This window comes from Xiphophorus couchianus, chromosome 14 (genome assembly GCF_001444195.1).
Source record: "Xiphophorus couchianus chromosome 14, X_couchianus-1.0, whole genome shotgun sequence".
In the NCBI taxonomy this organism is placed as follows: Eukaryota; Metazoa; Chordata; class Actinopteri; order Cyprinodontiformes; family Poeciliidae; genus Xiphophorus; species Xiphophorus couchianus.
Genome location: NC_040241.1, coordinates 5,223,389 through 5,348,138, shown reverse-complemented (window position 1 = coordinate 5,348,138; position 124,750 = coordinate 5,223,389). Strand labels below are relative to the sequence as shown.

General features: G+C 42.0%; 35 protein-coding genes and 3 long non-coding RNA genes across 38 annotated transcripts; 25 read left to right on the top strand and 13 right to left on the bottom strand.

Annotated features, from left to right (window-relative positions):
* The first annotated feature begins 12,984 nt into the window (after positions 1-12,984).
* Positions 12,985-14,306, top strand: LOC114157852 (macrophage mannose receptor 1-like). The gene is made up of 2 exons (XM_028039019.1): positions 12,985-13,829; positions 13,918-14,306. The coding sequence occupies exons 1-2, from the start codon at positions 13,418-13,420 to the stop codon at positions 14,304-14,306; spliced, it is 801 nt and encodes a 266-aa protein (XP_027894820.1). The 5' UTR covers positions 12,985-13,417.
* Positions 14,307-15,449: 1,143 nt separating this feature from the next.
* Positions 15,450-16,212, bottom strand: LOC114157202 (histone H3). The gene has a single exon (XM_028038063.1). It carries the CDS (start codon positions 16,135-16,137, stop codon positions 15,727-15,729), a length of 411 nt encoding a protein of 136 aa, XP_027893864.1. The 5' UTR covers positions 16,138-16,212; the 3' UTR covers positions 15,450-15,726.
* Positions 16,213-16,234: 22 nt separating this feature from the next.
* On the top strand, positions 16,235-17,949 carry LOC114157216 (histone H2A-like). Its single transcript, XM_028038080.1, has one exon. It carries the CDS (start codon positions 16,495-16,497, stop codon positions 16,879-16,881), a length of 387 nt encoding a protein of 128 aa, XP_027893881.1. The 5' UTR covers positions 16,235-16,494; the 3' UTR covers positions 16,882-17,949.
* Positions 17,950-18,611: 662 nt separating this feature from the next.
* Positions 18,612-20,696, top strand: LOC114157188 (histone H1-like). The gene has a single exon (XM_028038048.1). It carries the CDS (start codon positions 20,064-20,066, stop codon positions 20,691-20,693), a length of 630 nt encoding a protein of 209 aa, XP_027893849.1. The 5' UTR covers positions 18,612-20,063; the 3' UTR covers positions 20,694-20,696.
* A 20-nt stretch (positions 20,697-20,716) lies between these two features.
* LOC114157229 (histone H4) lies at positions 20,717-22,005 on the top strand. Its single transcript, XM_028038094.1, has one exon. The coding sequence runs from the start codon at positions 21,501-21,503 to the stop codon at positions 21,810-21,812; it is 312 nt and encodes a 103-aa protein (XP_027893895.1). The 5' UTR covers positions 20,717-21,500; the 3' UTR covers positions 21,813-22,005.
* Positions 22,006-22,043: 38 nt separating this feature from the next.
* On the top strand, positions 22,044-23,608 carry LOC114157223 (histone H2B 1/2-like). Its single transcript, XM_028038088.1, has one exon. It carries the CDS (start codon positions 22,930-22,932, stop codon positions 23,302-23,304), a length of 375 nt encoding a protein of 124 aa, XP_027893889.1. The 5' UTR covers positions 22,044-22,929; the 3' UTR covers positions 23,305-23,608.
* On the bottom strand, positions 23,517-25,373 carry LOC114157215 (histone H2A-like). The gene has a single exon (XM_028038078.1). The coding sequence runs from the start codon at positions 25,111-25,113 to the stop codon at positions 24,727-24,729; it is 387 nt and encodes a 128-aa protein (XP_027893879.1). The 5' UTR covers positions 25,114-25,373; the 3' UTR covers positions 23,517-24,726.
* Positions 25,374-25,408: 35 nt separating this feature from the next.
* Positions 25,409-26,159, top strand: LOC114157209 (histone H3). The gene has a single exon (XM_028038072.1). The coding sequence runs from the start codon at positions 25,471-25,473 to the stop codon at positions 25,879-25,881; it is 411 nt and encodes a 136-aa protein (XP_027893873.1). The 5' UTR covers positions 25,409-25,470; the 3' UTR covers positions 25,882-26,159.
* A 377-nt stretch (positions 26,160-26,536) lies between these two features.
* Positions 26,537-27,521, bottom strand: LOC114157264 (uncharacterized). Its single transcript, XR_003598111.1, has 2 exons — positions 27,142-27,521; positions 26,537-27,047 (listed from the first exon to the last, which is right to left on the bottom strand). It is a non-coding gene; the product is annotated as an uncharacterized LOC114157264 (long non-coding RNA).
* A 7,353-nt stretch (positions 27,522-34,874) lies between these two features.
* Positions 34,875-36,923, top strand: LOC114157851 (macrophage mannose receptor 1-like). Its single transcript, XM_028039017.1, has 4 exons — positions 34,875-36,106; positions 36,195-36,542; positions 36,639-36,727; positions 36,822-36,923. Exons 1-4 carry the CDS (start codon positions 35,695-35,697, stop codon positions 36,921-36,923), a joined length of 951 nt encoding a protein of 316 aa, XP_027894818.1. The 5' UTR covers positions 34,875-35,694.
* An 803-nt stretch (positions 36,924-37,726) lies between these two features.
* Positions 37,727-38,489, bottom strand: LOC114157203 (histone H3). Its single transcript, XM_028038064.1, has one exon. It carries the CDS (start codon positions 38,412-38,414, stop codon positions 38,004-38,006), a length of 411 nt encoding a protein of 136 aa, XP_027893865.1. The 5' UTR covers positions 38,415-38,489; the 3' UTR covers positions 37,727-38,003.
* A 22-nt stretch (positions 38,490-38,511) lies between these two features.
* Positions 38,512-40,092, top strand: LOC114157239 (histone H2A-like). The gene has a single exon (XM_028038104.1). The coding sequence runs from the start codon at positions 38,772-38,774 to the stop codon at positions 39,156-39,158; it is 387 nt and encodes a 128-aa protein (XP_027893905.1). The 5' UTR covers positions 38,512-38,771; the 3' UTR covers positions 39,159-40,092.
* A 1,275-nt stretch (positions 40,093-41,367) lies between these two features.
* LOC114157193 (histone H1-like) lies at positions 41,368-42,974 on the top strand. Its single transcript, XM_028038054.1, has one exon. It carries the CDS (start codon positions 42,342-42,344, stop codon positions 42,969-42,971), a length of 630 nt encoding a protein of 209 aa, XP_027893855.1. The 5' UTR covers positions 41,368-42,341; the 3' UTR covers positions 42,972-42,974.
* Positions 42,975-42,994: 20 nt separating this feature from the next.
* On the top strand, positions 42,995-44,283 carry LOC114157232 (histone H4). The gene has a single exon (XM_028038096.1). The coding sequence runs from the start codon at positions 43,779-43,781 to the stop codon at positions 44,088-44,090; it is 312 nt and encodes a 103-aa protein (XP_027893897.1). The 5' UTR covers positions 42,995-43,778; the 3' UTR covers positions 44,091-44,283.
* A 38-nt stretch (positions 44,284-44,321) lies between these two features.
* On the top strand, positions 44,322-45,886 carry LOC114157221 (histone H2B 1/2-like). The gene has a single exon (XM_028038085.1). The coding sequence runs from the start codon at positions 45,208-45,210 to the stop codon at positions 45,580-45,582; it is 375 nt and encodes a 124-aa protein (XP_027893886.1). The 5' UTR covers positions 44,322-45,207; the 3' UTR covers positions 45,583-45,886.
* Positions 45,887-46,512: 626 nt separating this feature from the next.
* On the bottom strand, positions 46,513-47,652 carry LOC114157217 (histone H2A-like). The gene has a single exon (XM_028038081.1). The coding sequence runs from the start codon at positions 47,390-47,392 to the stop codon at positions 47,006-47,008; it is 387 nt and encodes a 128-aa protein (XP_027893882.1). The 5' UTR covers positions 47,393-47,652; the 3' UTR covers positions 46,513-47,005.
* Positions 47,653-47,674: 22 nt separating this feature from the next.
* LOC114157206 (histone H3) lies at positions 47,675-48,437 on the top strand. Its single transcript, XM_028038068.1, has one exon. The coding sequence runs from the start codon at positions 47,750-47,752 to the stop codon at positions 48,158-48,160; it is 411 nt and encodes a 136-aa protein (XP_027893869.1). The 5' UTR covers positions 47,675-47,749; the 3' UTR covers positions 48,161-48,437.
* A 9,888-nt stretch (positions 48,438-58,325) lies between these two features.
* LOC114157260 (uncharacterized) lies at positions 58,326-59,414 on the top strand. Its single transcript, XR_003598107.1, has 3 exons — positions 58,326-58,371; positions 58,461-58,993; positions 59,088-59,414. It is a non-coding gene; the product is annotated as an uncharacterized LOC114157260 (long non-coding RNA).
* A 578-nt stretch (positions 59,415-59,992) lies between these two features.
* LOC114157205 (histone H3) lies at positions 59,993-60,755 on the bottom strand. The gene has a single exon (XM_028038066.1). It carries the CDS (start codon positions 60,678-60,680, stop codon positions 60,270-60,272), a length of 411 nt encoding a protein of 136 aa, XP_027893867.1. The 5' UTR covers positions 60,681-60,755; the 3' UTR covers positions 59,993-60,269.
* A 22-nt stretch (positions 60,756-60,777) lies between these two features.
* On the top strand, positions 60,778-62,492 carry LOC114157240 (histone H2A-like). The gene has a single exon (XM_028038106.1). It carries the CDS (start codon positions 61,038-61,040, stop codon positions 61,422-61,424), a length of 387 nt encoding a protein of 128 aa, XP_027893907.1. The 5' UTR covers positions 60,778-61,037; the 3' UTR covers positions 61,425-62,492.
* A 663-nt stretch (positions 62,493-63,155) lies between these two features.
* On the top strand, positions 63,156-65,240 carry LOC114157189 (histone H1-like). The gene has a single exon (XM_028038049.1). The coding sequence runs from the start codon at positions 64,608-64,610 to the stop codon at positions 65,235-65,237; it is 630 nt and encodes a 209-aa protein (XP_027893850.1). The 5' UTR covers positions 63,156-64,607; the 3' UTR covers positions 65,238-65,240.
* A 20-nt stretch (positions 65,241-65,260) lies between these two features.
* LOC114157231 (histone H4) lies at positions 65,261-66,549 on the top strand. Its single transcript, XM_028038095.1, has one exon. It carries the CDS (start codon positions 66,045-66,047, stop codon positions 66,354-66,356), a length of 312 nt encoding a protein of 103 aa, XP_027893896.1. The 5' UTR covers positions 65,261-66,044; the 3' UTR covers positions 66,357-66,549.
* A 38-nt stretch (positions 66,550-66,587) lies between these two features.
* On the top strand, positions 66,588-68,152 carry LOC114157224 (histone H2B 1/2-like). The gene has a single exon (XM_028038089.1). It carries the CDS (start codon positions 67,474-67,476, stop codon positions 67,846-67,848), a length of 375 nt encoding a protein of 124 aa, XP_027893890.1. The 5' UTR covers positions 66,588-67,473; the 3' UTR covers positions 67,849-68,152.
* Positions 68,061-69,917, bottom strand: LOC114157214 (histone H2A-like). Its single transcript, XM_028038077.1, has one exon. The coding sequence runs from the start codon at positions 69,655-69,657 to the stop codon at positions 69,271-69,273; it is 387 nt and encodes a 128-aa protein (XP_027893878.1). The 5' UTR covers positions 69,658-69,917; the 3' UTR covers positions 68,061-69,270.
* A 35-nt stretch (positions 69,918-69,952) lies between these two features.
* On the top strand, positions 69,953-70,703 carry LOC114157208 (histone H3). The gene has a single exon (XM_028038070.1). The coding sequence runs from the start codon at positions 70,015-70,017 to the stop codon at positions 70,423-70,425; it is 411 nt and encodes a 136-aa protein (XP_027893871.1). The 5' UTR covers positions 69,953-70,014; the 3' UTR covers positions 70,426-70,703.
* A 377-nt stretch (positions 70,704-71,080) lies between these two features.
* On the bottom strand, positions 71,081-72,065 carry LOC114157263 (uncharacterized). Its single transcript, XR_003598110.1, has 2 exons — positions 71,686-72,065; positions 71,081-71,591 (listed from the first exon to the last, which is right to left on the bottom strand). It is a non-coding gene; the product is annotated as an uncharacterized LOC114157263 (long non-coding RNA).
* Positions 72,066-72,073: 8 nt separating this feature from the next.
* LOC114157850 (macrophage mannose receptor 1-like) lies at positions 72,074-73,913 on the bottom strand. The gene is made up of 3 exons (XM_028039016.1): positions 72,307-73,913; positions 72,127-72,218; positions 72,074-72,085 (listed from the first exon to the last, which is right to left on the bottom strand). Exons 1-3 carry the CDS (start codon positions 72,716-72,718, stop codon positions 72,074-72,076), a joined length of 516 nt encoding a protein of 171 aa, XP_027894817.1. The 5' UTR covers positions 72,719-73,913.
* A 5,502-nt stretch (positions 73,914-79,415) lies between these two features.
* Positions 79,416-81,465, top strand: LOC114157849 (macrophage mannose receptor 1-like). The gene is made up of 4 exons (XM_028039015.1): positions 79,416-80,647; positions 80,736-81,083; positions 81,181-81,269; positions 81,364-81,465. Exons 1-4 carry the CDS (start codon positions 80,236-80,238, stop codon positions 81,463-81,465), a joined length of 951 nt encoding a protein of 316 aa, XP_027894816.1. The 5' UTR covers positions 79,416-80,235.
* Positions 81,466-82,268: 803 nt separating this feature from the next.
* On the bottom strand, positions 82,269-83,031 carry LOC114157204 (histone H3). Its single transcript, XM_028038065.1, has one exon. It carries the CDS (start codon positions 82,954-82,956, stop codon positions 82,546-82,548), a length of 411 nt encoding a protein of 136 aa, XP_027893866.1. The 5' UTR covers positions 82,957-83,031; the 3' UTR covers positions 82,269-82,545.
* A 22-nt stretch (positions 83,032-83,053) lies between these two features.
* LOC114157238 (histone H2A-like) lies at positions 83,054-84,768 on the top strand. Its single transcript, XM_028038103.1, has one exon. The coding sequence runs from the start codon at positions 83,314-83,316 to the stop codon at positions 83,698-83,700; it is 387 nt and encodes a 128-aa protein (XP_027893904.1). The 5' UTR covers positions 83,054-83,313; the 3' UTR covers positions 83,701-84,768.
* Positions 84,769-85,908: 1,140 nt separating this feature from the next.
* Positions 85,909-87,515, top strand: LOC114157192 (histone H1-like). The gene has a single exon (XM_028038053.1). The coding sequence runs from the start codon at positions 86,883-86,885 to the stop codon at positions 87,510-87,512; it is 630 nt and encodes a 209-aa protein (XP_027893854.1). The 5' UTR covers positions 85,909-86,882; the 3' UTR covers positions 87,513-87,515.
* A 20-nt stretch (positions 87,516-87,535) lies between these two features.
* Positions 87,536-88,824, top strand: LOC114157228 (histone H4). Its single transcript, XM_028038093.1, has one exon. The coding sequence runs from the start codon at positions 88,320-88,322 to the stop codon at positions 88,629-88,631; it is 312 nt and encodes a 103-aa protein (XP_027893894.1). The 5' UTR covers positions 87,536-88,319; the 3' UTR covers positions 88,632-88,824.
* A 38-nt stretch (positions 88,825-88,862) lies between these two features.
* LOC114157220 (histone H2B 1/2-like) lies at positions 88,863-90,427 on the top strand. Its single transcript, XM_028038084.1, has one exon. It carries the CDS (start codon positions 89,749-89,751, stop codon positions 90,121-90,123), a length of 375 nt encoding a protein of 124 aa, XP_027893885.1. The 5' UTR covers positions 88,863-89,748; the 3' UTR covers positions 90,124-90,427.
* LOC114157213 (histone H2A-like) lies at positions 90,336-92,195 on the bottom strand. Its single transcript, XM_028038076.1, has one exon. The coding sequence runs from the start codon at positions 91,930-91,932 to the stop codon at positions 91,546-91,548; it is 387 nt and encodes a 128-aa protein (XP_027893877.1). The 5' UTR covers positions 91,933-92,195; the 3' UTR covers positions 90,336-91,545.
* A 29-nt stretch (positions 92,196-92,224) lies between these two features.
* On the top strand, positions 92,225-92,978 carry LOC114157210 (histone H3). Its single transcript, XM_028038073.1, has one exon. The coding sequence runs from the start codon at positions 92,290-92,292 to the stop codon at positions 92,698-92,700; it is 411 nt and encodes a 136-aa protein (XP_027893874.1). The 5' UTR covers positions 92,225-92,289; the 3' UTR covers positions 92,701-92,978.
* Positions 92,979-94,348: 1,370 nt separating this feature from the next.
* LOC114157847 (macrophage mannose receptor 1-like) lies at positions 94,349-95,166 on the bottom strand. The gene is made up of 3 exons (XM_028039014.1): positions 94,582-95,166; positions 94,402-94,493; positions 94,349-94,360 (listed from the first exon to the last, which is right to left on the bottom strand). The coding sequence occupies exons 1-3, from the start codon at positions 94,991-94,993 to the stop codon at positions 94,349-94,351; spliced, it is 516 nt and encodes a 171-aa protein (XP_027894815.1). The 5' UTR covers positions 94,994-95,166.
* Positions 95,167-102,857: 7,691 nt separating this feature from the next.
* On the bottom strand, positions 102,858-103,599 carry LOC114157222 (histone H2B 1/2-like). The gene has a single exon (XM_028038086.1). It carries the CDS (start codon positions 103,534-103,536, stop codon positions 103,162-103,164), a length of 375 nt encoding a protein of 124 aa, XP_027893887.1. The 5' UTR covers positions 103,537-103,599; the 3' UTR covers positions 102,858-103,161.
* A 148-nt stretch (positions 103,600-103,747) lies between these two features.
* LOC114157105 (scavenger receptor cysteine-rich type 1 protein M130-like) lies at positions 103,748-119,518 on the top strand. The gene is made up of 10 exons (XM_028037887.1): positions 103,748-104,743; positions 107,061-107,093; positions 112,907-113,191; positions 114,057-114,380; positions 114,472-114,756; positions 115,638-115,961; positions 116,050-116,334; positions 117,302-117,628; positions 118,453-118,535; positions 118,631-119,518. Exons 1-10 carry the CDS (start codon positions 104,701-104,703, stop codon positions 118,760-118,762), a joined length of 2,121 nt encoding a protein of 706 aa, XP_027893688.1. The 5' UTR covers positions 103,748-104,700; the 3' UTR covers positions 118,763-119,518.
* The last annotated feature ends 5,232 nt before the right edge of the window (positions 119,519-124,750 follow it).

Sequence of the window (124,750 nt, the reverse complement as noted above, 5' to 3'; positions counted from 1 at the left end):
TACAGTCCTTCATTTATTGATTGTAAATGCATGAAAAAAAAAACGTCTACAAAGTTTGGACAGGAATTTAAATAGCTTGGGAGACTTTAACAGTCGCTAACACAAGGTAGTTAGAGCAACTGAAGGCAGCTCATATTGTAAATGAGGAAGAGTTCATGTCACAGATAATGGCAGAGAGAGAAAAAAATAACGCCCTCCAAGAAGAGATTTACCACATCAAGGCATCAAATGAGGAGCTTCAAGCAGACATTGATAAAAAGAAACTGCAGGTTGAAATGCAGCTGAACTACAATGATGACAAGGAGAAACGTCTGCAGAGAGAGTTAGAGCAGATGAAAACTTCTTACCAACAACTGAAATGGACGTATGAAGCTGATGTTTCTGCCTTAAGACAGGAAATCAAAGATGACCAGCTAGAAATGACTCGTATGAAAGAAGCTCATCTAGAGAAAGCAAAGAACGACCTTGTGATTATCGACACACTGAGAGCAGAAAAGGAAGATATGGACCAGAGAAGGAGAGAAGAATTGTCTGTCCTGCAACAACAATCAAATCAGACAATAAGACAACTAAAAAATATTGTGGATCTGGCTAAAATTGCATTCGAAGGACTTAAAGCCAGACATGAAGAAGAAGTTTCTGGCCTGATGCAGCAGGCAGACATTTTGAAGCAGGACGGAGCTAAAGAGAGGGAAGCTTCCTCTCTAAAAATCAATAAGCTTGAAGCTGAGAACGAAAACCTTCTAAAAGAGCTGACTGACTTCAAGAAACTGCACTCTGGCTGTGAGCTTAATTGCAAAACAGAGAAGGAAAAAATTAAATCTGATCTTCAAGACGGAAATGAATTTGGACATTCAGGAAAAAACATGTCAAAGTTTCAAAAAGAAAATGAAAAAGACACAAACAACAATTCTGACTCTGCAGCCAAAAATCAGGAACATCACTTGAAGGGAACCATGTCAGAGGACAGTGATGTTCCTGATACATCGAACAAGCAAATAAATGATTTTGTGGTAGAGAGAGAACCTGAGGCCACAGAAGTGAGAGACAGCTGTGTGGCAAATCGGTCAGAGGAACCAGTGGAGGCAGCCGGAAAAAAAACCTCCGTGTGGAAAAGAATTCAAGACAGTTTTAAGCTGAAGAAATCACAACAGAAAAAAACCAAGAAAACATCATAATAGAGCAACAAGGAGAAAATGTCTAGTGAATTTCTGAACCGTTTGCAAAACCCCAAAATAAATCTCTTATTTTAGACCAGAACAAAAAAAATGGCCGTGGGTTTTCTCCGGGTTCTCCGGTTTCCCCCAGATTTCCAAAAACCATGTAAATTTTGATGATTGCCCAATGTAACGTGTCCTCAAGAAAGGTCGTTGTTAGGTCTAAATACCTATTAAACAAAACACAGGAAAGACAAGAGAGTTAAATTCTTTTTGTACTCGCGAGGAGAGCAGACAGAGAGATGCTTTCAGTTACAAATCTCCAACCGCTCTGAAAACACATCTCCCGCTCCCTCTATTTTATTGCTTTTTTAGGGGACCCTCTTACACTGAGCGCTTTAACTCTCAAAGGGAGGGGGAAACAATTTATCACATTGTTGCAGCGCTAATGACATTTACTATTTAGACACATGTTATCTACACTCTAAATCTTTCTGCTCCAGTCGAGTACCAGACACGGCGTTGAGTACCACAGGAGAGCAGACAGAGTTGTCTCCGCTATCTCCACGAAGGCTTCACTGCTCTCTTTCTCAAAGAGGTCACAGGAAGGAATCATAATTATTCAACACACAGAGACATTACTTAGAATAGAGGAAAAAGAGAAAAAGCATATAATTAAACATTATCTAAATGTTACTACAAAGCTACATGATACAACGAATATTTGATAACTACTAAAAATACAATTTATCCAACAGTTGTATTAATTTCTATCAAATTTAATTTGCAAACGGTTCAGATTGGAGAAACATAATGTCAGGTAAGAGTTGCTCTCCACACGTTGCTCTCCACGGGTTGCTCTCCACAGGTTGCTCTCCACGGGTTGCTCTCCACAGGTTGCTCTCCACGGGTTGCTCTCTACGGGTTGCTCTCCACAGGTTGCTCTCCACAGGTTGCTCTCCACGAGTTGCTCTCCACAGGTTGCTCTCCACATGTTGCTCTCCACAAGTTGCTCTCCACAAGTTGCTCTCCACAGGTTGCTCTGCACAGGTTGCTCTCCACAGATTGCCTTTTGTCACCAGTGTCTAGATGCAGTCAAGGTTTTGATGGGATCCGTTTTAGTTGCCTTAGCGTTGCGTCTCTGCTTTTTGCAGATGTGATGAGGTCCTATTGGCTTCAACAGCTGTGAGCAAATAATCTTTGTTGTCGGCCTAACAAGGCGAATGCCTGAACTGGAAAAGGAGTGGCCCTTGCTGGCTCTTGCTGGCTCTTGGTGGCCCTTGCTGGCTCTTGGTGGCCCTTGCTGGCCCTTGGTGGCCCTTGCTGGCTCTTGGTGGCCCTTGCTGGCTCTTGGTGGCCCTTGCTGGCCCTTGGTGGCCCCTGCTGGCCCTTGGTGGCTCTTGGTGGCCCTGCCCATTCAGATTTCTGGCTCCCCACAAGACAGACTATGAAGATACTTTGAACTAACCAATAGCATACAAAGCTAATGCTGATGTTACACCAGTGAGTCACTAAGGAGAGTCTTGAAGCTCAGCACAGATGGACAGAGTACAGAAAAGATGTTGCAGTTTTTTTACAAATAATCATGTAAGTTGACTAATGTTGTTGTATCCACAAAATGTTGGCTAGATGATGACTAGTTAATTAATGCCAATATATCATGAAATGCCTGTTAACATAAATATTAATGTTGCTGTTAACCCATGTAATATTCCTTGATAGATAGTTGTTGCCAGGAATAAACCCAGTTCTCTTTATTTTCTTTGCAAAAGTTGTTCTCACTGTTGCTTTTGATATATTTCAAAGAAATGTTTATTGTCACAACAGAAGGAGCAAAGAGTCGGAGAGGAGACAACAGACCAGAGGTCAGCAGCAGGACCATGATGTACGATCTTCTGTTACCTGAGAATAATTTGCTTAAGACGAGCAAATTATTACTTATTAATAATCTGCTTATTACTAAGATAAGTAATAAGCAAATTATTACTTACCTTAGTAATAATCTGCTTATTACTAAGATAGGTAATAAGCAAATTATTACTTATTAATAATTTGTTTATTACTAAGATAAGTAATAAGCAAATTATTACTTATCATGCAGATAAGTAATAATTTGCTTATTCCCTAATTTCCGCCCATACAAACACAAAACCAACACAATGCTTATGACCCACACAAATACAGGCTACAAGCACACAAATGTAGACACGTTGTGTGTCTGACCCACACAAAGACAAACACACACAATGTTACACAGCCACACACACAAACATATATTCCTACATAGCTTATTTCTTACAAATTACACTAAGTTATAAAAATAGTCAAATAAACCTTACCTAGTAGATATGAACTCTCCTCTTGCCGGTTCTCAGGCTCAGATTCTGTCTGTGACACCCAGAGGAGGTGAAATGATCCCATACGCTCCATTTCTTTTCTTTTTGTAAATATTTCTGACAAAATGTAACTGTCTAAAAGTCTGTTACACAAACAATTTGTGTAACAGACTTTTAAACTTTTTAGCTTCACATTTAGATATGGAAAAAGTTTGAGTCACAAAAAAACCCCAAGCAGTTTTGAATCTGAACTCAGATCCAGAACCGCACAGCATTCTGGGAGATGTAGGCTGAGTAATGACTTTAGCAGTTCTTCCTCGCTCTCTCTTTGGTTACCTAGCAACTTAGTCATTCTTTGGTTACCTAGCAACGACCTTTTGCGTAACTTGCGCAGCAGCAGTTTCAGGTTTGGCCACTGTGCCTCATAACTGGAAACAATTTTAAAAAAACAAACATGTGGCGTGAAAACTGGATAATATAGGACATTTCACGCCACCAGTTTCGTTGTATTTTGGATAATTAAAACAAAAGACTAATAAATAATTATCAATATTAACAATTATTGACAGACTGATGTGAAATACTTTTACTGCTATGAGTTTTTCAGCTTTATTGTCCAGCTTACATTCAATAGAGATCTAAAAAACTCGTTTCCTTCCTTTGTGAAGTGACGTTTACATATGTAGCCTGGGAATCATTTAGCCTCACAGGACACAATAACTGGGGTCCTTAATGTGCAGAATATTTTATTTCCAGTTCAGACAGATTAAACAAAGCTGTCTTATTTCCTTACTTTTGTTCAGAAATCAGAACATATGCGTACCAAACATTAGGTAGCTACTCCTGAAATGTGGCAATCTCGAAAATAACAGAGTAAATGCACAAAAAGGAAAATACAACGTATAAAAAGCAAGAAAAGAAATACAGCAGTGGCCTCTGGCTGCACCAGGGGTCGGCAGCCAATGGCTCCGGAGCCACGTGTGGCTCTTTCATCCTTCTGTTGTGGCTCCCAGTGACTTCGGGAAATAGAATATTTTATTCAAATTAAATCATTAAAAAAGTATGAATTAAAATCATTTTAAAATAAATTTCTAAATCTCAAGGTTATGGTAAACTTGTAACATTAAAACAAAGGTTTTGAACATTTTTAGCACCCAAAATATACGTCATGTCCGCCGATGTGCGACAGGCATTCCTGGCGAACCCCACATGTCTGGCAGACCGCATTTATTTTAGCGCACTGATTTATTGACTTTTTGATCCTTGCCTGGAAGATACATCATGAATAAATCCAAGAAAAGGAAACATTCTGAAGATGGCAGAACATTTAATGCTACGTGGACAGATCATTGGGGCCTGCCATGCAAAGCAATGGCAGGAACCTATTACTATTCTCCCAATTCTTTACTTTTCATCCGTAACCGTTAATGCGGCTCGTACCGCTGCGTGCACACCTACAAATGAGGTATCAAAACGTGCAGAAAATTCACGCCATTGGAGCTATTACTTTTGGTGGGATTCGGGGTTAACATGGCGACATAATTCGCAAAAAACTACGAAAAAAACCCCATTATAAGTCAATGGGAAAAATCCATCAAATACCCTATTTTTGAAGATTTTCTGTGTCGTCACAAATTCACGTAGAAATGCCATTCAAATTTCATTTTGTAGATACGTCTGTGATCTCTTCGAAAGTGAAGACGGCTCATCGATACCAATTACGGTTTGTCCACAATTAGTCTCTAAGCGACCCAAAGTTTTTCATTTTTACTAAAATTAGAGTGAGAGTCAGGGCCTTTAGATCTCGGCTAGAGTGAGAAATGAAGACAATTTTTCACCCCAAAATAATTTTGAAATCGCCATCACGCCCACACACGATTGGTATCAAAATCGGTCCTGACATTGATACGCATGTCTGCTCCGGTAAAATGTTTTCGAAATTTATCTAGACCGTACGGTTTTCTGTCACGGTGCTTCAGAGCAAAGTCATGCGACAGGATTTTCTGAGGCTGTCTCAGACTCTCTCCCATATATTTCTCAAACATTTCAGATCTGGGCAAACCATTTCTTTCTCTCATCGCTGTAAATGCTCTGAGTGAGGTAGAGATATGAATCTCGGGAATATCGCAGAAGACATATTGCCCTCTCATACGCTTCAAACGGTTTTCGAATATGTATTACGGTTCCCGAATGGAAAGGAGTTGTTTCCAATGCTTTTTTTGGGTAAAACTGGCTGGCTCAAACAGAGAATTGTCTGCCCCAGCCTCTCTCACTAACAGTTCACGCTTTGCTGAGAAAATTATTTACCATAGCAACGGAACTCAAGAGACTATTGGCTGCTGATTAGGACTACAAATAAGCATCACTGTAGTTCTAACTATAGTGGAACACTCAGTTGAAACAGATCAGGACTGAACTGGCCTTTAGAACTACTTGCTGCTATGGGCTGTATATAACTGATTTAACTCAGTAACTGTTACACATGGGATTAGTTCGGAACTTTAAAATGAAGCATAATAATAATTTCAAAATAAAAGCCTTGAATATTTTTAAATCAGATAATTGCTCTTTTGAGCATTATATAACTGATTTAACCCAATGACTGTTATACATGGGATTAGGTTGGCCCTTTGAAATGAAGCTTAACAAAAATTTCAAAATAAAAGCCTTGATAATTTTTATATAAGATTATTGCTCTTTTGAGCATTATATAACTGATTTTATCCAATGACTGTTATACATGGTATTAGTTTGGCCCTTTCAAATGAAGCATACTGAAAATTTCAAATTAAAAGCCTTGAAAATTTTTAGATCAGGTATTTGCTCTTTTGGGCATTATGTGAATTTTTTATCCAAAGCACTGATACACATAGGATTAGATTGGTGCTTTGAAATGAAGCTTAACAAAAATTTCAAAATAAAAGCCTTTAATATTTTTACATCAACTACTTGCATTTTCAGCATTATATAACTGATTTAACCCAATGACTATTACACATGGGATTAGTTTGGCCCTTTGACATGAAGTTTAACAAAAATTCCAAAATAAAAGCCTTGACAAATTTTAAATCATACTGAATGGTGCACGTCCACCTTACTTAACGTTCTTGTGATTCTCCACATGCTATTGATTACATTGCAGCGTTCTTTAGCATCGATGCTAATTTCTAGCATGACAACGCCGGGCCCATACCGACGGACATGCTTTGGCAGGCCCCAGTTAAATTTCTTCAGAAATTTTCTAGTTTTGCTTTCACCGCTGATGAAACTGGTTCACCAGTCTGCTTAATATGTGGCGACAGACTGGCAAACAACAAGAAGTCAAATGTTGAAAGACATTTCAAGAGCAAACACTCTGTCTTTGCTAAAAAAATATCCCGAGGGAGAGGAGAGAAAAAAGGCCGTTTCGGAGCTGATGCGAAAGGCTGAAGCGTACGGAGCCCCCTATGGGACATGGGGAATTTTTTTTCTTTTGCGTTACCTCGCAAAACTTTTGCGTTCCCTCGCAATACTGTACTGGTCAGTTATGCAGCATAATTGAAAACTGTAAGCCTTTCTTACGGTGGGCGCCGTATTTTCTGCTTTAATATAAGGTTATGTGAGGTTTTCCCATGAATCTTTTTGTGAAATATCAGAAGTTTTATATCTTTCTTTAGGATAGAAAGGCACCACAAACTTACGATATAAACAGAAACCTTCCGTAAGTAAGAAAGAAATAAAAACACATTATAATTTGGACTATTTCTGAGTTATTATCGCGGGTAATAAATCATCTGACAGTTTTGATTGTGTCTCTGTTGTGTTCGTAGTCTGAATGGTTTAAAGAGCTGCTTTCAGTGCCGCTCCATCTCAGCCTTAACAGACATAAACATGCAGTAAAAAATAAATCGATTTTCAATGTTTTGCACCAAACAGTTAATAATAATAAACAAGTTTTCACTGAGGCTCTGTAAGAGCCATATGAATGAAATAAGTGATTATTGATATGACAGAAGCAGCGACTTTGACACTTAGGTGTGTCGACGTGGGAGTGACGTCACCAGGTATGAATGGGAAGGATACTGGCTTTGTGTGTTTTAGGAAGCGGTGAGCGGGGCGGTCAGTCCTGGCAAAGTTTGGAGCCTGATCATCAAAATGGAATAAATCGATAATTGTGACAGAATAAAGAACAGGTTTGGAGTTGATTGATACACGGACAGATGAGATTCCCCGAGTTAACCCAGTGCGGCCCTTTACCATCATTAGTTTGTCGTGTTTTTAATAATAAAAACTTGTTAATAGTAAAAACTGTTTGGTGCAAAACACTGATTGAAAATCGATTTTTTTACTGCATGTTTATGTCTGTTAAGGCGAAGATGGAGCGGCACTGAAAGCAGCTCTTTAAACCATTCAGACTACGAACAAAACAGAGACACAATCAAAACTGTCGGGTGATTTATTACCCGCGATAATAACTCAGAAATAGTCCAAATTAGAATGTGTTTTTAATTCTTTCCTACTTACGGAAAGTTTCTGTTTATATTGTAGGTTTGTGGTGCCTTTCTATCCTAAAGAAAGATATAAAACTTCTGATATTTCACAAAAAGATTTATGGAAAAACCTCACACAACCTTATATTAAAGCAGAAAATACGGCGCCCACCGTAAGAAAGGCTTATAGTATTCAATTTTGCTGCATAACTGACCAGTACAGTATTGCAAGGTAACGCAAAAGAAAAAAATCCCCATGTCCCCTACAGGGCTCCGTACCGTACTACGGGACACAGAAGCAGACTGCGCATTTTTTGGTTTGCTTGGTTCGTTCAGTGCCGGTGGATAATATTTGGATAAGTTTTGATTTTTATCTCCTGAATGAGAGGAGGACAGGTGACTGCATTCTGTTTCTATTTCTCCTTCAGTGCGGGTTGGGAAAGTTTCGATTTTTATTTCTTAAACACAAAGACCCAAATAGACAGAGGGTATTTTGTTTGAAATTGAGCATCGACAAAGTGTAAAATGCGTTTTGTTACATGCAGAAATAAAATGTTGTGTTCTCTGCAGCAGTTCGTTGATTTTATAAACGTAACATAGTATCGATTTTTGTACATAGCATATACTGTAGGTTTTATATATATATGACGTGAAAATGGGTTGTGGCGCCAAGTGCTTTCTTTTTATTGGGAGGCGGTCCTAAATCGCTCTTTGAATAGAAAAGGTTGCGGACCCCTGGGCTGCACAAAAAAATACAGAGAGCTGCATGACACCACACTGACTTAGAGCACGTGATTGTGATAGGACTTATTTTATTAACATTTACATTAAACAGTAACGTCTCTGTTCATTCTTAATACTGGAGCCATCGATGATCAGACATCTTGTCACGTGCAGGAAATGGCCGCCCTGCACCGCATGCAGGTTCCCTGAACCATCCGTTTCACAAACACACCATCTCATTAAAATACTGACAGCTTATCGCATAAATGAGAATGTACCGACATATTTCAACAAGTGATGTATATATTTACCGATTTTCTGCCAAATCTGTCTCCCGCAGATGAAACACTCACAGTTCACATCCACGTTCGGCACGTAGCTTAGCAACACAGGAAGACAACAAGATGCATTTCCTGCCCCGTCTTGGGAAACAGCATTGAAACACTGCTCTCTGGTGGTCAAAATGTGCAGCACCCGAGACCAACTGCCTGCACATATTTAAATATAAAGAACAAATAAAATTACATAACTGAACCAAAATAATTCAATATCATTGTTACTGTAATATAAAAGAAAACCAACACTTTGAAACAGTACAAGCATTCAACCAAACTTTACCACCTGGCTACACAAACGTCGCTCTTGTTTATAGTCTGATTTAATGTCACACAGAGAGGAAATGCTTGTTTCATTTTATGTAATATCGTCAAAATACAATATGTTCATGCGACATAATTGAATACTGTAAGCCTTTCTTACGGTGTACATGGTACTTTCTGCTATAATGTAAGGCCTTCGTGAGGTTTTTCTATGTATGCTATATCTTGTTGTGAAATATCTGAAGTGTTATATATATTTTTCTTTAGGACAGAAAAGCGTCACAGACCTATAATATAAACAGAAACTTTCTGTAAGTAGGAAAGAAAGAAAACATGCATCCAAGTTATTTGGACTATTTCTGAGTTATGATGGCGTGGTGAGTCATCTGACAGGTTGGATTGTGTCTCTTTTGTGTTGGTTTTCTGGATGGTGCAGGATTGTTTTCATGTGCAGCTCCATCTCAACCTTACACAGACAGACGTAGACATGCAGCGTATAAATCGATTTTCAATAAAACGTTTTGCACCAAAGAGTTGAGAATAAACACTGAGGCTCTTTACTGTATTTGAAATGTTAAATTGACATTTGTGACTGTATACGATACAGACCAGCAAATATTGCAGTAAGCATATTGCGAGGGAACACGAAAATGGAGATGTTAAAGTTCATTTCATTTGTTGGTTTATTTTTGATAGAGACATTTTTTGATGTCTAGTTCCTAGTTGGGTAATTGGATCACATATTTTCTTTTTTCATTGTGCATTTTCTTATTCTAAAAAAAGATGCCACACTTAATCACCCTGTTTCAATTTTCTAGTAAAATCCACCAGATTTCTAGTGGGCTCTTTGCACCTCAGCTTCCACCTTCGGGGAAAAGCGGCTCAATCTTTTCCGATCTATTGAAAAAGTCTCTATACACTGGGTGTTTGCAGGGTTTGTCCAAGGTAACAATTAATGATGAACATCAATATGAAGCCCCAACAAGTAGCTGGAGAAAGGTTCTAAGATGTTCGCCTCTTTATACACAGATACGAAGGTGAGTTTTACTTTCTTTAAACTTTGTGGCTAACATTAGCTTTAGCTTATGCTAGACATTTTTCTTGTAAAAATGTGCTATTTAAGTATCTAAACATTTTTCATCATTCATTAACGGACAATGTTTTTACCTTATGTTCAAGTATATTACGTGGGTTTATTGTCGTTAGTGTCAGAGACCAAGTAACGGGGATTTTACGGTTCAGGCTTTTTGCTTCTGAAGCCTGAGGAACAACAAGCCCAGAGCTTAACAGTAGAGCAGCTCTGGTGTCTGAGTTCTAGTTCAGCTGACTGTTCAGGTTCAGAGTTGTTGCTTTTAGAAAAATATGGCCGTGTTCCTTAAGATCTCCGTGTTATTTCGCTTTATTAGTTTTGCATGTTTCTTGTGAAGCAGGACGGTGTTTACAGCGGTTTGTACAGGCGGATCAGTAGCTCGGTTGTCTGGCTCTGGTCTGCTCTCTAGTTCCCATAAACTCTTTCAGGCTGAATACAGAAGTGATTCCATGGAAATAACACAGGAGGCTCCTTTACCTTCTTCTTTAGGCTGAAGAAGTTGATCCGGAGTGAAGTGAAGGCTGTAAACTTTGCTGTGCGGCGTTAGCTTTAACTGGTAGCGACAAATATTTACAAGCCACCGTCTTCTTAATTCAGGATCGTTTGGAAATCCATGAAAACTTAAAAGCCCATTATATTAGGAAGACAGCAATGTTCATAGTATTGTTTTATTTGCGTCTGAAATAAGACTTTGTCTTTTCTAGCTGCGGTTGTGACGTCAGCGCGGCAGGTGCAAAGAGCCCATTAAAATGTAGACTCATTTCAGAGTTCTTGAGACACTGCCCCCTAGTGTGCTGGGAGAGAAACTGGCATCATGCTAAACAGTGGATATGAGGTGATTTCCCACATTATCCATTATTAGTCGTTAAAATTTTCACGAAAATAAAATGTTTGTTCTTTGTGGCGCATCTGTATCTTATTTTGAAGGGATGTGTAAACGTTAGCATAGCGAACGCGCTGGCGTTAGGGCAGCGGTCGCCACGAGATGAGTGGAGTTGTAAGTCTTAAGTCTGGTTCACACGATTTAAGGATTATAGGCCGATTTTCCAAACTTCTGTGACCACGCAGGACACGATGCGATGTTTCCACGTTTCTTGTCGAGGACTCCACTTTCAGACGACACGGATTCATTCACAGAAGGCGAGCAACACCTCGTCACACCGAACAAATGTTAAGAGTTTTAACACGAAGTGAGTTTTAACTTGGTGCATTTTAGAGGGTCAGCAAACTTGTAACATGGTTGAGAGAAATTCAACAAGCTCAAACCCTCTTTCTTCTTCTTTGTCATTTTTACCGGCGGGTGACATCTAGCGGTAAGATGTATTATCGCCATCTGAACCAGAGGATCTCCCTTTAATCTAAATTCTTATAATCCTGTTTCCTTCAAAAATTTAATAACTGCTTTAGTTATTTTATGTTTAATTAATATTTTATTAAGTTTTAATGTCTCTATATCATATTTCTTAACTTCTTGTTTTAGCTTCTCTCTACTTAATATTTACTTTTCACAATGAATTATTACATGTTCTACTGTTTCCATATCCATATCCACACTCACAACTACCTGTTGGATGTTTACCTATCAAGTGTAAAGTTTTATTTAATCCAGTCCGAGCCGCAATCTTGTCATTCCTGCTTGTTCTTTTCTTAATTTTCTCCCATTATTTCTATATTCCTTACTTTCTTTTGTCTATGAAATAAATGACGACCTTTAGTTCCTTCCTAACACAATTGTTGCCATTCAGATTTCATTTTGCCCGTAGTAATTGATTTTATTTCAGATGTACAATACACTATTTCCACACTTCTACTTTGTTTTAAAGACACCTGCCATATCATTCCTTTCTATATCTTTATGAGCAGGAATCCACATAAACTTAATCTTGATTTGAGTTTGTGTCATTCTAAATAGAACTTCATACATTTCATATACCAACTCCATGACACATTTATAATAGACATTAGTGATGATACTGAATCTGAACATATAGGAACTTATTCAATGTAATTTTGCTCTACCCACTGTAAGTCCATCAGTATTGTTTACACAGCTACATGGTCAGATGTTCTTTGTTTCATAAATATATCTAGTTCAGGAATAGCAAAAGCAAATCCGGTTTTATTTGAAACTAAATCTTTTGAACCATCTGTATATATAATCAAATTTATTTCAGTCAAGCGTTGCAAAATCCTAAATGTTCTTCATAGAGTGAAGCTCTGGATTGTGTAGTGACTAAACCATGTTTTAAAAACAAAAGATCTCCCACGCTCACTTTGTACAAATTTCAGACAGACAAATCCTGACATACTTGTGTGACAAATACATGACTGTATTTTCAATTTCATAGATCAACCACTCAACCGTAATCAGTCATTTTTAGACATTCCTAAGTTCTCAAGTCCAGTACAAGAAATCTGGACTTCTTTTGTTGTTTCTTCAGGACGTTTTTCAGCAATTCGCACCTTGATAAAGGAGACCAGATCACCTCACGTAACGTCGTCAGGGACAACAAAGACCCAAACACTGAGCTGAATAGCCGATAGGACTGCACCATTATTAACTTTATGGCCCTATTAGAATCAGAATACAGTCCGACTCTACTGGCCATGTTTGTGGACACAAACAATGCAGATGGGCAGAAGATTAAAATGCTGCAAATGTGCCTAAGTTGTTTCTCAGTAGAGTAGCTACTCGAGTTATAATGTGCATCTATTATGTTCCTTGAGGAGACAGCCTGGGGGAAGGAGGTGAAGTTTCTACGGCTACTGAATAGAAACTCAGTGGCCACACTACAGAAACAAGCTCAGTGGTTATGTTGGTTGTAAAAGCCTTCCAGAAAAACAGTGAGGGGGGAAAATGTAGGAAAATCTGCAACATGATGTTCTGGGATCTGTTACGCACACAGAGACATAAAATAGTGGAGGTGGTCAGATTTGAACATGGGAACATTCTGTTGATTTAATTTTTTATGGACTATCATTACTTTTAATTGCTGTAATGCTGTGAAAAAGTTACATTGGTGGAAAAAGGCCCTGAGAGATTATGAGGAAAGTTTCTGTTTTTCTCCTAACAGAGAGGTTCATCCTCTCCACATGCGACCAGCATCAGTATCACTTTGTCAGTGGATCTTTCACCTGGAGCGAAGCTCAGGCCTACTGCAGACAGAAACACACAGACCTGGCCACCATCCAGAGTTTCACAGAAGTGGAGCGAGTTTTGGAAACGCTTTCATCTGCTGGTCACACATCGGAGGTCTGGATCGGTTTGTACAGTGAGATGGACTGGAGGTGGTCTGATGGTTTCACAGGGAGCGGGGCTGAATACAGGGACTGGGAAACCTCTGATGATGAACCAGATTTTTATTATGCCTACCAGTTCTGTGTGTTGATTGCTGACAATGGCAAATATTGGGATGATTCCTGCAGCATCTCGTACCCATTTATCTGCTACAACGGTAATGAGAAGCAACTACTACATTCAGTTCTAACAAAGACTTGATCATAAAATGTACAAATGCTGCTCGTTTTCATTCTCTACTGCAGGCACACAGGAGAATCCTGAATATGTTCTGGTCAATGAACCCAGATCCTGGTCCGATGCTCAGAAGTACTGCAGGCAGAACTTCAGAGACCTGGCTACCATCAGGAACCACACAGAAAACCAGAGAGCTCAAAGTTTGCTTCCTAGTCCGGCCTTTGTATGGATTGGTCTGTTTAGAGATCCAAACTTTCACTGGTCTGATGGGAGCAGATTTGTCTACAGAAACTGGGCAGACGTTTTCAACGTAATAGGCTCCAACAGAATCATTTGTGGAGTCACATGGAGTCCAGGGCAATGGAGGTTTCGCTCATGTGAAACAAAAAGGTCATTTGTTTGCCACAGCCTCCCAGGCAAGTGTTTAAATGGTATTCACTTATTGATGTGCATGTAGGACAACATGAGCTGCAGTTTTAAGTGTAGCTTCATTTTTCTTGTTTAAAACGTAGAAATGAAACGGCTTGTGAAGCTGAGACTGAAGACTGAGGACTCTGTCAATCTGAACGATCCGCTTGTGATGGTAAACATCCTGAAGAAGGTAAAGTTTGAAGATTAAAAAAAAAAAGTACAGTCCTTTGGAGCACTAATCAATCTAATCAACCCATCCCCCAAACCCATACTTCACTCACCAGCTGCAGGACAGACTGAATGAGAATGGAACGAGTGGAACCACCTTGAAATGGAGAGAGCAGCCTGACGGAGACGTCTTTAAGAAGAAGAAGGCCGAACTCTGAGTTATTAATCTCAACTTAGTACGATATAAATCTGGTTATATCTCTGGTCACTGGCAGTTCAAATGTAATCATACAGCCTCAATCTGTAATGTGTGTTTTTTTATGATTTTGTAATAATGAAAAATTAGCTTTAGAATTGAATTTTTTTAAATTTTATTTTTTATATATATTTTGGATCACAGTCTTGACTTTAATCTGATGTAGAATTTATAGAAGTAGGTAAAGATTGACGGATTGAGGCAAGAAACTCATCACCAAAGATTCATGATTCAATAAAGGTCTGTTTTGCTGCTTTGAACTAATCTGAGCTTCTTTTGGTTCGATCCACTGGATTGGATCAAAAGTCACACAATCACTGGATTGTGTGACTTTTGTCAAACTCTTATTCTACGTGTGTATATTAATAATAAACTTATTTTGTCCCAAGTCTCTGTAATGTTATATGTCACTGGAGGAAAAAGGCAGAGAGGAAAATGACTGCATTATTCTGATTATGAGTTCTGTTGAACGGCAGCAGCTCTGGAGCCAAAATAGATTTAAAACAATGTGAAAACATCAGGAAGCAGCAATGAGACCTTTTGTATAGAAGAATAGTTTGAACTGTATTTAATAATCTAAGTTAAGTTGCATGAACATATGGTGCTTAATTTAACACTTGTTTGAGTACTTTGTGATACTAAAGCTAGTATATTGTTTAACTACAACATTTAGTTATGGGGAACATAAAATGAGGAAAAGGAGCAAAAATATAAACTGAAGTGATGTTTCCTTCATATGGTGATGGAGGTTCAGATGTGACTGAGAAAGAAATAAAACAACTTTATTTCTACAGAAATCAGATTCAGGCTTGAAGTTATGGATCAACATTCAGTTTTTATGCACAATGGTGGTGATATAAGATAAAACAGCTTATTTTATTTAGGACAAAAGTAAACTTGTAGATCTGTGTGAAAAGAAAAAAAAAATCTCCAGATTTGTCTGTATAAAGCAGGAAAGTTTAAGACGCAACAGGAAGAGCTGTTAAACTGGGTGTGTGTGGCTCTTAAAAGAGCCGTTGTGTGTTTGTTGGAGCTGCAGCCTCTAAGCTCTCTCTCCGCGGATGCGGCGGGCCAGCTGGATGTCTTTGGGCATGATGGTGACCCTCTTGGCGTGGATGGCGCACAGGTTGGTGTCCTCGAACAGACCCACCAGGTAGGCCTCGCTGGCCTCCTGCAGAGCCATGACGGCGGAGCTCTGGAAGCGCAGGTCGGTCTTGAAGTCCTGAGCGATCTCTCGGACCAGACGCTGGAAGGGCAGCTTGCGGATCAGCAGCTCCGTCGACTTCTGGTAGCGACGGATCTCCCTCAGAGCCACGGTACCGGGCCTGTAGCGGTGAGGCTTCTTCACGCCGCCGGTAGCCGGAGCGCTCTTCCTGGCTGCCTTGGTGGCCAGCTGCTTCCTGGGGGCTTTGCCTCCGGTGGATTTACGGGCGGTCTGCTTGGTTCTGGCCATGATTCTGCTTCTCTGCTCGGGATCAGGAGAGAAATGTGGCGAACCGCCGAGGCTCCGCTGCTCTTAAGCTGCGGCTCTGGGCGTGTCTCTGTGACGCTGCAGCTCCGCTCCGGATCCTGGTTGGTTAGCGGCTCCTCCTGGAGCTCAGCGCCGCCCAGAGGCGTCGCCTCCCGGCTTAATGTCCGCCGCTCATTGGAGGAAGCTGCGTTCAAAAAGTCCGCCTCTCCGTCCCGCTCTGCTGGGAGCTTTTCTGGTTGGTCGCCAGCATCGTCCCGCTCCTCTCCGCGGACATATAAAGCAGCTTTCAGCCGCTGCTGGTCACATTTTCTTGAGTCTGCAGAAACAAGAAGCAACAAAATGAGTGGCCGCGGAAAGACCGGAGGAAAAACCCGAGCGAAGGCCAAGACCCGCTCCTCTAGAGCCGGACTCCAGTTCCCGGTGGGCCGCGTTCACAGGCTGCTGCGCAAAGGCAACTATGCGGAGCGGGTCGGTGCCGGAGCCCCCGTCTACCTGGCCGCTGTGCTCGAGTATCTGACCGCTGAGATCCTGGAGCTGGCTGGGAACGCCGCCCGCGACAACAAGAAGACCCGCATCATCCCCCGTCACCTGCAGCTGGCCGTCCGCAACGACGAGGAGCTCAACAAGCTGCTGGGTGGAGTCACCATCGCTCAGGGTGGAGTGCTGCCCAACATCCAGGCGGTGCTGCTGCCCAAGAAGACCGAGAAGGCCGCCAAGGCCAAGTAAACCTGCTGCTGCTGTTGTTGCTCAGCAACAAACACACAACGGCTCTTTTAAGAGCCACACACTCCTTCATCATGAGAGCTTTGCTTCCAACCAAAAACACTAATAACTCTGTTCACATTCTTCACTATTTTAATGTTTAATTGTTGCTCATTTGATAAACTTGCTGATCTTAGACCTGAAATCAGAGACATGTTTTATGTCAAACTTTTAAATCATCAAAGCAAAAACTGTAGATCATCATAAAATAGTTTAATCTGCTCAACAAAACTTGACCTCTAGTTGAACATCAGCAGTTCTCTTAACTTCTATTTCACTCTGTAATATAACATGTTACACATTTTCCTAATTTAAACTTTCAGTCCTTTGCAAAATGTTTTTATATTAAATTTAATCTAATAACCATTTATAAGGATTTGATTTGATTAGGACTTTATTTTATAGACCAACAGAAAGTTAAATTAATTGTTTTGCCCTTTTTTCTCCAAAACATCTCAATTCACTTCAGAGAATGTCTGTAAATATATTTCTCTAAACTTTTGCCACAGATAGTTTGGATTCAGTTCTGGGCTTTGACTGGGCCATTCCAACATATTTAGTGATTGTGTTATACGGGCCTGAATGTCTGGAAGTTTAACTCTGTGTTCCTGGCTGCCAAAAAATACTCCAAGCAAATCAGAGAAAAAGTTCTAGAGAACTAAAAGTCGGTGGATTTAATGAGCTGCTTTGTCTTCATGTGTTGCTTTTATTTTGCTTTTTCTTCACAATTCATAACATCTTTGTTTTTCTTCTAAATTCATCCTGAAATAAACCAAAGGACAAAATGAACAAGAGCAACATAGAATGAACAGTCAATGTGGTTGATTAGAGATTGATCTTGTTCCACATGTGATTTATTTCATATGCATAAACTATGATGTTATATTCAAGTCAATCTGATAAAATCCATCTTGATTGGATTTGATGCTAAAAGCAGAAGAACTTTCTGAAATGGTTTTTGGCAACAAGAGCCTCATTTGATTAAATCCTAGCAAAGAAATAACTATAAACAATCAAATTTTATTTGTATATGAATTTGGAAAAAAAAAATATTTATCACTAAAGAAGGGTTCGGTGAATGCGCATATGAAACTGATGGGTTCGGTACCTCAAAAAAGGTTAAGAACCACTGATATAGATCTATAACTCTAGATCTATAACTCTAGATCTATAACTCTAGATCGTTCCTCTTTAGGTCCAAAATAATAACTTCAGTTTTGTTTCTGTTCAGCTGGAGAAAGTTTTGGCACATCCACACATTTATCTGCTCTAAGCATCTGTTCAGTGATTGGATGGGGTCAAAGGTCACCTGGTGACATCGTAATGTAGAGCTGTGTGTCATCTGCATAGTTATGGTAGCTAATATTATTTCCTGTTATAACCTGAGCTAGTGGGATCATATAAATATCAAATAAAAGGGGTCCTAGGATTGAACCTTGGGGTACCCCACAGGTGACCTTTGACCTCTTTGATGAGAAGTTTCCAATTGAAACAAAGAAATCCCTGTTCTTTATGTAGGATTCAAACCAGTTAAGCACTGGACCGGAGAGTCCGACCCAACTCTCCAGTCGATTCAGTAATATGTCAAGGTCAACAGTGTCAAAAGCTGCACTGAGGTCCAACAGAACCAGAACTGTGGTTCTGCCACAGTCCGTATTTATATGGATGTCACTGAACACTTTTACGAAGGCGGTCTCTGTGCTGTGGTAACCATGGAAACCAGACTGGAAGGAGTCAAAGAGGTTGGTTATAGTTAGGAAGCTAGTTAATTGTTTACACAAAGCTTTTTCAATGACTTTGCTGGTGAATGGGAGGTCAAAGGTCGGCCTGTAATTCTGCAGTAGTGATTTGTCCAGATTGTTCTTTTTTATCAGTGGTTTGATTACTGCTGTTTTCAAAGCCTGGGGGAAAACGCCTGATGAGAGCGAAGAGTTTAATATCTGGATCAGATCAGCAGCAATAACAGGCAGAACTTTCTTAAAGAAATGTGAGGATAAAACATCCAGACAGCAAGAACTGGAGCTTATTGACTTATAACTTCCTGTAGGGTTTTATAATAAGTAGTTGGAATTGGGTCATTTTTCCTGTATTTGTTTTGTTTGGGCACAGCATTGGTACTGACTTTATAGTGGATGTGCACTATAAAAGTAAAAGTAAATGAAAGTAATAAAATGACAAATGATTTAATAATGAGTGTAGAATCTGTCTCATGTTTCCTGTAACACAATATGAAGATCATTGAGAAAAATGAAATAGTTCCTGGCAGGAGAATCACAATGAACCAGAAATCTTTGTGGGTGTGTGTGGGTGTGTGTGTGTTTGGTGTTTATCATGTCTACAGATTATTTCATGTATGAAGGAATTATTTTTTTCTAGGTTGGTGTGGAAAAACTCTTCAGACCTACAAGTCAGAAAGAAGATCGAGTTTTAATAAACTGAATGTTTTAGAAATCATCCAGTTTTGACTGATAAAGTAAGAATATGTAAATCCCTGCATAAGCTCCTTAGATACAATAAAAAATAATAAAAAAAACACTTTCTGACGAAATCTGGATATTGAGGTGATTTTCAGACCAGCTGCTGTTGAATCTTCATTTACTGCAGACAGAAAGTTTATGCCAGAGGATCAACAGTTTGTCTCACGCAGGGATCCTGAGGGTGTGTTTACATCCGCTGAAAAATGTCTCCTTTTATCTCCACAAATCACTTCACCGCTGCCATTTTACTCTGATTCTGTCCTCAGGTGTCTTTGCTAACAGAAACATGTTTGTTACTTTTAGTATAATTTGGTTTTAGATGTTTTCGGAGGCGAAATTCTAGGAAAACTCCCCGCAAGCGGCGCAAACAGACCGAGAATCTGGCCGCTTTAAAGGCTCCTGGGACGAAGGAGAAACTTGTCGGACATCAAACATGAGCTCAGCGTGGAGGAGAGAGACTTTTCTACCTGCTTCAGTAACGTTGGTCTTGTAAGATGTTTGTTTTCGGAGTGTTTCGAGGCTCAATGTCGGCGGAGAAAACACAAAGTGGAGCCGCTTTTCGAGGCGGCAGCAGAGCAGCGGGCTGAGTTGTCTCTTCACGGTTCTCATGTGTGTTATAAGTCCCGCCTCCCGCTCTGAGCTCCACAAGTTCCGAGGAACGAAACAGACATGGCAGAGGAAGCTCCAGCAGCCGCGCCGGCTAAGGCTCCGGCCAAAGCCCCGAAGAAGAAGTCCGCTCCCCGGGCCAAGCAGGACGGACCCAGCCTCCCGAAACTCATCGTGGCCGCCGTGGCCGAGTCCAAGGAGCGCAAGGGGATGTCCCTGGCGGCCCTCAAGAAGGTGCTGGCCGGGAAAGGAGTGGACGTGAGCAAGGCCAACAAGCGCATCAACACCGCCGTCACCAAGCTGGTCACCAAAGGGACCCTGAGCCAGACTAAGGGCACGGGGGCCTCCGGCTCCTTCAAGCTCGCCAAGGAGCCCAAAGACGCTAAACCGGCCAAGAAGGTGGTGAAGAAGAAGGCTCCCGTCAAGGCCAAGAAGCCCGCCGCCAAGAAGAGCGCAGCGGCCAAGAAACCCGCCGCCAAGAAACCCGCAGCAGCGGCGGCAGCAGCAGCCAAGAAGTCCCCGAAGAAGGCTCCGGCCAAGAAAGCGGCCAAGAAGCCCGCCAAGAGCCCCAAGAAGGCCGCGGCCAAGAAACCCAAGGCCGCCGCCGTCAAGAAGCCCAAGGCCGCAGCCAAGAAAAGTCCAGCAAAGAAACCTGCAGCCAAGAAGGCCGCAGCGAAGAAGGCCAAGAAATAAACAGCAGCTGCAGCTTTTTACTCACCAAAGGCTCTTTTAAGAGCCAACACACATTCTGCTGAAGAGCTCGTCCTTTACTTTGACTGACCCCACATTCTACTTCATACACGCGACTTCAACACTTTTACACCACTTTATACCTATATGGCTTATTAATTAATTAATGTAGCTGCCACATGTTGCACACTACTTTAACAGTCAAGGGATTTCCACTTCTCAGAAAGGATTCACCTCATTTGGCTGGATACCAGTATATGTGGAAGACATCAACTTTCACTCTTTTTCTTCTCATCTAGTGTCTTTATGCTACACGAGTCTTTGGCCGCTGCTTATTACTTCACTGTTCACAAATGAATAGATGGAAAGCCAGCAAAAGGCTCACACAGCGCTCACTTCCTGTCACCATGAATCAGGAAAGTCACAATGTTTAAACAGCCACATCATTTATAAAATGAACTTTTCATGTTGATCATTGACAAGTTACATGGAGTGAAAGTTGCTTCAGAAATCCCTCACATGTTCCTCAGCTGCACAAAAGCATCAACACAAACTTCACATGACAGCCAGTAGAACTACATTTATTTGATGTTTGTTCCTTTCAGACTCTGTTGAGCGGAGTTTGATTCACCCAATAATTTCAGTTCATCAAAGTTCAATTAATGCTTTAAAAAGAACGTTCTCAATCTGGCTTGTAGGAGGAGCTGCTGAGCTCGGCTCCTCATAGGTCCGCAGCTCACACATAAAAAGCGACGCTCCGCAGCTCGCGCTCACATTCGTCTTTGTGTTTCCACAGAAGAAGAAAACAAAATGAGCGGCAGAGGAAAAGGAGGCAAAGGTCTCGGTAAAGGAGGCGCCAAGCGGCACCGTAAAGTTCTCCGCGATAACATCCAGGGAATCACCAAGCCCGCTATCCGCCGTCTGGCTCGCCGCGGGGGAGTCAAGCGGATCTCCGGTCTCATCTACGAGGAGACCCGCGGTGTGCTCAAGGTGTTCCTGGAGAACGTCATCCGTGACGCCGTCACGTACACCGAGCACGCCAAGAGGAAGACCGTCACCGCCATGGACGTGGTGTACGCTCTGAAGAGGCAGGGCCGCACTCTGTACGGCTTCGGGGGTTAAACCGACAACTTTGCTCACTGAACCAAACAAAGGCCCTTTTCAGGGCCAAACACTGATCGGATCATGAGCTGAATTTCTGTCTGATGCAACCGAATCTCTCCATAAGCGACCTATGAGTGTAAAAATGTATCTATATTAATATTAATCTGACAAAACAAAGAATTGTAGCTGCTTGTTCACACAAAATGTAAAGTTTTGTTTCCACTGATTTTTTTTACTGAAGGTTTGAGGGTTAAACTGGCAATACATGAACTCATTAGACTATTCTGCTTTATCAGTGAATCCACAGGGAGATATTTAAACTGAAATATCAAAAGTGAATTTAAATGTAAATGTATTCTCATGAAATGTAGAGGAAGAACTTTACACTATGTGATGGAGAGAGACTACAAGTTCAGTCTTGAAAAACGACAGAATTGTTACAAGTTAGTTTCTTAAGGAATTTTAATTTTCAATTATATTTCTTTTGGAAGAACCCTAAAAAATTCTATTGAAAGAATAAATTAATCATATGCAGAGTAAGACATGATGAAAGATTAACTTTTATCTTTTATCCAGGGTAAAGTCTTTTTCTTTTGTAGGCCAAACATTTTATGTTTTGTTTTAAATTAGAAAAAAGATGAAGTGAAATTGGGAGGTTCTACTCACCGTTTCTGAACAAAAAACGAAAGATTATGTGTTTATTTTCAAATGAGGTTTTAGCTCTCTGTGGTTTTTAATGAGAATTTATTAAATCGCTTTGTTTTAGGTAAAAGTGAAGCATATCAGCATTTCTTGCCGTTTATGAGAAATACAGAATTTTCATAGAATTTGTTTCTACATAAATCTTGAAAAAGTTTCTGTATCTCAACAAACGCGCGCAGAACAAGCAACAAAATAACCTGAAAAGCAGTGAAAATTTGAAGTGTTTGCTTTTATGGTTTCACTTTTCTGGAGAACGTTCTCGATTCCCGCCCTTTCTTTGTCATCACGTGGCTTCAATTCAAACCCTTCCTGATCCACTGGGCCGTCCAATCACAGCCAGGAGACGCTGCAGCTCAATTTCCATACAGCATGTATAATATCAGCTGTTTCCTCTCCAGCAGCTCATTCGTCGCTGTAAGTTTCCAGAGACAACATGCCCGAACCCGCCAAGTCTGCGCCCAAGAAGGGCTCCAAGAAAGCGGTCACCAAAACGGCCGGCAAAGGAGGCAAGAAGAAGAGAAGGACCAGGAAGGAGAGCTACGCCATCTACGTGTACAAGGTGCTGAAGCAGGTCCACCCCGACACCGGGATCTCCTCCAAGGCCATGAGCATCATGAACTCCTTCGTCAACGACATCTTTGAGCGCATCGCCTCCGAGGCCTCCCGTCTGGCTCACTACAACAAGCGGTCCACCATCACCTCCAGGGAGATCCAGACCGCTGTGCGCCTCCTGCTGCCCGGTGAGCTGGCCAAGCACGCCGTGTCCGAGGGAACCAAGGCTGTGACCAAATACACCAGCTCCAAGTAACCAGCTCTGCTGCTGATGCTCCAACCCAACGGCTCTTTTAAGAGCCACTCACTGCATCTGGAGAGCTTTGATCATGACTGATATATTTTTGCAGAACAAAGAAATGGTGGAAATTTCAAGAAGGTGAGAAATTTTGGAGGTGAAGGTTTAATTCTTTATCATTTAAGAACCTTGTGAATGATCATCTCAAAGTATTAGATGTCAGATTTTTTCTTCTTGCTGGCTCCTTTTCAATCAAGTTCATTTGTGCAGCACATTTCAGCAACATTGAGGTTTCGAAGCTTTACATAATAAACACAAATATGTCATAAAATATACCATAATCAACCATTGAGAAAATTAATAACAAACATTACACTTTGATGAGTGCCATCATCAAAATCATTAATGCACATGAACTAGAAAAGGTTCCTTTTATTTCGGCCACTGCTGAAGACAAATCCTCCCCTGATGCGATCAAATACAATAACCAATGAAGCAGCGGCTCATCACGCCTTTATTTTGAAAACCGACACGCAAAATGAAGCAGTCACGTGACCCATGCACTGCGAGGCCTCGTTTGCTGCCAGTCACGTGGTTTTCAACAAGCCGACACGAGCCTGAAGCGGGGCTTCAGAGGGCCCATCACCTCTGACCTCTACCAGAGTCAGCAGAAGGACCAGTGTTGGTGTATTGACCATCCTAAAATTTCTCACTGGCCCAAATCTGATCATCACTATGAAAAGTGTCCGGCATTATTTCAGCTTTTGTTGTATAACAGCTTTTGTTCTGCATATGACAGTAATAAATGTAACAGCATTTTCTTTCCACTGTACAGAAGCTGCAGTCAGAGCAGCTGTTCAAAATAAAAAACTAAAGCACTGCTGTTGTCAGAAAAATCAAAAGTTTTTGATTAGTATGTGTTTAAAATGCCCATAATGAGCTAAGAGAAGAACATCTGGCTGAAGATTAAAGATAATTTTGAAGATTGAATAATTATGGATCTGATTTCTTTGCACTATTCTGTTCATTTGTTTTTGTTAAAGATATAAAGATTCATTAAAAATGGTACACAAACATAATGTCTGCTTTCACAACATAATGCATAAAATTAAGGTTGTATAACACTGAATGAAAGAGGATTTATTATGAAATATTCCTATTTACAAATATTGTATATGGAACTGGAGATGAGAATTTATTAAGGGCAGTTGGGGAGCCGAAAGAACCGGCTCTCTAAAAAGAGTCGAAATTCCCATCACAACAAAGCAGTTTGACTTTCTATTGTAAATGACTTTAAGACACCGCTGGACGAAATGATGTACAACCAAAACCTATTAGAACAACAAACAATGTGCTAAAGAGGATTTGATGCTCTCATGATGAAGGAGTGTGTGGCTCTTAAAAGAGCCGTTGTGTGTTTGTTGCTGAGCAACAGCAGGTTTACTTGGCCTTGGCGGCCTTCTCGGTCTTCTTGGGCAGCAGCACCGCCTGGATGTTGGGCAGCACTCCACCCTGAGCGATGGTGACTCCACCCAGCAGCTTGTTGAGCTCCTCGTCGTTGCGGACGGCCAGCTGCAGGTGACGGGGGATGATGCGGGTCTTCTTGTTGTCGCGGGCGGCGTTCCCAGCCAGCTCCAGGATCTCAGCGGTCAGATACTCGAGCACAGCGGCCAGGTAGACGGGGGCTCCGGCACCGACCCGCTCTCCGTAGTTGCCTTTGCGCAGCAGCCTGTGAACGCGGCCCACCGGGAACTGGAGTCCGGCTCTAGAGGAGCGGGTCTTGGCCTTCGCTCGGGTTTTCCCTCCGGTCTTTCCGCGGCCACTCATTTTGTTGCTTCTTGTTTCTGGAGACTGGAGAAAATGTGACCAGCAGCGGCTGAAAGCTGCTTTATATGTCCGCGGAGAGGAGCGGGACGATGCTGGCGACCAACCAGAAAAGCTCCCAGCAGAGCGGGACGGAGAGGCGGACTTTTTGAACGCAGCTTCCTCCAATGAGCGGCGGACATTAAGCCGGGAGGCGACGCCTCTGGGCGGCGCTGAGCTCCAGGAGGAGCCGCTAACCAACCAGGATCCGGAGCGGAGCTGCAGCGTCACAGAGACACGCCCAGAGCCGCAGCTTAAGAGCAGCGGAGCCTCGGCGGTTCGCCACATTTCTCTCCTGATCCCGAGCAGAGAAGCAGAATCATGGCCAGAACCAAGCAGACCGCCCGTAAGTCCACCGGAGGCAAAGCCCCCAGGAAGCAGCTGGCCACCAAGGCAGCCAGGAAGAGCGCTCCGGCTACCGGCGGCGTGAAGAAGCCTCACCGCTACAGGCCCGGTACCGTGGCTCTGAGGGAGATCCGTCGCTACCAGAAGTCGACGGAGCTGCTGATCCGCAAGCTGCCCTTCCAGCGTCTGGTCCGAGAGATCGCTCAGGACTTCAAGACCGACCTGCGCTTCCAGAGCTCCGCCGTCATGGCTCTGCAGGAGGCCAGCGAGGCCTACCTGGTGGGTCTGTTCGAGGACACCAACCTGTGCGCCATCCACGCCAAGAGGGTCACCATCATGCCCAAAGACATCCAGCTGGCCCGCCGCATCCGCGGAGAGAGAGCTTAGAGGCTGCAGCTCCAACAAACACACAACGGCTCTTTTAAGAGCCACACACACCCAGTTTAACAGCTCTTCCTGTTGCGTCTTAAACTTTCCTGCTTTATACAGACAAATCTGGAGAATTTTTTTTTTCTGTTCACACAGATCTACAAGTTTACTTTTGTCCTAAATAAAATAAGCTGTTTTATCTTATATCACCACCATTGTGCATAAAAACTGAATGTTGATCCATAACTTCAAGCCTGAATCTGATTTCTGTAGAAATAAAGTTGTTTTATTTCTTTCTCAGTCACATCTGAACCTCCATCACCATATGAAGGAAACATCACTTCAGTTTATATTTTTGCTCCTTTTCCCCATTTTATGTTCCCCATAACTAAATGTTGTAGTTAAACAATATACTAGCTTTAGTATCACAAAGTACTCAAACAAGTGTTAAATTAAGCACCATATGTTCATGCAACTTAACTTAGATTATTAAATACAGTTCAAACTATTCTTCTATACAAAAGGTCTCATTGCTGCTTCCTGATGTTTTCACATTGTTTTAAATCTATTTTGGCTCCAGAGCTGCTGCCGTTCAACAGAACTCATAATCAGAATAATGCAGTCATTTTCCTCTCTGCCTTTTTCCTCCAGTGACATATAACATTACAGAGACTTGGGACAAAATAAGTTTATTATTAATATACACACGTAGAATAAGAGTTTGACAAAAGTCAGACAGTGTGATCCAATCCAGTGGATCGAACCAAAAGAAGCTCAGATTAGTTCAAAGCAGCAAAACAGACCTTTGATTGAATCATGAATCTTTGGTGATGAGTTTCTTGCCTCAACCCGTCAATCTTTACCTACTTCTATAAATTCTACATCAGATTAAAGTCAAGACTGTGATCCAAAATATATATAAAAAATAAAATTTAAAAAAATTAAATTCTAAAGCTAATTTTTCATTATTACAAAATCATAAAAAAACACACATTACAGATTGAGGCTGTATGATTACATTTGAACTGCCAGTGACCAGAGATATAACCAGATTTATATCGTACTAAGTTGAGATTAATAACTCAGAGTTCGGCCTTCTTCTTCTTAAAGACGTCTCCGTCAGGCTGCTCTCTCCATTTCAAGGTGGTTCCACTCGTTCCATTCTCATTCAGTCTGTCCTGCAGCTGGTGAGTGAAGTATGGGTTTGGGGGATGGGTTGATTAGATTGATTAGTGCTCCAAAGGACTGTACTTTTTTTTTTTAATCTTCAAACTTTACCTTCTTCAGGATGTTTACCATCACAAGCGGATCGTTCAGATTGACAGAGTCCTCAGTCTTCAGTCTCAGCTTCACAAGCCGTTTCATTTCTACGTTTTAAACAAGAAAAATGAAGCTACACTTAAAACTGCAGCTCATGTTGTCCTACATGCACATCAATAAGTAAATACCATTTAAACACTTGCCTGGGAGGCTGTGGCAAACAAATGACCTTTTTGTTTCACATGAGCGAAACCTCCATTGCCCTGGACTCCATGTGACTCCACAAATGATTCTGTTGGAGCCTATTACGTTGAAAACGTCTGCCCAGTTTCTGTAGACAAATCTGCTCCCATCAGACCAGTGAAAGTTTGGATCTCTAAACAGACCAATCCATACAAAGGCCGGATTAGGAAGCAAACTTTGAGCTCTCTGGTTTTCTGTGTGGTTCCTGATGGTAGCCAGGTCTCTGAAGTTCTGCCTGCAGTACGTCTGAGCATCGGACCAGGATCTTGGTTCATTGACCAGAACATATTCAGGATTCTCCTGTGTGCCTGCAGTAGAGAATGAAAACGAGCAGCATTTGTACATTTTATGATCAAGTCTTTGTTAGAACTGAATGTAGTAGTTGCTTCTCATTACCGTTGTAGCAGATAAATGGGTACGAGATGCTGCAGGAATCATCCCAATATTTGCCATTGTCAGCAATCAACACACAGAACTGGTAGGCATAATAAAAATCTGGTTCATCATCAGAGGTTTCCCAGTCCCTGTATTCAGCCCCGCTCCCTGTGAAACCATCAGACCACCTCCAGTCCATCTCACTGTACAAACCGATCCAGACCTCCGATGTGTGACCAGCAGATGAAAGCGTTTCCAAAACTCGCTCCACTTCTGTGAAACTCTGGATGGTGGCCAGGTCTGTGTGTTTCTGTCTGCAGTAGGCCTGAGCTTCGCTCCAGGTGAAAGATCCACTGACAAAGTGATACTGATGCTGGTCGCATGTGGAGAGGATGAACCTCTCTGTTAGGAGAAAAACAGAAACTTTCCTCATAATCTCTCAGGGCCTTTTTCCACCAATGTAACTTTTTCACAGCATTACAGCAATTAAAAGTAATGATAGTCCATAAAAAATTAAATCAACAGAATGTTCCCATGTTCAAATCTGACCACCTCCACTATTTTATGTCTCTGTGTGCGTAACAGATCCCAGAACATCATGTTGCAGATTTTCCTACATTTTCCCCCCTCACTGTTTTTCTGGAAGGCTTTTACAACCAACATAACCACTGAGCTTGTTTCTGTAGTGTGGCCACTGAGTTTCTATTCAGTAGCCGTAGAAACTTCACCTCCTTCCCCCAGGCTGTCTCCTCAAGGAACATAATAGATGCACATTATAACTCGAGTAGCTACTCTACTGAGAAACAACTTAGGCACATTTGCAGCATTTTAATCTTCTGCCCATCTGCATTGTTTGTGTCCACAAACATGGCCAGTAGAGTCAGACTGTATTCTGATTCTAATAGGGCCATAAAGTTAATAATGGTGCAGTCCTATCGGCTATTCAGCTCAGTGTTTGGGTCTTTGTTGTCCCTGACGACGTTACGTGAGGTGATCTGGTCTCCTTTATCAAGGTGCGAATTGCTGAAAAACGTCCTGAAGAAACAACAAAAGAAGTCCAGATTTCTTGTACTGGACTTGAGAACTTAGGAATGTCTAAAAATGACTGATTACGGTTGAGTGGTTGATCTATGAAATTGAAAATACAGTCATGTATTTGTCACACAAGTATGTCAGGATTTGTCTGTCTGAAATTTGTACAAAGTGAGCGTGGGAGATCTTTTGTTTTTAAAACATGGTTTAGTCACTACACAATCCAGAGCTTCACTCTATGAAGAACATTTAGGATTTTGCAACTCTGGACAGAAATAAATGTTATGTCGAATTATTTTGGTTCAGTTATGTAATTTTATTTGTTCTTTATATTTAAATATGTGCAGGTAGTTGGTCTCGGGTGCTGCACATTTTGACCACCAGAGAGCAGTGTTTCAATGCTGTTTCCCAAGACGGGGCAGGAAATGCATCTTGTTGTCTTCCTGTGTTGCTAAGCTACGTGCCGAACGTGGATGTGAACTGTAAGTGTTTCATCTGCGGGAGACAGATTTGGCAGAAAATTGGTAAATATATACATCACTTGTTGAAATATGTCGGTACATTCTCATTTATGCGATAAGCAGTCAGTATTTTAATGACAGCTTTGTTTAATCTGTCTCAACTGGAAATAAAATATTCTGCACATTAAGGACCCCCAGTTATTGTGTCCTGTGAGGCTAAATGATTCCCAGGCTACATTTGTAAACGTCACTTCACAAGGGAAGGAAACGAGTTTTTTAGATCTCTATTGAATGTAAGCTGGACAATAAAGCTGAAAAACTCATAGCAGTAAAAGTATTTCACATCAGTCTGTCAATAATTGTTAATATTGATCATTATTTATTAGTCTTTTGTTTTAATTATCCAAAATACTATAAACTGGTGACGTGAAATGTCCTATTTTATCCAGTTTTAACTCCACATGTTTGTTTTTTTAATTTTTTTTTTCCAGTTATGAGGCACAGTGGCCAAACCTGAAACTGCTGCTGTGCAAGTTACGCAAAAGGTCGTTGCTAGGTACCCAAAGAATGGCTAAGTTGCTAGGTAACCAAAGAGAGAGCGAGGAAGAACTCCGAAAGTCATTCCTCTGCCTACATCTCCCAGAATGCTGTGCGGTTCTGGATCTGAGTTCAGATTCAAAACTGCTTGGGGTTTTTTTGTGACTCAAACTTTTTCCATATCTAAATGTGAAGCTAAAAATTTAGTGAAGCTAAAAATTAAACAAAAAAATTGTGTAACAGACTTTTAGACAGTTACATTTTGTCAGAAATATTTACAAAAAGAAACGAAATGGAGCGTATGGGATCATTTCACCTCCTCTGGGTGTCACAGACAGAATCTGAGCCTGAGAACCGGCAAGAGGAGAGTTCATATCTACTAGGTAAGGTTTATTTGACTATTTTTATAACGTAGTGTAATTTGTAAGAAATAAGCTATGTAGGAATATATGTTTGTGTGTGTGGCTGTGTAACATTGTGTGTGTTTGTCTTTGTGTGGGTCAGACACACAACGTGTCTACATTTGTGTGCTTGTAGCCTGTATTTGTGTGGGTCATAAGCATTGTGTTGGTTTTGTGTTTGTATGGGTGGAAATTAGAGAATAAGCAAATTATTACTTATCTGTATGATAAGTAATAATTTGCTTATTACTTATCTTAGTGATAAACAAATTATTAATAAGTAATAATTTGCTCGTCTTAAGCAAATTATTCTCAGGTAACAGAAGATCCTACATCATGGTCCTGCTGCTGACCTCTGGTCTGTTGTCTCCTCTCCGACTCTTTGCTCCTTCTGTTGTGACAATAAACATTTCTTTGAAATATATCAAAAGCAACAGTGAGAACAACTTTTGCAAAGAAAATAAAGAGAACTGGGTTTATTCCTGGCAACAACTATCTATCAAGGAATATTACATGGGTTAACAGCAACATTAATATTTATGTTAACAGGCATTTCATGATATATTGGCATTAATTAACTAGTCATCATCTAGCCAACATTTTGTGGATACAACAACATTAGTCAACTTACATGATTATTTGGAAAAAAACTGCAACATCTTTTCTGTACTCTGTCCATCTGTGCTGAGCTTCAAGACTCTCCTTAGTGACTCACAGGTGTAACATCAGCATTAGCTTTGTATGCTATTGGTTAGTTCAAAGTATCTTCATAGTCTGTCTTGTGGGGAGCCAGAAATCTGAATGGGCAGGGCCACCAAGGGCCACCAAGGGCCAGCAAGGGCCAGCAAGGGCCACCAAGGGCCAGCAAGGGCCCCAAGGGCCACCAAGGGCCAGCAAGGGCCACCAAGGGCCACCAAGGGCCACCAAGGGCCACCAAGGGCCAGCAAGGGCCACCAAGGGCCACCAAGGGCCACCAAGGGCCACCAAGGGCCACTCCTTTTCCAGTTCAGGCATTCGCCTTGTTAGGCCGACAACAAAGTTTATTTGCTCACAGCTGTTGAAGCCAATAGGACCTCATCACATCTGCAAAAAGCAGAGACGCGACGCTAAGGCAACTAAGACGGATCCCATCAAAACCTTGACTGCATCTAGACACTGGTGACAAAAGGCAATCTGTGGAGAGCAACCTGTGGAGAGCAACCTGTGGAGAGCAACGTGTGCAGAGCAACGTGTGGAGAGCAACCTGTGGAGAGCAACTTGTGGAGAGCAACCTGTGGAGAGCAACTTGTGGAGAGCAACTTGTGGAGAGCAACGTGTGGAGAGCAACTTGTGGAGAGCAACTTGTGGAGAGCAACTTGTGGAGAGCAACCTGTGGAGAGCAACTCTCACCTGACATTATGTTTCTCTAATCTGAACCGTTTGCAAATTCAGTTTTCTAGAAATTAATGCTACCTTTCTTGAGGACAATGTTCATTATAGTCAATCACCCCAATTTACATCATTTTTGAAATCCTGGGGGGAAACCGGAGCACCCGGAGAAAACCCACGGCCATTTTTTTTTTCTGGTCTAAAATAAGAGATTTTTTGGGGGGTTTTGCAAACGGTTCAGAAATTAACTAGATATTTTCTCCTAGTTGCTCTATTAGGACGTTTTCTTGCTCTTCTTCTGTTGTGATTTTTTTAGCTTAAAACTGTCCTGTATCCTTTTCCATACGGATGTTTTCTTGCCCGCTGCCTCCACTGGTTCCTCTGACTGATTTGCCACACAGCTGTCTCTCACGTCTGTGGCCTCAGGTTCTCTCTCTACCATAAAATTATTTGCCTCCTTGTTCGATCCATGAGGAACATCAATGTCCTCTTCCAGTGTTTCTTCTAAGTGATGGTCCTGATTTTTGGCTGCAGAGTCAAAAATGCTGTTTGTGTCTTTTTCATTTCCTTCTTGACACTTTGCCATGTTTTTTCCTGGTGGTTCAAATTCATTTCCGTCTTTAAGGTGAGATTTCATTTTTTCCTGCTCCATTTTGAAACTAAACTCACAGCCAGAGTGCAGTTTCTGGAAGTCAGTTAGTTCTTTTATAAGATGTTTCTTCTCATCTTCAAGCTCCATGATTTTCAGTGAGGAAGCTTCCCTCTCTTTAGCTACATCCTGCTTCAAAATGTCTGCCTGCTGCATCAGGCCAGAAACTTCGACTTCATGTCTGGCTTTAAGTCCCTCAAAAGAAATAGTAGCCAGATCCAGAATACTTTTAAGTTGTCTTATTGTCTGATTGGATTGTTGTTGCAGGACAGACAACTCTTCTCTCCTTCTCTGGTCCAGACTTTCTTTTTCTGCTCTCAGTGTGTTGATGAGCTCAAGGTCGTTCCTGGCTTTTTCCAGATGTGCTTCGTTCAAACGAGTTATTTCGAGCTGGTAATCCTTGTTTTGTTGTCTTAGCGTAGAAACATCAGCTTCATACGTCCATTTCAGGTGTTGGTAAGAAGTCGTCATCTGATCTAGCTCTCTCTGCAGACGTTTCTCCTTGTTGTCATCATTATAGTTCAGCTGCATCTTGTCAGAAGCGTTTATAGCTTCTGGACTGCTAAACGTCTTTACTGCCTCTAGTTCTGTCTTTAACTCTCTGCTCATTTTCATGAAAATCTCCTTAAGAGTTTTCTGCCTCTGCAGCTCATTTTTTGTCTCCTGTAGTACTTTTTGGGTGGAGGCCAGCTTTTGGGTCTCGTCAAACCATTTCGCTCTCTCCATTTCAAAAAGAGATCCGAGTCTTTGGATCTCTCTCTGGAAGTCCATCACAGGTCTGTTCTCTTCCCAGCCTTGCTGCTGTTGTTCAGCTATAAAATCTGACTGCTGGGGTCTCATCCCACCGTTGGAGTATTGTTGTGTTGGATATGACATGTTTATACAAAACAGTGCTGGTTCAAATCTGTCTTTTTCTGCAAACAATCTCCTTCTGAAAGCGCTTTGCGTACGTCTGAACTCGTCAGTAGTGCAGGAAGCTATGACAAGAAGGTAGCAGTTTGCTACATACATACAGTGCTGATGACATCACAAGCATGACTCTAGTTGTGACATCACAGTTTTCCTTCATCTATGGAATGATGATGATGTCAGTGTTTGAGAAATCTACCACACTGACCAACCAGCCTCCCCCCCCCATATTGAAATTGGGCTGGGTGGGAGTTGGGGGGGGGGGGGGTGTTATACAGTGTTAGGGTGACTGATTAGGGTGACTGCCCCCAAGTGTGCCCCTGCACACTAGGGGGCAGTGTCTCAAGAACTCTGAAATGAGTCTCCATTTTAGTTCATAGTTATTTTTTTTGCTCTTACTGTTTTAGTTTCAGGTGATCCTGGTCCCTTGGCTCTGACACCAAATAATCACATCTAGTTGAAACAAATTGAGGCCATTTTATATGGAAATAGTTGTATTGTCTGTAATGTCAGCATCAATCCATTTGTTTCATAACTGAATCAGAGGATTTTCACAGAATGGAGAGACCAAAGATCTTCATGAATCCCAAGGAACACGGCGGGGAACGGTCAGAGAAAAAGACATAAAAGTTCCAGTTCTAGTTTGTCATAAACCATGTAATTTGTTTTATTGGTGTTTTGAACGACTATTCCATGGACTCTAGACAGAAGTTGCTGGTGGATTGGAAATGAATGGGAAAGCTGCAGTTTTTAATTTTTAATTTTATGAAGGGTCAGCAAACTTGTAACATGGTTGAGAGAAATTCAACAAGCTCAAACCCTCTTTCTTCTTCTTTGTCATTTTTACCGGCGGGTGACATCTAGCGGTAAGATGTATTATCGCCATCTGAACCAGAGGATCTCCCTTTAATCTAAATTCTTATAATCCTGTTTCCTTCAAAAATTTAATAACTGCTTTAGTTATTTTATGTTTAATTAATATTTTATTAAGTTTTAATGTCTCTATATCATATTTCTTAACTTCTTGTTTTAGCTTCTCTCTACTTAATATTTACTTTTCACAATGAATTATTACATGTTCTACTGTTTCCATATCCATATCCACACTCACAACTACCTGTTGGATGTTTACCTATCAAGTGTAAAGTTTTATTTAATCCAGTCCGAGCCGCAATCTTGTCATTCCTGCTTGTTCTTTTCTTAATTTTCTCCCATTATTTCTATATTCCTTACTTTCTTTTGTCTATGAAATAAATGACGACCTTTAGTTCCTTCCTAACACAATTGTTGCCATTCAGATTTCATTTTGCCCGTAGTAATTGATTTTATTTCAGATGTACAATACACTATTTCCACACTTCTACTTTGTTTTAAAGACACCTGCCATATCATTCCTTTCTATATCTTTATGAGCAGGAATCCACATAAACTTAATCTTGATTTGAGTTTGTGTCATTCTAAATAGAACTTCATACATTTCATATACCAACTCCATGACACATTTATAATAGACATTAGTGATGATACTGAATCTGAACATATAGGAACTTATTCAATGTAATTTTGCTCTACCCACTGTAAGTCCATCAGTATTGTTTACACAGCTACATGGTCAGATGTTCTTTGTTTCATAAATATATCTAGTTCAGGAATAGCAAAAGCAAATCCGGTTTTATTTGAAACTAAATCTTTTGAACCATCTGTATATATAATCAAATTTATTTCAGTCAAGCGTTGCAAAATCCTAAATGTTCTTCATAGAGTGAAGCTCTGGATTGTGTAGTGACTAAACCATGTTTTAAAAACAAAAGATCTCCCACGCTCACTTTGTACAAATTTCAGACAGACAAATCCTGACATACTTGTGTGACAAATACATGACTGTATTTTCAATTTCATAGATCAACCACTCAACCGTAATCAGTCATTTTTAGACATTCCTAAGTTCTCAAGTCCAGTACAAGAAATCTGGACTTCTTTTGTTGTTTCTTCAGGACGTTTTTCAGCAATTCGCACCTTGATAAAGGAGACCAGATCACCTCACGTAACGTCGTCAGGGACAACAAAGACCCAAACACTGAGCTGAATAGCCGATAGGACTGCACCATTATTAACTTTATGGCCCTATTAGAATCAGAATACAGTCTGACTCTACTGGCCATGTTTGTGGACACAAACAATGCAGATGGGCAGAAGATTAAAATGCTGCAAATGTGCCTAAGTTGTTTCTCAGTAGAGTAGCTACTCGAGTTATAATGTGCATCTATTATGTTCCTTGAGGAGACAGCCTGGGGGAAGGAGGTGAAGTTTCTACGGCTACTGAATAGAAACTCAGTGGCCACACTACAGAAACAAGCTCAGTGGTTATGTTGGTTGTAAAAGCCTTCCAGAAAAACAGTGAGGGGGGAAAATGTAGGAAAATCTGCAACATGATGTTCTGGGATCTGTTACGCACACAGAGACATAAAATAGTGGAGGTGGTCAGATTTGAACATGGGAACATTCTGTTGATTTAATTTTTTATGGACTATCATTACTTTTAATTGCTGTAATGCTGTGAAAAAGTTACATTGGTGGAAAAAGGCCCTGAGAGATTATGAGGAAAGTTTCTGTTTTTCTCCTAACAGAGAGGTTCATCCTCTCCACATGCGACCAGCATCAGTATCACTTTGTCAGTGGATCTTTCACCTGGAGCGAAGCTCAGGCCTACTGCAGACAGAAACACACAGACCTGGCCACCATCCAGAGTTTCACAGAAGTGGAGCGAGTTTTGGAAACGCTTTCATCTGCTGGTCACACATCGGAGGTCTGGATCGGTTTGTACAGTGAGATGGACTGGAGGTGGTCTGATGGTTTCACAGGGAGCGGGGCTGAATACAGGGACTGGGAAACCTCTGATGATGAACCAGATTTTTATTATGCCTACCAGTTCTGTGTGTTGATTGCTAAAAATGGCAAATATTGGGATGATTCCTGCAGCATCTCGTACCCATTTATCTGCTACAACGGTAATGAGAAGCAACTACTACATTCAGTTCTAACAAAGACTTGATCATAAAATGTACAAATGCTGCTCGTTTTCATTCTCTACTGCAGGCACACAGGAGAATCCTGAATATGTTCTGGTCAATGAACCCAGATCCTGGTCCGATGCTCAGAAGTACTGCAGGCAGAACTTCAGAGACCTGGCTACCATCAGGAACCACACAGAAAACCAGAGAGCTCAAAGTTTGCTTCCTAGTCCGGCCTTTGTATGGATTGGTCTGTTTAGAGATCCAAACTTTCACTGGTCTGATGGGAGCAGATTTGTCTACAGAAACTGGGCAGACGTTTTCAACGTAATAGGCTCCAACAGAATCATTTGTGGAGTCACATGGAGTCCAGGGCAATGGAGGTTTCGCTCATGTGAAACAAAAAGGTCATTTGTTTGCCACAGCCTCCCAGGCAAGTGTTTAAATGGTATTCACTTATTGATGTGCATGTAGGACAACATGAGCTGCAGTTTTAAGTGTAGCTTCATTTTTCTTGTTTAAAACGTAGAAATGAAACGGCTTGTGAAGCTGAGACTGAAGACTGAGGACTCTGTCAATCTGAACGATCCGCTTGTGATGGTAAACATCCTGAAGAAGGTAAAGTTTGAAGATTAAAAAAAAAAAGTACAGTCCTTTGGAGCACTAATCAATCTAATCAACCCATCCCCCAAACCCATACTTCACTCACCAGCTGCAGGACAGACTGAATGAGAATGGAATGAGTGGAACCACCTTGAAATGGAGAGAGCAGCCTGACGGAGACGTCTTTAAGAAGAAGAAGGCCGAACTCTGAGTTATTAATCTCAACTTAGTACGATATAAATCTGGTTATATCTCTGGTCACTGGCAGTTCAAATGTAATCATACAGCCTCAATCTGTAATGTGTGTTTTTTTATGATTTTGTAATAATGAAAAATTAGCTTTAGAATTGAATTTTTTTAAATTTTATTTTTTATATATATTTTGGATCACAGTCTTGACTTTAATCTGATGTAGAATTTATAGAAGTAGGTAAAGATTGACGGATTGAGGCAAGAAACTCATCACCAAAGATTCATGATTCAATAAAGGTCTGTTTTGCTGCTTTGAACTAATCTGAGCTTCTTTTGGTTCGATCCACTGGATTGGATCAAAAGTCACACAATCACTGGATTGTGTGACTTTTGTCAAACTCTTATTCTACGTGTGTATATTAATAATAAACTTATTTTGTCCCAAGTCTCTGTAATGTTATATGTCACTGGAGGAAAAAGGCAGAGAGGAAAATGACTGCATTATTCTGATTATGAGTTCTGTTGAACGGCAGCAGCTCTGGAGCCAAAATAGATTTAAAACAATGTGAAAACATCAGGAAGCAGCAATGAGACCTTTTGTATAGAAGAATAGTTTGAACTGTATTTAATAATCTAAGTTAAGTTGCATGAACATATGGTGCTTAATTTAACACTTGTTTGAGTACTTTGTGATACTAAAGCTAGTATATTGTTTAACTACAACATTTAGTTATGGGGAACATAAAATGAGGAAAAGGAGCAAAAATATAAACTGAAGTGATGTTTCCTTCATATGGTGATGGAGGTTCAGATGTGACTGAGAAAGAAATAAAACAACTTTATTTCTACAGAAATCAGATTCAGGCTTGAAGTTATGGATCAACATTCAGTTTTTATGCACAATGGTGGTGATATAAGATAAAACAGCTTATTTTATTTAGGACAAAAGTAAACTTGTAGATCTGTGTGAAAAGAAAAAAAAAATCTCCAGATTTGTCTGTATAAAGCAGGAAAGTTTAAGACGCAACAGGAAGAGCTGTTAAACTGGGTGTGTGTGGCTCTTAAAAGAGCCGTTGTGTGTTTGTTGGAGCTGCAGCCTCTAAGCTCTCTCTCCGCGGATGCGGCGGGCCAGCTGGATGTCTTTGGGCATGATGGTGACCCTCTTGGCGTGGATGGCGCACAGGTTGGTGTCCTCGAACAGACCCACCAGGTAGGCCTCGCTGGCCTCCTGCAGAGCCATGACGGCGGAGCTCTGGAAGCGCAGGTCGGTCTTGAAGTCCTGAGCGATCTCTCGGACCAGACGCTGGAAGGGCAGCTTGCGGATCAGCAGCTCCGTCGACTTCTGGTAGCGACGGATCTCCCTCAGAGCCACGGTACCGGGCCTGTAGCGGTGAGGCTTCTTCACGCCGCCGGTAGCCGGAGCGCTCTTCCTGGCTGCCTTGGTGGCCAGCTGCTTCCTGGGGGCTTTGCCTCCGGTGGATTTACGGGCGGTCTGCTTGGTTCTGGCCATGATTCTGCTTCTCTGCTCGGGATCAGGAGAGAAATGTGGCGAACCGCCGAGGCTCCGCTGCTCTTAAGCTGCGGCTCTGGGCGTGTCTCTGTGACGCTGCAGCTCCGCTCCGGATCCTGGTTGGTTAGCGGCTCCTCCTGGAGCTCAGCGCCGCCCAGAGGCGTCGCCTCCCGGCTTAATGTCCGCCGCTCATTGGAGGAAGCTGCGTTCAAAAAGTCCGCCTCTCCGTCCCGCTCTGCTGGGAGCTTTTCTGGTTGGTCGCCAGCATCGTCCCGCTCCTCTCCGCGGACATATAAAGCAGCTTTCAGCCGCTGCTGGTCACATTTTCTTGAGTCTGCAGAAACAAGAAGCAACAAAATGAGTGGCCGCGGAAAGACCGGAGGAAAAACCCGAGCGAAGGCCAAGACCCGCTCCTCTAGAGCCGGACTCCAGTTCCCGGTGGGCCGCGTTCACAGGCTGCTGCGCAAAGGCAACTATGCGGAGCGGGTCGGTGCCGGAGCCCCCGTCTACCTGGCCGCTGTGCTCGAGTATCTGACCGCTGAGATCCTGGAGCTGGCTGGGAACGCCGCCCGCGACAACAAGAAGACCCGCATCATCCCCCGTCACCTGCAGCTGGCCGTCCGCAACGACGAGGAGCTCAACAAGCTGCTGGGTGGAGTCACCATCGCTCAGGGTGGAGTGCTGCCCAACATCCAGGCGGTGCTGCTGCCCAAGAAGACCGAGAAGGCCGCCAAGGCCAAGTAAACCTGCTGCTGCTGTTGTTGCTCAGCAACAAACACACAACGGCTCTTTTAAGAGCCACACACTCCTTCATCATGAGAGCTTTGCTTCCAACCAAAAACACTAATAACTCTGTTCACATTCTTCACTATTTTAATGTTTAATTGTTGCTCATTTGATAAACTTGCTGATCTTAGACCTGAAATCAGAGACATGTTTTATGTCAAACTTTTAAATCATCAAAGCAAAAACTGTAGATCATCATAAAATAGTTTAATCTGCTCAACAAAACTTGACCTCTAGTTGAACATCAGCAGTTCTCTTAACTTCTATTTCACTCTGTAATATAACATGTTACACATTTTCCTAATTTAAACTTTCAGTCCTTTGCAAAATGTTTTTATATTAAATTTAATCTAATAACCATTTATAAGGATTTGATTTGATTAGGACTTTATTTTATAGACCAACAGAAAGTTAAATTAATTGTTTTGCCCTTTTTTCTCCAAAACATCTCAATTCACTTCAGAGAATGTCTGTAAATATATTTCTCTAAACTTTTGCCACAGATAGTTTGGATTCAGTTCTGGGCTTTGACTGGGCCATTCCAACATATTTAGTGATTGTGTTATACGGGCCTGAATGTCTGGAAGTTTAACTCTGTGTTCCTGGCTGCCAAAAAATACTCCAAGCAAATCAGAGAAAAAGTTCTAGAGAACTAAAAGTCGGTGGATTTAATGAGCTGCTTTGTCTTCATGTGTTGCTTTTATTTTGCTTTTTCTTCACAATTCATAACATCTTTGTTTTTCTTCTAAATTCATCCTGAAATAAACCAAAGGACAAAATGAACAAGAGCAACATAGAATGAACAGTCAATGTGGTTGATTAGAGATTGATCTTGTTCCACATGTGATTTATTTCATATGCATAAACTATGATGTTATATTCAAGTCAATCTGATAAAATCCATCTTGATTGGATTTGATGCTAAAAGCAGAAGAACTTTCTGAAATGGTTTTTTGGCAACAAGAGCCTCATTTGATTAAATCCTAGCAAAGAAATAACTATAAACAATCAAATTTTATTTGTATATGAATTTGGAAAAAAAAAATATTTATCACTAAAGAAGGGTTCGGTGAATGCGCATATGAAACTGATGGGTTCGGTACCTCAAAAAAGGTTAAGAACCACTGATATAGATCTATAACTCTAGATCTATAACTCTAGATCTATAACTCTAGATCGTTCCTCTTTAGGTCCAAAATAATAACTTCAGTTTTGTTTCTGTTCAGCTGGAGAAAGTTTTGGCACATCCACACATTTATCTGCTCTAAGCATCTGTTCAGTGATTGGATGGGGTCAAAGGTCACCTGGTGACATCGTAATGTAGAGCTGTGTGTCATCTGCATAGTTATGGTAGCTAATATTATTTCCTGTTATAACCTGAGCTAGTGGGATCATATAAATATCAAATAAAAGGGGTCCTAGGATTGAACCTTGGGGTACCCCACAGGTGACCTTTGACCTCTTTGATGAGAAGTTTCCAATTGAAACAAAGAAATCCCTGTTCTTTATGTAGGATTCAAACCAGTTAAGCACTGGACCGGAGAGTCCGACCCAACTCTCCAGTCGATTCAGTAATATGTCAAGGTCAACAGTGTCAAAAGCTGCACTGAGGTCCAACAGAACCAGAACTGTGGTTCTGCCACAGTCCGTATTTATATGGATGTCACTGAACACTTTTACGAAGGCGGTCTCTGTGCTGTGGTAACCATGGAAACCAGACTGGAAGGAGTCAAAGAGGTTGGTTATAGTTAGGAAGCTAGTTAATTGTTTACACAAAGCTTTTTCAATGACTTTGCTGGTGAATGGGAGGTCAAAGGTCGGCCTGTAATTCTGCAGTAGTGATTTGTCCAGATTGTTCTTTTTTATCAGTGGTTTGATTACTGCTGTTTTCAAAGCCTGGGGGAAAACGCCTGATGAGAGCGAAGAGTTTAATATCTGGATCAGATCAGCAGCAATAACAGGCAGAACTTTCTTAAAGAAATGTGAGGATAAAACATCCAGACAGCAGGAACTGGAGCTTATTGACTTATAACTTCCTGTAGGGTTTTATAATAAGTAGTTGGAATTGGGTCATTTTTCCTGTATTTGTTTTGTTTGGGCACAGCATTGGTACTGACTTTATAGTGGATGTGCACTATAAAAGTAAAAGTAAATGAAAGTAATAAAATGACAAATGATTTAATAATGAGTGTAGAATCTGTCTCATGTTTCCTGTAACACAATATGAAGATCATTGAGAAAAATGAAATAGTTCCTGGCAGGAGAATCACAATGAACCAGAAATCTTTGTGGGTGTGTGTGGGTGTGTGTGTGTTTGGTGTTTATCATGTCTACAGATTATTTCATGTATGAAGGAATTATTTTTTTCTAGGTTGGTGTGGAAAAACTCTTCAGACCTACAAGTCAGAAAGAAGATCGAGTTTTAATAAACTGAATGTTTTAGAAATCATCCAGTTTTGACTGATAAAGTAAGAATATGTAAATCCCTGCATAAGCTCCTTAGATACAATAAAAAATAATAAAAAAAACACTTTCTGACGAAATCTGGATATTGAGGTGATTTTCAGACCAGCTGCTGTTGAATCTTCATTTACTGCAGACAGAAAGTTTATGCCAGAGGATCAACAGTTTGTCTCACGCAGGGATCCTGAGGGTGTGTTTACATCCGCTGAAAAATGTCTCCTTTTATCTCCACAAATCACTTCACCGCTGCCATTTTACTCTGATTCTGTCCTCAGGTGTCTTTGCTAACAGAAACATGTTTGTTACTTTTAGTATAATTTGGTTTTAGATGTTTTCGGAGGCGAAATTCTAGGAAAACTCCCCGCAAGCGGCGCAAACAGACCGAGAATCTGGCCGCTTTAAAGGCTCCTGGGACGAAGGAGAAACTTGTCGGACATCAAACATGAGCTCAGCGTGGAGGAGAGAGACTTTTCTACCTGCTTCAGTAACGTTGGTCTTGTAAGATGTTTGTTTTCGGAGTGTTTCGAGGCTCAATGTCGGCGGAGAAAACACAAAGTGGAGCCGCTTTTCGAGGCGGCAGCAGAGCAGCGGGCTGAGTTGTCTCTTCACGGTTCTCATGTGTGTTATAAGTCCCGCCTCCCGCTCTGAGCTCCACAAGTTCCGAGGAACGAAACAGACATGGCAGAGGAAGCTCCAGCAGCCGCGCCGGCTAAGGCTCCGGCCAAAGCCCCGAAGAAGAAGTCCGCTCCCCGGGCCAAGCAGGACGGACCCAGCCTCCCGAAACTCATCGTGGCCGCCGTGGCCGAGTCCAAGGAGCGCAAGGGGATGTCCCTGGCGGCCCTCAAGAAGGTGCTGGCCGGGAAAGGAGTGGACGTGAGCAAGGCCAACAAGCGCATCAACACCGCCGTCACCAAGCTGGTCACCAAAGGGACCCTGAGCCAGACTAAGGGCACGGGGGCCTCCGGCTCCTTCAAGCTCGCCAAGGAGCCCAAAGACGCTAAACCGGCCAAGAAGGTGGTGAAGAAGAAGGCTCCCGTCAAGGCCAAGAAGCCCGCCGCCAAGAAGAGCGCAGCGGCCAAGAAACCCGCCGCCAAGAAACCCGCAGCAGCGGCGGCAGCAGCAGCCAAGAAGTCCCCGAAGAAGGCTCCGGCCAAGAAAGCGGCCAAGAAGCCCGCCAAGAGCCCCAAGAAGGCCGCGGCCAAGAAACCCAAGGCCGCCGCCGTCAAGAAGCCCAAGGCCGCAGCCAAGAAAAGTCCAGCAAAGAAACCTGCAGCCAAGAAGGCCGCAGCGAAGAAGGCCAAGAAATAAACAGCAGCTGCAGCTTTTTACTCACCAAAGGCTCTTTTAAGAGCCAACACACATTCTGCTGAAGAGCTCGTCCTTTACTTTGACTGACCCCACATTCTACTTCATACACGCGACTTCAACACTTTTACACCACTTTATACCTATATGGCTTATTAATTAATTAATGTAGCTGCCACATGTTGCACACTACTTTAACAGTCAAGGGATTTCCACTTCTCAGAAAGGATTCACCTCATTTGGCTGGATACCAGTATATGTGGAAGACATCAACTTTCACTCTTTTTCTTCTCATCTAGTGTCTTTATGCTACACGAGTCTTTGGCCGCTGCTTATTACTTCACTGTTCACAAATGAATAGATGGAAAGCCAGCAAAAGGCTCACACAGCGCTCACTTCCTGTCACCATGAATCAGGAAAGTCACAATGTTTAAACAGCCACATCATTTATAAAATGAACTTTTCATGTTGATCATTGACAAGTTACATGGAGTGAAAGTTGCTTCAGAAATCCCTCACATGTTCCTCAGCTGCACAAAAGCATCAACACAAACTTCACATGACAGCCAGTAGAACTACATTTATTTGATGTTTGTTCCTTTCAGACTCTGTTGAGCGGAGTTTGATTCACCCAATAATTTCAGTTCATCAAAGTTCAATTAATGCTTTAAAAAGAACGTTCTCAATCTGGCTTGTAGGAGGAGCTGCTGAGCTCGGCTCCTCATAGGTCCGCAGCTCACACATAAAAAGCGACGCTCCGCAGCTCGCGCTCACATTCGTCTTTGTGTTTCCACAGAAGAAGAAAACAAAATGAGCGGCAGAGGAAAAGGAGGCAAAGGTCTCGGTAAAGGAGGCGCCAAGCGGCACCGTAAAGTTCTCCGCGATAACATCCAGGGAATCACCAAGCCCGCTATCCGCCGTCTGGCTCGCCGCGGGGGAGTCAAGCGGATCTCCGGTCTCATCTACGAGGAGACCCGCGGTGTGCTCAAGGTGTTCCTGGAGAACGTCATCCGTGACGCCGTCACGTACACCGAGCACGCCAAGAGGAAGACCGTCACCGCCATGGACGTGGTGTACGCTCTGAAGAGGCAGGGCCGCACTCTGTACGGCTTCGGGGGTTAAACCGACAACTTTGCTCACTGAACCAAACAAAGGCCCTTTTCAGGGCCAAACACTGATCGGATCATGAGCTGAATTTCTGTCTGATGCAACCGAATCTCTCCATAAGCGACCTATGAGTGTAAAAATGTATCTATATTAATATTAATCTGACAAAACAAAGAATTGTAGCTGCTTGTTCACACAAAATGTAAAGTTTTGTTTCCACTGATTTTTTTTACTGAAGGTTTGAGGGTTAAACTGGCAATACATGAACTCATTAGACTATTCTGCTTTATCAGTGAATCCACAGGGAGATATTTAAACTGAAATATCAAAAGTGAATTTAAATGTAAATGTATTCTCATGAAATGTAGAGGAAGAACTTTACACTATGTGATGGAGAGAGACTACAAGTTCAGTCTTGAAAAACGACAGAATTGTTACAAGTTAGTTTCTTAAGGAATTTTAATTTTCAATTATATTTCTTTTGGAAGAACCCTAAAAAATTCTATTGAAAGAATAAATTAATCATATGCAGAGTAAGACATGATGAAAGATTAACTTTTATCTTTTATCCAGGGTAAAGTCTTTTTCTTTTGTAGGCCAAACATTTTATGTTTTGTTTTAAATTAGAAAAAAGATGAAGTGAAATTGGGAGGTTCTACTCACCGTTTCTGAACAAAAAACGAAAGATTATGTGTTTATTTTCAAATGAGGTTTTAGCTCTCTGTGGTTTTTAATGAGAATTTATTAAATCGCTTTGTTTTAGGTAAAAGTGAAGCATATCAGCATTTCTTGCCGTTTATGAGAAATACAGAATTTTCATAGAATTTGTTTCTACATAAATCTTGAAAAAGTTTCTGTATCTCAACAAACGCGCGCAGAACAAGCAACAAAATAACCTGAAAAGCAGTGAAAATTTGAAGTGTTTGCTTTTATGGTTTCACTTTTCTGGAGAACGTTCTCGATTCCCGCCCTTTCTTTGTCATCACGTGGCTTCAATTCAAACCCTTCCTGATCCACTGGGCCGTCCAATCACAGCCAGGAGACGCTGCAGCTCAATTTCCATACAGCATGTATAATATCAGCTGTTTCCTCTCCAGCAGCTCATTCGTCGCTGTAAGTTTCCAGAGACAACATGCCCGAACCCGCCAAGTCTGCGCCCAAGAAGGGCTCCAAGAAAGCGGTCACCAAAACGGCCGGCAAAGGAGGCAAGAAGAAGAGAAGGACCAGGAAGGAGAGCTACGCCATCTACGTGTACAAGGTGCTGAAGCAGGTCCACCCCGACACCGGGATCTCCTCCAAGGCCATGAGCATCATGAACTCCTTCGTCAACGACATCTTTGAGCGCATCGCCTCCGAGGCCTCCCGTCTGGCTCACTACAACAAGCGATCCACCATCACCTCCAGGGAGATCCAGACCGCTGTGCGCCTCCTGCTGCCCGGTGAGCTGGCCAAGCACGCCGTGTCCGAGGGAACCAAGGCTGTGACCAAATACACCAGCTCCAAGTAACCAGCTCTGCTGCTGATGCTCCAACCCAACGGCTCTTTTAAGAGCCACTCACTGCATCTGGAGAGCTTTGATCATGACTGATATATTTTTGCAGAACAAAGAAATGGTGGAAATTTCAAGAAGGTGAGAAATTTTGGAGGTGAAGGTTTAATTCTTTATCATTTAAGAACCTTGTGAATGATCATCTCAAAGTATTAGATGTCAGATTTTTTCTTCTTGCTGGCTCCTTTTCAATCAAGTTCATTTGTGCAGCACATTTCAGCAACATTGAGGTTTCGAAGCTTTACATAATAAACACAAATATGTCATAAAATATACCATAATCAACCATTGAGAAAATTAATAACAAACATTACACTTTGATGAGTGCCATCATCAAAATCATTAATGCACATGAACTAGAAAAGGTTCCTTTTATTTCGGCCACTGCTGAAGACAAATCCTCCCCTGATGCGATCAAATACAATAACCAATGAAGCAGCGGCTCATCACGCCTTTATTTTGAAAACCGACACGCAAAATGAAGCAGTCACGTGACCCATGCACTGCGAGGCCTCGTTTGCTGCCAGTCACGTGGTTTTCAACAAGCCGACACGAGCCTGAAGCGGGGCTTCAGAGGGCCCATCACCTCTGACCTCTACCAGAGTCAGCAGAAGGACCAGTGTTGGTGTATTGACCATCCTAAAATTTCTCACTGGCCCAAATCTGATCATCACTATGAAAAGTGTCCGGCATTATTTCAGCTTTTGTTGTATAACAGCTTTTGTTCTGCATATGACAGTAATAAATGTAACAGCATTTTCTTTCCACTGTACAGAAGCTGCAGTCAGAGCAGCTGTTCAAAATAAAAAACTAAAGCACTGCTGTTGTCAGAAAAATCAAAAGTTTTTGATTAGTATGTGTTTAAAAATGCCCATAATGAGCTAAGAGAAGAACATCTGGCTGAAGATTAAAGATAATTTTGAAGATTGAATAATTATGGATCTGATTTCTTTGCACTATTCTGTTCATTTGTTTTTGTTAAAGATATAAAGATTCATTAAAAATGGTACACAAACATAATGTCTGCTTTCACAACATAATGCATAAAATTAAGGTTGTATAACACTGAATGAAAGAGGATTTATTATGAAATATTCCTATTTACAAATATTGTATATGGAACTGGAGATGAGAATTTATTAAGGGCAGTTGGGGAGCCGAAAGAACCGGCTCTCTAAAAAGAGTCGAAATTCCCATCACAACAAAGCAGTTTGACTTTCTATTGTAAATGACTTTAAGACACCGCTGGACGAAATGATGTACAACCAAAACCTATTAGAACAACAAACAATGTGCTAAAGAGGATTTGATGCTCTCATGATGAAGGAGTGTGTGGCTCTTAAAAGAGCCGTTGTGTGTTTGTTGCTGAGCAACAGCAGGTTTACTTGGCCTTGGCGGCCTTCTCGGTCTTCTTGGGCAGCAGCACCGCCTGGATGTTGGGCAGCACTCCACCCTGAGCGATGGTGACTCCACCCAGCAGCTTGTTGAGCTCCTCGTCGTTGCGGACGGCCAGCTGCAGGTGACGGGGGATGATGCGGGTCTTCTTGTTGTCGCGGGCGGCGTTCCCAGCCAGCTCCAGGATCTCAGCGGTCAGATACTCGAGCACAGCGGCCAGGTAGACGGGGGCTCCGGCACCGACCCGCTCTCCGTAGTTGCCTTTGCGCAGCAGCCTGTGAACGCGGCCCACCGGGAACTGGAGTCCGGCTCTAGAGGAGCGGGTCTTGGCCTTCGCTCGGGTTTTTCCTCCGGTCTTTCCGCGGCCACTCATTTTGTTGCTTCTTGTTTCTGCAGACTCAAGAAAATGTGACCAGCAGCGGCTGAAAGCTGCTTTATATGTCCGCGGAGAGGAGCGGGACGATGCTGGCGACCAACCAGAAAAGCTCCCAGCAGAGCGGGACGGAGAGGCGGACTTTTTGAACGCAGCTTCCTCCAATGAGCGGCGGACATTAAGCCGGGAGGCGACGCCTCTGGGCGGCGCTGAGCTCCAGGAGGAGCCGCTAACCAACCAGGATCCGGAGCGGAGCTGCAGCGTCACAGAGACACGCCCAGAGCCGCAGCTTAAGAGCAGCGGAGCCTCGGCGGTTCGCCACATTTCTCTCCTGATCCCGAGCAGAGAAGCAGAATCATGGCCAGAACCAAGCAGACCGCCCGTAAATCCACCGGAGGCAAAGCCCCCAGGAAGCAGCTGGCCACCAAGGCAGCCAGGAAGAGCGCTCCGGCTACCGGCGGCGTGAAGAAGCCTCACCGCTACAGGCCCGGTACCGTGGCTCTGAGGGAGATCCGTCGCTACCAGAAGTCGACGGAGCTGCTGATCCGCAAGCTGCCCTTCCAGCGTCTGGTCCGAGAGATCGCTCAGGACTTCAAGACCGACCTGCGCTTCCAGAGCTCCGCCGTCATGGCTCTGCAGGAGGCCAGCGAGGCCTACCTGGTGGGTCTGTTCGAGGACACCAACCTGTGCGCCATCCACGCCAAGAGGGTCACCATCATGCCCAAAGACATCCAGCTGGCCCGCCGCATCCGCGGAGAGAGAGCTTAGAGGCTGCAGCTCCAACAAACACACAACGGCTCTTTTAAGAGCCACACACACCCAGTTTAACAGCTCTTCCTGTTGCGTCTTAAACTTTCCTGCTTTATACAGACAAATCTGGAGATTTTTTTTTTCTTTTCACACAGATCTACAAGTTTACTTTTGTCCTAAATAAAATAAGCTGTTTTATCTTATATCACCACCATTGTGCATAAAAACTGAATGTTGATCCATAACTTCAAGCCTGAATCTGATTTCTGTAGAAATAAAGTTGTTTTATTTCTTTCTCAGTCACATCTGAACCTCCATCACCATATGAAGGAAACATCACTTCAGTTTATATTTTTGCTCCTTTTCCCCATTTTATGTTCCCCATAACTAAATGTTGTAGTTAAACAATATACTAGCTTTAGTATCACAAAGTACTCAAACAAGTGTTAAATTAAGCACCATATGTTCATGCAACTTAACTTAGATTATTAAATACAGTTCAAACTATTCTTCTATACAAAGGTCTCATTGCTGCTTCCTGATGTTTTCACATTGTTTTAAATCTATTTTGGCTCCAGAGCTGCTGCCGTTCAACAGAACTCATAATCAGAATAATGCAGTCATTTTCCTCTCTGCCTTTTTCCTCCAGTGACATATAACATTACAGAGACTTGGGACAAAATAAGTTTATTATTAATATACACACGTAGAATAAGAGTTTGACAAAAGTCCAGACAGTGTGATCCAATCCAGTGGATCGAACCAAAAGAAGCTCAGGATTAGTTCAAAGCAGCAAAACAGACCTTTGATTGAATCATGAATCTTTGGTGATGAGTTTCTTGCCTCAACCCGTCAATCTTTACCTACTTCTATAAATTCTACATCAGATTAAAGTCAAGACTGTGATCCAAAATATATATAAAAAATAAATTTAAAAAAATTCAATTCTAAAGCTAATTTTTCATTAGTACAAAATCATAAAAAAACACACATTACAGATTGAGGCTGTATGATTACATTTGAACTGCCAGTGACCAGAGATATAACCAGATTTATATCGTACTAAGTTGAGATTAATAACTCAGAGTTCGGCCTCTTCTTCTTAAAGACGTCTCCGTCAGGCTGCTCTCTCCATTTCAAGGTGGTTCCACTCGTTCCATTCTCATTCAGTCTGTCCTGCAGCTGGTGAGTGAAGTATGGGTTTGGGGGATGGGTTGATTAGATTGATTAGTGCTCCAAAGGACTGTACTTTTTTTTTTTAATCTTCAAACTTTACCTTCTTCAGGATGTTTACCATCACAAGCGGATCGTTCAGATTGACAGAGTCCTCAGTCTTCAGTCTCAGCTTCACAAGCCGTTTCATTTCTACGTTTTAAACAAGAAAAATGAAGCTACACTTAAAACTGCAGCTCATGTTGTCCTACATGCACATCAATAAGTAAATACCATTTAAACACTTGCCTGGGAGGCTGTGGCAAACAAATGACCTTTTTGTTTCACATGAGCGAAACCTCCATTGCCCTGGACTCCATGTGACTCCACAAATGATTCTGTTGGAGCCTATTACGTTGAAAACGTCTGCCCAGTTTCTGTAGACAAATCTGCTCCCATCAGACCAGTGAAAGTTTTGGATCTCTAAACAGACCAATCCATACAAAGGCCGGATTAGGAAGCAAACTTTGAGCTCTCTGGTTTTCTGTGTGTGGTTCCTGATGGTAGCCAGGTCTCTGAAGTTCTGCCTGCAGTACGTCTTGAGCATCGGACCAGGATCTTGGTTCATTGACCAGAACATATTCAGGATTCTCCTGTGTGCCTGCAGTAGTAGAATGAAAACGAGCAGCATTTGTACATTTTATGATCAAGTCTTTGTTAGAACTGAATGTAGTAGTTGCTTCTCATTACCGTTGTAGCAGATAAATGGGTACGAGATGCTGCAGGAATCATCCCAATATTTGCCATTGTCAGCAATCAACACACAGAACTGGTAGGCATAATAAAAATCTGGTTCATCATCAGAGGTTTCCCAGTCCCTGTATTCAGCCCCGCTCCCTGTGAAACCATCAGACCACCTCCAGTCCATCTCACTGTACAAACCGATCCAGACCTCCGATGTGTGACCAGCAGATGAAAGCGTTTCAATAACTCGCTCCACTTCTGTGAAACTCTGGATGGTGGCCAGGTCTGTGTGTGTTTCTGTCTGCAGTAGGCCTGAGCTTCGCTCCAGGTGAAAGATCCACTGACAAAGTGATACTGATGCTGGTCGCATGTGGAGAGGATGAACCTCTCTGTTAGGAGGAAAAACAGAAACTTTCCTCATAATCTCTCAGGGCCTTTTTCCACCAATGTAACTTTTCACAGCATTACAGCAATTAAAAGTAATGATAGTCCATAAAAAATTAAATCAACAGAATGTTCCCATGTTCAAATCTGACCACCTCCACTATTTTATGTCTCTGTGTGCGTAACAGATCCCAGAACATCATGTTGCAGATTTTCCTACATTTTCCCCCCTCACTGTTTTCTGGAAGGCTTTTACAACCAACATAACCACTGAGCTTGTTTCTGTAGTGTGGCCACTGAGTTTCTATTCAGTAGCCGTAGAAACTTCACCTCCTTCCCCCAGGCTGTCTCCTCAAGGAACATAATAGATGCACATTATAACTCGAGTAGCTACTCTACTGAGAAACAACTTAGGCACATTTGCAGCATTTTAATCTTCTGCCCATCTGCATTGTTTGTGTCCACAAACATGGCCAGTAGAGTCAGACTGTATTCTGATTCTAATAGGGCCATAAAGTTAATAATGGTGCAGTCCTATCGGCTATTCAGCTCAGTGTTTGGGTCTTTGTGTCCTGACGACGTTACGTGAGGTGATCTGGTCTCCTTTATCAAGGTGCGAATTGCTGAAAAACGTCCTGAAAACACAAAGAAGTCCAGATTTCTTGTACTGGACTTGAGAACTTAGGAATGTCTAAAAATGACTGATTACGGTTGAGTGGTTGATCTATGAAATTGAAAATACAGTCATGTATTTGTCACACAAGTATGTCAGGATTTGTCTGTCTGAAATTTGTACAAAGTGAGCGTGGGAGATCTTTTGTTTTTAAAACATGGTTTAGTCACTACACAATCCAGAGCTTCACTCTATGAAGAACATTTAGGATTTTGCAACTCTGGACAGAAATAAATGTTATGTCGAATTATTTTGGTTCAGTTATGTAATTTTATTTGTTCTTTATATTTAAATATGTGCAGGTAGTTGGCTCGGGTGCTGCACATTTTGACCACCAGAGAGCAGTGTTTCAATGCTGTTTCCCAAGACGGGGCAGGAAATGCATCTTGTTGTCTTCCTGTGTTGCTAAGCTACGTGCCGAACGTGGATGTGAACTGTAAGTGTTTCATCTGCGGGAGACAGATTTGGCAGAAAATTGGTAAATATATACATCACTTGTTGAAATATGTCGGTACATTCTCATTTATGCGATAAGCAGTCAGTATTTTAATGACAGCTTTGTTTAATCTGTCTCAACTGGAAATAAAATATTCTGCACATTAAGGACCCCAGTTATTGTGTCCTGTGAGGCTAAATGATTCCCAGGCTACATTTGTAAACGTCACTTCACAAGGGAAGGAAACGAGTTTTTTAGATCTCTATTGAATGTAAGCTGGACAATAAAGCTGAAAAACTCATAGCAGTAAAAGTATTTCACATCAGTCTGTCAATAATTGTTAATATTGATCATTATTTATTAGTCTTTTGTTTTAATTATCCAAATACTATAAACTGGTGACGTGAAATGTCCTATTTTATCCAGTTTTAACTCCACATGTTTGTTTTTTAATTTTTTTTTCCAGTTATGAGGCACAGTGGCCAAACCTGAAACTGCTGCTGTGCAAGTTACGCAAAAGGTCGTTGCTAGGTACCCAAAGAATGGCTAAGTTGCTAGGTAACCAAAGAGGAGCGAGGAAGAACTCCGAAAGTCATTCCTCTGCCTACATCTCCCAGAATGCTGTGCGGTTCTGGATCTGAGTTCAGATTCAAAACTGCTTGGGGTTTTTTTGTGACTCAAACTTTTTCCATATCTAAATGTGAAGCTAAAAATTTAGTGAAGCTAAAAATTAAACAAAAAAATTGTGTAACAGACTTTTAGACAGTTACATTTTGTCAGAAATATTTACAAAAAGAAACGAAATGGAGCGTATGGGATCATTTCACCTCCTCTGGGTGTCACAGACAGAATCTGAGCCTGAGAACCGGCAAGAGGAGAGTTCATATCTACTAGGTAAGGTTTATTTGACTATTTTTATAACGTAGTGTAATTTGTAAGAAATAAGCTATGTAGGAATATATGTTTGTGTGTGGTGCTGTGTAACATTGTGTGTGTTTGTCTTTGTGTGGTCAGACACACAACGTGTCTACATTTGTGTGCTTGTAGCCTGTATTTGTGTGGGTCATAAGCATTGTGTTGGTTTTGTGTTTGTATGGGTGGAAATTAGAGAATAAGCAAATTATTACTTATCTGTATGATAAGTAATAATTTGCTTATTACTTATCTTAGTGATAAACAAATTATTAATAAGTAATAATTTGCTCGTCTTAAGCAAATTATTCTCAGGTAACAGAAGATCCTACATCATGGTCCTGCTGCTGACCTCTGGTCTGTTGTCTCCTCTCCGACTCTTTGCTCCTTCTGTTGTGACAATAAACATTTCTTTGAAATATATCAAAAGCAACAGTGAGAACAACTTTTGCAAAGAAAATAAAGAGAACTGGGTTTATTCCTGGCAACAACTATCTATCAAGGAATATTACATGGGTTAACAGCAACATTAATATTTATGTTAACAGGCATTTCATGATATATTGGCATTAATTAACTAGTCATCATCTAGCCAACATTTTGTGGATACAACAACATTAGTCAACTTACATGATTATTTGGAAAAAAACTGCAACATCTTTTCTGTACTCTGTCCATCTGTGCTGAGCTTCAAGACTCTCCTTAGTGACTCACAGGTGTAACATCAGCATTAGCTTTGTATGCTATTGGTTAGTTCAAAGTATCTTCATAGTCTGTCTTGTGGGGAGCCAGAAATCTGAATGGGCAGGGCCACCAAGGGCCACCAAGGGCCAGCAAGGGCCAGCAAGGGCCACCAAGGGCCAGCAAGGGCCCAAGGGCCACCAAGGGCCAGCAAGGGCCCCAAGGGCCACCAAGGGCCACCAAGGGCCACCAAGGGCCCAAGGGCCACCAAGGGCCACCAAGGGCCACCAAGGGCCACCAAGGGCCACTCCTTTTCCAGTTCAGGCATTCGCCTTGTTAGGCCGACAACAAAGTTTATTTGCTCACAGCTGTTGAAGCCAATAGGACCTCATCACATCTGCAAAAAGCAGAGACGCGACGCTAAGGCAACTAAGACGGATCCCATCAAACCTTGACTGCATCTAGACACTGGTGACAAAGGGCAATCTGTGGAGAGCAACCTGTGGAGAGCAACCTGTGGAGAGCAACGTGTGCAGAGCAACGTGTGGAGAGCAACCTGTGGAGAGCAACTTGTGGAGAGCAACCTGTGGAGAGCAACTTGTGGAGAGCAACTTGTGGAGAGCAACGTGTGGAGAGCAACTTGTGGAGAGCAACTTGTGGAGAGCAACTTGTGGAGAGCAACCTGTGAGAGCAACTCTCACCTGACATTATGTTTCTCTAATCTGAACCGTTTGCAAATTCAGTTTTCTAGAAATTAATGCTACCTTTCTTGAGGACAATGTTCATTATAGTCAATCACCCCAATTTACATCATTTTTGAAATCCTGGGGGGAAACCGGAGCACCCGGAGAAAACCCACGGCCATTTTTTTTTTCTGGTCTAAAATAAGAGATTTTTTGGGGGTTTTGCAAACGGTTCAGAAATTAACTAGATATTTTCTCCTAGTTGCTCTATTAGGACGTTTTCTTGCTCTTCTTCTGTTGTGATTTTTTTAGCTTAAAACTGTCCTGTATCCTTTTCCATACGGATGTTTTCTTGCCCGCTGCCTCCACTGGTTCCTCTGACTGATTTGCCACACAGCTGTCTCTCACGTCTGTGGCCTCAGGTTCTCTCTCTACCATAAAATTATTTGCCTCCTTGTTCGATCCATGAGGAACATCAATGTCCTCTTCCAGTGTTTCTTCTAAGTGATGGTCCTGATTTTTGGCTGCAGAGTCAAAATGCTGTTTGTGTCTTTTTCATTTCCTTCTTGACACTTTGCCATGTTTTTTCCTGGTGGTTCAAATTCATTTCCGTCTTTAAGGTGAGATTTCATTTTTTCCTGCTCCATTTTGAAACTAAACTCACAGCCAGAGTGCAGTTTCTGGAAGTCAGTTAGTTCTTTTATAAGATGTTTCTTCTCATCTTCAAGCTCCATGATTTTCAGTGAGGAAGCTTCCCTCTCTTTAGCTACATCCTGCTTCAAAATGTCTGCCTGCTGCATCAGGCCAGAAACTTCGACTTCATGTCTGGCTTTAAGTCCCTCAAAAGAAATAGTAGCCAGATCCAGAATACTTTTAAGTTGTCTTATTGTCTGATTGGATTGTTGTTGCAGGACAGACAACTCTTCTCTCCTTCTCTGGTCCAGACTTTCTTTTTCTGCTCTCAGTGTGTTGATGAGCTCAAGGTCGTTCCTGGCTTTTTCCAGATGTGCTTCGTTCAAACGAGTTATTTCGAGCTGGTAATCCTTGTTTTGTTGTCTTAGCGTAGAAACATCAGCTTCATACGTCCATTTCAGGTGTTGGTAAGAAGTCGTCATCTGATCTAGCTCTCTCTGCAGACGTTTCTCCTTGTTGTCATCATTATAGTTCAGCTGCATCTTGTCAGAAGCGTTTAGCTTCTGGACTGCTAAACGTCTTTACTGCCTCTAGTTCTGTCTTTAACTCTCTGCTCATTTTCATGAAAATCTCCTTAAGAGTTTTCTGCCTCTGCAGCTCATTTTTTGTCTCCTGTAGTACTTTTTGGGTGGAGGCCAGCTTTTGGGTCTCGTCAAACCATTTCGCTCTCTCCTCTCATTTCAAAAGAGATCCGAGTCTTTGGATCTCTCTCTGGAAGTCCATCACAGGTCTGTTCTCTTCCCAGCCTTGCTGCTGTTGTTCAGCTATAAAATCTGACTGCTGGGGTCTCATCCCACCGTTGGAGTATTGTTTGTTGGATATGACATGTTTATACAAAACAGTGCTGGTTCAAATCTGTCTTTTTCTGCAAACAATCTCCTTCTGAAAGCGCTTTGCGTACGTCTGAACTCGTCAGTAGTAGCAGGAAGCTATGACAAGAAGGTAGCAGTTTGCTACATACATACAGTGCTGATGACATCACAAGCATGACTCTAGTTGTGACATCACAGTTTTCCTTCATCTATGGAATGAATGATGTCAGTGTTTGAGAAATCTACCACACTGACCAACCAGCCTCCCCCCCCCATATTGAAATTGGGCTGGGTGGGAGTTGGGGGGGGGGGGTGTTATACAGTGTTAGGGTGACTGATTAGGGTGACTGCCCCCAAGTGTGCCCCTGCACACTAGGGGGCAGTGTCTCAAGAACTCTGAAATGAGTCTCCATTTTAGTTCATAGTTATTTTTTTTGCTCTTACTGTTTTAGTTTCAGGTGATCCTGGTCCCTTGGCTCTGACACCAAATAATCACATCTAGTTGAAACAAATTGAGGCCATTTTATATGGAAATAGTTGTATTGTCTGTAATGTCAGCATCAATCCATTTGTTTCATAACTGAATCAGAGGATTTTCACAGAATGGAGAGACCAAAGATCTTCATGAATCCCAAGGAACACGGCGGGGAACGGTCAGAGAAAAAGACATAAAAGTTCCAGTTCTAGTTTGTCATAAACCATGTAATTTGTTTTATTGGTGTTTTGAACGACTATTCCATGGACTCTAGACAGAAGTTGCTGGTGGATTGGAAATGAATGGGAAAGCTGCAGTTTTTAATTTTTAATTTTATGAAGGGTCAGCAAACTTGTAACATGGTTGAGAGAAATTCAACAAGCTCAAACCCTCTTTCTTCTTCTTTGTCATTTTTACCGGCGGGTGACATCTAGCGGTAAGATGTATTATCGCCATCTGAACCAGAGGATCTCCCTTTAATCTAAATTCTTATAATCCTGTTTCCTTCAAAAATTTAATAACTGCTTTAGTTATTTTATGTTTAATTAATATTTTATTAAGTTTTAATGTCTCTATCATATTCTTAACTTCTTGTTTTAGCTTCTCTCTACTTAATATTTACTTTTCACAATGAATTATTACATGTTCTACTGTTTGTTTATCCATATCCATATCCACACTCACAACTACCTGTTGGATGTTTTCCCTATCAAGTGTAAAGTTTTTATTTAATCCAGTCCGAGCCGCAATCTTGTCCATTTCCTGCTTGTTCTTTTCTTAATTTTCTCCCATTATTTCTATATTCCTTACTTTCTTTGTCTATGAAATAAATGACGACCTTTAGTTCCTTCCTAACACAATTGTTGCCATTCAGATTTCATTTTGCCCGTAGTAATTGATTTTATTTCAGATGTACAATACACTATTTCCACACTTCTACTTTGTTTTAAAGACACCTGCCATATCATTCCTTTCTATATCTTTATGAGCAGGAATCCACATAAACTTAATCTTGATTTGAGTTTGTGTCATTCTAAATAGAACTTCATACATTTCATATACCAACTCCATGACACATTTATAATAGACATTAGTGATGATACTGAATCTGAACATATAGGAACTTATTCAATGTAATTTTGCTCTACCCACTGTAAGTCCATCAGTATTGTTTACACAGCTACATGGTCAGATGTTCTTTGTTTCATAAATATATCTAGTTCAGGAATAGCAAAAGCAAATCCGGTTTTATTTGAAACTAAATCTTTTGAACCATCTGTATATATAATCAAATTTATTTCAGTCAAGCGTTGCAAAATCCTAAATGTTCTTCATAGAGTGAAGCTCTGGATTGTGTAGTGACTAAACCATGTTTTAAAAACAAAAGATCTCCCACGCTCACTTTGTACAAATTTCAGACAGACAAATCCTGACATACTTGTGTGACAAATACATGACTGTATTTTCAATTTCATAGATCAACCACTCAACCGTAATCAGTCATTTTTAGACATTCCTAAGTTCTCAAGTCCAGTACAAGAAATCTGGACTTCTTTTGTTGTTTCTTCAGGACGTTTTTCAGCAATTCGCACCTTGATAAAGGAGACCAGATCACCTCACGTAACGTCGTCAGGGACAACAAAGACCCAAACACTGAGCTGAATAGCCGATAGGACTGCACCATTATTAACTTTATGGCCCTATTAGAATCAGAATACAGTCCGACTCTACTGGCCATGTTTGTGGACACAAACAATGCAGATGGGCAGAAGATTAAAATGCTGCAAATGTGCCTAAGTTGTTTCTCAGTAGAGTAGCTACTCGAGTTATAATGTGCATCTATTATGTTCCTTGAGGAGACAGCCTGGGGGAAGGAGGTGAAGTTTCTACGGCTACTGAATAGAAACTCAGTGGCCACACTACAGAAACAAGCTCAGTGGTTATGTTGGTTGTAAAAGCCTTCCAGAAAAACAGTGAGGGGGGAAAATGTAGGAAAATCTGCAACATGATGTTCTGGGATCTGTTACGCACACAGAGACATAAAATAGTGGAGGTGGTCAGATTTGAACATGGGAACATTCTGTTGATTTAATTTTTTATGGACTATCATTACTTTTAATTGCTGTAATGCTGTGAAAAAGTTACATTGGTGGAAAAAGGCCCTGAGAGATTATGAGGAAAGTTTCTGTTTTTCTCCTAACAGAGAGGTTCATCCTCTCCACATGCGACCAGCATCAGTATCACTTTGTCAGTGGATCTTTCACCTGGAGCGAAGCTCAGGCCTACTGCAGACAGAAACACACAGACCTGGCCACCATCCAGAGTTTCACAGAAGTGGGAGCGAGTTTTGGAAACGCTTTCATCTGCTGGTCACACATCGGAGGTCTGGATCGGTTTGTACAGTGAGAGGGACTGGAGGTGGTCTGATGGTTTCACAGGGAGCGGGGCTGAATACAGGGACTGGGAAACCTCTGATGATGAACCATATTTTTATTATGCCTACCAGTTCTGTGTGTTGATTGCTAAAAATGGCAAATATGGGATGATTCCTGCAGCATCTCGTACCCATTTATCTGCTACAACGGTAATGAGAAGCAAACTACTACATTCAGTTCTAACAAAGACTTGATCATAAAATGTACAAATGCTGCTCGTTTTCATTCTCTACTGCAGGCACACAGGAGAATCCTGAATATGTTCTGGTCAATGAACCCAGATCCTGGTCCGATGCTCAGAAGTACTGCAGGCAGAACTTCAGAGACCTGGCTACCATCAGGAACCACACAGAAAACCAGAGAGCTCAAAGTTTGCTTCCTAGTCCGGCCTTTGTATGGATTGGTCTGTTTAGAGATCCAAACTTTCACTGGTCTGATGGGAGCAGATTTGTCTACAGAAACTGGGCAGACGTTTTCAACGTAATAGGCTCCAACAGAATCATTTGTGGAGTCACATGGAGTCCAGGGCAATGGAGGTTTCGCTCATGTGAAACAAAAAGGTCATTTGTTTGCCACAGCCTCCCAGGCAAGTGTTTAAATGGTATTTACTTATTGATGTGCATGTAGGACAACATGAGCTGCAGTTTTAAGTGTAGCTTCATTTTTCTTGTTTAAAACGTAGAAATGAAACGGCTTGTGAAGCTGAGACTGAAGACTGAGGACTCTGTCAATCTGAACGATCCGCTTGTGATGGTAAACATCCTGAAGAAGGTAAAGTTTGAAGATTAAAAAAAAAAAGTACAGTCCTTTGGAGCACTAATCAATCTAATCAACCCATCCCCCAAACCCATACTTCACTCACCAGCTGCAGGACAGACTGAATGAGAATGGAACGAGTGGAACCACCTTGAAATGGAGAGAGCAGCCTGACGGAGACGTCTTTAAGAAGAAGAAGGCCGAACTCTGAGTTATTAATCTCAACTTAGTACGATATAAATCTGGTTATATCTCTGGTCACTGGCAGTTCAAATGTAATCATACAGCCTCAATCTGTAATGTGTGTTTTTTTATGATTTTGTAATAATGAAAAATTAGCTTTAGAATTTAATTTTTTTAAATTTTATTTTTTATATATATTTTGGATCACAGTCTTGACTTTAATCTGATGTAGAATTTATAGAAGTAGGTAAAGATTGACGGATTGAGGCAAGAAACTCATCACCAAAGATTCATGATTCAATAAAGGTCTGTTTTGCTGCTTTGAACTAATCTGAGCTTCTTTTGGTTCGATCCACTGGATTGGATCAAAAGTCACACAATCACTGGATTGTGTGACTTTTGTCAAACTCTTATTCTACGTGTGTATATTAATAATAAACTTATTTTGTCCCAAGTCTCTGTAATGTTATATGTCACTGGAGGAAAAAGGCAGAGAGGAAAATGACTGCATTATTCTGATTATGAGTTCTGTTGAACGGCAGCAGCTCTGGAGCCAAAATAGATTTAAAACAATGTGAAAACATCAGGAAGCAGCAATGAGACCTTTTGTATAGAAGAATAGTTTGAACTGTATTTAATAATCTAAGTTAAGTTGCATGAACATATGGTGCTTAATTTAACACTTGTTTGAGTACTTTGTGATACTAAAGCTAGTATATTGTTTAACTACAACATTTAGTTATGGGGAACATAAAATGAGGAAAAGGAGCAAAAATATAAACTGAAGTGATGTTTCCTTCATATGGTGATGGAGGTTCAGATGTGACTGAGAAAGAAATAAAACAACTTTATTTCTACAGAAATCAGATTCAGGCTTGAAGTTATGGATCAACATTCAGTTTTTATGCACAATGGTGGTGATATAAGATAAAACAGCTTATTTTATTTAGGACAAAAGTAAACTTGTAGATCTGTGTGAAAAGAAAAAAAAAATCTCCAGATTTGTCTGTATAAAGCAGGAAAGTTTAAGACGCAACAGGAAGAGCTGTTAAACTGGGTGTGTGTGGCTCTTAAAAGAGCCGTTGTGTGTTTGTTGGAGCTGCAGCCTCTAAGCTCTCTCTCCGCGGATGCGGCGGGCCAGCTGGATGTCTTTGGGCATGATGGTGACCCTCTTGGCGTGGATGGCGCACAGGTTGGTGTCCTCGAACAGACCCACCAGGTAGGCCTCGCTGGCCTCCTGCAGAGCCATGACGGCGGAGCTCTGGAAGCGCAGGTCGGTCTTGAAGTCCTGAGCGATCTCTCGGACCAGACGCTGGAAGGGCAGCTTGCGGATCAGCAGCTCCGTCGACTTCTGGTAGCGACGGATCTCCCTCAGAGCCACGGTACCGGGCCTGTAGCGGTGAGGCTTCTTCACGCCGCCGGTAGCCGGAGCGCTCTTCCTGGCTGCCTTGGTGGCCAGCTGCTTCCTGGGGGCTTTGCCTCCGGTGGATTTACGGGCGGTCTGCTTGGTTCTGGCCATGATTCTGCTTCTCTGCTCGGGATCAGGAGAGAAATGTGGCGAACCGCCGAGGCTCCGCTGCTCTTAAGCTGCGGCTCTGGGCGTGTCTCTGTGACGCTGCAGCTCCGCTCCGGATCCTGGTTGGTTAGCGGCTCCTCCTGGAGCTCAGCGCCGCCCAGAGGCGTCGCCTCCCGGCTTAATGTCCGCCGCTCATTGGAGGAAGCTGCGTTCAAAAAGTCCGCCTCTCCGTCCCGCTCTGCTGGGAGCTTTTCTGGTTGGTCGCCAGCATCGTCCCGCTCCTCTCCGCGGACATATAAAGCAGCTTTCAGCCGCTGCTGGTCACATTTTCTTGAGTCTGCAGAAACAAGAAGCAACAAAATGAGTGGCCGCGGAAAGACCGGAGGAAAAACCCGAGCGAAGGCCAAGACCCGCTCCTCTAGAGCCGGACTCCAGTTCCCGGTGGGCCGCGTTCACAGGCTGCTGCGCAAAGGCAACTACGGAGAGCGGGTCGGTGCCGGAGCCCCCGTCTACCTGGCCGCTGTGCTCGAGTATCTGACCGCTGAGATCCTGGAGCTGGCTGGGAACGCCGCCCGCGACAACAAGAAGACCCGCATCATCCCCCGTCACCTGCAGCTGGCCGTCCGCAACGACGAGGAGCTCAACAAGCTGCTGGGTGGAGTCACCATCGCTCAGGGTGGAGTGCTGCCCAACATCCAGGCGGTGCTGCTGCCCAAGAAGACCGAGAAGGCCGCCAAGGCCAAGTAAACCTGCTGCTGCTGTTGTTGCTCAGCAACAAACACACAACGGCTCTTTTAAGAGCCACACACTCCTTCATCATGAGAGCTTTGCTTCCAACCAAAAACACTAATAACTCTGTTCACATTCTTCACTATTTTAATGTTTAATTGTTGCTCATTTGATAAACTTGCTGATCTTAGACCTGAAATCAGAGACATGTTTTATGTCAAACTTTTAAATCATCAAAGCAAAAACTGTAGATCATCATAAAATAGTTTAATCTGCTCAACAAAACTTGACCTCTAGTTGAACATCAGCAGTTCTCTTAACTTCTATTTCACTCTGTAATATAACATGTTACACATTTTCCTAATTTAAACTTTCAGTCCTTTGCAAAATGTTTTTATATTAAATTTAATCTAATAACCATTTATAAGGATTTGATTTGATTAGGACTTTATTTTATAGACCAACAGAAAGTTAAATTAATTGTTTTGCCCTTTTTTCTCCAAAACATCTCAATTCACTTCAGAGAATGTCTGTAAATATATTTCTCTAAACTTTTGCCACAGATAGTTTGGATTCAGTTCTGGGCTTTGACTGGGCCATTCCAACATATTTAGTGATTGTGTTATACGGGCCTGAATGTCTGGAAGTTTAACTCTGTGTTCCTGGCTGCCAAAAAATACTCCAAGCAAATCAGAGAAAAAGTTCTAGAGAACTAAAAGTCGGTGGATTTAATGAGCTGCTTTGTCTTCATGTGTTGCTTTTATTTTGCTTTTTCTTCACAATTCATAACATCTTTGTTTTTCTTCTAAATTCATCCTGAAATAAACCAAAGGACAAAATGAACAAGAGCAACATAGAATGAACAGTCAATGTGGTTGATTAGAGATTGATCTTGTTCCACATGTGATTTATTTCATATGCATAAACTATGATGTTATATTCAAGTCAATCTGATAAAATCCATCTTGATTGGATTTGATGCTAAAAGCAGAAGAACTTTCTGAAATGGTTTTTGGCAACAAGAGCCTCATTTGATTAAATCCTAGCAAAGAAATAACTATAAACAATCAAATTTTATTTGTATATGAATTTGGAAAAAAAAAATATTTATCACTAAAGAAGGGTTCGGTGAATGCGCATATGAAACTGATGGGTTCGGTACCCCTCAAAAAAGGTTAAGAACCACTGATATAGATCTATAACTCTAGATCTATAACTCTAGATCTATAACTCTAGATCGTTCCTCTTTAGGTCCAAAATAATAACTTCAGTTTTGTTTCTGTTCAGCTGGAGAAAGTTTTGGCACATCCACACATTTATCTGCTCTAAGCATCTGTTCAGTGATTGGATGGGGTCAAAGGTCACCTGGTGACATCGTAATGTAGAGCTGTGTGTCATCTGCATAGTTATGGTAGCTAATATTATTTCCTGTTATAACCTGAGCTAGTGGGATCATATAAATATCAAATAAAAGGGGTCCTAGGATTGAACCTTGGGGTACCCACAGGTGACCTTTGACCTCTTTGATGAGAAGTTTCCAATTGAAACAAAGAAATCCCTGTTCTTTATGTAGGATTCAAACCAGTTAAGCACTGGACCGGAGAGTCCGACCCAACTCTCCAGTCGATTCAGTAATATGTCAAGGTCAACAGTGTCAAAAGCTGCACTGAGGTCCAACAGAACCAGAACTGTGGTTCTGCCACAGTCCGTATTTATATGGATGTCACTGAACACTTTTACGAAGGCGGTCTCTGTGCTGTGGTAACCATGGAAACCAGACTGGAAGGAGTCAAAGAGGTTGGTTATAGTTAGGAAGCTAGTTAATTGTTTACACAAAGCTTTTTCAATGACTTTGCTGGTGAATGGGAGGTCAAAGGTCGGCCTGTAATTCTGCAGTAGTGATTTGTCCAGATTGTTCTTTTTTATCAGTGGTTTGATTACTGCTGTTTTCAAAGCCTGGGGGAAAACGCCTGATGAGAGCGAAGAGTTTAATATCTGGATCAGATCAGCAGCAATAACAGGCAGAACTTTCTTAAAGAAATGTGAGGATAAAACATCCAGACAGCAAGAACTGGAGCTTATTGACTTATAACTTCCTGTAGGGTTTTATAATAAGTAGTTGGAATTGGGTCATTTTTCCTGTATTTGTTTTGTTTGGGCACAGCATTGGTACTGACTTTATAGTGGATGTGCACTATAAAAGTAAAAGTAAATGAAAGTAATAAAATGACAAATGATTTAATAATGAGTGTAGAATCTGTCTCATGTTTCCTGTAACACAATATGAAGATCATTGAGAAAAATGAAATAGTTCCTGGCAGGAGAATCACAATGAACCAGAAATCTTTGTGGGTGTGTGTGGGTGTGTGTGTGTTTGGTGTTTATCATGTCTACAGATTATTTCATGTATGAAGGAATTATTTTTTTCTAGGTTGGTGTGGAAAAACTCTTCAGACCTACAAGTCAGAAAGAAGATCGAGTTTTAATAAACTGAATGTTTTAGAAATCATCCAGTTTTGACTGATAAAGTAAGAATATGTAAATCCCTGCATAAGCTCCTTAGATACAATAAAAAATAATAAAAAAAACACTTTCTGACGAAATCTGGATATTGAGGTGATTTTCAGACCAGCTGCTGTTGAATCTTCATTTACTGCAGACAGAAAGTTTATGCCAGAGGATCAACAGTTTGTCTCACGCAGGGATCCTGAGGGTGTGTTTACATCCGCTGAAAAATGTCTCCTTTTATCTCCACAAATCACTTCACCGCTGCCATTTTACTCTGATTCTGTCCTCAGGTGTCTTTGCTAACAGAAACATGTTTGTTACTTTTAGTATAATTTGGTTTTAGATGTTTTCGGAGGCGAAATTCTAGGAAAACTCCCCGCAAGCGGCGCAAACAGACCGAGAATCTGGCCGCTTTAAAGGCTCCTGGGACGAAGGAGAAACTTGTCGGACATCAAACATGAGCTCAGCGTGGAGGAGAGAGACTTTTCTACCTGCTTCAGTAACGTTGGTCTTGTAAGATGTTTGTTTTCGGAGTGTTTCGAGGCTCAATGTCGGCGGAGAAAACACAAAGTGGAGCCGCTTTTCGAGGCGGCAGCAGAGCAGCGGGCTGAGTTGTCTCTTCACGGTTCTCATGTGTGTTATAAGTCCCGCCTCCCGCTCTGAGCTCCACAAGTTCCGAGGAACGAAACAGACATGGCAGAGGAAGCTCCAGCAGCCGCGCCGGCTAAGGCTCCGGCCAAAGCCCCGAAGAAGAAGTCCGCTCCCCGGGCCAAGCAGGACGGACCCAGCCTCCCGAAACTCATCGTGGCCGCCGTGGCCGAGTCCAAGGAGCGCAAGGGGATGTCCCTGGCGGCCCTCAAGAAGGTGCTGGCCGGGAAAGGAGTGGACGTGAGCAAGGCCAACAAGCGCATCAACACCGCCGTCACCAAGCTGGTCACCAAAGGGACCCTGAGCCAGACTAAGGGCACGGGGGCCTCCGGCTCCTTCAAGCTCGCCAAGGAGCCCAAAGACGCTAAACCGGCCAAGAAGGTGGTGAAGAAGAAGGCTCCCGTCAAGGCCAAGAAGCCCGCCGCCAAGAAGAGCGCAGCGGCCAAGAAACCCGCCGCCAAGAAACCCGCAGCAGCGGCGGCAGCAGCAGCCAAGAAGTCCCCGAAGAAGGCTCCGGCCAAGAAAGCGGCCAAGAAGCCCGCCAAGAGCCCCAAGAAGGCCGCGGCCAAGAAACCCAAGGCCGCCGCCGTCAAGAAGCCCAAGGCCGCAGCCAAGAAAAGTCCAGCAAAGAAACCTGCAGCCAAGAAGGCCGCAGCGAAGAAGGCCAAGAAATAAACAGCAGCTGCAGCTTTTTACTCACCAAAGGCTCTTTTAAGAGCCAACACACATTCTGCTGAAGAGCTCGTCCTTTACTTTGACTGACCCCACATTCTACTTCATACACGCGACTTCAACACTTTTACACCACTTTATACCTATATGGCTTATTAATTAATTAATGTAGCTGCCACATGTTGCACACTACTTTAACAGTCAAGGGATTTCCACTTCTCAGAAAGGATTCACCTCATTTGGCTGGATACCAGTATATGTGGAAGACATCAACTTTCACTCTTTTTCTTCTCATCTAGTGTCTTTATGCTACACGAGTCTTTGGCCGCTGCTTATTACTTCACTGTTCACAAATGAATAGATGGAAAGCCAGCAAAAGGCTCACACAGCGCTCACTTCCTGTCACCATGAATCAGGAAAGTCACAATGTTTAAACAGCCACATCATTTATAAAATGAACTTTTCATGTTGATCATTGACAAGTTACATGGAGTGAAAGTTGCTTCAGAAATCCCTCACATGTTCCTCAGCTGCACAAAAGCATCAACACAAACTTCACATGACAGCCAGTAGAACTACATTTATTTGATGTTTGTTCCTTTCAGACTCTGTTGAGCGGAGTTTGATTCACCCAATAATTTCAGTTCATCAAAGTTCAATTAATGCTTTAAAAAGAACGTTCTCAATCTGGCTTGTAGGAGGAGCTGCTGAGCTCGGCTCCTCATAGGTCCGCAGCTCACACATAAAAAGCGACGCTCCGCAGCTCGCGCTCACATTCGTCTTTGTGTTTCCACAGAAGAAGAAAACAAAATGAGCGGCAGAGGAAAAGGAGGCAAAGGTCTCGGTAAAGGAGGCGCCAAGCGGCACCGTAAAGTTCTCCGCGATAACATCCAGGGAATCACCAAGCCCGCTATCCGCCGTCTGGCTCGCCGCGGGGGAGTCAAGCGGATCTCCGGTCTCATCTACGAGGAGACCCGCGGTGTGCTCAAGGTGTTCCTGGAGAACGTCATCCGTGACGCCGTCACGTACACCGAGCACGCCAAGAGGAAGACCGTCACCGCCATGGACGTGGTGTACGCTCTGAAGAGGCAGGGCCGCACTCTGTACGGCTTCGGGGGTTAAACCGACAACTTTGCTCACTGAACCAAACAAAGGCCCTTTTCAGGGCCAAACACTGATCGGATCATGAGCTGAATTTCTGTCTGATGCAACCGAATCTCTCCATAAGCGACCTATGAGTGTAAAAATGTATCTATATTAATATTAATCTGACAAAACAAAGAATTGTAGCTGCTTGTTCACACAAAATGTAAAGTTTTGTTTCCACTGATTTTTTTTACTGAAGGTTTGAGGGTTAAACTGGCAATACATGAACTCATTAGACTATTCTGCTTTATCAGTGAATCCACAGGGAGATATTTAAACTGAAATATCAAAAGTGAATTTAAATGTAAATGTATTCTCATGAAATGTAGAGGAAGAACTTTACACTATGTGATGGAGAGAGACTACAAGTTCAGTCTTGAAAAACGACAGAATTGTTACAAGTTAGTTTCTTAAGGAATTTTAATTTTCAATTATATTTCTTTTGGAAGAACCCTAAAAAATTCTATTGAAAGAATAAATTAATCATATGCAGAGTAAGACATGATGAAAGATTAACTTTTATCTTTTATCCAGGGTAAAGTCTTTTTCTTTTGTAGGCCAAACATTTTATGTTTTGTTTTAAATTAGAAAAAAGATGAAGTGAAATTGGGAGGTTCTACTCACCGTTTCTGAACAAAAAACGAAAGATTATGTGTTTATTTTCAAATGAGGTTTTAGCTCTCTGTGGTTTTTAATGAGAATTTATTAAATCGCTTTGTTTTAGGTAAAAGTGAAGCATATCAGCATTTCTTGCCGTTTATGAGAAATACAGAATTTTCATAGAATTTGTTTCTACATAAATCTTGAAAAAGTTTCTGTATCTCAACAAACGCGCGCAGAACAAGCAACAAAATAACCTGAAAAGCAGTGAAAATTTGAAGTGTTTGCTTTTATGGTTTCACTTTTCTGGAGAACGTTCTCGATTCCCGCCCTTTCTTTGTCATCACGTGGCTTCAATTCAAACCCTTCCTGATCCACTGGGCCGTCCAATCACAGCCAGGAGACGCTGCAGCTCAATTTCCATACAGCATGTATAATATCAGCTGTTTCCTCTCCAGCAGCTCATTCGTCGCTGTAAGTTTCCAGAGACAACATGCCCGAACCCGCCAAGTCTGCGCCCAAGAAGGGCTCCAAGAAAGCGGTCACCAAAACGGCCGGCAAAGGAGGCAAGAAGAAGAGAAGGACCAGGAAGGAGAGCTACGCCATCTACGTGTACAAGGTGCTGAAGCAGGTCCACCCCGACACCGGGATCTCCTCCAAGGCCATGAGCATCATGAACTCCTTCGTCAACGACATCTTTGAGCGCATCGCCTCCGAGGCCTCCCGTCTGGCTCACTACAACAAGCGGTCCACCATCACCTCCAGGGAGATCCAGACCGCTGTGCGCCTCCTGCTGCCCGGTGAGCTGGCCAAGCACGCCGTGTCCGAGGGAACCAAGGCTGTGACCAAATACACCAGCTCCAAGTAACCAGCTCTGCTGCTGATGCTCCAACCCAACGGCTCTTTTAAGAGCCACTCACTGCATCTGGAGAGCTTTGATCATGACTGATATATTTTTGCAGAACAAAGAAATGGTGGAAATTTCAAGAAGGTGAGAAATTTTGGAGGTGAAGGTTTAATTCTTTATCATTTAAGAACCTTGTGAATGATCATCTCAAAGTATTAGATGTCAGATTTTTTCTTCTTGCTGGCTCCTTTTCAATCAAGTTCATTTGTGCAGCACATTTCAGCAACATTGAGGTTTCGAAGCTTTACATAATAAACACAAATATGTCATAAAATATACCATAATCAACCATTGAGAAAATTAATAACAAACATTACACTTTGATGAGTGCCATCATCAAAATCATTAATGCACATGAACTAGAAAAGGTTCCTTTTATTTCGGCCACTGCTGAAGACAAATCCTCCCCTGATGCGATCAAATACAATAACCAATGAAGCAGCGGCTCATCACGCCTTTATTTTGAAAACCGACACGCAAAATGAAGCAGTCACGTGACCCATGCACTGCGAGGCCTCGTTTGCTGCCAGTCACGTGGTTTTCAACAAGCCGACACGAGCCTGAAGCGGGGCTTCAGAGGGCCCATCACCTCTGACCTCTACCAGAGTCAGCAGAAGGACCAGTGTTGGTGTATTGACCATCCTAAAATTTCTCACTGGCCCAAATCTGATCATCACTATGAAAAGTGTCCGGCATTATTTCAGCTTTTGTTGTATAACAGCTTTTGTTCTGCATATGACAGTAATAAATGTAACAGCATTTTCTTTCCACTGTACAGAAGCTGCAGTCAGAGCAGCTGTTCAAAATAAAAAACTAAAGCACTGCTGTTGTCAGAAAAATCAAAAGTTTTTGATTAGTATGTGTTTAAAATGCCCATAATGAGCTAAGAGAAGAACATCTGGCTGAAGATTAAAGATAATTTTGAAGATTGAATAATTATGGATCTGATTTCTTTGCACTATTCTGTTCATTTGTTTTTGTTAAAGATATAAAGATTCATTAAAAATGGTACACAAACATAATGTCTGCTTTCACAACATAATGCATAAAATTAAGGTTGTATAACACTGAATGAAAGAGGATTTATTATGAAATATTCCTATTTACAAATATTGTATATGGAACTGGAGATGAGAATTTATTAAGGGCAGTTGGGGAGCCGAAAGAACCGGCTCTCTAAAAAGAGTCGAAATTCCCATCACAACAAAGCAGTTTGACTTTCTATTGTAAATGACTTTAAGACACCGCTGGACGAAATGATGTACAACCAAAACCTATTAGAACAACAAACAATGTGCTAAAGAGGATTTGATGCTCTCATGATGAAGGAGTGTGTGGCTCTTAAAAGAGCCGTTGTGTGTTTGTTGCTGAGCAACAGCAGGTTTACTTGGCCTTGGCGGCCTTCTCGGTCTTCTTGGGCAGCAGCACCGCCTGGATGTTGGGCAGCACTCCACCCTGAGCGATGGTGACTCCACCCAGCAGCTTGTTGAGCTCCTCGTCGTTGCGGACGGCCAGCTGCAGGTGACGGGGGATGATGCGGGTCTTCTTGTTGTCGCGGGCGGCGTTCCCAGCCAGCTCCAGGATCTCAGCGGTCAGATACTCGAGCACAGCGGCCAGGTAGACGGGGGCTCCGGCACCGACCCGCTCTCCGTAGTTGCCTTTGCGCAGCAGCCTGTGAACGCGGCCCACCGGGAACTGGAGTCCGGCTCTAGAGGAGCGGGTCTTGGCCTTCGCTCGGGTTTTCCCTCCGGTCTTTCCGCGGCCACTCATTTTGTTGCTTCTTGTTTCTGGAGACTGGAGAAAATGTGACCAGCAGCGGCTGAAAGCTGCTTTATATGTCCGCGGAGAGGAGCGGGACGATGCTGGCGACCAACCAGAAAAGCTCCCAGCAGAGCGGGACGGAGAGGCGGACTTTTTGAACGCAGCTTCCTCCAATGAGCGGCGGACATTAAGCCGGGAGGCGACGCCTCTGGGCGGCGCTGAGCTCCAGGAGGAGCCGCTAACCAACCAGGATCCGGAGCGGAGCTGCAGCGTCACAGAGACACGCCCAGAGCCGCAGCTTAAGAGCAGCGGAGCCTCGGCGGTTCGCCACATTTCTCTCCTGATCCCGAGCAGAGAAGCAGAATCATGGCCAGAACCAAGCAGACCGCCCGTAAGTCCACCGGAGGCAAAGCCCCCAGGAAGCAGCTGGCCACCAAGGCAGCCAGGAAGAGCGCTCCGGCTACCGGCGGCGTGAAGAAGCCTCACCGCTACAGGCCCGGTACCGTGGCTCTGAGGGAGATCCGTCGCTACCAGAAGTCGACGGAGCTGCTGATCCGCAAGCTGCCCTTCCAGCGTCTGGTCCGAGAGATCGCTCAGGACTTCAAGACCGACCTGCGCTTCCAGAGCTCCGCCGTCATGGCTCTGCAGGAGGCCAGCGAGGCCTACCTGGTGGGTCTGTTCGAGGACACCAACCTGTGCGCCATCCACGCCAAGAGGGTCACCATCATGCCCAAAGACATCCAGCTGGCCCGCCGCATCCGCGGAGAGAGAGCTTAGAGGCTGCAGCTCCAACAAACACACAACGGCTCTTTTAAGAGCCACACACACCCAGTTTAACAGCTCTTCCTGTTGCGTCTTAAACTTTCCTGCTTTATACAGACAAATCTGGAGAATTTTTTTTTTCTGTTCACACAGATCTACAAGTTTACTTTTGTCCTAAATAAAATAAGCTGTTTTATCTTATATCACCACCATTGTGCATAAAAACTGAATGTTGATCCATAACTTCAAGCCTGAATCTGATTTCTGTAGAAATAAAGTTGTTTTATTTCTTTCTCAGTCACATCTGAACCTCCATCACCATATGAAGGAAACATCACTTCAGTTTATATTTTTGCTCCTTTTCCCCATTTTATGTTCCCCATAACTAAATGTTGTAGTTAAACAATATACTAGCTTTAGTATCACAAAGTACTCAAACAAGTGTTAAATTAAGCACCATATGTTCATGCAACTTAACTTAGATTATTAAATACAGTTCAAACTATTCTTCTATACAAAAGGTCTCATTGCTGCTTCCTGATGTTTTCACATTGTTTTAAATCTATTTTGGCTCCAGAGCTGCTGCCGTTCAACAGAACTCATAATCAGAATAATGCAGTCATTTTCCTCTCTGCCTTTTTCCTCCAGTGACATATAACATTACAGAGACTTGGGACAAAATAAGTTTATTATTAATATACACACGTAGAATAAGAGTTTGACAAAAGTCAGACAGTGTGATCCAATCCAGTGGATCGAACCAAAAGAAGCTCAGATTAGTTCAAAGCAGCAAAACAGACCTTTGATTGAATCATGAATCTTTGGTGATGAGTTTCTTGCCTCAACCCGTCAATCTTTACCTACTTCTATAAATTCTACATCAGATTAAAGTCAAGACTGTGATCCAAAATATATATAAAAAATAAAATTTAAAAAAATTAAATTCTAAAGCTAATTTTTCATTATTACAAAATCATAAAAAAACACACATTACAGATTGAGGCTGTATGATTACATTTGAACTGCCAGTGACCAGAGATATAACCAGATTTATATCGTACTAAGTTGAGATTAATAACTCAGAGTTCGGCCTTCTTCTTCTTAAAGACGTCTCCGTCAGGCTGCTCTCTCCATTTCAAGGTGGTTCCACTCGTTCCATTCTCATTCAGTCTGTCCTGCAGCTGGTGAGTGAAGTATGGGTTTGGGGGATGGGTTGATTAGATTGATTAGTGCTCCAAAGGACTGTACTTTTTTTTTTTAATCTTCAAACTTTACCTTCTTCAGGATGTTTACCATCACAAGCGGATCGTTCAGATTGACAGAGTCCTCAGTCTTCAGTCTCAGCTTCACAAGCCGTTTCATTTCTACGTTTTAAACAAGAAAAATGAAGCTACACTTAAAACTGCAGCTCATGTTGTCCTACATGCACATCAATAAGTAAATACCATTTAAACACTTGCCTGGGAGGCTGTGGCAAACAAATGACCTTTTTGTTTCACATGAGCGAAACCTCCATTGCCCTGGACTCCATGTGACTCCACAAATGATTCTGTTGGAGCCTATTACGTTGAAAACGTCTGCCCAGTTTCTGTAGACAAATCTGCTCCCATCAGACCAGTGAAAGTTTGGATCTCTAAACAGACCAATCCATACAAAGGCCGGATTAGGAAGCAAACTTTGAGCTCTCTGGTTTTCTGTGTGGTTCCTGATGGTAGCCAGGTCTCTGAAGTTCTGCCTGCAGTACGTCTGAGCATCGGACCAGGATCTTGGTTCATTGACCAGAACATATTCAGGATTCTCCTGTGTGCCTGCAGTAGAGAATGAAAACGAGCAGCATTTGTACATTTTATGATCAAGTCTTTGTTAGAACTGAATGTAGTAGTTGCTTCTCATTACCGTTGTAGCAGATAAATGGGTACGAGATGCTGCAGGAATCATCCCAATATTTGCCATTGTCAGCAATCAACACACAGAACTGGTAGGCATAATAAAAATCTGGTTCATCATCAGAGGTTTCCCAGTCCCTGTATTCAGCCCCGCTCCCTGTGAAACCATCAGACCACCTCCAGTCCATCTCACTGTACAAACCGATCCAGACCTCCGATGTGTGACCAGCAGATGAAAGCGTTTCCAAAACTCGCTCCACTTCTGTGAAACTCTGGATGGTGGCCAGGTCTGTGTGTTTCTGTCTGCAGTAGGCCTGAGCTTCGCTCCAGGTGAAAGATCCACTGACAAAGTGATACTGATGCTGGTCGCATGTGGAGAGGATGAACCTCTCTGTTAGGAGAAAAACAGAAACTTTCCTCATAATCTCTCAGGGCCTTTTTCCACCAATGTAACTTTTTCACAGCATTACAGCAATTAAAAGTAATGATAGTCCATAAAAAATTAAATCAACAGAATGTTCCCATGTTCAAATCTGACCACCTCCACTATTTTATGTCTCTGTGTGCGTAACAGATCCCAGAACATCATGTTGCAGATTTTCCTACATTTTCCCCCCTCACTGTTTTTCTGGAAGGCTTTTACAACCAACATAACCACTGAGCTTGTTTCTGTAGTGTGGCCACTGAGTTTCTATTCAGTAGCCGTAGAAACTTCACCTCCTTCCCCCAGGCTGTCTCCTCAAGGAACATAATAGATGCACATTATAACTCGAGTAGCTACTCTACTGAGAAACAACTTAGGCACATTTGCAGCATTTTAATCTTCTGCCCATCTGCATTGTTTGTGTCCACAAACATGGCCAGTAGAGTCAGACTGTATTCTGATTCTAATAGGGCCATAAAGTTAATAATGGTGCAGTCCTATCGGCTATTCAGCTCAGTGTTTGGGTCTTTGTTGTCCCTGACGACGTTACGTGAGGTGATCTGGTCTCCTTTATCAAGGTGCGAATTGCTGAAAAACGTCCTGAAGAAACAACAAAAGAAGTCCAGATTTCTTGTACTGGACTTGAGAACTTAGGAATGTCTAAAAATGACTGATTACGGTTGAGTGGTTGATCTATGAAATTGAAAATACAGTCATGTATTTGTCACACAAGTATGTCAGGATTTGTCTGTCTGAAATTTGTACAAAGTGAGCGTGGGAGATCTTTTGTTTTTAAAACATGGTTTAGTCACTACACAATCCAGAGCTTCACTCTATGAAGAACATTTAGGATTTTGCAACTCTGGACAGAAATAAATGTTATGTCGAATTATTTTGGTTCAGTTATGTAATTTTATTTGTTCTTTATATTTAAATATGTGCAGGTAGTTGGTCTCGGGTGCTGCACATTTTGACCACCAGAGAGCAGTGTTTCAATGCTGTTTCCCAAGACGGGGCAGGAAATGCATCTTGTTGTCTTCCTGTGTTGCTAAGCTACGTGCCGAACGTGGATGTGAACTGTAAGTGTTTCATCTGCGGGAGACAGATTTGGCAGAAAATTGGTAAATATATACATCACTTGTTGAAATATGTCGGTACATTCTCATTTATGCGATAAGCAGTCAGTATTTTAATGACAGCTTTGTTTAATCTGTCTCAACTGGAAATAAAATATTCTGCACATTAAGGACCCCAGTTATTGTGTCCTGTGAGGCTAAATGATTCCCAGGCTACATTTGTAAACGTCACTTCACAAGGGAAGGAAACGAGTTTTTTAGATCTCTATTGAATGTAAGCTGGACAATAAAGCTGAAAAACTCATAGCAGTAAAAGTATTTCACATCAGTCTGTCAATAATTGTTAATATTGATCATTATTTATTAGTCTTTTGTTTTAATTATCCAAAATACTATAAACTGGTGACGTGAAATGTCCTATTTTATCCAGTTTTAACTCCACATGTTTGTTTTTTTAATTTTTTTTTCCAGTTATGAGGCACAGTGGCCAAACCTGAAACTGCTGCTGTGCAAGTTACGCAAAAGGTCGTTGCTAGGTACCCAAAGAATGGCTAAGTTGCTAGGTAACCAAAGAGAGAGCGAGGAAGAACTCCGAAAGTCATTCCTCTGCCTACATCTCCCAGAATGCTGTGCGGTTCTGGATCTGAGTTCAGATTCAAAACTGCTTGGGGTTTTTTTGTGACTCAAACTTTTTCCATATCTAAATGTGAAGCTAAAAATTTAGTGAAGCTAAAAATTAAACAAAAAAATTGTGTAACAGACTTTTAGACAGTTACATTTTGTCAGAAATATTTACAAAAAGAAACGAAATGGAGCGTATGGGATCATTTCACCTCCTCTGGGTGTCACAGACAGAATCTGAGCCTGAGAACCGGCAAGAGGAGAGTTCATATCTACTAGGTAAGGTTTATTTGACTATTTTTATAACGTAGTGTAATTTGTAAGAAATAAGCTATGTAGGAATATATGTTTGTGTGTGTGGCTGTGTAACATTGTGTGTGTTTGTCTTTGTGTGGGTCAGACACACAACGTGTCTACATTTGTGTGCTTGTAGCCTGTATTTGTGTGGGTCATAAGCATTGTGTTGGTTTTGTGTTTGTATGGGTGGAAATTAGAGAATAAGCAAATTATTACTTATCTGTATGATAAGTAATAATTTGCTTATTACTTATCTTAGTGATAAACAAATTATTAATAAGTAATAATTTGCTCGTCTTAAGCAAATTATTCTCAGGTAACAGAAGATCCTACATCATGGTCCTGCTGCTGACCTCTGGTCTGTTGTCTCCTCTCCGACTCTTTGCTCCTTCTGTTGTGACAATAAACATTTCTTTGAAATATATCAAAAGCAACAGTGAGAACAACTTTTGCAAAGAAAATAAAGAGAACTGGGTTTATTCCTGGCAACAACTATCTATCAAGGAATATTACATGGGTTAACAGCAACATTAATATTTATGTTAACAGGCATTTCATGATATATTGGCATTAATTAACTAGTCATCATCTAGCCAACATTTTGTGGATACAACAACATTAGTCAACTTACATGATTATTTGGAAAAAAACTGCAACATCTTTTCTGTACTCTGTCCATCTGTGCTGAGCTTCAAGACTCTCCTTAGTGACTCACAGGTGTAACATCAGCATTAGCTTTGTATGCTATTGGTTAGTTCAAAGTATCTTCATAGTCTGTCTTGTGGGGAGCCAGAAATCTGAATGGGCAGGGCCACCAAGGGCCACCAAGGGCCAGCAAGGGCCAGCAAGGGCCACCAAGGGCCAGCAAGGGCCCCAAGGGCCACCAAGGGCCAGCAAGGGCCACCAAGGGCCACCAAGGGCCACCAAGGGCCACCAAGGGCCAGCAAGGGCCACCAAGGGCCACCAAGGGCCACCAAGGGCCACCAAGGGCCACTCCTTTTCCAGTTCAGGCATTCGCCTTGTTAGGCCGACAACAAAGTTTATTTGCTCACAGCTGTTGAAGCCAATAGGACCTCATCACATCTGCAAAAAGCAGAGACGCGACGCTAAGGCAACTAAGACGGATCCCATCAAAACCTTGACTGCATCTAGACACTGGTGACAAAAGGCAATCTGTGGAGAGCAACCTGTGGAGAGCAACCTGTGGAGAGCAACGTGTGCAGAGCAACGTGTGGAGAGCAACCTGTGGAGAGCAACTTGTGGAGAGCAACCTGTGGAGAGCAACTTGTGGAGAGCAACTTGTGGAGAGCAACGTGTGGAGAGCAACTTGTGGAGAGCAACTTGTGGAGAGCAACTTGTGGAGAGCAACCTGTGGAGAGCAACTCTCACCTGACATTATGTTTCTCTAATCTGAACCGTTTGCAAATTCAGTTTTCTAGAAATTAATGCTACCTTTCTTGAGGACAATGTTCATTATAGTCAATCACCCCAATTTACATCATTTTTGAAATCCTGGGGGGAAACCGGAGCACCCGGAGAAAACCCACGGCCATTTTTTTTTTCTGGTCTAAAATAAGAGATTTTTTGGGGGGTTTTGCAAACGGTTCAGAAATTAACTAGATATTTTCTCCTAGTTGCTCTATTAGGACGTTTTCTTGCTCTTCTTCTGTTGTGATTTTTTTAGCTTAAAACTGTCCTGTATCCTTTTCCATACGGATGTTTTCTTGCCCGCTGCCTCCACTGGTTCCTCTGACTGATTTGCCACACAGCTGTCTCTCACGTCTGTGGCCTCAGGTTCTCTCTCTACCATAAAATTATTTGCCTCCTTGTTCGATCCATGAGGAACATCAATGTCCTCTTCCAGTGTTTCTTCTAAGTGATGGTCCTGATTTTTGGCTGCAGAGTCAAAAATGCTGTTTGTGTCTTTTTCATTTCCTTCTTGACACTTTGCCATGTTTTTTCCTGGTGGTTCAAATTCATTTCCGTCTTTAAGGTGAGATTTCATTTTTTCCTGCTCCATTTTGAAACTAAACTCACAGCCAGAGTGCAGTTTCTGGAAGTCAGTTAGTTCTTTTATAAGATGTTTCTTCTCATCTTCAAGCTCCATGATTTTCAGTGAGGAAGCTTCCCTCTCTTTAGCTACATCCTGCTTCAAAATGTCTGCCTGCTGCATCAGGCCAGAAACTTCGACTTCATGTCTGGCTTTAAGTCCCTCAAAAGAAATAGTAGCCAGATCCAGAATACTTTTAAGTTGTCTTATTGTCTGATTGGATTGTTGTTGCAGGACAGACAACTCTTCTCTCCTTCTCTGGTCCAGACTTTCTTTTTCTGCTCTCAGTGTGTTGATGAGCTCAAGGTCGTTCCTGGCTTTTTCCAGATGTGCTTCGTTCAAACGAGTTATTTCGAGCTGGTAATCCTTGTTTTGTTGTCTTAGCGTAGAAACATCAGCTTCATACGTCCATTTCAGGTGTTGGTAAGAAGTCGTCATCTGATCTAGCTCTCTCTGCAGACGTTTCTCCTTGTTGTCATCATTATAGTTCAGCTGCATCTTGTCAGAAGCGTTTATAGCTTCTGGACTGCTAAACGTCTTTACTGCCTCTAGTTCTGTCTTTAACTCTCTGCTCATTTTCATGAAAATCTCCTTAAGAGTTTTCTGCCTCTGCAGCTCATTTTTTGTCTCCTGTAGTACTTTTTGGGTGGAGGCCAGCTTTTGGGTCTCGTCAAACCATTTCGCTCTCTCCATTTCAAAAAGAGATCCGAGTCTTTGGATCTCTCTCTGGAAGTCCATCACAGGTCTGTTCTCTTCCCAGCCTTGCTGCTGTTGTTCAGCTATAAAATCTGACTGCTGGGGTCTCATCCCACCGTTGGAGTATTGTTGTGTTGGATATGACATGTTTATACAAAACAGTGCTGGTTCAAATCTGTCTTTTTCTGCAAACAATCTCCTTCTGAAAGCGCTTTGCGTACGTCTGAACTCGTCAGTAGTGCAGGAAGCTATGACAAGAAGGTAGCAGTTTGCTACATACATACAGTGCTGATGACATCACAAGCATGACTCTAGTTGTGACATCACAGTTTTCCTTCATCTATGGAATGATGATGATGTCAGTGTTTGAGAAATCTACCACACTGACCAACCAGCCTCCCCCCCCCATATTGAAATTGGGCTGGGTGGGAGTTGGGGGGGGGGGGGTGTTATACAGTGTTAGGGTGACTGATTAGGGTGACTGCCCCCAAGTGTGCCCCTGCACACTAGGGGGCAGTGTCTCAAGAACTCTGAAATGAGTCTCCATTTTAGTTCATAGTTATTTTTTTTGCTCTTACTGTTTTAGTTTCAGGTGATCCTGGTCCCTTGGCTCTGACACCAAATAATCACATCTAGTTGAAACAAATTGAGGCCATTTTATATGGAAATAGTTGTATTGTCTGTAATGTCAGCATCAATCCATTTGTTTCATAACTGAATCAGAGGATTTTCACAGAATGGAGAGACCAAAGATCTTCATGAATCCCAAGGAACACGGCGGGGAACGGTCAGAGAAAAAGACATAAAAGTTCCAGTTCTAGTTTGTCATAAACCATGTAATTTGTTTTATTGGTGTTTTGAACGACTATTCCATGGACTCTAGACAGAAGTTGCTGGTGGATTGGAAATGAATGGGAAAGCTGCAGTTTTTAATTTTTAATTTTATGAAGGGTCAGCAAACTTGTAACATGGTTGAGAGAAATTCAACAAGCTCAAACCCTCTTTCTTCTTCTTTGTCATTTTTACCGGCGGGTGACATCTAGCGGTAAGATGTATTATCGCCATCTGAACCAGAGGATCTCCCTTTAATCTAAATTCTTATAATCCTGTTTCCTTCAAAAATTTAATAACTGCTTTAGTTATTTTATGTTTAATTAATATTTTATTAAGTTTTAATGTCTCTATATCATATTTCTTAACTTCTTGTTTTAGCTTCTCTCTACTTAATATTTACTTTTCACAATGAATTATTACATGTTCTACTGTTTCCATATCCATATCCACACTCACAACTACCTGTTGGATGTTTACCTATCAAGTGTAAAGTTTTATTTAATCCAGTCCGAGCCGCAATCTTGTCATTCCTGCTTGTTCTTTTCTTAATTTTCTCCCATTATTTCTATATTCCTTACTTTCTTTTGTCTATGAAATAAATGACGACCTTTAGTTCCTTCCTAACACAATTGTTGCCATTCAGATTTCATTTTGCCCGTAGTAATTGATTTTATTTCAGATGTACAATACACTATTTCCACACTTCTACTTTGTTTTAAAGACACCTGCCATATCATTCCTTTCTATATCTTTATGAGCAGGAATCCACATAAACTTAATCTTGATTTGAGTTTGTGTCATTCTAAATAGAACTTCATACATTTCATATACCAACTCCATGACACATTTATAATAGACATTAGTGATGATACTGAATCTGAACATATAGGAACTTATTCAATGTAATTTTGCTCTACCCACTGTAAGTCCATCAGTATTGTTTACACAGCTACATGGTCAGATGTTCTTTGTTTCATAAATATATCTAGTTCAGGAATAGCAAAAGCAAATCCGGTTTTATTTGAAACTAAATCTTTTGAACCATCTGTATATATAATCAAATTTATTTCAGTCAAGCGTTGCAAAATCCTAAATGTTCTTCATAGAGTGAAGCTCTGGATTGTGTAGTGACTAAACCATGTTTTAAAAACAAAAGATCTCCCACGCTCACTTTGTACAAATTTCAGACAGACAAATCCTGACATACTTGTGTGACAAATACATGACTGTATTTTCAATTTCATAGATCAACCACTCAACCGTAATCAGTCATTTTTAGACATTCCTAAGTTCTCAAGTCCAGTACAAGAAATCTGGACTTCTTTTGTTGTTTCTTCAGGACGTTTTTCAGCAATTCGCACCTTGATAAAGGAGACCAGATCACCTCACGTAACGTCGTCAGGGACAACAAAGACCCAAACACTGAGCTGAATAGCCGATAGGACTGCACCATTATTAACTTTATGGCCCTATTAGAATCAGAATACAGTCTGACTCTACTGGCCATGTTTGTGGACACAAACAATGCAGATGGGCAGAAGATTAAAATGCTGCAAATGTGCCTAAGTTGTTTCTCAGTAGAGTAGCTACTCGAGTTATAATGTGCATCTATTATGTTCCTTGAGGAGACAGCCTGGGGGAAGGAGGTGAAGTTTCTACGGCTACTGAATAGAAACTCAGTGGCCACACTACAGAAACAAGCTCAGTGGTTATGTTGGTTGTAAAAGCCTTCCAGAAAAACAGTGAGGGGGGAAAATGTAGGAAAATCTGCAACATGATGTTCTGGGATCTGTTACGCACACAGAGACATAAAATAGTGGAGGTGGTCAGATTTGAACATGGGAACATTCTGTTGATTTAATTTTTTATGGACTATCATTACTTTTAATTGCTGTAATGCTGTGAAAAAGTTACATTGGTGGAAAAAGGCCCTGAGAGATTATGAGGAAAGTTTCTGTTTTTCTCCTAACAGAGAGGTTCATCCTCTCCACATGCGACCAGCATCAGTATCACTTTGTCAGTGGATCTTTCACCTGGAGCGAAGCTCAGGCCTACTGCAGACAGAAACACACAGACCTGGCCACCATCCAGAGTTTCACAGAAGTGGAGCGAGTTTTGGAAACGCTTTCATCTGCTGGTCACACATCGGAGGTCTGGATCGGTTTGTACAGTGAGATGGACTGGAGGTGGTCTGATGGTTTCACAGGGAGCGGGGCTGAATACAGGGACTGGGAAACCTCTGATGATGAACCAGATTTTTATTATGCCTACCAGTTCTGTGTGTTGATTGCTAAAAATGGCAAATATTGGGATGATTCCTGCAGCATCTCGTACCCATTTATCTGCTACAACGGTAATGAGAAGCAACTACTACATTCAGTTCTAACAAAGACTTGATCATAAAATGTACAAATGCTGCTCGTTTTCATTCTCTACTGCAGGCACACAGGAGAATCCTGAATATGTTCTGGTCAATGAACCCAGATCCTGGTCCGATGCTCAGAAGTACTGCAGGCAGAACTTCAGAGACCTGGCTACCATCAGGAACCACACAGAAAACCAGAGAGCTCAAAGTTTGCTTCCTAGTCCGGCCTTTGTATGGATTGGTCTGTTTAGAGATCCAAACTTTCACTGGTCTGATGGGAGCAGATTTGTCTACAGAAACTGGGCAGACGTTTTCAACGTAATAGGCTCCAACAGAATCATTTGTGGAGTCACATGGAGTCCAGGGCAATGGAGGTTTCGCTCATGTGAAACAAAAAGGTCATTTGTTTGCCACAGCCTCCCAGGCAAGTGTTTAAATGGTATTCACTTATTGATGTGCATGTAGGACAACATGAGCTGCAGTTTTTAAGTGTAGCTTCATTTTTCTTGTTTAAAACGTAGAAATGAAACGGCTTGTGAAGCTGAGACTGAAGACTGAGGACTCTGTCAATCTGAACGATCCGCTTGTGATGGTAAACATCCTGAAGAAGGTAAAGTTTGAAGATTAAAAAAAAAAAGTACAGTCCTTTGGAGCACTAATCAATCTAATCAACCCATCCCCCAAACCCATACTTCACTCACCAGCTGCAGGACAGACTGAATGAGAATGGAATGAGTGGAACCACCTTGAAATGGAGAGAGCAGCCTGACGGAGACGTCTTTAAGAAGAAGAAGGCCGAACTCTGAGTTATTAATCTCAACTTAGTACGATATAAATCTGGTTATATCTCTGGTCACTGGCAGTTCAAATGTAATCATACAGCCTCAATCTGTAATGTGTGTTTTTTTATGATTTTGTAATAATGAAAAATTAGCTTTAGAATTGAATTTTTTTAAATTTTATTTTTTATATATATTTTGGATCACAGTCTTGACTTTAATCTGATGTAGAATTTATAGAAGTAGGTAAAGATTGACGGATTGAGGCAAGAAACTCATCACCAAAGATTCATGATTCAATAAAGGTCTGTTTTGCTGCTTTGAACTAATCTGAGCTTCTTTTGGTTCGATCCACTGGATTGGATCAAAAGTCACACAATCACTGGATTGTGTGACTTTTGTCAAACTCTTATTCTACGTGTGTATATTAATAATAAACTTATTTTGTCCCAAGTCTCTGTAATGTTATATGTCACTGGAGGAAAAAGGCAGAGAGGAAAATGACTGCATTATTCTGATTATGAGTTCTGTTGAACGGCAGCAGCTCTGGAGCCAAAATAGATTTAAAACAATGTGAAAACATCAGGAAGCAGCAATGAGACCTTTTGTATAGAAGAATAGTTTGAACTGTATTTAATAATCTAAGTTAAGTTGCATGAACATATGGTGCTTAATTTAACACTTGTTTGAGTACTTTGTGATACTAAAGCTAGTATATTGTTTAACTACAACATTTAGTTATGGGGAACATAAAATGAGGAAAAGGAGCAAAAATATAAACTGAAGTGATGTTTCCTTCATATGGTGATGGAGGTTCAGATGTGACTGAGAAAGAAATAAAACAACTTTATTTCTACAGAAATCAGATTCAGGCTTGAAGTTATGGATCAACATTCAGTTTTTATGCACAATGGTGGTGATATAAGATAAAACAGCTTATTTTATTTAGGACAAAAGTAAACTTGTAGATCTGTGTGAAAAGAAAAAAAAAATCTCCAGATTTGTCTGTATAAAGCAGGAAAGTTTAAGACGCAACAGGAAGAGCTGTTAAACTGGGTGTGTGTGGCTCTTAAAAGAGCCGTTGTGTGTTTGTTGGAGCTGCAGCCTCTAAGCTCTCTCTCCGCGGATGCGGCGGGCCAGCTGGATGTCTTTGGGCATGATGGTGACCCTCTTGGCGTGGATGGCGCACAGGTTGGTGTCCTCGAACAGACCCACCAGGTAGGCCTCGCTGGCCTCCTGCAGAGCCATGACGGCGGAGCTCTGGAAGCGCAGGTCGGTCTTGAAGTCCTGAGCGATCTCTCGGACCAGACGCTGGAAGGGCAGCTTGCGGATCAGCAGCTCCGTCGACTTCTGGTAGCGACGGATCTCCCTCAGAGCCACGGTACCGGGCCTGTAGCGGTGAGGCTTCTTCACGCCGCCGGTAGCCGGAGCGCTCTTCCTGGCTGCCTTGGTGGCCAGCTGCTTCCTGGGGGCTTTGCCTCCGGTGGATTTACGGGCGGTCTGCTTGGTTCTGGCCATGATTCTGCTTCTCTGCTCGGGATCAGGAGAGAAATGTGGCGAACCGCCGAGGCTCCGCTGCTCTTAAGCTGCGGCTCTGGGCGTGTCTCTGTGACGCTGCAGCTCCGCTCCGGATCCTGGTTGGTTAGCGGCTCCTCCTGGAGCTCAGCGCCGCCCAGAGGCGTCGCCTCCCGGCTTAATGTCCGCCGCTCATTGGAGGAAGCTGCGTTCAAAAAGTCCGCCTCTCCGTCCCGCTCTGCTGGGAGCTTTTCTGGTTGGTCGCCAGCATCGTCCCGCTCCTCTCCGCGGACATATAAAGCAGCTTTCAGCCGCTGCTGGTCACATTTTCTTGAGTCTGCAGAAACAAGAAGCAACAAAATGAGTGGCCGCGGAAAGACCGGAGGAAAAACCCGAGCGAAGGCCAAGACCCGCTCCTCTAGAGCCGGACTCCAGTTCCCGGTGGGCCGCGTTCACAGGCTGCTGCGCAAAGGCAACTATGCGGAGCGGGTCGGTGCCGGAGCCCCCGTCTACCTGGCCGCTGTGCTCGAGTATCTGACCGCTGAGATCCTGGAGCTGGCTGGGAACGCCGCCCGCGACAACAAGAAGACCCGCATCATCCCCCGTCACCTGCAGCTGGCCGTCCGCAACGACGAGGAGCTCAACAAGCTGCTGGGTGGAGTCACCATCGCTCAGGGTGGAGTGCTGCCCAACATCCAGGCGGTGCTGCTGCCCAAGAAGACCGAGAAGGCCGCCAAGGCCAAGTAAACCTGCTGCTGCTGTTGTTGCTCAGCAACAAACACACAACGGCTCTTTTAAGAGCCACACACTCCTTCATCATGAGAGCTTTGCTTCCAACCAAAAACACTAATAACTCTGTTCACATTCTTCACTATTTTAATGTTTAATTGTTGCTCATTTGATAAACTTGCTGATCTTAGACCTGAAATCAGAGACATGTTTTATGTCAAACTTTTAAATCATCAAAGCAAAAACTGTAGATCATCATAAAATAGTTTAATCTGCTCAACAAAACTTGACCTCTAGTTGAACATCAGCAGTTCTCTTAACTTCTATTTCACTCTGTAATATAACATGTTACACATTTTCCTAATTTAAACTTTCAGTCCTTTGCAAAATGTTTTTATATTAAATTTAATCTAATAACCATTTATAAGGATTTGATTTGATTAGGACTTTATTTTATAGACCAACAGAAAGTTAAATTAATTGTTTTGCCCTTTTTTCTCCAAAACATCTCAATTCACTTCAGAGAATGTCTGTAAATATATTTCTCTAAACTTTTGCCACAGATAGTTTGGATTCAGTTCTGGGCTTTGACTGGGCCATTCCAACATATTTAGTGATTGTGTTATACGGGCCTGAATGTCTGGAAGTTTAACTCTGTGTTCCTGGCTGCCAAAAAATACTCCAAGCAAATCAGAGAAAAAGTTCTAGAGAACTAAAAGTCGGTGGATTTAATGAGCTGCTTTGTCTTCATGTGTTGCTTTTATTTTGCTTTTTCTTCACAATTCATAACATCTTTGTTTTTCTTCTAAATTCATCCTGAAATAAACCAAAGGACAAAATGAACAAGAGCAACATAGAATGAACAGTCAATGTGGTTGATTAGAGATTGATCTTGTTCCACATGTGATTTATTTCATATGCATAAACTATGATGTTATATTCAAGTCAATCTGATAAAATCCATCTTGATTGGATTTGATGCTAAAAGCAGAAGAACTTTCTGAAATGGTTTTTGGCAACAAGAGCCTCATTTGATTAAATCCTAGCAAAGAAATAACTATAAACAATCAAATTTTATTTGTATATGAATTTGGAAAAAAAAAATATTTATCACTAAAGAAGGGTTCGGTGAATGCGCATATGAAACTGATGGGTTCGGTACCTCAAAAAAGGTTAAGAACCACTGATATAGATCTATAACTCTAGATCTATAACTCTAGATCTATAACTCTAGATCGTTCCTCTTTAGGTCCAAAATAATAACTTCAGTTTTGTTTCTGTTCAGCTGGAGAAAGTTTTGGCACATCCACACATTTATCTGCTCTAAGCATCTGTTCAGTGATTGGATGGGGTCAAAGGTCACCTGGTGACATCGTAATGTAGAGCTGTGTGTCATCTGCATAGTTATGGTAGCTAATATTATTTCCTGTTATAACCTGAGCTAGTGGGATCATATAAATATCAAATAAAAGGGGTCCTAGGATTGAACCTTGGGGTACCCCACAGGTGACCTTTGACCTCTTTGATGAGAAGTTTCCAATTGAAACAAAGAAATCCCTGTTCTTTATGTAGGATTCAAACCAGTTAAGCACTGGACCGGAGAGTCCGACCCAACTCTCCAGTCGATTCAGTAATATGTCAAGGTCAACAGTGTCAAAAGCTGCACTGAGGTCCAACAGAACCAGAACTGTGGTTCTGCCACAGTCCGTATTTATATGGATGTCACTGAACACTTTTACGAAGGCGGTCTCTGTGCTGTGGTAACCATGGAAACCAGACTGGAAGGAGTCAAAGAGGTTGGTTATAGTTAGGAAGCTAGTTAATTGTTTACACAAAGCTTTTTCAATGACTTTGCTGGTGAATGGGAGGTCAAAGGTCGGCCTGTAATTCTGCAGTAGTGATTTGTCCAGATTGTTCTTTTTTATCAGTGGTTTGATTACTGCTGTTTTCAAAGCCTGGGGGAAAACGCCTGATGAGAGCGAAGAGTTTAATATCTGGATCAGATCAGCAGCAATAACAGGCAGAACTTTCTTAAAGAAATGTGAGGATAAAACATCCAGACAGCAGGAACTGGAGCTTATTGACTTATAACTTCCTGTAGGGTTTTATAATAAGTAGTTGGAATTGGGTCATTTTTCCTGTATTTGTTTTGTTTGGGCACAGCATTGGTACTGACTTTATAGTGGATGTGCACTATAAAAGTAAAAGTAAATGAAAGTAATAAAATGACAAATGATTTAATAATGAGTGTAGAATCTGTCTCATGTTTCCTGTAACACAATATGAAGATCATTGAGAAAAATGAAATAGTTCCTGGCAGGAGAATCACAATGAACCAGAAATCTTTGTGGGTGTGTGTGGGTGTGTGTGTGTTTGGTGTTTATCATGTCTACAGATTATTTCATGTATGAAGGAATTATTTTTTTCTAGGTTGGTGTGGAAAAACTCTTCAGACCTACAAGTCAGAAAGAAGATCGAGTTTTAATAAACTGAATGTTTTAGAAATCATCCAGTTTTGACTGATAAAGTAAGAATATGTAAATCCCTGCATAAGCTCCTTAGATACAATAAAAAATAATAAAAAAAACACTTTCTGACGAAATCTGGATATTGAGGTGATTTTCAGACCAGCTGCTGTTGAATCTTCATTTACTGCAGACAGAAAGTTTATGCCAGAGGATCAACAGTTTGTCTCACGCAGGGATCCTGAGGGTGTGTTTACATCCGCTGAAAAATGTCTCCTTTTATCTCCACAAATCACTTCACCGCTGCCATTTTACTCTGATTCTGTCCTCAGGTGTCTTTGCTAACAGAAACATGTTTGTTACTTTTAGTATAATTTGGTTTTAGATGTTTTCGGAGGCGAAATTCTAGGAAAACTCCCCGCAAGCGGCGCAAACAGACCGAGAATCTGGCCGCTTTAAAGGCTCCTGGGACGAAGGAGAAACTTGTCGGACATCAAACATGAGCTCAGCGTGGAGGAGAGAGACTTTTCTACCTGCTTCAGTAACGTTGGTCTTGTAAGATGTTTGTTTTCGGAGTGTTTCGAGGCTCAATGTCGGCGGAGAAAACACAAAGTGGAGCCGCTTTTCGAGGCGGCAGCAGAGCAGCGGGCTGAGTTGTCTCTTCACGGTTCTCATGTGTGTTATAAGTCCCGCCTCCCGCTCTGAGCTCCACAAGTTCCGAGGAACGAAACAGACATGGCAGAGGAAGCTCCAGCAGCCGCGCCGGCTAAGGCTCCGGCCAAAGCCCCGAAGAAGAAGTCCGCTCCCCGGGCCAAGCAGGACGGACCCAGCCTCCCGAAACTCATCGTGGCCGCCGTGGCCGAGTCCAAGGAGCGCAAGGGGATGTCCCTGGCGGCCCTCAAGAAGGTGCTGGCCGGGAAAGGAGTGGACGTGAGCAAGGCCAACAAGCGCATCAACACCGCCGTCACCAAGCTGGTCACCAAAGGGACCCTGAGCCAGACTAAGGGCACGGGGGCCTCCGGCTCCTTCAAGCTCGCCAAGGAGCCCAAAGACGCTAAACCGGCCAAGAAGGTGGTGAAGAAGAAGGCTCCCGTCAAGGCCAAGAAGCCCGCCGCCAAGAAGAGCGCAGCGGCCAAGAAACCCGCCGCCAAGAAACCCGCAGCAGCGGCGGCAGCAGCAGCCAAGAAGTCCCCGAAGAAGGCTCCGGCCAAGAAAGCGGCCAAGAAGCCCGCCAAGAGCCCCAAGAAGGCCGCGGCCAAGAAACCCAAGGCCGCCGCCGTCAAGAAGCCCAAGGCCGCAGCCAAGAAAAGTCCAGCAAAGAAACCTGCAGCCAAGAAGGCCGCAGCGAAGAAGGCCAAGAAATAAACAGCAGCTGCAGCTTTTTACTCACCAAAGGCTCTTTTAAGAGCCAACACACATTCTGCTGAAGAGCTCGTCCTTTACTTTGACTGACCCCACATTCTACTTCATACACGCGACTTCAACACTTTTACACCACTTTATACCTATATGGCTTATTAATTAATTAATGTAGCTGCCACATGTTGCACACTACTTTAACAGTCAAGGGATTTCCACTTCTCAGAAAGGATTCACCTCATTTGGCTGGATACCAGTATATGTGGAAGACATCAACTTTCACTCTTTTTCTTCTCATCTAGTGTCTTTATGCTACACGAGTCTTTGGCCGCTGCTTATTACTTCACTGTTCACAAATGAATAGATGGAAAGCCAGCAAAAGGCTCACACAGCGCTCACTTCCTGTCACCATGAATCAGGAAAGTCACAATGTTTAAACAGCCACATCATTTATAAAATGAACTTTTCATGTTGATCATTGACAAGTTACATGGAGTGAAAGTTGCTTCAGAAATCCCTCACATGTTCCTCAGCTGCACAAAAGCATCAACACAAACTTCACATGACAGCCAGTAGAACTACATTTATTTGATGTTTGTTCCTTTCAGACTCTGTTGAGCGGAGTTTGATTCACCCAATAATTTCAGTTCATCAAAGTTCAATTAATGCTTTAAAAAGAACGTTCTCAATCTGGCTTGTAGGAGGAGCTGCTGAGCTCGGCTCCTCATAGGTCCGCAGCTCACACATAAAAAGCGACGCTCCGCAGCTCGCGCTCACATTCGTCTTTGTGTTTCCACAGAAGAAGAAAACAAAATGAGCGGCAGAGGAAAAGGAGGCAAAGGTCTCGGTAAAGGAGGCGCCAAGCGGCACCGTAAAGTTCTCCGCGATAACATCCAGGGAATCACCAAGCCCGCTATCCGCCGTCTGGCTCGCCGCGGGGGAGTCAAGCGGATCTCCGGTCTCATCTACGAGGAGACCCGCGGTGTGCTCAAGGTGTTCCTGGAGAACGTCATCCGTGACGCCGTCACGTACACCGAGCACGCCAAGAGGAAGACCGTCACCGCCATGGACGTGGTGTACGCTCTGAAGAGGCAGGGCCGCACTCTGTACGGCTTCGGGGGTTAAACCGACAACTTTGCTCACTGAACCAAACAAAGGCCCTTTTCAGGGCCAAACACTGATCGGATCATGAGCTGAATTTCTGTCTGATGCAACCGAATCTCTCCATAAGCGACCTATGAGTGTAAAAATGTATCTATATTAATATTAATCTGACAAAACAAAGAATTGTAGCTGCTTGTTCACACAAAATGTAAAGTTTTGTTTCCACTGATTTTTTTTACTGAAGGTTTGAGGGTTAAACTGGCAATACATGAACTCATTAGACTATTCTGCTTTATCAGTGAATCCACAGGGAGATATTTAAACTGAAATATCAAAAGTGAATTTAAATGTAAATGTATTCTCATGAAATGTAGAGGAAGAACTTTACACTATGTGATGGAGAGAGACTACAAGTTCAGTCTTGAAAAACGACAGAATTGTTACAAGTTAGTTTCTTAAGGAATTTTAATTTTCAATTATATTTCTTTTGGAAGAACCCTAAAAAATTCTATTGAAAGAATAAATTAATCATATGCAGAGTAAGACATGATGAAAGATTAACTTTTATCTTTTATCCAGGGTAAAGTCTTTTTCTTTTGTAGGCCAAACATTTTATGTTTTGTTTTAAATTAGAAAAAAGATGAAGTGAAATTGGGAGGTTCTACTCACCGTTTCTGAACAAAAAACGAAAGATTATGTGTTTATTTTCAAATGAGGTTTTAGCTCTCTGTGGTTTTTAATGAGAATTTATTAAATCGCTTTGTTTTAGGTAAAAGTGAAGCATATCAGCATTTCTTGCCGTTTATGAGAAATACAGAATTTTCATAGAATTTGTTTCTACATAAATCTTGAAAAAGTTTCTGTATCTCAACAAACGCGCGCAGAACAAGCAACAAAATAACCTGAAAAGCAGTGAAAATTTGAAGTGTTTGCTTTTATGGTTTCACTTTTCTGGAGAACGTTCTCGATTCCCGCCCTTTCTTTGTCATCACGTGGCTTCAATTCAAACCCTTCCTGATCCACTGGGCCGTCCAATCACAGCCAGGAGACGCTGCAGCTCAATTTCCATACAGCATGTATAATATCAGCTGTTTCCTCTCCAGCAGCTCATTCGTCGCTGTAAGTTTCCAGAGACAACATGCCCGAACCCGCCAAGTCTGCGCCCAAGAAGGGCTCCAAGAAAGCGGTCACCAAAACGGCCGGCAAAGGAGGCAAGAAGAAGAGAAGGACCAGGAAGGAGAGCTACGCCATCTACGTGTACAAGGTGCTGAAGCAGGTCCACCCCGACACCGGGATCTCCTCCAAGGCCATGAGCATCATGAACTCCTTCGTCAACGACATCTTTGAGCGCATCGCCTCCGAGGCCTCCCGTCTGGCTCACTACAACAAGCGATCCACCATCACCTCCAGGGAGATCCAGACCGCTGTGCGCCTCCTGCTGCCCGGTGAGCTGGCCAAGCACGCCGTGTCCGAGGGAACCAAGGCTGTGACCAAATACACCAGCTCCAAGTAACCAGCTCTGCTGCTGATGCTCCAACCCAACGGCTCTTTTAAGAGCCACTCACTGCATCTGGAGAGCTTTGATCATGACTGATATATTTTTGCAGAACAAAGAAATGGTGGAAATTTCAAGAAGGTGAGAAATTTTGGAGGTGAAGGTTTAATTCTTTATCATTTAAGAACCTTGTGAATGATCATCTCAAAGTATTAGATGTCAGATTTTTTCTTCTTGCTGGCTCCTTTTCAATCAAGTTCATTTGTGCAGCACATTTCAGCAACATTGAGGTTTCGAAGCTTTACATAATAAACACAAATATGTCATAAAATATACCATAATCAACCATTGAGAAAATTAATAACAAACATTACACTTTGATGAGTGCCATCATCAAAATCATTAATGCACATGAACTAGAAAAGGTTCCTTTTATTTCGGCCACTGCTGAAGACAAATCCTCCCCTGATGCGATCAAATACAATAACCAATGAAGCAGCGGCTCATCACGCCTTTATTTTGAAAACCGACACGCAAAATGAAGCAGTCACGTGACCCATGCACTGCGAGGCCTCGTTTGCTGCCAGTCACGTGGTTTTCAACAAGCCGACACGAGCCTGAAGCGGGGCTTCAGAGGGCCCATCACCTCTGACCTCTACCAGAGTCAGCAGAAGGACCAGTGTTGGTGTATTGACCATCCTAAAATTTCTCACTGGCCCAAATCTGATCATCACTATGAAAAGTGTCCGGCATTATTTCAGCTTTTGTTGTATAACAGCTTTTGTTCTGCATATGACAGTAATAAATGTAACAGCATTTTCTTTCCACTGTACAGAAGCTGCAGTCAGAGCAGCTGTTCAAAATAAAAAACTAAAGCACTGCTGTTGTCAGAAAAATCAAAAGTTTTTGATTAGTATGTGTTTAAAATGCCCATAATGAGCTAAGAGAAGAACATCTGGCTGAAGATTAAAGATAATTTTGAAGATTGAATAATTATGGATCTGATTTCTTTGCACTATTCTGTTCATTTGTTTTTGTTAAAGATATAAAGATTCATTAAAAATGGTACACAAACATAATGTCTGCTTTCACAACATAATGCATAAAATTAAGGTTGTATAACACTGAATGAAAGAGGATTTATTATGAAATATTCCTATTTACAAATATTGTATATGGAACTGGAGATGAGAATTTATTAAGGGCAGTTGGGGAGCCGAAAGAACCGGCTCTCTAAAAAGAGTCGAAATTCCCATCACAACAAAGCAGTTTGACTTTCTATTGTAAATGACTTTAAGACACCGCTGGACGAAATGATGTACAACCAAAACCTATTAGAACAACAAACAATGTGCTAAAGAGGATTTGATGCTCTCATGATGAAGGAGTGTGTGGCTCTTAAAAGAGCCGTTGTGTGTTTGTTGCTGAGCAACAGCAGGTTTACTTGGCCTTGGCGGCCTTCTCGGTCTTCTTGGGCAGCAGCACCGCCTGGATGTTGGGCAGCACTCCACCCTGAGCGATGGTGACTCCACCCAGCAGCTTGTTGAGCTCCTCGTCGTTGCGGACGGCCAGCTGCAGGTGACGGGGGATGATGCGGGTCTTCTTGTTGTCGCGGGCGGCGTTCCCAGCCAGCTCCAGGATCTCAGCGGTCAGATACTCGAGCACAGCGGCCAGGTAGACGGGGGCTCCGGCACCGACCCGCTCTCCGTAGTTGCCTTTGCGCAGCAGCCTGTGAACGCGGCCCACCGGGAACTGGAGTCCGGCTCTAGAGGAGCGGGTCTTGGCCTTCGCTCGGGTTTTTCCTCCGGTCTTTCCGCGGCCACTCATTTTGTTGCTTCTTGTTTCTGCAGACTCAAGAAAATGTGACCAGCAGCGGCTGAAAGCTGCTTTATATGTCCGCGGAGAGGAGCGGGACGATGCTGGCGACCAACCAGAAAAGCTCCCAGCAGAGCGGGACGGAGAGGCGGACTTTTTGAACGCAGCTTCCTCCAATGAGCGGCGGACATTAAGCCGGGAGGCGACGCCTCTGGGCGGCGCTGAGCTCCAGGAGGAGCCGCTAACCAACCAGGATCCGGAGCGGAGCTGCAGCGTCACAGAGACACGCCCAGAGCCGCAGCTTAAGAGCAGCGGAGCCTCGGCGGTTCGCCACATTTCTCTCCTGATCCCGAGCAGAGAAGCAGAATCATGGCCAGAACCAAGCAGACCGCCCGTAAGTCCACCGGAGGCAAAGCCCCCAGGAAGCAGCTGGCCACCAAGGCAGCCAGGAAGAGCGCTCCGGCTACCGGCGGCGTGAAGAAGCCTCACCGCTACAGGCCCGGTACCGTGGCTCTGAGGGAGATCCGTCGCTACCAGAAGTCGACGGAGCTGCTGATCCGCAAGCTGCCCTTCCAGCGTCTGGTCCGAGAGATCGCTCAGGACTTCAAGACCGACCTGCGCTTCCAGAGCTCCGCCGTCATGGCTCTGCAGGAGGCCAGCGAGGCCTACCTGGTGGGTCTGTTCGAGGACACCAACCTGTGCGCCATCCACGCCAAGAGGGTCACCATCATGCCCAAAGACATCCAGCTGGCCCGCCGCATCCGCGGAGAGAGAGCTTAGAGGCTGCAGCTCCAACAAACACACAACGGCTCTTTTAAGAGCCACACACACCCAGTTTAACAGCTCTTCCTGTTGCGTCTTAAACTTTCCTGCTTTATACAGACAAATCTGGAGAATTTTTTTTTTCTGTTCACACAGATCTACAAGTTTACTTTTGTCCTAAATAAAATAAGCTGTTTTATCTTATATCACCACCATTGTGCATAAAAACTGAATGTTGATCCATAACTTCAAGCCTGAATCTGATTTCTGTAGAAATAAAGTTGTTTTATTTCTTTCTCAGTCACATCTGAACCTCCATCACCATATGAAGGAAACATCACTTCAGTTTATATTTTTGCTCCTTTTCCCCATTTTATGTTCCCCATAACTAAATGTTGTAGTTAAACAATATACTAGCTTTAGTATCACAAAGTACTCAAACAAGTGTTAAATTAAGCACCATATGTTCATGCAACTTAACTTAGATTATTAAATACAGTTCAAACTATTCTTCTATACAAAAGGTCTCATTGCTGCTTCCTGATGTTTTCACATTGTTTTAAATCTATTTTGGCTCCAGAGCTGCTGCCGTTCAACAGAACTCATAATCAGAATAATGCAGTCATTTTCCTCTCTGCCTTTTTCCTCCAGTGACATATAACATTACAGAGACTTGGGACAAAATAAGTTTATTATTAATATACACACGTAGAATAAGAGTTTGACAAAAGTCAGACAGTGTGATCCAATCCAGTGGATCGAACCAAAAGAAGCTCAGATTAGTTCAAAGCAGCAAAACAGACCTTTGATTGAATCATGAATCTTTGGTGATGAGTTTCTTGCCTCAACCCGTCAATCTTTACCTACTTCTATAAATTCTACATCAGATTAAAGTCAAGACTGTGATCCAAAATATATATAAAAAATAAAATTTAAAAAAATTCAATTCTAAAGCTAATTTTTCATTATTACAAAATCATAAAAAAACACACATTACAGATTGAGGCTGTATGATTACATTTGAACTGCCAGTGACCAGAGATATAACCAGATTTATATCGTACTAAGTTGAGATTAATAACTCAGAGTTCGGCCTTCTTCTTCTTAAAGACGTCTCCGTCAGGCTGCTCTCTCCATTTCAAGGTGGTTCCACTCGTTCCATTCTCATTCAGTCTGTCCTGCAGCTGGTGAGTGAAGTATGGGTTTGGGGGATGGGTTGATTAGATTGATTAGTGCTCCAAAGGACTGTACTTTTTTTTTTTAATCTTCAAACTTTACCTTCTTCAGGATGTTTACCATCACAAGCGGATCGTTCAGATTGACAGAGTCCTCAGTCTTCAGTCTCAGCTTCACAAGCCGTTTCATTTCTACGTTTTAAACAAGAAAAATGAAGCTACACTTAAAACTGCAGCTCATGTTGTCCTACATGCACATCAATAAGTAAATACCATTTAAACACTTGCCTGGGAGGCTGTGGCAAACAAATGACCTTTTTGTTTCACATGAGCGAAACCTCCATTGCCCTGGACTCCATGTGACTCCACAAATGATTCTGTTGGAGCCTATTACGTTGAAAACGTCTGCCCAGTTTCTGTAGACAAATCTGCTCCCATCAGACCAGTGAAAGTTTGGATCTCTAAACAGACCAATCCATACAAAGGCCGGATTAGGAAGCAAACTTTGAGCTCTCTGGTTTTCTGTGTGGTTCCTGATGGTAGCCAGGTCTCTGAAGTTCTGCCTGCAGTACGTCTGAGCATCGGACCAGGATCTTGGTTCATTGACCAGAACATATTCAGGATTCTCCTGTGTGCCTGCAGTAGAGAATGAAAACGAGCAGCATTTGTACATTTTATGATCAAGTCTTTGTTAGAACTGAATGTAGTAGTTGCTTCTCATTACCGTTGTAGCAGATAAATGGGTACGAGATGCTGCAGGAATCATCCCAATATTTGCCATTGTCAGCAATCAACACACAGAACTGGTAGGCATAATAAAAATCTGGTTCATCATCAGAGGTTTCCCAGTCCCTGTATTCAGCCCCGCTCCCTGTGAAACCATCAGACCACCTCCAGTCCATCTCACTGTACAAACCGATCCAGACCTCCGATGTGTGACCAGCAGATGAAAGCGTTTCCAAAACTCGCTCCACTTCTGTGAAACTCTGGATGGTGGCCAGGTCTGTGTGTTTCTGTCTGCAGTAGGCCTGAGCTTCGCTCCAGGTGAAAGATCCACTGACAAAGTGATACTGATGCTGGTCGCATGTGGAGAGGATGAACCTCTCTGTTAGGAGAAAAACAGAAACTTTCCTCATAATCTCTCAGGGCCTTTTTCCACCAATGTAACTTTTTCACAGCATTACAGCAATTAAAAGTAATGATAGTCCATAAAAAATTAAATCAACAGAATGTTCCCATGTTCAAATCTGACCACCTCCACTATTTTATGTCTCTGTGTGCGTAACAGATCCCAGAACATCATGTTGCAGATTTTCCTACATTTTCCCCCCTCACTGTTTTCCTGGAAGGCTTTTACAACCAACATAACCACTGAGCTTGTTTCTGTAGTGTGGCCACTGAGTTTCTATTCAGTAGCCGTAGAAACTTCACCTCCTTCCCCCAGGCTGTCTCCTCAAGGAACATAATAGATGCACATTATAACTCGAGTAGCTACTCTACTGAGAAACAACTTAGGCACATTTGCAGCATTTTAATCTTCTGCCCATCTGCATTGTTTGTGTCCACAAACATGGCCAGTAGAGTCAGACTGTATTCTGATTCTAATAGGGCCATAAAGTTAATAATGGTGCAGTCCTATCGGCTATTCAGCTCAGTGTTTGGGTCTTTGTTGTCCCTGACGACGTTACGTGAGGTGATCTGGTCTCCTTTATCAAGGTGCGAATTGCTGAAAAACGTCCTGAAGAAACAACAAAAGAAGTCCAGATTTCTTGTACTGGACTTGAGAACTTAGGAATGTCTAAAAATGACTGATTACGGTTGAGTGGTTGATCTATGAAATTGAAAATACAGTCATGTATTTGTCACACAAGTATGTCAGGATTTGTCTGTCTGAAATTTGTACAAAGTGAGCGTGGGAGATCTTTTGTTTTTAAAACATGGTTTAGTCACTACACAATCCAGAGCTTCACTCTATGAAGAACATTTAGGATTTTGCAACTCTGGACAGAAATAAATGTTATGTCGAATTATTTTGGTTCAGTTATGTAATTTTATTTGTTCTTTATATTTAAATATGTGCAGGTAGTTGGTCTCGGGTGCTGCACATTTTGACCACCAGAGAGCAGTGTTTCAATGCTGTTTCCCAAGACGGGGCAGGAAATGCATCTTGTTGTCTTCCTGTGTTGCTAAGCTACGTGCCGAACGTGGATGTGAACTGTAAGTGTTTCATCTGCGGGAGACAGATTTGGCAGAAAATTGGTAAATATATACATCACTTGTTGAAATATGTCGGTACATTCTCATTTATGCGATAAGCAGTCAGTATTTTAATGACAGCTTTGTTTAATCTGTCTCAACTGGAAATAAAATATTCTGCACATTAAGGACCCCAGTTATTGTGTCCTGTGAGGCTAAATGATTCCCAGGCTACATTTGTAAACGTCACTTCACAAGGGAAGGAAACGAGTTTTTTAGATCTCTATTGAATGTAAGCTGGACAATAAAGCTGAAAAACTCATAGCAGTAAAAGTATTTCACATCAGTCTGTCAATAATTGTTAATATTGATCATTATTTATTAGTCTTTTGTTTTAATTATCCAAAATACTATAAACTGGTGACGTGAAATGTCCTATTTTATCCAGTTTTAACTCCACATGTTTGTTTTTTTAATTTTTTTTTCCAGTTATGAGGCACAGTGGCCAAACCTGAAACTGCTGCTGTGCAAGTTACGCAAAAGGTCGTTGCTAGGTACCCAAAGAATGGCTAAGTTGCTAGGTAACCAAAGAGAGAGCGAGGAAGAACTCCGAAAGTCATTCCTCTGCCTACATCTCCCAGAATGCTGTGCGGTTCTGGATCTGAGTTCAGATTCAAAACTGCTTGGGGTTTTTTTGTGACTCAAACTTTTTCCATATCTAAATGTGAAGCTAAAAATTTAGTGAAGCTAAAAATTAAACAAAAAAATTGTGTAACAGACTTTTAGACAGTTACATTTTGTCAGAAATATTTACAAAAAGAAACGAAATGGAGCGTATGGGATCATTTCACCTCCTCTGGGTGTCACAGACAGAATCTGAGCCTGAGAACCGGCAAGAGGAGAGTTCATATCTACTAGGTAAGGTTTATTTGACTATTTTTATAACGTAGTGTAATTTGTAAGAAATAAGCTATGTAGGAATATATGTTTGTGTGTGTGGCTGTGTAACATTGTGTGTGTTTGTCTTTGTGTGGGTCAGACACACAACGTGTCTACATTTGTGTGCTTGTAGCCTGTATTTGTGTGGGTCATAAGCATTGTGTTGGTTTTGTGTTTGTATGGGTGGAAATTAGAGAATAAGCAAATTATTACTTATCTGTATGATAAGTAATAATTTGCTTATTACTTATCTTAGTGATAAACAAATTATTAATAAGTAATAATTTGCTCGTCTTAAGCAAATTATTCTCAGGTAACAGAAGATCCTACATCATGGTCCTGCTGCTGACCTCTGGTCTGTTGTCTCCTCTCCGACTCTTTGCTCCTTCTGTTGTGACAATAAACATTTCTTTGAAATATATCAAAAGCAACAGTGAGAACAACTTTTGCAAAGAAAATAAAGAGAACTGGGTTTATTCCTGGCAACAACTATCTATCAAGGAATATTACATGGGTTAACAGCAACATTAATATTTATGTTAACAGGCATTTCATGATATATTGGCATTAATTAACTAGTCATCATCTAGCCAACATTTTGTGGATACAACAACATTAGTCAACTTACATGATTATTTGGAAAAAAACTGCAACATCTTTTCTGTACTCTGTCCATCTGTGCTGAGCTTCAAGACTCTCCTTAGTGACTCACAGGTGTAACATCAGCATTAGCTTTGTATGCTATTGGTTAGTTCAAAGTATCTTCATAGTCTGTCTTGTGGGGAGCCAGAAATCTGAATGGGCAGGGCCACCAAGGGCCACCAAGGGCCAGCAAGGGCCAGCAAGGGCCACCAAGAGCCCCAAGGGCCAGCAAGGGCCAGCAAGGGCCACCAAGGGCCAGCAAGGGCCCCAAGGGCCACCAAGGGCCAGCAAGGGCCACCAAGGGCCACCAAGGGCCAGCAAGGGCCACCAAGGGCCACCAAGGGCCACCAAGGGCCACTCCTTTTCCAGTTCAGGCATTCGCCTTGTTAGGCCGACAACAAAGTTTATTTGCTCACAGCTGTTGAAGCCAATAGGACCTCATCACATCTGCAAAAAGCAGAGACGCGACGCTAAGGCAACTAAGACGGATCCCATCAAAACCTTGACTGCATCTAGACACTGGTGACAAAGGGCAATCTGTGGAGAGCAACCTGTGGAGAGCAACCTGTGGAGAGCAACGTGTGCAGAGCAACGTGTGGAGAGCAACCTGTGGAGAGCAACTTGTGGAGAGCAACCTGTGGAGAGCAACTTGTGGAGAGCAACTTGTGGAGAGCAACGTGTGGAGAGCAACTTGTGGAGAGCAACTTGTGGAGAGCAACTTGTGGAGAGCAACCTGTGGAGAGCAACTCTCACCTGACATTATGTTTCTCTAATCTGAACCGTTTGCAAATTCAGTTTTCTAGAAATTAATGCTACCTTTCTTGAGGACAATGTTCATTATAGTCAATCACCCCAATTTACATCATTTTTGAAATCCTGGGGGGAAACCGGAGCACCCGGAGAAAACCCACGGCCATTTTTTTTTTCTGGTCTAAAATAAGAGATTTTTTGGGGGGTTTTGCAAACGGTTCAGAAATTAACTAGATATTTTCTCCTAGTTGCTCTATTAGGACGTTTTCTTGCTCTTCTTCTGTTGTGATTTTTTTAGCTTAAAACTGTCCTGTATCCTTTTCCATACGGATGTTTTCTTGCCCGCTGCCTCCACTGGTTCCTCTGACTGATTTGCCACACAGCTGTCTCTCACGTCTGTGGCCTCAGGTTCTCTCTCTACCATAAAATTATTTGCCTCCTTGTTCGATCCATGAGGAACATCAATGTCCTCTTCCAGTGTTTCTTCTAAGTGATGGTCCTGATTTTTGGCTGCAGAGTCAGAAATGCTGTTTGTGTCTTTTTCATTTCCTTCTTGACACTTTGCCATGTTTTTTCCTGGTGGTTCAAATTCATTTCCGTCTTTAAGGTGAGATTTCATTTTTTCCTGCTCCATTTTGAAACTAAACTCACAGCCAGAGTGCAGTTTCTGGAAGTCAGTTAGTTCTTTTATAAGATGTTTCTTCTCATCTTCAAGCTCCATGATTTTCAGTGAGGAAGCTTCCCTCTCTTTAGCTACATCCTGCTTCAAAATGTCTGCCTGCTGCATCAGGCCAGAAACTTCGACTTCATGTCTGGCTTTAAGTCCCTCAAAAGAAATAGTAGCCAGATCCAGAATACTTTTAAGTTGTCTTATTGTCTGATTGGATTGTTGTTGCAGGACAGACAACTCTTCTCTCCTTCTCTGGTCCAGACTTTCTTTTTCTGCTCTCAGTGTGTTGATGAGCTCAAGGTCGTTCCTGGCTTTTTCCAGATGTGCTTCGTTCAAACGAGTTATTTCGAGCTGGTAATCCTTGTTTTGTTGTCTTAGCGTAGAAACATCAGCTTCATACGTCCATTTCAGGTGTTGGTAAGAAGTCGTCATCTGATCTAGCTCTCTCTGCAGACGTTTCTCCTTGTTGTCATCATTATAGTTCAGCTGCATCTTGTCAGAAGCGTTTATAGCTTCTGGACTGCTAAACGTCTTTACTGCCTCTAGTTCTGTCTTTAACTCTCTGCTCATTTTCATGAAAATCTCCTTAAGAGTTTTCTGCCTCTGCAGCTCATTTTTTGTCTCCTGTAGTACTTTTTGGGTGGAGGCCAGCTTTTGGGTCTCGTCAAACCATTTCGCTCTCTCCATTTCAAAAAGAGATCCGAGTCTTTGGATCTCTCTCTGGAAGTCCATCACAGGTCTGTTCTCTTCCCAGCCTTGCTGCTGTTGTTCAGCTATAAAATCTGACTGCTGGGGTCTCATCCCACCGTTGGAGTATTGTTGTGTTGGATATGACATGTTTATACAAAACAGTGCTGGTTCAAATCTGTCTTTTTCTGCAAACAATCTCCTTCTGAAAGCGCTTTGCGTACGTCTGAACTCGTCAGTAGTGCAGGAAGCTATGACAAGAAGGTAGCAGTTTGCTACATACATACAGTGCTGATGACATCACAAGCATGACTCTAGTTGTGACATCACAGTTTTCCTTCATCTATGGAATGATGATGATGTCAGTGTTTGAGAAATCTACCACACTGACCAACCAGCCTCCCCCCCCCATATTGAAATTGGGCTGGGTGGGAGTTGGGGGGGGGGGGTGTTATACAGTGTTAGGGTGACTGATTAGGGTGACTGCCCCCAAGTGTGCCCCTGCACACTAGGGGGCAGTGTCTCAAGAACTCTGAAATGAGTCTCCATTTTAGTTCATAGTTATTTTTTTTGCTCTTACTGTTTTAGTTTCAGGTGATCCTGGTCCCTTGGCTCTGACACCAAATAATCACATCTAGTTGAAACAAATTGAGGCCATTTTATATGGAAATAGTTGTATTGTCTGTAATGTCAGCATCAATCCATTTGTTTCATAACTGAATCAGAGGATTTTCACAGAATGGAGAGACCAAAGATCTTCATGAATCCCAAGGAACACGGCGGGGAACGGTCAGAGAAAAAGACATAAAAGTTCCAGTTCTAGTTTGTCATAAACCATGTAATTTGTTTTATTGGTGTTTTGAACGACTATTCCATGGACTCTAGACAGAAGTTGCTGGTGGATTGGAAATGAATGGGAAAGCTGCAGTTTTTAATTTTTAATTTTATGAAGAAAAAAACAATGCAGGAAGATGCCAACGCCCAATGGGCTTATGTAAAGCTTCCACCAAATAATAAGAAAATAATATGTAATAAAATCCACTAATACAGTCCTTCATTTATTGATTATAAATGCATGAAAAAAAAAACGTCTACAAAGTTTGGACAGGAATTTAAATAGCTTGGGAGACTTTAACAGTCGCTAACACAAGTTAGTTTTTGGTGAACATTGTGAAACTTTATTTTATGTTGCTAAAAATTCCAAGTTCACCTCGCTGCAGCAAACAGAAAGGGGCGGGATGGACCACTGTCAGTCTCATACCTTATGACTATTTCATTCCGGAAATGAAGGGGGCGCTAGTGACACTATTTCCTGTACCAACCGTGTTATAATAATTAGAATAATAATGTATTTTATTTGACAACGCCTTTCAAAACACCAAGAACACTTTCAACATTAAAAATACAAATTAAACAGTAAAGAAATGGCTACAAAACGTGATATGTCACGTGGTATGTCCCTTTTTTATTTTTAAATCTTTATTAAATCTTTATTTAGAATTATATTAGTAACAAACAATCTAAAATAAGCAACAATAAGGAATCATTATGGAGATGTATTTATCTATCTTTACACCCTATCTATCTCAAACAAAAGTCATAAAACATGAATCAAATCAATATTTTGGAGACAAATGTACATTACATTCATCCATCCATTAATTATCATACACGCACGTTTATCCCTATAGTGGGTCATGAGGGCTGGACCCTGGACAGATCGCCAGTCCATTGCAGATTAAGAAAACAGATATAAACAAATACTTGCTGGTGCTGAAGTTCAAATAATAGATTGTGATGTTGTGAATGGTACTCTTAAAATAAATAAGTTCAAATCTAAAATATAATAGCCTCTGGCTTATTTAAGAAAAACGAGGTGGAAAAGAGGTTTGGTCAGTAAAACATTTAGTCAACAATTTTGGCCAACTTAGTACGTCCATTCACAGAGCACTTTTGTTGTTTATCTGCCAAACATTTTTCTTATTATTCACATTATGAATATAATTTACAAACAAACCAAAGGACCTTTGAACTTCTAACAAGTGCCATTCAGAAAACTAGAATATTTTTGGTTGCAGGTGACCTGGCTCAGCTGTTATCATTGTTTACCATAATGTCTCATTGGAAACTTTTGCTATAAGGACTCCAGCTCAACCAGTAAACTGATTGGTGTCCCACTATTCCATTTAGAAATTCTATTCTACCAATTGCAATCGATTCATAAAATAAAGACCTTAAATATCCAATTGTTGCGAAACCCAAAGTGATTCATTGAAAAGTTTAAATGTAGCTTCAACCTGGAAAGAGAGTCAAGCAACTTAACTGAATGAAGAACAGATTTTAATCCATAAAAAAATAAAACATGATACACAGATAAATGTTTGTTAGGTTCCTTCTAACCTTTATTTGTTGTCTTGTATTAATATTTTTCATTTTTGGTTTTAAAATAACTAACAGTGCACATAACTTCATTGTTATTCATGTCTGCTGAAATAAATGGGTAATATTACATTATGATCAGTCAAACAGTAGTTAATAATAATAATAATAATCATTTCACCAAATGCTTTGTTACTTTTACTTGTGTCATTTATTGCAGTTACTTACTAAAACTATATTGAAGTTGTGCTACTCGTCATTAGAGCATCACATCTGGGTTCTACACCCAGCTATGATGGCAGCTGTTAGTTTATAAAATATATTAGACTTTCCAGAAATTTAACATTGGTGTACAAAACATATTTTAAAAAGATTAACCTTTAAAAAGAAAAGAAAAACACTAGAGAACTGGTAAGTTTGTAAAAAATATTTGATATTTTTCAGGTGTAGTTTTACATGCCGTCATGTTGCAGAAGAATCTCAGCGCCGTCTAAACTCTCCGCTCTGCTGACCTCCTTCACTCACCGCTGCAGGACCTGAACACCGACGCAGGTTTTGTCCACATTCCTCTGAGCTCAGATTGTAGCAAACATGAAAGACGGGATTTGAAAAGCAACGTTTACGTTCTGACAAAAAAAAAAAAATCAACTTCACAGGCTGAATCTGTACAAATTAGAAAACTGATCATTATTCACAGATATTTATATTTGTGAGGTTAGTGTCAAGAAGTTACTTCTTTTTTTGCATGTCTGAGAAACATCTAAAATAAGTTTAATGTACAATTATGCAGCTTTTGAAATGCTTCATTAACATTAATGCCACCAACTTTCATTCAACAAGTGGATTGCAATGGCAAAGTAAACAGTTTCATTTGCTAGATTGCACTGTCACTTTGCTTGTAGCTTCCCAGTTTAGCATCACAGGACAAACATGTCATATTTTAATAACTTTAAATGTCTCAGTGCATAAATCAAAGCTCTCCAGATGCAGTGAGTGGCTCTTAAAAGAGCCGTTGGGTTGGAGCATCAGCAGCAGAGCTGGTTACTTGGAGCTGGTGTATTTGGTCACAGCCTTGGTTCCCTCGGACACGGCGTGCTTGGCCAGCTCACCGGGCAGCAGGAGGCGCACAGCGGTCTGGATCTCCCTGGAGGTGATGGTGGATCGCTTGTTGTAGTGAGCCAGACGGGAGGCCTCGGAGGCGATGCGCTCAAAGATGTCGTTGACGAAGGAGTTCATGATGCTCATGGCCTTGGAGGAGATCCCGGTGTCGGGGTGGACCTGCTTCAGCACCTTGTACACGTAGATGGCGTAGCTCTCCTTCCTGGTCCTTCTCTTCTTCTTGCCTCCTTTGCCGGCCGTTTTGGTGACCGCTTTCTTGGAGCCCTTCTTGGGCGCAGACTTGGCGGGTTCGGGCATGTTGTCTCTGGAAACTTACAGCGACGAATGAGCTGCTGGAGAGGAAACAGCTGATATTATACATGCTGTATGGAAATTGAGCTGCAGCGTCGCCTGGCTGTGATTGGACGAGGCGCTTGAAGTGAAACCACGTGGCTTTTCAAACGGTGCGCGCAGTCGGATCATAGAGAGAGAGAGAAAGAAAGGCGGGACGGCAAGCAAAAACAGAACTTTACAAGGAAACTCACACTAGTAGAATTTACACCTGATTTCGTTCATTTACTCCCCACAACATGATTTCACGCTGCTTGTATTTTTTGTATCATTATTATTATTATTATTATTATTAGCATCTGGAATGCAATTTATTCTTATTACCTTAGATGACATCTTGTAAGGATTCAGTATTTCTTCGTAGTGCTTATTAAAACCATCGCCACGTCCTGACAAGTCGAGTATGAGAGAGACGATCCACCACCAGGAGACGCTCCTCTGACTCCTCTGGCTCCTCCTGGTGGTGCCACCGCGATTTGCAGAAATGCGCTGCTGCCAGTCAGAAACGACCAAGCAGAGCCAGGAGGAAAGTCAACTTTGTTTTCCTGATTATTATTATTATTTTTTTTGGTCTGAGCAAAAGTTAAATGTTTGGTCAAAAACCAAATATCTGGGCCATTACGTCACGGAGCAGCTCTGTGATGATGATGATGACATTGTTGCATATTGTACCCCCAGGCAAACGTTTTGGGGAGGACATTTCATATGTGCATGAGGTAAAAATAAGTCTGTTCAAACAGCCTGTTTGTGTTGCACATTTAAAAAAGTCACTGCCTACAACTCTCAGTAGCCATTAACATCTCCTTTTAACATCTCCTAAAATACTCTAAACTTACTCTGGCCAAATGAATCTGATGGAGCGGCTCAGGTCCGCTGGTTCTCACGTATCAAACATGGACGTGTGTTTGCAGTGCGACTGCAGCTTCTTTTTTTTTCTTTTTTTTAAATCAAGATAAAGTCGGTCGGGACACGTTTTTAGAAATGTGGACGTGATCAAATGTGACAGTTGAGATCAAATTCAGACGGTGATCGTGTGGTGGAGAGAGCGACTCGGTGGGAGGAGAGAGCAGATTTATTGCGGACTTCATCCGAAGACGAACACATGAGACGAAGGAGCGGACGGGCCTGAGCATGGGTGACCTGTTGGTGCTGCTGGCGCTGCTGTGGACATCAGGTAGGCCTCTGCTTCACAAATCGGCTCAGAGTTGATTGAAAAACTGTGCAAACTGCTGAAAAGCTCCTGCTTCATGAAGTCTGAGAAGGTTTACATTTTTTAATTAAAATAGACAATAAAAGACAAGGGCTCCATATGCAATACATTGAAGGGTTTCTGTGTCCGAAGATCAAACTGCCAGGATAAAAGTTGGTCAGTTGCAACAAAAGACTAATTCATCTATTTAGAGAAAAGGCCAGAGGGAGCCACCCGAGTGAGGTTTGTGTGTTTGTGCAGCAAAAAAATGTTTCCGTTTGTGCTGCTGTCATTTTCAAGATATGGAGAAATGTTTCCAGAGGTCACGAAAGGTCAACCAGCGCCTCCACCTTAGTCAAATCAGACAAAGTTGGTGTAATATATATACATATTTATTTTATTAATTCGAGAACATTTAGAATACAAACATGAAGTGAATTTATCTGAAGCTGTATATCATGTTTTCACTCATTTCTCACAGACAGATAAACACTGAGAGCAAACAGATGAATCTGAAGCGTAACGACTTGGTTTTCAATTCGGACACAGACTCCACACAGCCTCGGTTCCTTTGTTTGATAACTGCATTCTAGAACGGTTTTGTGACGTACTAATGAGGTGCATAGTGCGTTACTACATGCACAGCACATACATTAAATAATCATTTAATGTAAAGAAAACGCATGAAGTTGCATCGCGGGGCCTCCAGACTTTGAGCAGCACTCTGTCGCCCTGACTCCAGTGATCAGCCCGGTCCTGATCAGTATTAAAAGATCCTGCTAGTTATATGCTTGTTAACATTCCGCCTTTCAGAGTGACCCACTCACTCTGAAAGAAATAAAATCCTCGCACTTGTTTACGGGTAAAATAATCTGATGGATCAGCTCCGGTTCTGCTAGCTGTCGTGGTGTCAGCCACGTAGTCTTTGACATGCGAATGCGAGATAAAATTAGTCAGAACATTTCTCAGAAACGTGGATGTGATCAAATCTGATGGGTGGGGGACAAACGAGCAAAAACCCGATGAGCCTCAACTTCCTCCCCCCGGCCACAGACATTTTCTTCAAACATCTCTGTTTGTTCTGCTATCATTTTAAAGGTACTGATAAAAAAAAAAAACAGGGGGTAACACTTTATTTGACGAGGTGTGCATAAGACTGACATGACACTGTCACAAACATGACTTAACACCTGTTATGAACATGAAGGCGTCTTTGTGAATGTTTATGACCATTGTCAGGAAGTGTCAATTGGTAAATAATGACACTTTAATGCAAAGTTGATTTAAAAGTTGCATTAAAAGTGCCAACTTTGCATTATTTTGCAAATAATGACACTTTAATGCAAAGTTGGCACTTTTAATGGACTTTCAATGCAACCTTTTAAAAAACGTTTGCATTAAAAGTGTCATTATTTACAGAATAACACATCTTGACAACAGTCAGACATTCATAAAGACGCCCTCATGTTCATCACACGCGTTATGTCGTGTTTACAACAGTGTCGTGTCAGTCTTATGCACACGTCGTCAAATAAAGTGTTACCAAAAAGGTTTACAGAGGTCATCAAAGCCCACGTTGCCCCAACTAAGAAAATTTGGTCTGAATCAACCGTGCTATGTATAGTCAAGGCTGAAAGGTCAACCAGTCCAACCCAACCTTACACAAGTTAGAAAAGAAAAGAAAAAAAATTGGTGTCAATCAGCCATTCTGTGTTTGGGCTGCTAAAATTTGTGTTTGCAATGCTACAATATTGAAACTATTAAAGCAGGTCAATAGAGACCATCACAGGCCAAAGTTTGACTGAGGCAGGAACAGGATGCTTTGTATAATAATACTCATGCACGAATTGATTGGCAACATTACTATTGACGTCCATTAACAGTTTGGATTTCTTGATTTGAAAACCAAACAAATGTAGTTAGAGTTTATTTCCTTTAGTTTTTATCCAAATATTTTCCTACTGTCAGACAGTCTAAGCTGTAATTCAGAATCTTAATTGGACATAAACTGGATAAAAAATATGATAAATGTAGATTGAGGTATTTATTACTGGTATTATTATTTATATGTCCTTCTAATTCATGTAAAGCACTTTGAACTGCCTTGTTGCTGAAAATGTGCTACGTAAATAAAATGACCTCACCTACCAGATATTATTTTTTTATAAACTTATGCTCGCAGGGCTCTCCGTTCCAACTCCTGACTTGGTGCAGTGGTCCGTTTTTCTACCAGAATGCCTAAAAATAAAAATAAAAATTGCTTTACTAATGGGTTTTGTTTGACTCTTTATGATCCCTGCAGGAGTCCAGGCGGAAGAAAAACACGAGCCAGAAGGTTAAAGAACAATAAACAATCACACAAGTGGAATTATTGTTCTTTCATAATTTACTTCCTCAGTAATGACTCTTTTATTCTTCTTCTTCTTCTTCGTGTGAGAGGAGGGTGTTTGAGGAAGAGCGGAAGAAGAGCGAGTGTGCGAGTGATTGAATCTTTTCTATCTTTGTTTTTTCTTACTGTTTTTCACTGGGTGTTTGTGTTACTTGTTTATTTTGTATTTTCGTGTTAGTTTCATCACGTTTTAAGGGGTTTTTGTGGGTTCGGGTGTGGCCGTTAGGCCGGCGTCTGAGGACGCCATGGTGGTTGTCGGTGGTGGGTCTTTCTCCACGCTGACACGGAAGAACGGCGTCAAGGTGGGTGCTGGTTCTCCGTGCAGCGTGGAGGAAGTTTGTTTGGCTGTGGGTGAGGTGATTGGGCACGGGGCAATTAGGTCGGCAGCACGAATGAATGGAGCGGTGGTACTGTTTGTGGAGAAAGTTGAGCAGGCTCAGCGTTTGGTGGAAGCGGGCGTGTCTGTCAACGGCTGTTTTTTACATGTTTCGCCTTTAACTTTACCTGCAACTAAGGTAATGTTATCAAACGTCCCTCCTTTTATTAGCGATGAGTTTCTGATAAAAGAGTTGTCACGACACGGTAAAGTGGTGTCGCCGATAAGGAAAGTTTTATCTGGCTGTAAGTCACCTTTGCTGAAACACGTTGTATCGCACAGAAGACAACTGTTCATGTTATTAAACCGTCGGGACGAAGAACTGAATTTGAGGTTTCATGTTAAAATAGATGATTTTGATTACATGTTGTTTGCCACTTCTTCCAACATGAAGTGTTTTGGTTGTGGACAAGAGGGGCACATTATAAAAATGTGTCCAGACAAGGCCGGGCCGGCCCCGCCGGGTTCGGCGAAGCAGCAGCCCGCTGCTGCTGAGCAGGAGGGGGCCTCACCTCGTGAGGTTAGTGCGGCGGGGGAACCCGCGGCTGCGGCGGGGGAACCCGCGGTGGCGGCGGAGGAACCCGCTACAGAAGAACCAGCAGAGGGTATTGTTGAGGTGTCAGTGGTGGACAGTGGGATGAGTGCGTGTGTGGGAACGGAGAGGTGCACGGTGGTGTGTAGTGATGGGGTGCATGGTGGTGAGGGTGAAAGTGTGGAGGGAGAGAATGTTGGTGTGCAGGAAGGACAGGAGGAGGTGAAGGATAGTGAGGAGCATTTAGTGTGTGGGGATCAGGGAGGGATAGGTGAAGTGGAGGTAGGAGGACAGAATGAAAGGAGGAACAGTGTAGAGTCGGTTTTGGGAACTGGATTGGAGGGAGAGACAGAGGAGGTGATGGAAGTGGAGGCTTCTGCCCCGGTAAAGAGGCGAAGCAAAAGGAGGAATGTGGTGGCTGCTGTGCAGGCCAGCAGGCAGGTCAGCAAGCTGGCTGGAGAGAGGAGGGAGGTGTCGGACAGCAGCGACGCTGAGAGCTGGTTCTCTGACACCAGCGAGGCGTCAGTGACTCAAACAAATAGTAAAGAACCAAGATACCCTGTCGAGTCTTACAGAACGTTTTTAAAACAAACCAAAGGGCTGAAAGGAGTAAAGATAGAAAGTTATTTTCCAGATCTGAGAATCTTTTACTCCTCTGCGAGACATCACATTAGGAACAATGAGGTATCGGGTTTTGAAAAGACAGAAATATTTAGATTAAAGAAAGCAATGTCAAAAGCGAGAAAACTTTTTTGAGTAAAAATGATGCACAGTGATTTTTTAGTATTTTTATTATTATTTTTTTTTATAGTCTTTTTGTGTGTTGGTTTTAGCTTCTTACCCAATATGGATTCTTTTAAAATTGCAACTCTGAATCTTAACGGGGCGAGGGAGGCTGAGAAGCGGGCTTTGATTTACCAAACACTGAACCAAAAGAAAATAGATGTTATTTATTTACAGGAAACTCATAGTGATCATTTAATTGAGACGGACTGGGGCAGAGAGTGGAGGGGGGAGGTCATTTTAAGCCACGGCACCTCCCAGAGTGCAGGGGTGGGCTTCCTGTTCTCTAAGGCTTTCACCCCGAACTCCACAGAAGTAGAGCATGTCGTTCAAGGGAGGTGTCTTTTAGTTAAAGCAAAGTTTGATATTTTTAGTCTGGTTTTTATTAATATTTATGCTCCGACCACCAATGCAGAGAAAAAGCGTTTTTTTGAACAAATTGGGGAAAAGTTGGGCGATTGTGGGTCTGAGGATTATGTTTTTATAGGCGGGGATTTTAATTGTACAGAAAACGAGTTTTTAGATCGTAATCATGCAGAGCCGCATCCAGCGGCCCAACATGCTCTGCGGCAGCTGGTCTCGTCTCACGGCCTGGTGGACGTATGGAGGAGGATGCATGCAGGCTCCAGGCAGTACACATGGTCCCACATTAAGGAAAACCGAATCTCTTTAGCTCGACTTGACCGGTTTTATTGTTTTAAACACCATTTTAATGTGTTTAAAACATGCCAGATTTTACCGGTGGCTTTTACCGATCACTCGTTGCTTTTAGGTGGTGTTTTTATTAGAAACATTTTACCTAGAAGCGCTTACTGGCATTTTAACTCAGCTTTAACTTATGATCAGGGTTTTAAGGAGATTTTAGGTTATTTTTGGACTGGTTTTAGACAGAGAAAGGCTGATTTTACTTGTCTGAGACAGTGGTGGGACCATGGCAAAGTTCAGATAAAACTGCTGAGTCAGCAGCACACCCTTAATGTCACCCGTGACATTACCGGATCTATCAGGGATCTGGAGATGAACATCGTGGAATTAGAACAACTTAGTGAATCCACAGGAAATCGAGAGCACATTGAAGCTCTCAAATCTAAAAGGCTAGTTTTAGCAAACCTGCTGGAGAATAAAGTCCAAGGCGCATTGGTCAGGTCCCGGATCCAGAACATCACAGAGATGGATGCTCCCTCTGGCTTTTTCTTCAGCTTGGAGAGGAAGCACGGGCAGAGGAAGCAGATCCACTCTTTGCTGTCGAACACAGGGCAGCAACTGAGTGAACCAGTGCAGATCAGGAGGAGGGCTGTGGAGTTTTACAGTTCTCTGTTCCAGAGTGAACATGAGGAAAACGAGGAACTGTTCGAGGAGTTCTGCAGTGAACTGCCTCAGGTCTCCGAGGAGACCAACACTGACCTGGAGCGCCCCCAGGGGCTTCAAGAACTCCACACAGCCCTCCTCAGCATGCAGGGCCAGAAGTCCCCAGGCATTGACGGGCTCACTGTTGAGTTTTACAAGGCCTACTGGGATCTTCTGGCCCAAGATTTGCTTGACGTCTACAACGAGTGTCTGCACACTGGTTCACTCCCCTTGTCCTGCCGAAGGGCGGTCATCACCCTGCTGCCCAAGAAGGGGAACTTGCAGGAGATACAGAACTGGCGCCCTGTGTCCCTCCTCTGCACCGACTATAAGATCCTCTCCAAGGCCCTGGCCACGAGGCAGGGGAAGGCTATGGAGCAGGTCATCCACCGGGATCAGACATATTGCGTCCCCAGCAGGTCCATGGTAGATAACATCTACCTAATTCGGGATGTTTTGGAGGTCTCCGGTTCATTAGGTTTGCAAATTGGCTTGATTTCACTAGATCAAGAAAAGGCATTCAACCGCGTCGAACACGGCTTCCTCTGGGAAACCATGAGGAGGTTCGGGTTCGGCGAGGGTCTTATCGCCAAGATCCAGGTTCTGTACAGTGGCATTGAGAGTGTGCTGAAGATCAACGGTAGCCTGTGTGCTCCTTTTAGGGTGTGTAGAGGCGTTCGACAGGGCTGCGCGCTCTCGGGGATGCTCTACGCACTCTCCCTGGAACCCCTCCTCCGGAAAATACGCTCGAGTGTTTATGGTCTGGTTTTACCTGGTTTTAAGGACAATATGGTTTTATCTGCCTACGCTGACGATGTTGTTGTTTTTGTAAAAGATCAGCAAGATGTCACTGTTTTAACCAAGATCACTGAACAGTTTTTTACTCTGTCCGCTGCGAGGGTGAACTGGGAAAAGAGTGCAGCCCTGGCCGTCGGCGAGTGGTCTGCAGGGCTCCCAGTTCTCCCTCAGGGTCTTTTATGGAAGAAGGACGGTTTTAAATATCTTGGTGTGTTTTTAGGCAGTACACATATTGTGAACAAGAACTGGGATGACATTGAGCAAAAAATAAAACATAAACTGTCAAACTGGAAGTGGCTTCACCCACAAATGTCCTACCGGGGCAGAGTGTTGGTGTTAAACAACCTTGTCGCTTCGCAGCTGTGGCACAAGCTTGCTGTTTTAGACCCACCGTCTGGCTTACTGGTAAAAATTCAGTCAGAGATGGTTGATTTTTTTTGGAACGGTCGACACTGGGTGCCACAGTCCGTTTTATTTTTACCGAGAGAGGAGGGGGGCCAGGGCCTTGTCCACCTGGCTAGCAGAACAGCTACCGTGCGTTTACAGTTCCTGCAAAAGTTTCTTACAAGATCTCCTGTATGGAAAGATGTGGCCAGCTGCATCCTCAGACGTGTGAATTCTCTGGGGTTGGATGCTGCTCTGTTTTTAACTGATTTTAGTCTTTTAAAGTTAAAAGGGTTGCCTCAGTTTTATCAGAGTGTTTTTAAATCGTGTGCTTTTTTTAAACTGCACAGATCAAAAACGCATAATTCTCTGCATTGGCTTTTAGAGGAACCGTTGGTCTGTGGAGCAAAAATGGATGTCCGGGATAGCACCGTGCCGGGCCTTGCTGAGGTGCTGTCCAGGTCCGGGACGGTGACCGTGCGGCGGCTGGTGGAGGTGGCTGGACCGGACTTCACTAACATCCAGGAAGTCGGCCAGCTGCTTGGGGTCCGGTCCGCCAGACTGACACAGCGCTTCCTGGAGCTGATAAAGGGGCGGATGACGGCCGAGGAGAGGAGGCTGTTGCAGCTGTATGCCATGAAGGAGTGCCTGCCTGACTCAAATGACATGTTCCCGGATGTGTCCCTGGTCCCAGATGTTGAGGAAGACAGCGGTCCCTTGCTGCACTTTACGGACTCAGGGGCAGACTTAAATAACAGCAGCGCAAAAGTGCTGTACAAATACTGTGTCAAGATCCTACACAAGAGAACTCTCTGCAGAAGATCCGTCAGCGTGTGGAGCGACAGACTCGGAGGACAAAAACCTCAATGGAGGACTTTATACAAGCCTCCAATCAAAAAACGGACTGGTGATCTGCAGTGGCGGATTTTGCACGGCGCTATCGCCACAAACTCGTTTTTATCGGTCATCAGTCCCGGGGTTTTAAACGAGTGTCCATTTTGCAGTTTGTCTGAGAGTGTGTTTCATGTTTTTACGGAGTGTGTACGGTTAACTAGTTTTTAAAATTTTTTAGGGAGTATTTTTAGCCTTTTTGGCATGGTTTTTACCAATTCCCTATTTATTAACGGTGTACATCACAGTCGATCTACAAGTTTTAAATCTCGTCTTTTAAATTTTTTAATAGCCGAAGCCAAAATGGCTATTTATATAACTCGACGAGACAAAATGCAGGCTGGACCTCAACTCGACGCGGTGGCTCTGTGGAAGGTCAATATTAAGGCCAGGTTGAGATTAGAGTTTTGTTTCTACAGAGCCACCAGGAATCTGAGGGGTTTTTTAGAACTGTGGGGTTTTCATAATGTATTGTGCACCATTTCCGATCAGGGAGACCTAAAATATAATAAGCTGCTATTGTAAATATTTATTGTGTTTTTTAGTGTCCTTTGACCTGATCATGTATTGTTTTTATTGTTAACATATTGTTCAATAAATGTTTTGTTAAAAATCAAAAAAAAAAATCTTCTTCTTCTTCTTCTTCAGAGGCTGATTACAGGTTGGTGGGAGGAGCGAGTCGTTGCTCAGGTAAACTGGAGATGAGGCTGGAAGAGTGGAAACCAGTCGCTGGATCTGACTTGATCCTGAGGGACGCGGTTGTCGTCTGTGAGCGTCTGGGCTGTGGCTCGGCTCTTTCTTTAGAAGAAAAGTTGCAATCGCCGCTCTTGCCCACGTGGATGATCACACCTAGATGTCTTCAGTCAGGAAAGTCTTTGAAGGAGTGTGCTTATCCAGGGAATTTAATTTTGGCCCTAGAGCTCACCTGTTCAGGTAAGCCTCTCCTATACAGTATATGCTATCGTATTCTATTGTCTTAGAAAGCTTGGTTGCTGTAAGTACAATAACACTTTTTTTCAATTTATTATTGATAGCAGTATTTTTTTGTGGATTTTCTTTAAAGTTCATATTCCTTTTAGTTCTGTCTTCTTTTCTTTCACATTCGTGGATGATGTTTCGAGAGATGCTTGTCGCACACTCCATCAGAAACAAGCTCTTTAGTTGAATGAAATTAATACCGAACGTGTTTTCCGTTGAAAACAAGGCTTACACCTCAACATGGTTAAGTATTAATAAAAATTAAAAATAAAGTTTTTAGACCTCTGGATGTTGAAATCAGGAGATAACGGTTTCATGCATGTTGTATTAGCCGGTTAAGTTTACACAACAGGACGGTACAAGTCTGGAGCAAAATGTGTCTTGTTGTCTGTTTTTAAATGGCAAGATTTAACATTAAAGTAAGTTTGATTTATTTTTTATTATTTTAATAAGGACTTGGGAGAAATATAGTGACTTTTTTCGGTTAACAGAAACTCGAAAAGGCGGTTAGGATTTCCTGACGACCAGACTGTGCCGATGTGGCTCCGTCTCAAAACGCTTCCGCCAGCTGACTCCCGTACCGTCAGGTGGAACTTAAACAGAAGATTGTCTTTGCCACTAATAAAACGCAGCTCAAAAATAAGTCACTGTATTTATACAGAGCGGATGTGGAATCACATTTAGCATTATTTTCTCAAATTTTAATTGTAAAATAAATGGAAATGCCGTGGCTGTCCAAACTTTAGTCATCAATCAATCAATCATAGACCCAAGTGTTTTGATTCATTTGGCTCTCTTTGATCCCTTCTGATCTTCACAGACTCCATTAGGCTCCTCAATGGGACCAGTATGTGTTCAGGCAGACTGGAGGTGAAGTCCTCCCAGTCTGACCAGTCCAACCGGAGTTGGTCCTCTGTGTGCGACGCTGACTTTGACCACAAAGCTGCAGAAGTGGTCTGTAGGGAACTTGGCTGTGGGCCTCCTGTTGTCCTCCAGGGGGCGTTCTACAGAGAATCGGAGGCTGCAACATGGACCGAAGCCTTCCAGTGTGCAGGAGATGAGTTTTCTCTCCTGCACTGTAGGCGCTCAGGCTCAACCAGACACACCTGCCCACCTGGCAGAGCTGTAGGACTCACCTGCTCAGGTAAAAGACGCCCAGATTTCCTGTTCTTTGTGTCTGTTCTGGTCAAAGTCGGACATTACCTGTTGCTAATTACTCTCTGCCTTCGGTTCAGAACCTGTCAGGTTAGTGGGTGAAGGAGCCAGCCGCTGTGCAGGTACGCTGGAGCTGAAACACCAGGGAGAGTGGAAACCAGTGAACTTCTATGGGATCAGCTACAAGAGAGCGTCTGTTATCTGTGAACACATTGACTGTGGCTCTCCTGTGTCTATAATTGACAAAGGCTCCTCATACAAGTCTGTATTAGGCATTCGCTCTGACTGCTTACCTCCTGTCCACGCACTAAGGGGCTGCGTTTCTCCACAAGACGCTTCCGGAATCAGCCACGTTGTCTGTTCTGGTAAGCTGACGTCACGTCTTTTGATAATATGTAGAGAACATTTCCTCCAGTGACTATTGCTGGGTTTCAGACACGTGACCCGGATGACGCGCAAAATTCAGATGGAAGTCCGGAAGTGGATTTCTCCGGTTCAAAAGAGTAGTATACAATACGAATACATGTATTGGATATAATTATGTCTTGAATTTACTGTCCGTTACTCGGCACTGAGCTAGCTGCTAACGACATTAGCGCTCTGAGGACAACCATGCCAGGGCATGAAAATAATAAATCTTACCTCCCATATGAATGCTTGTCTTTCTAAGTAACTGTCCAATAAAATACCTGAAAATACAATTATGAATATAAATATAAATACAAACGATGTGATCGTTACCTGTTAGAAAGTGGGCGCTGCAAACTCTGGCGAATGGTGAACTAAAGTGCTTTTAGAGTCAAGCTAAAGGATATTAATTACAAGAAAAATGCCACAAAAGCAATTAAAGTTTCTAATAAACATGCATATATGTATAACAAGAGACAAAAACATGGGAACAATTGCAGTCCTGAATAGATAACACATATTTTCTAGTTTGTTTGTTTTTTAAAATGCAAATGCACACTTCTTTTTTGTGCTGGTCCATCATGTGAAATCTCAGTGAAATAAATTCTAGATCCCAGCTGTGTGACAAAAGTGAAAATATTTGAGGAGTAACAATACAAAGCACTGCGAGAAATTAAATCCTCATCACTTCATGATGTGCTGGTGAACAGATTACAAGTGGGACCCGCCCACTTTTTTTCCCCCCACATCCTCCAACGCAAACATAACTTAGTTGAGTGCGAAACCCTAAAATTACACTTTTTAACTATCTCCTCTGGATGTGTTCTGATCTCCACAGACTCCATTAGGCTCCTCAATGGGACCAGTATGTGTTCAGGCAGACTGGAGGTGAAGTCCTCCCAGTCTGACCAGTCCAACCGGAGTTGGTCCTCCGTATGCGACGCTGACTTTGACCACAAAGCTGCAGAAGTGGTCTGTTGGGAACATGGCTGTGGGCCTCCTGTTGTCCTCCACGGGGCGCTCTACGGAGAATCGGAGGCTCCAACATGGGCCGAAGCCTTCCAGTGTGCAGGACATGAGTTTTCTCTCCTGCACTGTAGGCGCTCAGGCTCAGCCAGACACACCTGCTCACCTGGCAGAGCTGTAGGACTCACCTGCTCAGGTAAAAGACGCCCAGATTTCCTGTTCTTTGTGTCTGTTCTGATTCAACTTTTATTTCGGTTACTGATTACTCGCTGCGTTCCGTTCAGAACCTTTCAGGTTAGTGGGTGAAGGAGCCAGCCGCTGTGAAGGTACGCTGGAGCTGAAACACCAGGGAAAATGGACAACATTGGGAAGTTACAACCTGACCTCAAATGAAGCCGCTTTAATCTGCAAACACCTGGGCTGTGGCAGCGCCGGTGTCTTACAACTACAACGTTTACCAACCATGACCATGTTGACTCTGGTCCCTGAATGTGTTTCCTCCGGTTCCGCTCTAAGGGAATGTGTTTCTTTCCTGTTCTCCTTCCACTATGTGCATCTTACCTGCTTAGGTAATAATTCCACCACAACATCACGTGGGAATCTAATAGTCTTGTTGTCCTTTTTCAGCCGACGTTCTCCAGAAGATCCCGTCCTAAAGTCTACAGAAGCAGATTTGTTTTTGATGTTTTTCCAAACCTCAACGGAGTACTTATTGACTTGCTTATAATAGGCTGATAATGAGCCTGAATGAATCAGAACCTGAAAAACTTTGATCCCAAAGTTAACTAGATTTCACAGAGGATTTCAAAACATTTTTGTAAATACAAACTTATTTTAGATAGTTAAGAACATACCATGGTCAGGATTAAATTATCTTTATGTTACTTATTACTTTAAAAAATAATCCAACCAAAGGTGGAAAGTTTTATACTTTCTATCTTTTTAACTTGCAGAACATAATGAAATTGAAGTCATTTCAGAAATTGAACAAGTTACTTTGTTTACTGCTGACTCTAGTGGATGAAAAATCATATATTTTTACATATTGTGCTTCAGTGAAGCAACAAAATAAAGAAACTGCAATTTATATGAAGGATACACCCATAGAAGCTGCTTATGTCTCATTAACAGAAAACTAATCAAATGTACAACTTCAATAGTCTGTTAATTCTTCTGGTTTACACCAGAATCAAGGTGGCCACAAGCAAATACAGAGGGAGATATTCTCCTCTAGTATGAAGATTATGCAGTGTCAACATAGATGAGAAGTTTTTTATCATAAATGAGCAGATCCTCCTTTAACACTAATAAACTGGAACATACAATATATATATACACATTTATATGTATGTATTTATGTGTATATATATATAGATACATTTTTTTATTTTTTTAAACGTACTGCTTGTTTTTACAAATACTGAGTTTATCATTACTTTTTAGTAACTAAGCACATTAGGTTGCCCAATTTCTTGAGAATTGCTGGACATGCAGTGCTTAATTCTACCATCTGATGATCCCTCTGTGTGTTCCCAGGCCAATCATTTCAGCCAATCATCTCTGTGTCTGACGGCAACACAACGTTGGATGTCCAGCAGCTGAGCATACGGGTGTCCAGAGGTTCCAGCTTCATCATCAGCTGCTCCATCCAGTCACAGCATCTGGGGGGCTTCTTCAAACTCTTCTTCACCTCCTCCAACACGGCACACAGCACAATTCAGCCGGCTGTACACCACTGTGCCCATTTTCTGTTTCCTAAAGCTGAGCCTGCCCACCAAGGAAACTACAGCTGTGTCTATGTTGTCACCGTTTTCTCTCAAACAACTTTCTCTGAGAGCCATGTGCTGTCCCTCACCGTCTCAGGTAAATGGAATCAGTGCCGGTTATCGACTAAGACACTTTTTAGTGTGTGGTGTTATGGGGAGCGACTGCTCACAACAATCGGGTCCAAATCCTGGGCCCCATAAAAAGAAGTTCTGTTTTTGGGGTTACTTTTTGAACTAAGGTGTGAATGAAGTTTAAGTTATGTTTTGGGTTAGGAATGTACTGGTAATGGTTAGGTTGAGGGTAAAGGTCAGGGTTAGGCTACAGGAATGAAAAACAAATGAATGGAAGTCGATGCAAAATCCTTGTCAAAAAAGAATGACATACCATGTGTGTGTTAGGTTGTATGTGTGAGAGTTTAACTCCAGATATTTATACAACTACATCGGTAGTTGTATAAATACAGTACTACATATGTATATATACAATATATATATATATATATATATATATATATCCTCACCATCATCAGGCTTTGGGTCCCATAAGGAGCAGTTGGTCCCCGCATCATTGAAGGATTTAGGACAATGGTCCTTGCATTTTATCAAATACAAGAACGTGTGTGTGTGTGTGTGTGTGTATATATATATATATATATATATATATATATATATATATATATATATATATATATATATATACAGTATATATAGTATGTATAAGTGTGCATGTATATACAATACGAATACATGTATCTTATATAATTATGTCTTGAATTAACTGTCATTCTGTCTGTAAAGATTTTTTTGGGATGACTTTTGTCCTGAATTGGTGCCATGTAAATAAACAAAATGAAACTGAATGAAATTGATTAGATGAGCATTTGTGTGGAATAGAAATGATGACTGAATATGTTTGAACAGATTCAACAGTTCATCTCATCAAAGTCGTCCTCCTGCCTTTGACTCCGCCATTGCTTGTTGCTGTCTTGTTTTCCTGCTGGAAGGTAATGTTTCCATCCCCGTCTATGGTAATTTAACCGTCTCACCCTAGACGAACAACACACCCACGTCATATCTGTGTGCTGTAATGCCTCCTCAGGTCACCAGGAGGCAGAGGAGGCACAGACAGGACAACATGGAGATGCTCCAGTCCAACATGTCTGCAGCTGGAGGACAGACAACCGAGGAGGAAGGAACTCAGGAAGACGAGGAAAACAGTACTTCCAGATGAATTCATCAAGCAAGCCCACCAGAGCACAGTAGCTGTATTTTTATAATTTCACTTTGAAATCCAACAAACAACTGCCACAAACACCACTGCGTTTATATTCAGATCACTGGAAGCGCTGTTAGTTGAGGTTTTGTGGGCTTTTTTTTAAGACCTTGGATTATTTCTCCAAACACATAGTTAAATTCTGAGTCACTTTTGAATTAACTTCCATCAAATGTTAGTATCCAATTTATGTTTTTTTTTTCTAATTTATGTTTTATATGATGATGGTGTATACAGATATACATAGGGATGCATTTATCTGGAAAAGGAGTGGGAAGAAGGCAAATTTATTTACCCCAAAATTAGTGTTCTATACATGCTATTTCTTTTTTTTTTGTAAATGCTACTGATGTCACCCATAATGTCCCCACCAAATTGATATTTCAATCATGCATTATATATCATGTATTAATTATATAATATGATAAAATTGTGTATGCCTGCTTTTCAATAATGAATAAAATAGCATTTAGCAATTCTATTAAGGTATTGAAGCAATAGTAATTCTGAGTTTTGTATGTTGTGCATTAGAAAGTATTGGTATTATGTTAACCCAGCGTCTACTAGCTTAGCATATATTCATGGTCAATAATCACACACTTAATATTCTTGGTTTTTACAAATTTATGATTGTCGCATTTCTGGAATTTTGAACTATACGGTATCGATTTTTCATTGTCGGCTTGATTTTAGAAAAATAAATGGCTTGGATTACCCATGTGTTGTGTTTTGTACATTCATCCAATAGAAATAGCCAAAAGCAGGTAAATCATGTTTTTTTTTATGTGCCAGGCATTTTTCTTACTTGTCTCATAGATTAATGTAATATTTTGGAGTGCTAGTGATCAATAGATTTTCCAGGTGCTGGGAAGAACAAAGTTCAAAGACTTAAAAATATCTCAAATTGGCAAACACTCTGACTAGGGAGCTTTTAATTAACCAGAAATAATTTGGCAAAGATATTACCCAGAATCTTAATGACACATCATCCTTCAACTGATCATCTGCAGTTTTCAGATTATAGCGGTTTAATATTTTTTTATACTAAAAGCAGCTTTTTGTTTTCCTGGAAGCTGTAAAATACAGGGGAAAAAAACTTGTGAGCGCAGAAAAGTACAGCATTTATTCAGGTCACCGAACGCTGCTTTGAGCACCGTCACATATAGAAAGCTGCATTCAATGGCAGGAAAAAAAAATGCAAATTTTTGTAGCTTGTGACATTCATGATGCCGTCTAAAGCAGCATTTTGGCGCCCTGCCCATGCTTTACTTTCCCACCTAATTTAAACCCCAGTAACCAAATAGGGGAAGAAGTACTCGATGTCAGTCTTTGCTTCTTTAGCATCTTTTTTCATCTTATTTATTGATTGATTTTTTTTAGGAAAAAACTGCCAAAAAACTGGGATATTTTTTTTGATTACTGGATATTGACACAATCTTAGAAGAAAAAGAAAATAAAATCCTATTATAGATGAGATGGGCCACTGGGATTTTTTTGATGTTGCCCAATTCAAACCTGCAAAGGTAACTTCCAGTTACACTTTGGGGTTGTGATGAAGGTTCTTTTTCTTGATGACTGTTCTATGGAAAACGTGTTGCATGGTGGCTGACTGCAGGTAAATGTCAGAACCTGGTTTGTTTGCTTTAAGCTCTCCAGTCTTTCTGGTGGTGAGGCACAGAGAGGTTTCATCGGACAGCCGATGAAGACCGTTACCAGCCGTAGACCGGTAACGGTCCATGGATCAATTGGTACTGCACAAGAAATAGTTAATATCCGTAATGTATTATCTCAGTTGTAAGGATCTTTTATTTCGGAAAAACCTGTAACCGGATTCTCTCGGTTTCGTCTTGCACGCCAACGCTGTACCCACAAGCAAGCAAAATCAGTAAGAAACAGATGTCTTTGGAAAGTTTCTTTACGAAGGGGAAAAGGCCCGGCGAAGAGACAGAAGCACTTCCAAGAAAAAGAAAGCCTTTAACAGACAATAACGGGCTTCCTACTTGAAATATGGATTTATGCCGGTAGGTGATTCCCACATTCCAAACCCACTCTGTATAATATACGGCCACCGTCTCGCTATGCCTTCAAAACTGCTTTGCCACTTAGAGCTTTTGAGTCTAAACCCTATGATAGAATTAAAATAATAACCTATATAAAAACTAATCATTATATTTAAGGAGGCCTCACTGAAGGGAGCAGTCGACATGAATGTTTTGAGAAAGGGTGCGAGTGCAGCCGGTTTCAGCAGGTAATTGCTCGGCAAGAAGTTCCTGTGCCCTTGACACGAACGATTGTGTAAAGCTGTATAGCTTGTTTTTGTTTAATCGTACATGGACATGTGTTCCAGAAGATATGCTGTGTAACTCTGAATGACGTTGCAGCTGTGTGACCTATTTTCCTTAAGAGATGCAACGTGTATGTAACTAGGGAACGTATGAAATAAAAAGAGAGGGTGCGGCAGGAGGTACTTCAGGGCGGGTAGAGCTTGTAACTGAATACGTCTCTGTCCGTTCTCCACGCAAGTATAAGAAATCTAACTCTTTTGTCTTTTCTCTTTATGTTATTAATGATGTTTTAGGATGTTTAAACCCGACACCCTCGTTCACACGGCACAATTCAAAGATCCAAAATGTTTTCAGTGTTTTGATGTGCTTAAGACACGTAATTTGTTATGTAAATACTTCTTATTGACACTTCTTATCTGTTCTGAATATTTATGAATTTCAAAAAGGGTGAATCTGTTTAAAGTATTTGGAAAATAAGAAGAAATGGAATTTAATCAATTTCAAATGCTCATTAGGTAAAGAAAAAAAATATATATCAAGCAAGACACAATGTGCATTGTAAAACACATTTGCTGAAATAAAAATAACATTTATTAAAGAAAAATTGTTGCAATATGTTTCTTTGATGCTTAAACTATAAAAAAAAGTAATTTTTTTTTACATCTCTAGTGATTTTGGAACATCTACTGAAATGACACAAACAAATATGAGGCATGTGTGACAAAGTGAAATGTATTTTGTTGCTAAGGAGACAACCTCTTACAAAAGAATAAACACAACAGCTACATATTAAGATTGGGGGAAAAAAAGCATTTTTTTTTGCATTTGGACCTAAATAACACACCACCACCTCCATTTCTATGTAAACTAGTTTCACTTTTAATGTTACAGATGAAATAGTTGCTTACATAACTATTGGCTATTGGCTTGGTTTGGCCACGTTATTAACTTGGCCAAGCCAAGTTTTACTTAAAAACAAAGCCTGAAGGCTGTGCTTGAAAATCAGGTCATTAACAAAAAAAAAGAATATTCCTGCTCAAGGTCTTACATTAACTAATATTCTTTCTAAAGAACATTACTTCATGTAATATTCCACTACGGCCACAATATTTAAGATACTTTAACTTGCAGATTAAGAATATATTGTGTTCAAGTCATTTGGATATATTTCACACAGTTACAATAATTGATATAGAAATAATTATTTTACTTTAGAATGATAAAAATTTATTTATTTAAACCTATATATAGCCATCCATCCATCTTACACACTTGTCCCTAGTGGAGTCCGGAGGTGCTGGTGCCTATCGTCAGCGAACATTTCGGGCGAGAGGCGGGTTCACCCTGGACAGGTTGCCAGTCTGTCGCAGGGCAACACAAAGACATACAGGACAAACAACCATTCACACACACTCTCACACCTAGGGAGAATTTAGAGACCAATTTACCTAACAGTCATGTTTTTGGACTGTGGGAGGAAGCCGGAGAGAACCCACCATGCACAAGGAGAACATGCAAACTCCATGCAGAAAGACCCTGGGCCAGGAATCGAACCCAGGACCTTCTTGCTGCAAGGCAGTAGTGCTACCAACTCTATATGTATTTCATTTCCTTTCGGAAGACGTTTCCATCAGACAGTTTTGTCCACTTCAGGGTAAATCCATGCACTCCTGTCTTTTGCAGTCTGTTCTGGAGCTTTAAGACAAAATTACAAGCCATTTAAAAAGTACAGTTTTCTAAATTTGGAGATCAGATTGGATTTTCCTCTAATCTGAGATATATTAGTTTGTAAAAAAAAACAAAAAAACAGATCTTTACATTTACAGATCAGATTTTTTCCTCATCTGAGGTGTAATTATTTGTGCGCTACAAACTGTTTTTATTCCAAACTTGCCTTTGTCAAGATGTTGTCCCTCAAAACAGGGTCATTCAGATCCATCGGGTTGTCTGTGCGAAGTCTTATCTTCACAGCCTGTTTCATTACTGATTTGAAATAAGAAATACAGCAATAGGTTGAGTGTCCATTTTAAAAACATGTTCCTATATGACCAAATAAATGAGTATGAAATGCATTAACATGTATGTAAGTTTCACATTAGAAAATGGGCTGAACTTATATGTCACATTTCCAGTTAGTTTGACCACCCAAAGCGTTTTCTACTCCGATCTGTAGGCAACTTGAGGTTAAGGGAACATTGGCATGGGCCAATCCCCCTTCTGACCAACACCAGCATGCAGGCCGACCGGGAATTGAATCCACTGATTGCAGGGCGAACTCCTACCGCCGTTGTCATGTTGCCACCATGTCTGTCGAAGGCATGCTTCTGTGCTGTTTGGAGCTCAGAGTTCCACCTAGTGTCTTTGACGTTGTTATAATCATGTTCTGCGGAAGTCTGATTATGCCACTGAGAATTTGCATGCCAAGAGTCCTGCCCTTGACTGCCATCTACCTATCTTACATTGACCCTGATCTTAATAGTTCCCTTTGCACATGGAGTAGGACTCCTGCAGAGTCATTGGGCTGAGCCCAGCTGTGTCCTGTGTCAACCACCAGGTTCCTACTGGTGAGTTCACCCCAAGACCTGGCTGTAGGAGGGAGCAGTGGATTTCCTTCCTGCGGTCAGACAAATCATCAAAGTCACTGAAGTGGTCTTAGTCTGACTCCCAGGCTGGTTTGCCTTTTGAGAGCCAACCAGGAGCTAAACCTACAGACAACATAGAACTGTGGGTAATAGGGGTACACAGACCCTACAGCACACTACGGTGGTGATTCGACAAAGAGTGATGGATTTAGGCTTCATCTACTGTTATACTGTATGTAGTGGCAAAGAAAAAGCTAAGCCAAAAAAAGAAAGCTCTCAATTTACAGATCTGTCTATGTTGAGGTATCACTCATAGCCAAAAAAAAAATTACATCCTGGATACAAGAAGCAGAAATTAGCTTCCTTTATTGGGGGGCTGGGACTCGGCCTCACAGTCAGGGTGAAAAGCACCTTCTATGAACTGAAAAGTCTTAGTTAAGATGATCGGGGCATTGATCAGTTTGCCTCCTGGCGACCTGGAGACTTTACAGGCGTGTCCCACCAGGAGGAGGAAACCATAATGACATTAAATCTCACTTAATATGTTGCAAACCCCAACATCAAGGAGTCCAGTCCAAACTAAGAGAGAAAACATGGTATTTTAACTTAGTTGTGCATTGTTGCTATATATGTCAATTCAGATATAAGAAACAAATGATAAAGCCATGCACTTTATAACTGCATTGTAACTCCATTCCTAGTTAACCCTGGTTAGATCAAGATATTGAAATTGACTTGCAGAAACTCCAGACGGAAAAACAACTCTGCTTTTGTCACTAAAAGCTGACCTGCATAATTTAGGTGAGTGACTTAAGAGACAAACTGATTAAATATAATGAATCTTCAAAGCATTTAAATGGCATTTTTTAACTAACATTTAGGAAGTATCAGACAGCAACTCAGCATGTAGAGATAACTGTTCTTAAATGACAGAAATCTGGACAAAACATATCCTAATCATCCCCAATTCTTCTTATTACTTTGAATTATAAAAAAGAAAAGAAGAGAAACACTCACCAGGAGGGCCATAACAGACAAAAGGTAATTTTGTTTCACAGGGCAAAAACTTCCAATTTCCT

Excerpts from the sequence above, each read along its gene's own strand:
- LOC114157852 (XM_028039019.1), top strand. The coding sequence starts at position 13,418 with ATGAGGAAAGTTTCTGTTTTTCTCCTAACAGAGAGGTTCATCCTCTCC. Across the intron at positions 13,830-13,917 it reads CCCATTTATCTGCTACAACG|GCACACAGGAGAATCCTGAA; the intron begins GTAATGAGAAGC and ends TCTCTACTGCAG.
- LOC114157202 (XM_028038063.1), bottom strand. The coding sequence starts at position 16,137 with ATGGCCAGAACCAAGCAGACCGCCCGTAAATCCACCGGAGGCAAAGCC.
- LOC114157216 (XM_028038080.1), top strand. The coding sequence starts at position 16,495 with ATGAGTGGCCGCGGAAAGACCGGAGGAAAAACCCGAGCGAAGGCCAAG.
- LOC114157188 (XM_028038048.1), top strand. The coding sequence starts at position 20,064 with ATGGCAGAGGAAGCTCCAGCAGCCGCGCCGGCTAAGGCTCCGGCCAAA.
- LOC114157229 (XM_028038094.1), top strand. The coding sequence starts at position 21,501 with ATGAGCGGCAGAGGAAAAGGAGGCAAAGGTCTCGGTAAAGGAGGCGCC.
- LOC114157223 (XM_028038088.1), top strand. The coding sequence starts at position 22,930 with ATGCCCGAACCCGCCAAGTCTGCGCCCAAGAAGGGCTCCAAGAAAGCG.
- LOC114157215 (XM_028038078.1), bottom strand. The coding sequence starts at position 25,113 with ATGAGTGGCCGCGGAAAGACCGGAGGGAAAACCCGAGCGAAGGCCAAG.
- LOC114157209 (XM_028038072.1), top strand. The coding sequence starts at position 25,471 with ATGGCCAGAACCAAGCAGACCGCCCGTAAGTCCACCGGAGGCAAAGCC.
- LOC114157851 (XM_028039017.1), top strand. The coding sequence starts at position 35,695 with ATGAGGAAAGTTTCTGTTTTTCTCCTAACAGAGAGGTTCATCCTCTCC. Across the intron at positions 36,107-36,194 it reads CCCATTTATCTGCTACAACG|GCACACAGGAGAATCCTGAA; the intron begins GTAATGAGAAGC and ends TCTCTACTGCAG. Across the intron at positions 36,543-36,638 it reads TGTTTGCCACAGCCTCCCAG|AAATGAAACGGCTTGTGAAG; the intron begins GCAAGTGTTTAA and ends TTTAAAACGTAG.
- LOC114157203 (XM_028038064.1), bottom strand. The coding sequence starts at position 38,414 with ATGGCCAGAACCAAGCAGACCGCCCGTAAATCCACCGGAGGCAAAGCC.
- LOC114157239 (XM_028038104.1), top strand. The coding sequence starts at position 38,772 with ATGAGTGGCCGCGGAAAGACCGGAGGAAAAACCCGAGCGAAGGCCAAG.
- LOC114157193 (XM_028038054.1), top strand. The coding sequence starts at position 42,342 with ATGGCAGAGGAAGCTCCAGCAGCCGCGCCGGCTAAGGCTCCGGCCAAA.
- LOC114157232 (XM_028038096.1), top strand. The coding sequence starts at position 43,779 with ATGAGCGGCAGAGGAAAAGGAGGCAAAGGTCTCGGTAAAGGAGGCGCC.
- LOC114157221 (XM_028038085.1), top strand. The coding sequence starts at position 45,208 with ATGCCCGAACCCGCCAAGTCTGCGCCCAAGAAGGGCTCCAAGAAAGCG.
- LOC114157217 (XM_028038081.1), bottom strand. The coding sequence starts at position 47,392 with ATGAGTGGCCGCGGAAAGACCGGAGGAAAAACCCGAGCGAAGGCCAAG.
- LOC114157206 (XM_028038068.1), top strand. The coding sequence starts at position 47,750 with ATGGCCAGAACCAAGCAGACCGCCCGTAAATCCACCGGAGGCAAAGCC.
- LOC114157205 (XM_028038066.1), bottom strand. The coding sequence starts at position 60,680 with ATGGCCAGAACCAAGCAGACCGCCCGTAAATCCACCGGAGGCAAAGCC.
- LOC114157240 (XM_028038106.1), top strand. The coding sequence starts at position 61,038 with ATGAGTGGCCGCGGAAAGACCGGAGGAAAAACCCGAGCGAAGGCCAAG.
- LOC114157189 (XM_028038049.1), top strand. The coding sequence starts at position 64,608 with ATGGCAGAGGAAGCTCCAGCAGCCGCGCCGGCTAAGGCTCCGGCCAAA.
- LOC114157231 (XM_028038095.1), top strand. The coding sequence starts at position 66,045 with ATGAGCGGCAGAGGAAAAGGAGGCAAAGGTCTCGGTAAAGGAGGCGCC.
- LOC114157224 (XM_028038089.1), top strand. The coding sequence starts at position 67,474 with ATGCCCGAACCCGCCAAGTCTGCGCCCAAGAAGGGCTCCAAGAAAGCG.
- LOC114157214 (XM_028038077.1), bottom strand. The coding sequence starts at position 69,657 with ATGAGTGGCCGCGGAAAGACCGGAGGGAAAACCCGAGCGAAGGCCAAG.
- LOC114157208 (XM_028038070.1), top strand. The coding sequence starts at position 70,015 with ATGGCCAGAACCAAGCAGACCGCCCGTAAGTCCACCGGAGGCAAAGCC.
- LOC114157850 (XM_028039016.1), bottom strand. The coding sequence starts at position 72,718 with ATGAGGAAAGTTTCTGTTTTTCTCCTAACAGAGAGGTTCATCCTCTCC. Across the intron at positions 72,219-72,306 it reads CCCATTTATCTGCTACAACG|GCACACAGGAGAATCCTGAA; the intron begins GTAATGAGAAGC and ends TCTCTACTGCAG.
- LOC114157849 (XM_028039015.1), top strand. The coding sequence starts at position 80,236 with ATGAGGAAAGTTTCTGTTTTTCTCCTAACAGAGAGGTTCATCCTCTCC. Across the intron at positions 81,084-81,180 it reads TGTTTGCCACAGCCTCCCAG|AAATGAAACGGCTTGTGAAG; the intron begins GCAAGTGTTTAA and ends TTTAAAACGTAG. Across the intron at positions 81,270-81,363 it reads TGGTAAACATCCTGAAGAAG|CTGCAGGACAGACTGAATGA; the intron begins GTAAAGTTTGAA and ends TTCACTCACCAG.
- LOC114157204 (XM_028038065.1), bottom strand. The coding sequence starts at position 82,956 with ATGGCCAGAACCAAGCAGACCGCCCGTAAATCCACCGGAGGCAAAGCC.
- LOC114157238 (XM_028038103.1), top strand. The coding sequence starts at position 83,314 with ATGAGTGGCCGCGGAAAGACCGGAGGAAAAACCCGAGCGAAGGCCAAG.
- LOC114157192 (XM_028038053.1), top strand. The coding sequence starts at position 86,883 with ATGGCAGAGGAAGCTCCAGCAGCCGCGCCGGCTAAGGCTCCGGCCAAA.
- LOC114157228 (XM_028038093.1), top strand. The coding sequence starts at position 88,320 with ATGAGCGGCAGAGGAAAAGGAGGCAAAGGTCTCGGTAAAGGAGGCGCC.
- LOC114157220 (XM_028038084.1), top strand. The coding sequence starts at position 89,749 with ATGCCCGAACCCGCCAAGTCTGCGCCCAAGAAGGGCTCCAAGAAAGCG.
- LOC114157213 (XM_028038076.1), bottom strand. The coding sequence starts at position 91,932 with ATGAGTGGCCGCGGAAAGACCGGAGGAAAAACCCGAGCGAAGGCCAAG.
- LOC114157210 (XM_028038073.1), top strand. The coding sequence starts at position 92,290 with ATGGCCAGAACCAAGCAGACCGCCCGTAAGTCCACCGGAGGCAAAGCC.
- LOC114157847 (XM_028039014.1), bottom strand. The coding sequence starts at position 94,993 with ATGAGGAAAGTTTCTGTTTTTCTCCTAACAGAGAGGTTCATCCTCTCC. Across the intron at positions 94,494-94,581 it reads CCCATTTATCTGCTACAACG|GCACACAGGAGAATCCTGAA; the intron begins GTAATGAGAAGC and ends TCTCTACTGCAG.
- LOC114157222 (XM_028038086.1), bottom strand. The coding sequence starts at position 103,536 with ATGCCCGAACCCGCCAAGTCTGCGCCCAAGAAGGGCTCCAAGAAAGCG.
- LOC114157105 (XM_028037887.1), top strand. The coding sequence starts at position 104,701 with ATGGGTGACCTGTTGGTGCTGCTGGCGCTGCTGTGGACATCAG. Across the intron at positions 114,381-114,471 it reads TGTAGGACTCACCTGCTCAG|AACCTGTCAGGTTAGTGGGT; the intron begins GTAAAAGACGCC and ends CCTTCGGTTCAG. Across the intron at positions 117,629-118,452 it reads GCTGTCCCTCACCGTCTCAG|ATTCAACAGTTCATCTCATC; the intron begins GTAAATGGAATC and ends ATGTTTGAACAG.